This window comes from Scyliorhinus torazame, chromosome 4 (assembly GCF_047496885.1).
Source record: "Scyliorhinus torazame isolate Kashiwa2021f chromosome 4, sScyTor2.1, whole genome shotgun sequence".
Taxonomy (NCBI): domain Eukaryota; kingdom Metazoa; phylum Chordata; class Chondrichthyes; order Carcharhiniformes; family Scyliorhinidae; genus Scyliorhinus; species Scyliorhinus torazame.
In genome coordinates, this window is record NC_092710.1 from 254,633,186 (window position 1) to 254,777,364 (window position 144,179).

General features: G+C 50.8%; 1 long non-coding RNA gene across 1 annotated transcript; it reads right to left on the minus strand.

Annotated features, from left to right (window-relative positions):
* Positions 1–2,517: 2,517 nt before the first annotated feature.
* Positions 2,518–102,768, minus strand: LOC140411720 (uncharacterized). Its single transcript, XR_011940964.1, has 5 exons — positions 102,657–102,768; positions 56,787–56,918; positions 32,349–32,441; positions 25,477–25,623; positions 2,518–3,962 (listed from the first exon to the last, which is right to left on the minus strand). It is a non-coding gene; the product is annotated as an uncharacterized lncRNA (long non-coding RNA).
* Between the last annotated feature and the right edge of the window lie 41,411 nt (positions 102,769–144,179).

Genomic DNA, 144,179 nt, shown 5'->3' on the forward strand with positions numbered 1-144,179 from the left:
GTACCACAAGGATCTGTTCTGGGGCCGTTGCTGTTTGTCATTTTTATCAATGACCTAGAGGAAGGCGCAGAAGGGTGGGTGAGTAAATTTGCAGACGACACTAAAGTCGGTGGTGTTGTCGACAGTGCGGAAGGATGTAGCAGGTTACAGAGGGACATAGATAAGCTGCAGGGCTGGGCTGAGAGGTGGCAAATGGAGTTTAATGTAGAGAAGTGTGAGGTGATTCACTTTGGAAGGAATAACAGGAATGCGGAATATTTGGCTAATGGTAAAGTTCTTGGAAGTGTGGATGAGCAGAGGGATCTAGGTGTCCATGTACATAGATCCCTGAAAGTTGCCACCCAGGTTGATAGGGTTGTGAAGAAGGCCTATGGAGTGTTGGCCTTTATTGGTAGAGGGATTGAGTTCCGGAGTCATGAGGTCATGTTGCAGCTGTACAAAACTCTGGTACGGCCGCATTTGGAGTATTCCGTGCAGTTCTGGTCACCGCATTATAGGAAGGACGTGGAAGCTTTGGAGCGGGTGCAGAGGAGATTTACCAGGATGTTGCCTGGTATGGAGGGAAAATCTTATGAGGAAAGGCTGATGGACTTGAGGTTGTTTTCGTTAGAGAGAAGAAGGTTAAGAGGAGACTTAATAGAAGCATACAAAATGATCAGGGGGTTAGATAGGGTGGACAGTGAGAGCCTTCTCCCGCGGATGGAAATGGCTGGCACGAGGGGACATAGCCTTAAACTGAGGGGTAATAGATATAGGACAGAGGTCAGAGGTAGGTTCTTTATGCAAAGAGTGGTGAGGCCGTGGAATGCCCTACCTGCAACAGTAGTGAACTCGCCAACATTGAGGGCATTTTAAAGTTTATTGGATAAGCATATGGATGATAATGGCATAGTGTAGGTTAGATGGCTTTTGTTTTTTGACTTCCCATGTCGGTGCAACATCGTGGGCCGAAGGGCCTGTACTGCGCTGTATCGTTCTATGTTCTATATTGGTTGGGAGGCGGTAGATTCAAAACTGAGATGAAGAGGGTGGTGAATTTATGGAATTCACTGCCCCACAGTGCAGTGGAGTCTGAATCATTAAATGGCTTCAAGAAGGAAATAGATATATTTCTGATTAAAAACGGGTTAAAGGAATATGGGGAACAGGTATGGAGGTGGATTTGAGACCAGGAAGAGATCAGCCATGATCTGATTGAATGGCAGAGCAGACTTGAAGGGCTAAATTGCCTATTTCTGCTCCTAATTCCTTTGTTCCTCACAATACAATTACTGCCTGCAATTCACTGAGTTATGTTCATGTGGACTGAGGACGTATTTCAATGGGCTGTTGCTGCACATCGCCAGAATCAAAAACTCAGCAATGAACTTCGGCCTCACAGCCTCAAGCGAAATTTCAAAACCCTCTGGGCAGCATATTATGAGGTGATGGGGGGAGGGATGGGGGCATCTGCGGCTGGATGCTTTGCCTCCCTGGAAACAAGATCAGTGTGGAGCTGTTTCACTCCACACAGCCAGAATGTGCTGCGATGGGCTAAATGGGGGCAGCGTGGGACTTCTGCCCCGCACTGGTGAGGATGTCCCACCCTCACAGCTCCATTAGCCCTGTCAGTGCCAAGAGCACATAAGCAGGCCCTGCTGGGACTGCAACAAGTAAAAATAAGGTGGCCCATGGATCCCCAGAGCAAGATAAGTCCGGAGTCTTGAGTAGGGAGGGTTTGGGCAGTGGAAGGGTTTGGGAAGCTCAGGGAGGGGAGTTGGGTTTGGGCGTGGTGCGTTTTATAAAGCAGACGGATATAATGAAAGGAGGGTACAGTCTTTGTGGGGCTGCCCACCCGATGTGCAAAGGGCACTCCCTGAAGATAGTACCTCCCCTTCCTTCCTGCCTTTTATAAATTTTTTAATAGTGACCTGCCTATCCCTGTCCAACTGCCCATGCCAACTGTGTTATCACATGGGCACCACATTATTGGGACAAATTAGCTTGTTAACAAGCTCATTTAACCCTTGGTTCTTTATTTAAATATGACAGGTGGGCTGCCGATTTCAGTGCCTGCCCACCCCCTGTATTCTGGGGTTGGATGGGAAGGAGATGAGATGGGCACCCACCCTATTGTATATTCCCCTCTCCACTGAAAACAGGCCCACGGGGGCATGTTAAATGCAGCCCTTTGACTCCCTTACTGGAGACTCCAGTGAATGGACTACATTGTGGAAGGAGTTATTTCAACACCATGTGGGTGTTGTTGACGCGTTGAGATGAGAGGAGCTATTTGCATAATCTGTGGAAACACTCATTGTTTAGACCACTTAGAACTCCTTAAAATCTGGGTTGTGGCTTTCATGATTAATGAGATATCTACGCAGCAGCAGCTGTCTTGTCACCATTTTGAATAGTCCTAGAAAAAATATATAACCTGCAGAAAAGTTGTACTTAGATTTCATGTTAATTCTTTCAGTCAGAAAAATCTACGTGCCACATAAATCATTACCAATATCACAAAACATAAAACAATCATTAAGTATATCTTGTAATATTGATTTTACATTGTACAGCAGCAAAATAGGCAACTCTCAGGTACAGTACTTACAACAATGCAATTAGTTAAAATAGGAGATTCTTTTTTAAGCAATGGAATATTGAGTATCATCTCACCTATCAAAAGCATAAAGCTGATATTTTGAATGGTGGCATGTTCAAGTAAAAACAAACACTTTGGTTTACATCTGTGTAGTATAAATAGAATGCACATTAACAGTGGGAGGTTTAAAATAAATTCCTGCTCATGAAGAGGTCCTCTCGGTTCCTAATACACCCAGGGGTAATCTAGACCGATGCTACTCTGCAGGATACGTATTTTGTAAAGCCACTGCTCATTAGCATACAGCTGTTTAGCATTCCCATGCCTGCGTAAATCTCTGGTGCACTGGCATTTCTTCAGCTGAGAGCTGAACTGTAATTTCCAGATGATTGCCTTCCACTGGGGCATTGGTGCACTCTGAGTCCAGATTCAAATGTTCTTCCACAAATACCCTGCAATCTTCTTGTGTTCTCAGCTTCTCTGTGAGCCAGTCCAAACTCTGCTTTGAAATCTTCCCGGCCAGCTTTGCTTGCTGGTGCCATTAATACTTACAGCCAACATTAATCAAAGCTGCGTTTAAATCTGCTGTTCTCTATTACCTTTTAAAATCAATCTCCTAAATATTCATTGACCTGTGTCTGACATGCGTGTCCATTGCTAGTACTGCTGCTGCATGGTTGCAAACATTGTGCTGAAAGTGATAAAAAGGAATGTCAAGGTATAAATCTAAAATAAGTTTATGTGAATACGTTATAAATATGTTATGTGATAACGTGTACGCTGGTTAATTTTTCAAGATTTTATTCTTATGATTTGGAGGCTCTTGCCTTTCCTAGAACTTGCACTGAGTCCCAGAGGCAGTCAGATCCCCAGAGGTGAAGCTGCAAATATCAGAATCTGTTTCTGAAGTGTTCTCCGCCTGACACCCAATGCTCCTGATTTCATTATACATTTTCTGACTGTGTAGTAATCCTTTATCTTTAATGCTGGAGAGCAGTAAGTCATCTCTGTCCACCTCAACTTTTTTTGAACAACAGCGAAACTGTTGATCAATGTTAAAGGCATCTGGCTCTTTCACACAGACTTGCAGTGGATCCTTGGAGCTGTACCTGGACCTTACTTCTTCACAACCCAATGAGCACTGTTTTCCCTTTCTAACCTTTAGGTGACTTTCAGCCTGCTTTTTGCTGCTGCCCTGCTTTACAAAATTACAGGATCCTGCGGGTTGGTTTCCTTGGATGCCTGAGGATCCATAGCATCTAGTCAAGCTGGTTTTAGAAATGTTTCTCTAATTGATGCGTTCATTTACCATTGACATTTCCAAGCTCCCTCTTCATGTCATCACCTGGCATTCTGTCCCATCTTCTTCTGTCCTGGTAAACTGCAAGAACAACAATTCAGTTTATCATGAGTACATCTTTAATACTCACTTCTCAAGGTGGACTAATTATAGGTAATTTACTGATGCAAGACTGATAACATTACTGCAGGTTCAGTTCTGGATTTACATTGGATTGCTTAATGACAAATGCTATTGTTTTAAATTAATCATATAAGTTAAAGTTTGATTTCTTGTATCTCAAAATTGAATCTGTATGAATATTGAACTTAACTGTGCCCAGTTTTTTAATCTAAACTTTTACTAATGTGGGAAAACAGATAAGATTCTTATAATAATAACATGTGCAAACAATGAGGCCAACAAACAAGTGAAATCTATTAGGTGTGGAAAATATCAACTGAATTTTCCTCTTAAATTTGCCTACATCGAAACTCAAGTGTATTTTGATATCAAAATGTACTCATTTTTAACTCTTTAAAATCTAGGCTTAAAAATAGTATTAAAATATATTCTTATGTAAATTCTATATGCCACAATGATATGACACATGTGTGGGAAATATTAATCTTTAATTTCATTGGCCGGTCAAATATATATATTAAACTGCGACGCAAGGACTTTTAAAAAAGTGAACAAAGGCACTGACTTGAGATGACTGGGAAAGACAGTAGAACAGTAATGGCAGGAGTTTCTGGGAGTAATTGAGGACACAGTACAGAGGTTCATCCCAAAGAAAAGAAAGGTTATCAGAGGGGGGATTAGGCAGCCATGGCTGACAAAGGAAGTTAGGGAATGCATCAAAGCAAAAGAGAAAGCCTATAATGTGGCAAAGAGTAGTGGGAAGTCAGAAGATTGGGAAGGCTACAAAAACAAACAGAGGATAACAAAGAGAGAAATAAGGAAAAAGAGGATCAAATATGAAGGTAGGCTAGCCAGTAACATTAGGAATGAGAGTAAAAGTTTCTTTAAATACATTAAAAACAAACGGGAGGCAAAAGTTGACTTTGGACCGCTCCAAAATGACGCTGGTAATTTTGTGATGGGAGACAAGGAAATAGCTGAGGAACTAAATAAGTACTTTGCTTCAGTCTTCACAGTAGAAGACATGAGTAATATCCCAACAATTCCGGAGAGTCAGGGGGCAGAGTTGAATATGGTAGCCATCACAAAGGAGAAAGTGCTAGAGAAACTAAGAGGTCTAAAAATTGATAAATCTCCGGGCCCAGATGGGCTACATCCCAGAGTTCTAAAGGAGATAGCTGAAGAAATAGTGGAGGCATTAGTTATGATCTTTCAAAAGTCACTGGAGTCAGGGAAAGTCCCAGAGGATTGGAAAATCGCTGTTGTAACCCCCTGTTCAAGAAGAGAACAAGGAAAAAGATGGAAAATTATAGGCCAATTAGCCTAACCTCGGTTGTTGGCAAGATTCTAGAATCCATTGTTAAGGATGAGATTTCTAAATTCTTGGAAGTGCAGGGTCGGATTAGGACAAGTCAGCATGGATTTAGTAAGGGGAGGTCGTGCCTGACAAATCTGTTAGAGTTCTTTGAAGAGATAACAAATAGGTTAGACCAAGGAGAGCCAATGGATGTTATCTAACTTGACTTCCAAAAGACCTTTGATAAGGTGCCTCACAGGAGACAGCTGAGTAAAATAAGGGCCCATGGTATTCGAGGCAAGGTACTAACATGGATTGATGATTGGCTGTCAGGCAGAAGGCAGAGAGTTGGGATAAAAGGTTATTTTTCGGAATGGCAACCGGTGACGACTGGTGTCCCGCAGGGTTCAGTGTTGGGGCCACAGCTGTTCTCTTTATATATTAACAATCTAGATGACGGGACTGGGGGCATTCTGGCTAGGTTTGCCGATGATACAAAGATAGGTGGAGGGGCAGGTAGTATGGAGGAGGTGGGGAGGCTGCAGAAAGATTTAGACAGTTTAGGAGAGTGGTCCAAGAAATGGCTGATGAAATTCAACGTGGGCAAGTGCGAGGTCTTGCACTTTGGAAAAAAGAATAGAGGCATGGACTATTTTCTAAACGGTGACAAAATTCATAATGCTGAAGTGCAAAGGGACTTGGGAGTCTTAGTCCAGGATTCTCTAAAGGTAAACTTGCAGGTTGAGTCCGTAATTAAGAAAGCAAATGCAATGTTGTCATTCATCTCAAGAGGCTTGGAATATAAAAGCAGGGATGTACTTCTGAAGCTTTATAAAGCATTAGTTAGGCCCCATTTAGAATACTGTGAGCAATTTTGGGCCCCACACCTCAGGAAGGACATACTGGCACTGGAGCGGGTCCAGCGGAGATTCACACGGATGATCCCAGGAATGGTAGGCCTAACATACGATGAACGTCTGAGGATCCTGGGATTATATTCATTGGAGTTTAGGAGGTTGAGGGGAGATCTAATAGAAACTTACAAGATAATGAATGGCTTAGATAGGGTGGATGTAGGAAAGTTGTTTCCATTAGCAGGGGAGACTAGGACCCGGGGGCACAGCCTTAGAATAAAAGGGAGTCACTTTAGAACAGAGATGAGGAGAAATTTCTTCAGCCAGAGAGTGGTGGGTGGAGGCCGGGAACTCTGTGGAATTCATTGCCACAGAGGGCGGTGGAGGCCGGGACGTTGAGTGTCTTTAAGACAGAAGTTGATAAATTCTTGATTTCTCGAGGAATTAAGGGCTATGGAGAGAGAGCGGGTAAATGGAGTTGAAATCAGTCATGATTGAATGGTGGAGTGGACTCGATGGGCCGAATGGCCTTACTTCCGCGCCTATGTCTTATGGTCTTATGGACTGCCACAGGTCACCTGACATCCGGTATTATAAATTGGCTTTTTCTGGAAGGTTCTAACATGGATTACAATTAAGACATGCCAAGGCCACGTCCGATGGAATTGTTCACCTGTTGATGTCAAGAATTACTTCAAAGATTTACTGAAATTGTACTAGCCCTCACAATTTGCATTTCTATCAAACTAGCTTTCAAGTTGAGACAGAAAGTCTGCTCGGAAAATGGCTATATATAGACAGTTCTTCCTGTCTCATTGATATGGAAGAAGGATCATTCAGGAGTCAAGGGGACGTTAAAGATACAAATCACCTGGGCGGAAACATACATGAGCAAATCAATTACCTTCTGAAATCACTATCGGGAGAACGGTCATGTGACCAGAATAACCATTTTGAAATATACAACACTCAGGCGGCTAAAAAAATGTTTTAAATAATCTTTATTGTCACAAGTAGGCTTACATTAACACTACAATGAAGTTACTGTGAAAAGGAGTCCAGAAGAAATCGGCCACTGGGGTAGGAACACAATCTCTCTCCCCTTGCCTTCGAATTCAAGGTCATTTTAGATGTGTGGTAGTATGTATTAGGGGTCGTGTGGGACTGGAAGCCCTAATGTCATTGGCTGACAGATCCCGGGTCCTGGTTGGCCGTTGACCTCTAGCTCCGCCCTGAAGGCGGAGTATAAGAAGCCGGAGTCCTCCCCCGCAGGCCATTCTACTATCGAGCTGCGGCGGAACAGACACGCTTAATAAAGCCTCATCGACTTCACTCTATTCGTCTCTCGGAGTCTTTGTGCGCTACAATTTATTAAGCGTGCCTAAAAAGGACTATGGAGCTCAGGATCATCCACGAATGCCTGAGGATCAGCCCCCACGCAGTGAACGCGGCAGCAGCCTTCAAGCACTGGCAGACTTGTTTCGAGGCCGACCTCAGAACGGCCACCGGTTGGGTCACAGAAGACCAAAAACTACGGGTCCTGCACTCGAGGTTAAGCACGGAGATTTTCTCCCTCATCGAAGACGCAGAGGATTTCCAGATGGCGTTCGCAGCACTGAAAAGTCTCTATGTCCGCCCAGTTAACCAAATCTACGCTCGCTACCAGCTCGCGACGAGACGGCAAAGTCCCGGAGAATCGATTGACGAATTCTACGCCGCGCTGCTGATTTTGGGACGAGCCTGCAGCTGCCCTTCGGTGAACGCAAATGAACACACGTACATGTTAATGCGCGATGCTTTTGTGGCAGGTATGAATTCCTCCCAAATCCGCCAAAGACTTCTAGAAAAAGAGTCGCTAGGACTCTCAGAGGCACGGGCCCTAGCAGCCTCCCTAGACGTGGCCGCGCGGAATGCCCGCGCCTACGGCCCCGACCGCGTGGCAGCCCATTGGGCTCCGTACGTACCCGTCGCGACAAATCCACCCCCCCCCCCGGACACCCCACGGGCTTGCGCGGTCCAAACGCCAAGTCGCACCGGGGGCGCCCGCTGCTATTTCTGCGGCCAGGCGAAACACCCCCGGCAGCGCTGCCCGACCCGCGCAGCAATCTGCAAGAGCTACGGGAAAAAGGGCCATTTCACGGTTGTGTGCCGGTCCCGCGAGGTCGCCGCTGTCCCGGGAGAACAGGGAGCCCTGCACGCCGCTTACGCTCCCCAACCCCCCCCAGCGCCCCATGTACGACCCGCAGGCGCAGCCACTCTGGGTCCCGACCACCGCGGTCCCGGGAGAACAGGGAGCCCTGCACGCCGCTTACGCACCCCAACCCCCCCCCCCCGTCCCCACGTATGACCCGCCGGCGCTACGAATTTGGGTCCCGACCACCGCTGTCCCCAGAGATGTGGGAGCCCCGCGCGGTCCTAACGCTCCCCAGCCCCCCCAGCGCCCCATGTGCGATCCGCAGACGCCGCCATTTTGGGTCCCGGCCACCACGAGGGGAGGAAGGGCGCCGCCATCTTGGACCACCCCAGACCTGTACGACGCATGGGGGTGGCCATTTTGTCCACCCCCGCCGCCATCTTGTGACCCCCCATCCATGTGCGATGTATGGGGGCAGCCATTTCGTTCATCCCTGACGCCATCTTGGACGGCAACAACGGACCCCAGTGTCGACGGCTCCACGGGGTTCGAGGAAGACGCTCCACTACTACAACCACGTCTCGCTTCAATAACGCTCGATCAAGCTCGGCCCCGGACACTCCAGACGACGACGACAACGGTGCTAATAAACGGGCACGAGACACCATGCCTAGTCGACTCCGGGAGCACGGAGAGCTTTATCCACCCCGACACGGTAAGACGCTGTTCCTTGACCACCTATCCCAGCGCACAAAAGATTTCCCTAGCTGCAGGATCCCACTCTGTACAGATCAAAGGTTTCTGCATAGTTACCCTAACGGTGCAGGGGAGGGAGTTCAAAAACTACAAACTATACGTCCTTCCCCAACTCTGCGCCCCCACATTACTGGGATTAGATTTCCAGTGCAATCTACAGAGCCTTACGTTCAAATTCGGTGGCCCAATACCCCCACTCACTATCTGCGGCCTCGCAACCCTCAAGGTGCAACCCCCGTCCTTGTTTGCGAACCTCACCCCGGATTGCAAACCCGTCGCCACTAGGAGCAGACGGTACAGCGCCCAGGACCGGACCTTCATTCGGTCCGATGTCCAGCGGCTACTAAAGAAAGGCATAATCCAGGCTAGCAATAGTCCCTGGAGAGCACAGGTGGTAGTAGTGAAGACAGGGGAGAAACAAAGGATGGTCATAGACTATAGCCAGACCATCAACAGGTACACACAACTAGACGCGTACCCTCTCCCCCGCATATCCAACATGGTCAATCGGATTGCCCAATACAAAGTCTTCTCCACCGTGGACCTCAAGTCCGCCTACCATCAGCTCCCCATCCGCCCAAGTGACCGCAAGTACACAGCCTTCGAGGCAGACGGGCGATTATACCATTTCCTAAGGGTCCCATTTGGCGTCACAAACGGGGTCTCGGTCTTCCAACGGGAGATGGACCGAATGGTTGATCAACATGGGTTGCGGGCCACGTTCCCGTATCTCGACAATGTAACCATCTGCGGCCAAGACCAGCAGGACCATGACGCCAACCTCCAAAAATTCCTCCAGACCGCCAAAGCCTTGAACCTCACGTACAACGAGGACAAGTGCGTTTTTAGCACCAACCGGCTAGCCATTCTGGGCTACGTAGTGCGCAATGGGATAATAGGCCCCGACCCCAAACGTATGCGCGCCCTCATGGAATTTCCCCTCCCGCACTGCTCAAAAGCGCTGAAACGCTGCCTGGGGTTTATTTCATACTACGCCCAGTGGGCGCCCAGTACGCAGACAAGGCCTGCCCCCTAATACAGACCACGACCTTCCCTCTGTCGACAGAGGCTTGCCAGGCCTTCAGCCGCATCAAAGCGGATATTGCAAAGGCCACGATGCGCGCCATCGATGAGTCCCTCCCCTTCGAGGTCGAGAGCGACGCCTCCGACGTAGCTCTAGCGGCCACCCTTAACCAAGCGGGCAGACCCGTGGCCTTTTTCTCCCGAACCCTCCACGCCTCAGAAATCCGCCACTCCTCAGTGGAAAAGGAAGCCAAAGCCATAGTGGAAGCTGTGCGACATTGGAGGCATTACCTGGCCGGCAGGAGATTCACTCTCCTCACGGACCAACGGTCGGTAGCCTTCATGTTCGATAATGCACTGCGGGGCAAAATCAAAAACGACAAGATCTTAAGCTCTCCACCTTCAACTACGAGATCTTGTATCGTCCCGGAAAGCTGAACGAGCCGTCCGATGCCCTATCCCGCGGCACATGTGCTAACGCACAAATTAACCGCCTCCAAACCCTCCACGAGGACCTCTGCCACCCGGGGGTCACTCGGTTTTTCCACTTTATCAAGTCCCGCAACCTCCCATACTCTTTAGAGGAGGTCCGTACAGTCACAAGGGACTGCCACATCTGCGCAGAATGCAAACTGCATTTTTCAGGCCGGATGGTGCGCACCTGATTAAGGCTTCCCGCCCCTTTGAACGCCTTAGTCTGGATTTCAAAGGGCCCCTCCCCTCCACCGACCGCAACACATACTTCCTTAATGTGGTGGACGAGTACTCCCGTTTCCCCTTCGCCATCCCCTGCTCTGACATGACCGCGGCCACAGTCATTAAAGCCCTGAACACCATCTTCACACTGTTCGGTTGCCCCGCATACGTCCACAGCGACAGGGGGTCCTCTTTCATGAGTGACGAGCTGCGCCAGTTCCTGCTCAGCAAGGGCATAGCCTCAAGCAGGACGACCAGCTACAACCCCCAGGGGAACGGGCAAGTAGAGAGGGAGAACGGCACGGTCTGGAAGACCGTCCTACTGGCCCTACGGTCCAGGGACCTCCCAGTTTCACGGTGGCAGGAGGTCCTCCTGGACGCTCTCCACTCCATCCGGTCGCTATTATGTACGAGCACTAATCAAACGCCTCATGAGCGTCTCCTTGTCTTCCCTAGGAAGTCCTCCTCTGGAACGTCGCTGCCGACCTGGCTGGCGGCCCCAGGACCCATCTTGCTCCGAAAGCATGTGTGGGCACACAAGGCGGACCCGTTGGTCGAAAGGGTTCACCTCCTCCACGCGAACCCGCAGTACGCTTACGTGGAGTACCCCGACGGCCGACAGGACACGGTCTCCCTGCGGGATCTGGCGCCCGCCGGCAACACACACACCCCCCCGACACCATTCACCCAACCCCCCCCCTTCCTGCCACCGCCGCACCCCGTGACCGCCCCCTTCCCAGGAGGATCGGTTCCCCTCCCCTCAGGCCCGACCAAGAATAAAGCCCAAGCTGAAACCGTAAGGCTCCTGGAGACGACAACACCGGAACAAGCACCACCACCAGCACCGGGGCCGAGGCGATCGACACGGACGACCAGACCGCCCGACCGACTCGTGGCGTCGATCTAAATCAATATATGGACTTTTCACAAGAACATTTTGCTTTTTCTCCCGATACCTTCTGTAAATAGTTGAAACAGGACAAAATTGTACATACTGTATTGCCATATGAATGTTTTCCTCCCAGGACCAGCCCTGTAAACCCTTACCACCATGCAAAGCATCACCCCGCCGGGTTCATTTTTGACAAGGGGTGAATGTGGTAGTATGTATTAGGGGTCATGTGGGGCTGGAAGCCCTAATGTCATTGGCTGACAGATCCCGGGTCCTGGTTGGCCGTTGACCTCTAGCTCCGCCCTGAAGGCGGAGTATAAGAAGCCGGAGTCCTCCCCCGCAGGCCATTCTACTATCGAGCTGCGGGGGAACAGACACGCTTAATAAAGCCTCATTGACTTCACTCTATTCGTCTCTCGGAGTCTTTGTGCGCTACAAGATGTCACCACAAAGATAGAAAAATTCAATCGAAAAGAATCTCAGTTACAATCACATTGACGTTTGGAAAAGACAGAATATGGTTTAAAAAAAGCTGTCTACTGAAACTGCAGTTTTATTCAGCCTTACCAACAATAGAATTTCAAGACCATTGCAGAAGATTCTGCATGCGCATGTGTGTGTGTGAGTGCGCATGTGTGTATGTGTGAACATGTATACAAAAGCCGGGACGTGGGCTCAACATTTTAGATATCTTTACCTGGGTGAGTTTTTAGCTCAATAAAAACCAACCCTACTTATTTAAACTCAAGAAAATCTGTCAGACTAGTTGGTTTGCAAGCAGCAGTTAAACGGTTATGCACATTGAATGAATACCTTCATCCTTATAAATTATAAAATAAATCCTATTATAATCAATCAACAAGTGGGAAAGAAAGGGCAAGACATGATGTGTGTCCTCCCCAGTTGTAACCATACATATGTACTAAATACGTCGAACAATTCAAAATAGTTATTCGCTAAATATATTCAGACTAATAATTCTATACCGTCGGAATGAAAGCAAAGTGGTTTGTTGGAAGCATTCTACACTTCATTCAAAAATAACTGGAATAAATGTCAGAAGACATATGGATTGCATACTGCATTTTTGCCTGAGGGATTTTGGTACGAATCAAAACCAAACAAGTAAAGTTGAGATTCTCTTCTGGCTATTGGGGTCTTTTTTGTAAAATGAATCGGGGTAGTCTCATCCCAGTACTTGATAACTGTGCATTTATACCATAAAACTGTCTACAATTCCTGATTTAAATTGCTGTAATGTGGGTTCTTTAGATGTCTCAATGATGAGAACTGTTTATTGTTGATCTCTAACCATTTACATAACCCGAGTTACAGTCATGCAGAGTGCTGCTCACCATGAAGACAGGCTTCCAAAGTTTTTTCTCTGGTTCTATTACCATGTGATTCTATACATCATGCCAAGGGTCGTGCTAGTCTCCAGTCCCAGGTTAACCCCTGTTCTGCTGAGCACCTTTTCATTACAATGGCACGCACATCCCTCTTTATTCTCCAAAGAAAATTTTCCTTTCCAACGGAATATAACTATTTCTAATACTTGCTATCCCTGCTCCCCTATCTTAGGTTTCTGACTGTAAATTCGGACCGCCTTGAGGCTTGCCAGTTCTTCCATATCTCAGTCTATCACATTTGGAGGGATGGTAGTGGTACTCTGTGTTCTGGTACTTAGCTATCTCCATTTGAGTTGCTTGTTGTGCTCCTTCAAGTTGTGTTTCTTTTCATTCACAACCTGCCATTTGTTTGGACGCACCCATTTCTTCAGAGAGGAATGTGTACTCAATTCATTCCTGGATTGGATTCAAATTTTCTGTTCACGTGGTGTCGGCATGTTCTTGCTGGAGGCGGATGTTTTTCAACTGGAACCTTCATTTCCACTTGCTTCACAATGTCAGCCAAACATTTATTTGCTGTTTTATTTTCAAATAATTTTGCAAGCTTATTAATAGTGTCACTCAGCTCAATGGTTTTCAGTACATCTGAGGCATCCAATACTTTTCATCTTCTAGCTCTTTGAGCTTCAGTGTTTGATTTATATTTTCCGATTTTATTTCTGCCTTTTCTTTCTCTGTCTGCGGAAGAACTTTGTCCTTGTTTTCACGTAGATGATTCTTCAGCTCTGCAGTCTGTTCCTTGTGGCTTTTGTGGAACAATATTCCACGTGGAATATTGAACATTGCTGAGTCTTCTCTGTCAACTGATTCTTCAGTTTGTTCAAAGTGACGTTAAATTCATTTTGGTTCTCTTTGGAATTTTCCAGTGCGACAAACTATGACCTGAAGGATTCTTATTGCACGTTAAGATCTTTCAACAGGTTTCCCTTAGCTTTGTGAAGGGCGTTTGCTTCATCTTGAGCTTTCCTGTAATTCAACACAGTCTCTTCAAATTTCTTCTGCTGTGCTTCCATTCTGCTGCATAAGACAATATTCATTCATCTTGTTGAACGGCCACACATTCCTTTTGATCATGAAGGACAATTAGATGGCGTTCCTTCATTCACAGTCATCTCTGCACTCTGAACTGCCGTCTGCTGTAGCAGTTTAGGTACTGTGTCAGCATTTTCAAGAAACACTAGATCATAACTTCCATGGTGTCGCAATCAGCGTCAGATTGCCACCCCGTACCCACTTACTTGCCCAGATTTCCGCCCGTGCCTGACTCAGGCCGGTCAAAATCCAAGCAGCGCAGCCTGTCCCCGGGTCCAGTGTCAAAGTCTAAAAGAATTAGAGCAAAGGAGGACATGTCCCTTTTTTTTACGGCACGAGCTGCCATATAGCAGGTGAGTTCAAATGTCCCATTGAAAATAACAGACCAGAGAGATGGTAAGTTCTGAAGGCAAGTGGATGGGATTTGGGTGGTGTGGTCTGACATTGGGTGTGGTTAGGGGATTTGGCCATCTGAGGGGTGGGGAGCCTGATATTCACATGTTAGGGGTTCGGACATGGGGAGGGCCTGACATCTGGTGGGGTGGGGAGTGTAGGACATGGGATTTTTTTTTGGGGGAGCAGTCATTCATCGGGGGGTGGATGTCTGGTCGGGGTTTTAAGGTTTTGTCGGGTCAGGGTGGGGTGGTCCAGCTGGGTCAAGTTGGGGGGTGGATCTAGTTGTGTTGGAGTCAGGTTGGATTGGTGGGAGCGGGGAAGGTTTCAGCCAGTTCGGGTCAGGGGGTCAGGTCGGTGACCTAACCTCATTGTGTCACATTGGTGGGGGCTGAGGCCAGAGGTACATATAGTAACAATATTCTTTATTGTCATATGTAGGCTTACATTAACACTGCAATGAAGTTACTGTGAAAATCCCCTAATCGCCACACTCCGGCACCTGTTCGGATACACTGAAGGAGAATTCAGAATCTCCAAATCACCTAACAAGCACGTCTTTCGGGACTTGTGGGAGGAAACCGGAGCACCCGGAGGAAACCCGGGAGAACATGCAGATGCCTCACAAACGGTGACCCAAGCTGGGAATCGAACCTGGGTCCCTGGCGCTGTGAAGCAACAGTGCTAACCACTGTGCTACCGTGCTGCACACGGTATATCTTCAAGGGAGTGCTTAATAGGGAAGGGAGATTTGTGAGAGAGTCGCCTGCGTGGGTCAGGGGTATGGGGCTGGTCCTATGCTGGGATCCACCTGGGTATTTAATGTAATTATGCTGAAATTGAAAGTGGTTTTAATTCTTCTAACATTTTCAGAGAAATGATTAGTGTAACACTGGCAGAACCATTCAAAGTTCATGATTTAAATTACTTTCTCAGATGGTTCCCGGCATAAAATATTTGTCCAGGGGAAGTTAGCGCTTCTGAACAATTGCAGTGCAAATGCTTACCTGGAAACCTCTGAGAGAAATTCCGCAGCACCTCTTCGATGTATCCCCCAAATTCGTTAAGGGCCTCTATTTTGAAACTTTCGGCTGATGTCAGCCATTTCGTTCTTCAGCGCTAAGCTCTTTTCACAGTAACTTCATTACAGTGTTAATGCAAGCCTACTTGTGACAGTAATAAAGATTATTATTTTGTTTGTGCATTAGCATGGTTGGCAACCACCTTGTCATTTACATGAACAGTGTCGCCCTCACTCTGGGGTCTTCTGTATCCCTCACTCTGAGATCCTTTGTTGCCCTCATTCTGGGGTCTCTTGTTGCCTTCAGCACTTTATTGGAACTGTGTTCGACCACTCTTGTGTCTGGCATAGCCATTTCCTTATCCAAAATACATCTGGTTCTTCTAATTTTTTGTCCATGGCTGTGTTTTTTTCTTGTAATTACATATCTCTCGCTTTAAGAATGTCAGTGCAGTAATTTCAGACTGCCTGTAGCCGTCAGTTCTGTCCCTGTGATTTCCCTGTGCATTTCTGATATTGGTGTGCTCTCCAGCAATCATGAGCTTGTTTATTTTCTAACTTTCAAGGTAGGAACATTTGTTTTCTGGGTAATTTTCTCTTTTCTTTAAACTCGGCAGGTCCTTTGAAGTTTGCTCTTTGGATGTTTCAGTGGGCATGCTTTTATTAACTTAAAGGTACAGCACTTCTTCCTTTTTGCTCTGCTTGCTATTTTTTTAATCTTCAGAACAGCAGCAATTCCTTTTGTTTCTAAACTCTGCAGGGACTTTTCTCAATTTTGACTGTGCTCTGCAATTTTTCCTCTGCTTTACCTGCCTTTATTTTACAGGGTTTTAAAATAAAATTGCAGCTGTCTTCCAGCTTCTCCTACGACATGCTGAACTCTGGGACTGCCACCTATTCTATAATGCAAGTAATGCTTTTTTGTATTTTTCTCACCATCTCATGAATGAACCAGGACCTTTGACTCTGCACCACTCAGGGTCTTGTACTTTTTGTAGTTGTGCTCAGCCATCTTTGTGACCAGAGGAGGTGTCTTCACTCTGCATCAATTGGTGGGGAAGGATCTCACAACAGTCTATGGGTTCCTCAACTTCAAAGTCAGTAGCAAAGCTTCTTCAACTGTAAAGCTCCTATCTTAAGATTCTGTTTAGGGTTCATTATTTAAAATGCCACCATTCCTAACTCTGCTGTTCACCATACACAAAGGAGAGGGACACGTTAATTGGTGGTGTCTCAGAGGGATATGTGAATACTTTAGAACAGGTAGTTATTACGAGGGAGAAAGTGTTAGGTGTGTTAAAAAGCATTAAGGTAGATAAATATCCAGGGCCAGATGGCATCTATCCCAGATTTCTGAGGGAAACAAGAGATGAAATTGCTGGGCCTCTAACAGAAATATTTGTTCCCTCGTTGGCCACAGGTGAGATCCCAGAGGATTGGAGGATAGCCAATGTTGTCCTATTAATTAAGAAGGGTAGCAAGGATAACCCGGGTAATTACAGGCCAGTGAGCTTGATGTCAGTGATAGTGAAATTGTTGGAAAAGATTCTCAGAGAGATCTTTGCACATTTGGAAGTGGATCATCTTATTATCAACAGACAGCGTGGTTTAGTGTGAGAGAGGTCACATCTCATAATTTAATTGAGTTTGTTGAAGAGGTGACAAAAATGATTGACGATGGAAAGGTGTGGATGTTGTTTCAATGGACTTTTGTAAAGCATTTGACAAGGTCCCTCATGGCAGGCTGGTGCAAAAGGTTAACTCACACAGGGTCAGGGGTGAACTAGCCCGATGTATTCAGGACTGATTTGGCAATAGAAGACAGGGTAGCAGTTGAAAGGTATTTATCCGAATGGAGATCTGTAGCTAGTGGTGTTCCACAGGGATCGGTACTGGGACCTCTGCTGTTTGTAATATATACAAATGACTTGGAAGAAAACATAGCTGGTCTGATTAGCAAGTTTGTGGATGATACTAAGATTGCAGGAGTTGCGGATAGTGATGAGATTGTCAGAGAATACAGCAGGATATAGATAGGCTGCAAAATTGGGCAGAGAAATGGCAGATGGAATTTAACCCGGACAAATGCGAGGTGATGCATTTTGGTAGATCCAATTCAGGTGGGAGCTATAAAATAAATGGCAGAACCATCAGGAGCATAGACACAGAGGTCTGGGCGTGCAGGTCCACAGTTCCTTAGAAGTGGTAGCACAAGGGGAAATGGTGGTAAAGAAAACATATGGCATGCTTACCTTCATCGAGTATAAAAGCTCATAACTTATATTACAGTTATCTAGAATGTTGGTTAGGCCACATTTGGAATACTGTGTCCAATTCTGGTCACCACACTCCCAGAAGGACGTGGAGGCTTTGGAGAGAGTACAGAAAAGGTTCACCAGGATGTTGCCTGGTATGGAGGGTATTAGCTATGAGGAGAAATTGAATACACTGGGATTGTTCTTTCTGGAGAGACGGAGGCTGAGGGGTGACCTGATAGAAGTTCATAAAATTTATGAGGGGTATAGATAGGATGAACAGTTGTAGACTTTCCCAGGGCAGAAATGACAATTACAAGGGGGCACAAGTTCAAGGTGAGAGGGGGGAAGGTTCAGTGGAGCTGTGAGGGGGAGGGTTTTACACAGAGGGTGGTGATGGCCTGGAATGCACTGCCAAGTGAGGTGATTGAGGTAGATACGTTAGCGACCTTTAAGACTTATCTGGAGAGACACATGAACAGACGGGGTAGAAGGATACAGGTGGTTGGTCTAGATAGGACACGTGATCGGCGCAGGCTTGGAGGGCCGAAGGGCCTGTTCCTGTGCTGTACTGTTCTTTGTTCTTTGTTCTTTGTCATTGACTGATGTGACACAGAGCCAGAACGCAGTCCAACACTCGAACACGTCAACAAGGGCACCTATGACAGACTGCTGTTCATAGACTACAGCTCTGCCTTCAACACCATTTTCCCGACAAGACTAATAACCAAACTCTGCAATCTTGGACTTGACCCCTCTCTGTGCAGCTGGATCCTTGACTTCCTCACCAACAGACCGCAATCTGTCAGGATAGGCAACAGCACCTCCTCCACAATAGTCCTCAATACTGGATCCCCGCAAGGATGTGTGCTCAGGAAGCGTATCATGACACACAGCCCTGTCTACATCAGTGGCTCCGAAGTTGAGATGGTCAATAGCTTTAAGTTCCTGGGGGTCACCATCACCAACAGTCTGTCCTGGTCCACTCACGTTGATGCAACAGTCAAGAAAGGACTGGCAGTGCCAGCTGGTGGGGGAGGCCTCAGAGCAGATCCTGCAGATATGTCGCACTGTCCCCCTGTTCAACCGGAGTCTTCGACGGCATACCCGGTCTGGCAGAAGCTCAAATGACAGAGACTTATAAAATTCTAACGTGACTAGACAGGGTAGATGCAGGGAAGATGTTTCCGATGGTGGGTGAATCCAGAACCAGGGATCACAGTCTGATGATTCAGGGTAAACCATTTTGGAGAAAGATGAGGAGACATTTCTTCACCCAAAGAGTAGTGAGCCTGTGGAATTCATTACCACAGGAAGTAGGTGATGCAAAAACATTGACTATATTCAAGAGGCGGCTAGATATAGAACTTGAGGCGAATGGGATCAAAGGTTATGCGGGAAAAACAGGAATAGGGTGGGATGCCCATGGTGATTGTTGGGTGGTGGGGGGGGGGGTGTGGTGACGGATGGAGTGCGGGTATTGGAGCTGGGGTGTGGGGGTGGGGGCACCTATACGGCCAGTGTCACTCTGCAGAACCAGGGGCCGAGGTGAGTGGTCAGGGGGGTGCGCAGCAAGATGGCTGCTTTGCAGGCCATGGCAATGGCGGTCCATGCCTGAACACTGGTCCAGTCCCATGGGTGGGATCATCCGGCCACTCGGCCCATTCTCCTGTAACCCCCCCCTCACCCCAACCAGCCCGGCCAGTGTACAGCCTGGCAGCCCGTAGTTGCGCCTCTTGTGTCCTACCTCCTCTCTCTCCCTCATCAGCCATGACGCCAGTTTCATGATTTTTAAAAACACAAGTGAACCGCGCCATTGGGAATTTAGGCCATCAGAGGCGGAGAATAGGAGAGGCCCGGGAGAATACCAGGACAGGCCTGCTAATGATTGCAAATGGTGTTTACTGTACATGCGTTCCGGAATGCATTGGCGCCACTGTTGAGGCAATGGAGAATTGAGATTTGGCATCATTCTGGCACAATTTCAGCATTAGAATTGATTTCCGCCCAATTGCGTTTTCCGAAGTTGGCGTGGGCCGACGGAGAATCCCGCCCCAGGTGTTCTGTCTAAGTGCTTATCCCTGGTACCAACATAGCATGGTACCCTGACATTGTCAGGTTGCCACTACCAGGGTGCCAGGGGTAGGGCGTGAAGAGGGGACAAATGGGGGCCTTGTGGTGAGGGGCCTAAAGTTTGAGCTCTGAAGAGGGGAGGGGCCTGAAATGGGCCCCTGGGGAGGGAAAAAGCAGGGTGTCACTCACTTCAGCAGTACTCTGCCAGCGATTGGGGGATGGGGTAGGAGGGATCCTTGTCAGTGTTTAGGGGGAGTGGGGCCTTACCAGAGATTGGGGTAGCATCTATAGTGTTATTCTGAGATGGGGGCGCCCTTTAAAAATGGTGCCACAATCTCTAAGGATCTGGCCTTGCCAGTTTCTTCTGGTCCCAGAGTGTGAATCACCTAATGGCTGCAAAGAAAATTCTAAATATGGGTGCATAGCAATTGGGATCACACCATCCATCCAGCAGGAATCTTACCTCGCTTCTCGCCAGAAACCACATTCAGAATTTTGTTGGAGAATTCTGACTGTTAAGTTCCACAGTTTTTACTTACCTTGTTGTGCAACCAAGAGCAACCAGCGTACTCTTCTCAGCTCTACATTACAAACATGGGTCGCTGCTGGATATGAGTCACACACCTGCCCACTCATTCATTTGCACAGAGTTTAAATAGGGTCCAAGTTTTATTTGATTCTGAGCTGGCCGTGTTCCCCTTACAGCAGAGAAGGTTAAAAGAAGTAAGACAGGGGCGATCAAAGATCATGAATGGGTTTGATAGAGTAAATAAAGAGAAAATGTTTCTCGTGGTGAAGTGTCAGTAACCAGAGAACACAGATTCAAGTTGAGTAGCAAAAGCACCAGGGGTGACAGGGGAACATTTTTTTACTCAGCGTGTTACCTTGATTTGCAGTGGAAAGGAAAGTGAAAGCAGATTCAATACTAACACTTAGAAGAGGATTGGATAAATACTTAAAGGGTAATAAAACTTACAGGGCTAGGGGACAGAGCAGGAGAATGAGATTAATTGGATAGTGGTACAAAAGAGCTAGCACAGACAGGATGGACTGAATGGTCACTTCTGTACTGTATTGTTTTTATGATTCTAATTCAAATGTATGGTGTACAAGTTAAACCATTATGTCATTAAGGTGCAGTATAATAGAATTTAAAAAGAAATCTTCAGCTCATGTCTTGCTGATATCCAGTTTTTCAATTTGTTTATCTTCTCATCCATATCCATGAGTGGGTTATTACTACATCTGTAGCAAAGCTGCAAGTTAAACTTTTTCAGATCAATTCTGCAATGAACAGCCTGAATCCAAGGTTAGGAATCAATTTGACACCAAAATGAAGCGGAGCGAAGAGAGTCTGATTTAAACTTCACATTTCGGCACCATTGTGGAGTCAAATCCATTTGGGAATCCATGAAGAAGTGTCTTCGGAGAAGAAACGATCTAACATTTGAGGGTAGGTGGATTTTTCCCCTCTGTCCTTTTATCCGATTATGCAAACATAATCGCAATAAGTTTTGCAAGATTGAAGATTTGGGTTACCCCAAATGAGCATTGATTAAGATATTGAGGGAAGAAATTACTTAACGACCAATCCTAAGCCTTTACACCAGCAGGTTAAACATTCCGAGGAATAAAAAGAAATCCTGGCTCCAAAATAATTTAGCTTGGCCCAAAAATGTTGAAAATAAATTCACTTTCCATGCCTTCTTAGGGACGGTTCTTGTGTCATGAAGTCTACCAAGCAAGTGATCTAAGCAAGTCTTAGATCAGAGCTGAAAACAGTTAAAATCCACAGCTGCTTTTTTCTCCCTCCCATGCTAACAAATCCTTTATTTTGGTTAAAACTAACATAGAGGAATATTGCATAACTGGACATAACTGGAACTTATTCTTAACGTAAAAGTCCACTGATCATAACGTTCTTACCAGTATTTTAGATGGCTGTTTATTGAATATACAGCTAATTATATTCTGGTTTTGCCTACTGCTAACATCATCTCACAGCACAGAAAAATGTGGCTGAATAAATAGTCCATTGATCAACATGAGACTACATTTTAAGTCCAACCGGCTCAGTTTATGAGAGGTTTAGGACTACAACTAGAAAGCAGAAATCATTAAAACACAATTTGTTTTTAATTTAGCTTCCGCCCCTTTTCATACTTTCATTAAGGGCCTTACTGCAGGGGCTACAATCCTTTTCTCAGAAGATATCAACTGACAATGCCCCCCACCCCCCTCCCCCCGCCCCCAAAACCCCCTCAAACACACAAACAAACACGTGTGCACAGACACAAAACTTTTCAGTGTGTGAATGCCTGAATCAGCAGCTCAGTCAACTCCACTCAATTCATTATTTATTGGGATGCACCAATCAACATTCAGCCTGTCAGCTACATTGTTTAAAATGAAAGGAATCTATGTAAAGGTGCTGGGGGAAATCTGTAGTCTCCAGACATGAGTTTTTAGACTTTGGCCTGTCAGTGAACAGTAAGATTCAAGGCAGACATCAGACAGAATGGGCTTCTTTGATCTGAGCCCTCAGCAGGGAGCTTAGATCTCTGTACAGTTTGAAAATCTAAATGAAGTTTCATGAGATGTGTGTACAAGGCTATGGAGGCTATAGAAGCTGTAACAAATTAAGGTATTTCATGAAAAATAGTTCATACCTATGCAGTAAATCACATTGCTGTGCACGGGGGACCAATCAACCAACCACATTATGTGTAATGCTTCATGTCACTGATAATTATTTTCCACACTAAATACAAAAAAATGACTCAATAGTGAGACCTACGAGGCTCTGGAACATTTCACCTGTGGTGACTGGTTAAGTAGTCTTTATTCAACAGTGACTTGCCAATACTGTTTGGATCAGGTTTCCAAAACATATCCCAGAATTTGCAATGCAAGCACAAAAACGTCTGTTGGGAATTTGTTGTGGAATTAGGTCAATATGAGTTGCATTCAGAGGAACTACATTAGAATTAAACGTTGCGTGCAATCCCAAGTGATTAACCCCTTCAAATGTCATAAGAGCCAAGCATTCGCATCACAGACAAAGCTGAGAGAAGGTTGCAAGTCGTTGGCAGGTCTCAACAGTAGCTCCTTTATTTGTTATCCAGCACACCCCAGAGAGGACCACCGGGATGTCCAGCAGAAATGATGCATCCAATGTAACCACAAAGACATAGCGGAATAAAAAACACTGGCCTGTCAATCTTTTAATAACCAACCTTTCAGTAGCCAATATCTATTTTTCATTTCCAAAGGAATAAAGTCCATTATGTGTCCCCATACTTTTCATTTAAACCTGTAGTGCTGCTGAAACCCCATCACTCACCTCGGATAGCTTTTGTTGCCCTGTGACAGATTGCACCATTGATTCAGCTTACAAGAGGGTAGAGACCAATGCAGAATGTTAATATACTGTTCTTTCATTTCAAATGTAGGATTCAGTTCAACGTTGACTATATAACAGACCGTCTCTCTTCAGGCACGGATAGGTGACAAATGCAAAACTGTCACTAAATTTTGCACTTTCGAGTCTAGAATTCCTCTTTCCATTCCCACCAAACCCTCACCCCCATTGTTGAAAACAACATGGAACAGCAGATCTAATTGATCGGTTCTGAAATGTCCCTTGTACATTTGCCACACGATAGTTCCTGTACTGAGCAAGCAATAAACCTTAATTACGGAAATAGCTTACATTTAGACAGGGGCTTTCATGTCCTCAGGAAGTCCTCAAAGTACTTCATGGCCAATGAATGGTTTTTGAGCTGTGGTTTCTGTTGTTACGTAGACAATAATGCAGAGGCGGATCCACAAATGTCAGGTGATTTGGATGACCACTAAATTTATTTTGGGCGGTTGGTGGTTGAGAGAAAATATTGGCCATAGCTTCCTGTTCTTCTTTGGATACCACCACGGATCATTGACATCTTCCTGAACAGTAGCTATAGGCATGGATGAGGTTTCAGTGGAAAACAGGCTGAGATAGAGGTAGAGGCAAAGAAGATGAAAATTGGTGGTCTTCTTTATGGAGAAAACATGGAATCAGAAATTTCAGTTCAGGGTCAATAAAGCTCTACAGTTGAAAACAATCAGGTCAGCCCAAGACAATGGCTGGGGAAGAGGATGAAATTGTTGGCAAGAGAATTGAGTTTGATGCGGGGGCAAAAGACGATAGCTCGGGTTTGCCCAAAGTGCTGCTGGAGGAAATTGCAGCTCACTCAGGACTGGAGGTCAGATAAGCAATCTGACAACAGATACAGGGCTGGATTCCACAGAAATTGGGGCTATGTCCCCACGCCGGCATAAAAACGCTGGCGTTTCACTCCCCAGTTTTCTGCGGAAAATAAAGGTCGATTCACTTACCTTATGGAGGCTAGCATGGACCTGGGAGCTTCACGCAGCTTTGGCTGCGGATACAGGCTCCAGCACTCCTGGTTCCGAGTCCGCGTATGCGCACCGTGCCAAATGCAATGGTGGACTCGGACCGCGAACCAACACGGACAAAGTAGGGCCCCCATCAGGCGCGTGTCGCTGCATTGGACTGGCCCGATCGCTGCCCTGGCCGCCCATAAGGCCCCCCCGTGCTTGATCCCCCCGCCCCCCACCAGGGCGGCAGCGGACTGAGTCCGCAGCAACCGCACAGGAGTCCCGACCGGCCATACCACATTAGTTCCACGCTGTCGGGCACTCGGCCGGTCGTGATCGGCGTATTGCTGGGTGGGCCTCTGGCAATGGCCCCCCAGCGGTTTATTTCGTGGACGAGCGATTCTCCAGGGGCCGGAGAACAGCCGGAGTGGTGCCGGGCCCGATTCGGTCGGGAACATCGATTCTCCGCCCCCGCGTTGAACGCGAGTTCGGCGCGGGGCTGCAGAGAATCCAGTCTACAGTGGTGATGTCAAGAGGTGGTTTAATATTGAAACTTACCCTGGATGATATTGTCAAAGGGCAGCATACAGATGAGAAACAGGAGGCGGGTAAGGATTTACCTTTGAGGGGGACTGCTGAGGTAATAATGTGGGAATTGGGAGAGCAGTCATTGCTAAAGCTGCACCACAGATAGGTAAAAGTAGACCCAAGCAAGAGCAGCCTCACTGAGCTGGATAGTGGAGGAGGAACGTTGAAGGAGGATGCTGTGGTCAACCTTGTCAAAAGCAGCACTGAAATCGAGGAAGGATAATGCATGTCTGGCACAGGTACATAGAGAGTAACCTTGGTGGAGGTTATTTCAATGCTGTGGAATGGGCTATATCTGATTGGAGGGATTCAACCAGAGAGAAGTGATCAGATCTGGGAGATATTCCCTTTGGAGAGGGAACGGAAATTACAATTAATTTTCTGAGATAAGGAGGTCAAGAATAGTTTCATTTGAGAAGAGGAGGTGATTTTGAAAGGGGATAGTGTCTGGGGAGAGGAAACCATTTACATTGCGTCAGATTTTCTTTCCCAGATATAAAACACTCACTTAAAGATAACAAAGATGAAGTTCATATACATTTAGCATGTTTGTGTATTAGCCTGTAATTGACTTAACTTGGGATGACAGTACTCAGATGTCACTGTTCGATAGTTGGCTCCTGAGTAAGAATAATATACCACCTTGAAACTGACCAATCTTCTCACCTTCCGGTTCTGATACTTCAAGACCATTTTCATCCCCCTCTTGAATATGGAGTGGGTGGACATGAGGAAGATGATGCTGAACCTCAATTCTGGATGCTAGCTTATCGTCTTAATTTTCAGTGGCATTGAACAGCTCCATCTTTGCTTCTGGGTGAGAGAAACAAATAACTTTGGCTATCAGTTCAATAGTTAATGGAAAAAGACATCCTTTTTCATATCACGTACTGCAGTCATTTTCTTTAAATAATCTGATGGGAAATGATAGCTCTTCAGAAGACATGGAGTGTGGAACAATCAACATGTACTCAGTGGGAAATGTTTCACTGAGAATGGCACTGATAATCATTCTAAAGGTTAACTATTAAGTGAAAGCTCCAAATGTATTACTTAGATAAAGGTCACATTCTATGGATTATGATGATATAGTTCTGAAAAGTGGATGAAAGACCTAATAAGGTTGCCCTGTAAACTTGCTGTAGAAGAGATTGATGGTCTGCGCTACTTCCCCATCAGAAAACTCTCAATTCCAAGAACGGGAAAATACAATTGACTTGAGATATTCCTTTAAGACTATAATTTTTTCAAGAGTTCTCCTGTCCAATGGCAACTTCAGGTTCAAACCAGAAGCACTATTATTTTCAAACATACCTCCTCCACTGCCCCACTACCAACCATATTAGGGGAGGTGGGAAAATCTGCTTCATTATGCAGCATGTTTGCATTCCAATAGCCAGGTCTAAACCAGAAATGTATTGAGCTCTTTGAAGATCCACAGAGTCATCGAGTTTTACAGCACAAAAAGAGGCTCTTCAGCCCATTGTGGCTATGCCTGTTATCAAGCACCTATCTATCCTAATCCCATTTTCCAGCACTTGCCTCATAGCCTTGTATGTGCAGCATTTCAAACTCTCATCTAAATGCTTCTCAAATGTTGTGAGGGTTTCCACCTCTACCACCGTATCAGGCAGTGATTTACAGATTCTCACCACCCTCTGGGTGAAAACGGTTTTCCGCAAATTTCCCACTAAATCTAAATCCAATTGTCAGAGTTATTGAGAATATGATTTGAATAGTAGGCTCTTAAGACATGTGGTGCCTTACATATTTTATCACATTTTACCAAGTTATTATTTCTTTTCATGAAGTACCTTCTCCTATGAAGAAGGAAAATCATGTTTAACCCTCGTCTTTCTAACTGATTATTGGATTCGCTAATAGAAATTTCTCTTTTTCTTTGTGGAAAGCACTTTACTGCCTTTGATGTGGTCAAGAGCTGTCAATCATAGCATGATGTTTGTAAACATTGCAATTAATTTCCAGTAGGCTACATGACATTCATTCAAGCATGAAACAAAATTAAACTAAATGATCCAGACAGCTGGCTGTTTGGAAGCTATCAATCACAGCCTAGACGAAGCAATTTCTCATTGATGTGAATGAAAGCCTTGCAGATCAAGGATCTGAAGAGGTTTAAACCCTGGAAATGTAGTTTGTACTTTCTAGGAATTTGCAGGTGCTGCTTTTTCTGCCTGAGGCAGCACGTGTAGGGGACAGGTGAGTTTGAAGGCAGTAATGTTTTTCACTGTCCCTGTCTGGACTGCTCTCTAGCTTCCAGGTATAGTGCTCCATAATGGGGGGGGTCTCTGTTATGGGGGTCTCTGGTCGGAGGCTCTGTTATGGGGGTCTCTGGTGGGGAACTCTGTTATGGGGGTTTTCTGGTGAGGTCTCTGTTATAGGGGTCTCTGGTGGGGGGCCCTGTTATGGGGGCATCTCTGGTGGGGGGGGGGGGGGGGGGTCAGGTCACCCTCGTACTGTGGGAGGGGGGAGGGTGTGACCCAGCAAATTCCATGGTGGGGGGACGGAATTGCACTGCGCTGGGGAAGGATGGGCCAGCTGCCAGACCGCGTTATCAGGCTGCCTGCTTAAAATGGTGGCCCAATAGTGGGATTCATGAGGGAATCCCTTGCAATCCCCACCATGCATAAATTGCATGGCAAGCGGTGTTAAATCGCCTCTGTGTCCTGCTCCCAGTGTGAGTGCAAATCAGAGGCAATTCATCTCTGGCAGGAGAACATAGTCCCCCAAACTGAGAATCCAGCTCAGTATCTGGAAATAAGGGAAGAAAGACTAGCATTTATATAGCACTTTTCACGACCACCAGACATCTCAAAGCACTTTATGGCCAATGAAATGTTTTTGAAATGTAATCACAGTCGCCAACTCAGACGTCCTGGAGCATGCTAAAGCCTCTAGCATACACTCATCGTTAAGCCAACCATGTCTCTATTGGCTCAGCCATGTTCATCGGATGGATGATAGCTGTATACCCAAAGACCATCTGTAGGGTGAACTGGTCATTGGGTCACAACCTCCTAGGTAATCAAAACTCCACTACAAGGACACCAGCAAACGAGATATAACAATGGCGGACAATGACACCGACAACTGGGAGGCAGTCGCTGATGGTCATGACCTTTGAAGCTGTCTGTTTGGAAAGGTGTTGAGGGAGGCGAGCAGAAATTGGAGGCTCAGTTGGCTGAGAAAAGGGGCCAGAAAAAACAAAGGCCAGTGTGCTCTGTAACTTCCCAGCTCATTGTGTTCCTCTGCAGCGAATGAAGTAAAGACTGTCATGAGTCTCCTGAGCCACACTAAGTGATATATCATCTTGAAAGACAGAAGGTCACTACCTTCTTTGATCACAGCAAACTTCCATGAACAGAAATATGATAATGACAAGCCAATTTGATTTTGAGATGTTGATTAAAAGATACATATTGGCCAGGACATTAGGGGTAACTCCTCTGCTCTTCTTCAAAATAGTCTTGTGGGATCTTTTACATCCGTCAGAACAGGCAGATGGGGTCTCCCTTTAACTTGATCCAAAAAACGGCACCTCCAACAATGCAACACCCCCTCAGTAGTGCAGTAGAATGTCAACATATTTCTAGGGAATCCAAACTTTCAAGCTTCACAGCAATCAATATATTTATCTATTCCGTGGTTTCCATGAAAGTGTTTGCAACTCAATGAATGAGTGCTAACTCCAAGTGACTATTGAAGTGAAGATTATCTCAATGTATTTAGTCTTTGACCAAATAATTGATGGGAAGAGCAACGAAGAAGAAATCTCACAGCAGATCAACAGTGTTGGCATCAACATGACTGGACATGGAGAATAGTGATCCACTTGGATTATGTAACCTCCAAAATATCCAATTCAGTCTTTAAAGAACAAAATCGATGAACACCATATATAGAATGAATGGACTTATCTAACCCCTCACATACCAAATAAGACAATACGGTCTAATTAAAAAGGCAAAAGTAGAAATGGATTTCCCATATTTTATACTTAATTGTAAGATTTTTCATTTTAGAATTATTTGCGGAATATTTGTCATTAATAAAATGAAGGGAGTATAGGTTGCGGAATCCAATATTTCTAGGTACAAATCTTTTCAATGCTCTTTCTTTCACAAATTGGAAGGTAGACATCCAGAAAGGCCTTTATCAGTAAAAGTTGTGATAAAATACATTATTTTCTACTTCCGCTTTCTGGTGTATAATCCAATGTGCTTCTAACTCTCTGTCTGAGCATTGATATAATCAAAATATTCAACTGACTTAAATTAATTTCTCACTTTTAACATTATCTGCTGTACAATAATAGTAAAATATGTTTTTTTGGTATAAAGCTATTGAGAAGATAGCTACTTAATATATAAAGCAGCTGATCATTTTTATTTCAACTGCCCGGAGGATGGTTTCCTAATTCTGTAATTCACGGCAGCATATGGGATAGAGGGAGGGTCGGTGTGGGCGCCGATATGTGTTAATCACTGGTTCGCTCTGGGGGTGCTGGACGGGGAGTTTCAGGGGTGGATCGAGAGATTTGGAGAACTCTTTATTTCCCGGGCCTGGAGGAGCTGGAGGAGGAGTTTGAGTTGCCAGTGGGGAATGGGTTCCGGTACCTTCAGGTGAGGGATTTTGTGCAGAGGCAGGTTTCAACCTTCCCATACCTGCTGCCCCAGGGGCTACAGAATAAGGTGGTGTCGAGAACAGGAGTAGGAGAGGGGAAGGTCACAGAGATCTACAAGGAGCTGATGGAGTGGAAGGGGGCCCCGATAGGGGAGGTGAAGAGAAAGTGGGAAGAAGAGCTAGGTGGGGATTTGGAGGCTAGGTTATGGGAGGAGGCCCTGAGAAGAGCTAATGCATCCTCATCAAGCGCCAGGCTCAGCCTGATACAATTTAAGGTGGCCCACAAGGCGCACATGACTGTAGCCCGAATGAGCAGATTCTTTGAGTAGGTGGAGGATAGGTGTGGGCGCTGTGCGGGGGGTCCTGCAAACCAAGCCCATATGTTTTGGGCATGTCCAAGGCTGAGGGGTTTCTGGCAGGAGTTTGTTGACGTCATGTCAGAGGTCTTACAAGTCAGGGTGGTGCCGAGACCAAGTGTGGCGATCTTCGGTGTGCCGGAAGACCCAGGAGCCCAGTTGGGGAGAGATGCCGACGTCCTGGCCTTTGCCTCCCTGGTGGCCCGGAGACGGATCTTGCTAGGGTGGAGAGGCTCGCAGCCCCCCAATGGGAGGGGGGGGGGTTGTGGCATGGCGGGTTTCTCAGACTCCCAAAAATTTAATTCGCCTTGAGGGGTTCGTTGCAGGGGTTTGCTCGGAGGTGGCAACCGTTCATCGATTTATTAGAGAAAAATTCAGCTGTCAGCAGGGTGGGAGGGGTGGAGAGGGGGAAAAGGGGAGGCATGGCTGGTGTTTGAGGACAGTGGTACTGTTTGTGTAAGCTGGGGTTTGTGCCCGGGGGGGGGGTTTGGTGGGTATATTATTGTGGTTTTGTTTTTATTGAAATTTGATGTTTAAAATTGTTAAAATTATAAATGCCTCAATTTTCTCAAAAGAAAATTCTGTAATTCTCTTTTGAACCTAAACAAATACATTTATTCACACCGTGACTATTTTATATCAAAAATGAACACTATGCAACTCATTAACATTAAACGGTTCCAAGAAGCTGTTTAATACCCAGCGAAGTCTACCTATGATAAAATTAATGTTTTGAGGTACAGCAGAAAAGTAAAGCAACATGCTCTGTGGGAATTCATCTTATCTTAATTATTCAGATAACTGACAAATCATTTTATATTTCAAAAGCTCAAAACAAATTGCATTTAGATATTCTATATTTTGTAATCTTACTCTTGTGCCCATCCTAACCATGTGATTTTTAAAAATGATGTTGTGTTCACGGATACATGAGAACAAGGTTCGCCATTCAAACTTTTATGAAAGGAAAACTGCAATGTACCAGCTATGAAATACCAAAATGTAATAACACAATACGTGTGTTGTGTTATGTCTTGCACACAAGATGGGACTGCTGCTGTGTTTCCGTATTATCACAAGTGTTCACATGTTAAGCAGCATTTTAAATCACAAGGTTGTAAAATCCATCCAGTCAATACTTACAACAAAAAATTGTAGGTTTTTTTATTGACTCACTAAAATTGTCCACATGAGGAATTTCACCCAAGTTTACTTCTTATATTTTTTCTCATCATGTTATTTTAATCACACATAGTGACCATTTTTATTTTCCATTTGTACACAAGATTACAGTGGGTGGTCTCGCATGTTAGCACTGTATCAACATGCGCACAGAACAGTAGGTGTAGAGTTTCACGTGTGGTGAACTCTCCATTCTGGCTGAGGCACCTGGAAAATGGAAAGCAGAGAATTCCACAGTGATTTGAAGTAGTACAAGGTGAATTAATCATTGTGACTTTTGTATACCTTCTACTAATCATTTTAAAGTGGCACTAATAGAGCACTGGGTGCAGATTAAATGGAGATGCTCTCAGTAAGGAATTGTTCGATACTGTGATTTGAAAGCCATGTGGTCAGGGGCAGAGTTCCTGCTTTAGGAACGATCAGAGATTCTCACACCCATTTTGAAAAGCTTTTGTTTCCACCAGGTTTTCAGTCAAACTTACCTGCATATTGGCAATCCAAAATCTACTGTGTTGAGTGAAATTAGGCAATGTTTTAAAACAATTTTCCTCCCTGTAGTTAAAAATGGTAACTTGGCAAGTTTGATAAGTGGAGCTGAAAGTAGATTTATCACAAAAAACAAGTATTGTAAATCACAATGTAAACCTACCCTCTGCGAGTAACGCAATTTTAAATGACTTCTAAAAAATGTGCAGAATTATTTTCTACTTACATTGGCGTTCATCATGAGTTTCATCATAAATTCCTCTCAGAAAGTCATCCAAAAATATTTAAAACTATTATTCTTGCACCCAAAAGATGCAGCTTAATTGTTGGTACCTCCTCAAAGGCTTGCAAATGAACGTAATTAACAGAAATTTACCAATTTACCCTGGGGATAGGGCCTTTTTATGGGCGGGGCCTGGTTCGAGCACAATGTTTTAAAACTAGCACAAACATTCTCTGGAACGCTGAAAATTTGCCCAAAATCGAGGAAAACTGCCAGAAAATAGTGCGGAAACTCCAGACTAGGTAGAAAAGCGAAAGGGATAAGCAATATATACTCGCTCTCAACATGTTGTGTACCTCCACATAAATATTACCATGTTATAAATTTTTATTTTTTTAAATCCCTAGTTTTACGACGCATTTTTAGTCGATGTTAAATTGAGATGATTTTTAAACGATAGCCCGTAGTTTAAGATGTGAAATTAGGTAATTTCTTACATATAGCTATGTAAAACAATTGTTAGTTGGCAGTCAAATATAGCAGAACCACGGGAAAGCTTCACTCCAACAGGGAAGTTGAGTATATGGTCTGTTAATTCACTGGAAGTATCAGCAGTAAGCCAGTCACTATTTTACACAACAAACCTTTTAAAATGGCACAGACTGTGTGGATCCTTGCAGTGATGCTGTCATGGTCCAGGGACTGGATGGATGTCCCACTGACTTTGCTCTCTGTCCCTGCAAACATAAATACCGCATCATAGCATAGAGGACAGAGGGTAACATCCTCAACACTCCTCCATCACTTTAATGTTTCGAAACAGCATGTCAAAGGAGGTTGAAGTGTACCACGGCGATTTGATTCCCCATTCAATTTTGTTGTTGTCATGGAGGTGCCACATTCCTGCACTTGACTGTGACAATTGAACACATTAAGTGGATTAATAACAGAATAATTCCAAAAGCAACCGTTCACCAGCACTCACACCAGCTGTTATGAATAAGCTTCCAGTAGTAATACACCCAGGTTTTTATCCAAAACTCTGACAGTGTACTAAGTGCTCAAATCCAGGACATAAACGGAATGGTAAGGGCCGTGAAATCGAACAAAATGCCTACCTGCTCGCACCACACCCGGTTTTCGCACCACACCCGGTTTACTACAGCCATCTATTTGGAGGGAAGGGGTCACGTGCAGGGGAAGAGACTTTTCAGCAGCAGAATGTTCCCATCTGAAACAGGGTGGGCCAGAAAGGATAAATTCAACTGAGAGGCTGAGGATAACGTGGATACCGGAAATGCTTTTATGCAATCTTTGGAGCCCACATGTCACTTTGTGTTGCAGCCCACAGATCCAAATGAAAGGGACAAGCAGAAATACACGTGTGGCTGCCAGAAGCCAGACTTTTTGCAAGTGTGTTCTTAATTACCTATAAATTATGTTGACGAAGGGATGGAAACATGAGATTTCTCAGTGTGAATTTTAGCTGGAAGCTAATCATTATGGGGGGAGGGGGGGTGAATTTTTGCCATATTTGATCTTCTGCAAAGGGAAAGGGGAGAGGGATAAGGGAAAGAAAGAATGGTAACAGAAATGTTGGCTGACTCTTTCTCACAGAGGCATTTATCCCCCAGTAAAGTGTACAGGCCTGAGAGTACATTCCAGCATTAAGCTGCCACCTGGGAATGACCATGGGGAACCTGTCCCCTCTGTGTCTAGGTTAGCAGAGAGATTTTGATTTGATTTAATTTTATTTATTGTCACATGTACCGAAGTACAGTGAAAAGTATTTTTCTGCGGCCGAGGGAACAGTACGTACATAGTAGACAAAAAAGGAATAATCGACAGAGTACATTGGTAAATGGTACATCGACAAACAGTGATTGATTACAGTGCGGAACAAGGGGCCAAACAAAGCAAATACATGAGCAAGTGCAGCATAAGGCATTGTGAATACAGGGAACAGATCAGTCTGAGGGGAAGTCGTTGAGGAGTCTTGTCGCTGTGGGGAAGAAGCTGTTCCTTTGTCTGGTGTGCGAGTCCAGACTTCTGTATCTTCTGCCTGATAGAAGGGTCTGGAAGAAGGCAATGCCTGGGTGGGAGGGGTCTCTGATAATGCTGTCTGCCTTCCTCAGGCAGTGGGAAGTGTATACAGACTCACTGTGGGGTTGGCAAGCTTGTGTGATGCGTTCACCACACTGCAGTTGTGCCAATTGTGCTGAATGGAAACCGATGAGGAGCACAAGAATTTGCAGGTGAAGGGATGTTCAACCGTGACCCAAAACAAGCACCGAGCTGTGAACTAGCACAGCAGCTAATGCAGCAGCATCTTGACTGATGGGTTGTTTGGCTGCACGGTCACTGAGACCTTACTTGTGCCTTGGACTCTGTGGTAGTATGTATTGGGGGTCATGTGGGACTGGAAGCACTAATGTCATTGGCTGACAGATCCCGGGTCCTGGTTGGCCGTTGACCTCTAGCTCCGCCCTGAAGGCGGAGTATAAGAAGCCGGAGTCTTCCCCCGCAGGCCAGTTTACTATCGAGCTGCGGGGGAACAGACACGCTTAATAAAGCCTCATCGACTTCACTCTATTTGTCTCACGGAGTCTTTGTGCGCTACAATTTATTAAGCGTGCCTAAAAAGGACTATAGAGCTCAGGATCATTCCGGAATGCCTGAGGATCAGCCCCCACGCAGTGAACGCGGCAGCAGCCTTCAAGCATTGGCAGACTTGCTTCGAGGCCTACCTCAGAACGACCACCGGCCGGGTCTCAGAAGACCAAAAACTGCAGGTCCTGCACTCGAGGGTGAGCACGGCAATTTTCTCCCTCATCGAAGACTCGGAGGATTTCCAGACGGCGTTCGCAGCACTGAAAAGTCTCTATGTCCGCCCAGTTAACCAAATCTACGCTCGCTACCAGCTCGCGACGAGACGGCAAGCTCCCGGAGAATCGATGGACGAATTCTACGCCGCGCTGCTGATTTTGGGACGAGCCTGCAGCTGCCCGTTGGTGAACGCAAACGAACACACGGACATGTTAATGCGCGATGCTTTTGTGGCAGGTATGCAATCCTCCCAAATCTGCCAAAGACTTCTAGAAAAAGAGTCGCTAGGACTCTCAGAGGCACGGGCTCTAGCAGCCTCCCTAGACGTGGCCGCGCGTAATACCCGCGCCTACGGCCCCAACCGCGCGGCAACCCATTGGGCCCCGTACGTACCCGTTGTGGCAAACCCCCTACCCCCCCCCGGACACCCCACAGGCTTGCGCGGTCCAAACGCCGAGTCGCACCGGGGGCGCCCGCTGTTATTTCTGCGGCCAGGCGAAACATCCCCGACAGCGCTGCCCGGCCCGCGCAGCTATCTGCAAAAGCTGAGGGAAAAAGGGCCATTATGCAGTTGTGTGCCGGTCCCGCGAGGTCGCCGCTGTCCCGGGAGCACAGGGAGCCCTGCAAGCAGTTTACGCGCCCCAACCCCCCCAGCACGCCATGTACGACCCGCAGGCGCAGCCGCTCTGGGTCCCGACCACCGCGGTCCCGGGAGAACTGGGAGCTCTACACGCCGCTTACGCTCCCCAACCCCCCTCCCCGCAGCCCATGTATGACCCGCTGCCGGCGCTACCGCTTTGGGTCCCGGCCAACACTCTCCACGGAGAGGAGGGAGTTTTGCGCGTCCCTAACGCCACCCTAACCCCCACCCCGCACCCCACGCCTGACCCGCCGGCGCCACCTACTTGGGCCCCGACCACCGCTGTCCCCGGTGAGGGAGCTCCGCGCGGTCCTAGCGCTCGCGGTCCTAGCGCTCCCCAGCCCCCCCAGCACACCATGTGCAACCTGCAGACGCCGCCATTTTGGGTCCCGGCCACCACGAGGGGAGGAGGGGCGCCGATGTGCGACCCGCAGACGCCGCCATTTTGGGTCCCGGCCACCATGAGGGGAGGAGGGGCGCCGCCATCTTGGACCGCCCCAGACCTGTACGACGCGTGGGGGCGGCCATTTTGTCCACCCCGCTGCCATCTTGTGACCCCCCAGCCACGTGCGATGTATGGGGGCGGCCATTTTGTCCATCCCCGACGCCATCTTGGACGGCAAAAACGGACCCCACTCCACTACTACAACCACGTCTCGCTTCAATTACACTCGATCAAGCTCGGCCCCGGACACTCCAGACGACGACGACAACGGTGCTAATAAACGGCCACGAGACGCCATGCCTAGTCGACTCCGGGAGCACGGAGAGCTTAAAACACCCCGACACGGTAAGACGCTGTTCCTTGACCACCTATCCCAGCGCACAAAAGATTTGCCTAGCTGCAGGATCCCACTCCGTACAGATCCAGGGATTCTGCATAGTTACCCTAACGGTGCAGGGGAGTGAGTTCAAAAACTACAAACTAAACGTCCTTCCCCAACTCTGTGCCCCCACCTTGCTGGGATTAGATTTCCAATGCAATCTACAGATCCTTACGTTCAAATTCGGCGGCCCAATACCCCCACTCACTATCTGCGGCCTCGCAATCCTCAAGGTGCAACCCCCGTCCTTGTTTGCGAACCTCACCCCGGATTGCAAACCCGTCGCCACAGGTACACACAACTAGACGCGTACCCTCTCCCCCGCATATCCAACATGGTCAATCGGATTGCCCAGTACAAAGTCTTCTCCACCGTGGACTTCAAGTCCGCCTACCATCAGCTCCCCATCCGCCCAAGTGACCGCAAGTACACAGCCTTCGAGGCAGACGGGCGATTATACCATTTCCTACGGGTCCCTTTTGGCATCACAAACGGGGTCTCGGTCTTCCAACGGGAGATGGACCGAACGGTTGATCAACATGGGTTGCGGGCCACGTTCCCGTATCTCGACAATGTAACCATCTGCGGCCACGATCAGCAGGACCACGACGCCAACCTCCAAAAATTCCTCCAGACCGCCAAAGCCTTAAACCTCACGTACAACGAGGACAAGTGCGTTTTTAGCACCGATCGGCTAGCCATTCTGGGCTACGTAGTGCGCAACGGGATAATAGGCCCCGACCCCGAATGTATGCGCGCACTCATGGAATTTCCCCTCCCGCACTGCCCAAAAGCCCTGAAACGCTGCTTGGGGTTCTTTTCATACTACGCCCAGTGGGTCCCCCAGTACGCAGACAAGGCCCGCCCCCTAATACAGACCACGACCCTCCCTCTGTCGACAGAGGCTTGCCAGGCCTTCAGCCGCATCAAAGCGGATATCGCAAAGGCCACGATGCGCGCCATCGACGAGTCCCTCCCCTTCCAGGTCGAGAGCGACGCCTCCGACGTAGCTCTAGCGGCCACCCTTAACCAAGTGGGTAGACCCGTGGCCTTTTTCTCCCGGACCCTCCACGCCTCAGAAATCCGCCACTCTTCAGTAGAAAAGGAAGCCCAAGCCATAGTGGAAGCTGTGCGACATTGGAGGCATTACCTGGCCGGCAGGAGATTCACTCTCCTCACGGACCAACGGTCGGTAGCCTTCATGTTCGATAATGCACAGTGGGGCAAAATCAAAAACGATAAGATCTTTAGGTGGAGGATCGAGCTCTCCACCTTCAACTATGAGATTTTGTATCATCCCGGAAAGCTGAACGAGCCGTCCGATGCCCTATCCCACGGCACATGTGCCAACGCACAAATTAACCGCCTCCAAACCCTCCACGAGGACCTCTGCCACCCGGGGGTCACTCGGTTTTACCACTTCATCAAGTCCCGCAACCTCCCATACTCTTTAGAGGAGGTCCGTACAGTCACAAGGGACTGCCACATCTGCGCGGAATGCAAGCCGCATTTTTTCAGGCCAGATGGAGCGCACCTGATTAAGGCTTCCCGCCCCTTTGAACGCCTCAGTCTCGATTTCAAAGGGCCCCTCCCCTCCACCGACCGCAACGCATATTTTCTTAATGTGGTGGACGAATACTCCCGCTTCCCTTTTGCCATTCCCTGTTCTGACATGACCGCTGCCACAGTCATTAAAGCCCTGAACAGCATCTTCACACTGTTCGGTTACCCCGCTTACGTCCACACCGACAGGGGGTCCTCTTTCATGAGTGACGAGCTGCTCAGCAAGGACATAGCCTCAAGCAGGACGACCAGCTACAACCCCCAGGGGAACGGGCAAGTAGAGAGGGGGAACGGCACGGTCTGGAAGGCCGTCCTACTGGCCCTACGGTCCAGGGACCTCCCAGTTTCACGGTGGCAGGAGGTCCTCCCGGACGCTCTCCACTCCATCCGGTCGTTATTATGTACGAGCACTAATCAAACGCCTCATGAGCGTCTCCTTGTTTTCCCTAGGAGGTCCTCCTCTGGAACGTCGCTGCCGAGCTGGCTGGCGGCCCCAGGACCCATCCTGCTCCGAAAGCATGTGCGGGCACATAAGGCGGACCCGTTGGTCGAAAGGGTTCACCTCCTCCACGCGAACCCCCAGTACGCCTACGTGGAGTACCCCGACGGCCGACAGGACACGGTCTCCCTGTGGGATATGGCGCCCGCCGGCAACACGCACACCCCCCCGGCACCATCAACCCAACCCCCCCCTTCCTCCCACCACCGCACCCCGCGACCGCCCCCTTCCCAGGAGGATCGGTTCCCCTCCCCTCAGCACCGACCAAGAATAAAGCCCAAGCTGAAACCGTAAAGCTCCTGGAGGCGACAACACCGGTACAAGCACCACCACCACCGGGGCCGAGGCGATTGACACGGACGACCAGACCACCCGACCGACTCGTGGCGTCGATCTAAAACTAAATATGGACTTTTCACAAGAACATTTTGCTTTTCTTCCCATACCCTCTGTAAATAGTTGCAACAGGACAAAATTGTACAATACTGTATTGCCTTGTGAATGTTTTTTTCCTCCCAGGACCAGCCCTGTAAACCCTTACCACCATACGAAGCATCACCCCGCCGGGTTCATTTTTGACAAGGGGTGAATGTGGTAGTATGTATTGGGGGTCATGTGGGACTGGAAGCCCTAATGTCATTGGCTAATGTCACAGATCCCGGGTCCTGGTTGGCCGTTGACCTCTAGCTCCGCCCTGAAGGCGGAGTATAAGAAGCCGGAGCCTTCCCCCGCAGGCCAGTTTACTATCGAGCTGCGGGGGAACAGACACGCTTAATAAAGCCTCATCGACTTCACTCTATTCGTCTCACGGAGTCTTTGTGCGCTACAGACTCCTCTTCCCTTCATTTTTTTTCTTGACATTTCTCAATCCCCTGTTCCTTCAGCTTTGGCAAAGGCTGCTGAAGATATGGGTGGGATCTTATGATATGTTTATCAAAGTGACAAGCTGAGAATGAAAACTGCTGTGTAACTTTCCACTCCAGATCTTGAGCCTCTTTAAAGAAAAAAAATGAATGGGCATGCTTTACGCCATCATTCTGGGGTGGGGCACACAACTTCATGAGATCGGGGTGCCATCTTTAAAATGTACGGAAGGATGCCTGGCATTCCCCCCTCAGTGCCCACTCCCCACCCATGCCTGCAAGTCCCTACCACACTGCCTGCTCTCCTCTACCCCCACCATACAAAGAACAAAGAACAAAGTAAAGTACAGCACAGGAACAGGCCCTTTAGCCCTCCAAGCCTGTGCCGATCATAATGCCCTACCTAAAGAAAAACTTTGAAGTCTTGTCCCACAGACAAAAGAGACAAACCTTATTCCTTTAACGTTCAAAGGCCGATAATATCCATGTTCTGATAAATCTAGTGAGTGTCAGATCAGATTGTGATGTTTAATTTCAGTTTGCTATGTGTAAATCCTCCACTTCTAACTCCCTGTTAAAGGAATTTCCAGAATCCATCAGTGTCAGTCCAGGATAGAAATTCACAACATTCTCTTGTATTGGGCCAGGGTTCAAAAACTCCAAAGTATATTATAGACTTCACCTGACCTATAACTTTATATTTTGAGTTTGGATAGGGTGAGCACAAGGACCTACCCTTCAGGTGTGAATCAACAATCTTCCCAGGCACTTTAATCAAAGTAAGCTTTATCCTAAGAACTGAGTTAACATTTATATAAACACACAGCAAGAATCTTTATCAATTACAAACATAAAGACACCCAACAGCTGCAGCAATCTATGTATAACACTTAATGAATTCCCGCTTAACTGTTCCAATTCAAAAACAAAATCCCATAAACCAAAACCCCATTTCAAGGGTGTAGCCCAGCACTCTGCATTCTCACTTGAGTAAGACTGGCTTTCCTGAGATTCTGACCGCGTCTCACCAGCAGGTTTAAACCCTTCCGGAAAGCAAACTATATCTTAAAAGCCACCACCAAGGTGATTTTTACTGGAATAGATATTCAAAATGAAACTAGAGAGAGAGACAGGCGAAAACACCTTTCTCCTGTCTGCGTCCACAGCAGTCAAATGTGAAAATGAAAGTAAAAGTCTCACAGAGCCACAGCCCAGCTCTAACCACAAAAATGGCATCACTGAAGCCATGTGATAACACAAAAACCTTTCTTAAAGGGACACTCACATGACACTCTCCTCCTGCTGGCAGGTCAGGATCACTGCGCATGTGCACAGTAAAGATGTCGACCGTTAACTCCGGGCCTCTCACTGGGAATTGCAGCCCCGCTCGGAGCTACTTACCGGTTGTAGATCCGGAGATGATGTTTCATCATTGCCATTTCTCACTCCAGCATACATAACTAAAAAGATACTTCACATGGGCTCCCACGAGGGCCCGCCCTTGACTCTGCCCCATGGCAGAGGGTGGCACTGTCAAGTTGAAAGTGCCAACCTGGCAGTGGATGCCACAGGTCCAGGGGGTAATGGATGGCACACATGTTGCTCTGCGCTCACTGGGCCATCTGGGAGTGCCCTACATTAACAGAAAGCAGTTCCACTCTTTGAACATTGAGCTCATGTGCGACCATCGCATGAAGATTATGCAGATGTATGCACACTTCCCGGGGAGTGTCCACGACAGCTACAACCTGGGGCAGCCGGTCACCCCCGGCCTCTTTGAGGACCATCCCAGGATGGGCGGCTGGCTCTTGGGGGATAAGGGGTACCCATTGAGGACCTGGCTAATGACACCAGTACGGAGAGCGTAAACTGAAGCGGAGACCTGGTGAAACGAGGCCCATGCGGCCACCCAGGCTGTGATTGAGCAGTGCATCGGACCCCTCAAGATGCAGTTCCAATGCCTCCACTGCTCCAGTGGTGTACTGCAGTACACCTTCCGAAGAGTCACCCGCTTTGCGGTCCGCTACAACCGCGCACTGCAGTGGGGCGACGGAATGGAGGTTGGTGATGAGGAACATGTGGCCACCTTCAAAGAGGAGGAGAACGAGGATGATGAGGTGGCGCCGGACCAGCAGGGGCTGGAAGACGAGCTCAGGTAGAAACTGGACGTCCAGCTGAGGCTGCAGTACAGGCGGCAGCGGCGAGGGTCCAGCAAGTCGCCACTCTCCGAACATGGTACCAAATGAGGCAACACTTCAGCCTAACTGAAATGTCCACCATGGCTCCCATCTGAAACAACACAGGTTCGGTCCCGCAATAATGGATGTCACCTACAAAAGATGGAGGCAGAACGACGGGACTCTGACTGTTAGGGACATGTATAAGGACATGTATAAGGATGATAAAATTGCTACCGTAACGGAACTCACAGAGAAGTACCAGTTACCAAGATGAAATGCTCTGTGAAACATTCAGGTCAAAACTTTCCTCCGCAAGGAAACAACAACAAATTACCCCCAGATACCAGGACACACAGAAGAACTGCTGGACGCGAGCGAGCTGGGGAAGTGAAACTGTGCGGACTTGTACGGTTGACTATTCGAGGAAGTCGCCCCTGAATGAACAAGGAAAAAATATGAGGAGGAACTAGGCATGGAGATAGAGGGAGGACTCTGGATTGAAGCATTGCATAGGGCAAACTTGACCTCCTCATGCTCAGGGCTCTGCCAAACGCAGCTAAAATTGGTGCACAGAGTGCGCCTAGTCTGAAGCCGAATGAGTGGCCTGGCCAACCACATCCACATGTTCTGGGCTTGCCCAAGACTTGTCGAGTACTGACGACCTTCTTTGAGGCAATGTGAGGGTGGATCTATGCGCAAAAGTGGTGGTCTGCGGGGTCTTGTAATATGTAACTTATGAACTGTTAAATAAAAGATGTGAAAATCTAATAAAAACATTTTTAAAAAGAAGTAGGCGCATAAGCCACCCACTCCATTTTGGACCCTTTGGTCTATTGTCTGCTGATCAGTGCCTCTTTGTCCAGGAAAATCACCACAAGCAGTATCTTCAGTATTTCCACCAAACACATTACTGTTGTCTTTTTCAAAGAGATGTGGTACAAATGCTGGGCACGAGGCAATTCACAGGTTGCTACCTGCCCACTTTCCCCAACTATGCATTTCTGACCAAAAACTCAAAACACTCCACCCCCATTTAATCTAACTTTCCAATTTTCAAATTACAATTGGTCAAAGTTATGTAATTCACAGCAATTAGTTATGTTCTAAGTTGTCAGACGAAAGAAACGGTTAAAATACAGTAATGTTAAACATCAATCTTGGCATCCTTGAATTAACATTAAACTGAAACAATTAATGGGATTTGCACATTTTAATAAATGAACGCTCCACTCAGAAAACAATTTTGAGGAAAACTAAAGCTATTATACACTTTGTTTAAATTATTCGATTGACTTCAATTAACTCAAGACATATTTCACCTAATTATTTCAGGGCCTTTCTGACAATTTGACTTGGTTAACATTTTAGTGAGCCTAAACTGTATCTCCATCTCCCCCTTTCAATTAAATTGCATTAAAATTACAACAGTTAAAAGAAAATTTAATTATAAGACTGGGTGACTCTATTTAAAAAATGGGACTGCTGTACAACATGTCAAGCAGTAGATGATGATTTTTTGACACATGTAATAATGAAAATATTAACATGCACAGCACTCAGATGGTGATCATTAGTTATTAGCAAAACCTTGCCATAGACTTTTCAACAGCCTTTGTTATGAGCTCTAATCTATTTGATTTATCAGAAGAAAGGAAGAGAAAATAAAAAACTATTCTTACATATCAATATAATTAAAATCATTAGTTTCCGCCTTCAAGAGAAGCCTTAATTTCCTACTGCCTATTTTATGTTGGTCTTCAATTAACTTCAAGTGATTGTTGAGGAGTGTAAAAATGAGAACCTGACGACCTCACCTCCGATGGGGATATCCGAAATGAGTGCTCAGGTCGCCATCACCCTTCAGGATGCCAGCGGCTGAGGGGGCAGCGTACAGGACACAGAGAACCCAGATAAGTTCAACCCGGCAGCAGGGTTGGGGGAGGATCCATTAACGACATATCGGGGAGGTTGGGTTGCTTGTAGACTTTAGCGGCCCTTGACATCGATATGCTGCTGCATGCAGCCAGGAACAGTGCCCTGCAGAGGAGGGGGGAGATTGGGCCCGCTGATCTCCCGGGAGCACGGCCACAGCTGGCAGAGCCTTGGAAGAGACACTACAGGCAAACAGTATTCCAATGTTGAACTTCTTACCTCCAGATGTCAGAAGTCCAGTGCCAGAGAAGATTGCAATTGTCCCAAAGGACAGTTGACACGAGAGTTGGCATCACATGGACTGGGAGCTCACCCATTGTCTGTGGCCCATAAAATTACTGCCGCTCCGAACTTCTATGCCAGCAGTTCTTTTCAGGGTAGCATGGGTGGCAGGTATGCAGCATTTCCCAGTCAACCACACACATGCAAAGGGGCGGTAACAGATGCTCTATTCGTGAGGGCCCACATTTACATCAACTTGGACTGGGACGAGGTGAGCCAGAATACCAGGTTTCACCCCCACAGTAGGAATTCCCCATGTGCAGTGTGTCATCAACTGCACCAATGTGCCTCTGTGGTCTCCGTGGTGGCATGGTATGGCATTTATGAACGACTGGGGAAAAGAGATCCGGTTAAGAGCCCCAGTCCGGGGCTTCGCAGGCCATGCTACAAGGCTATGCATGGCAGGCACATCGTCTTCCCACTCCAGCAATGGGCAAAGCATGTGTGCTCATTGGGGATCAGGTACAGCTTGGTGTGCAGGGTGTGGGGTCATAGTCTCACACTCAGGGGAGTGATGAGGCTGTCTGGCTCGGTTCTAAACTGCAGATGGGATGGTCATGGTCAGGAGAGGCATCTGCAGCCTCTAAATGGGGAAAACGCAATAAGGGGGAACTCAAAGCCCTCTTGTGTAGGGTGGGGGGGGGGGGCTACCCTCTGTATGTAGCATGGGTAGCACGGTAGCATAGTGGTTAGCACTATGGCTTCACAGCGCCAGGTTCCGAGGTTCGATTCCCGCTTGCGTCACTGTCTGTGCGGAGTCTGCACGTTCTCCCCCCTGTCTGCATGGGTTTCCTCCATGTGCTCCAGTTTCCTCCCACAGTCCAAAGATGTGCAGATTAGGTGGATTGGCCATGCCAAATTGCCTTTAAGTTAGATGGGGTTGCAGGGTTACGGGGATAGGGTGGAGATGTGGGGGTTAAGTCGGGTGCTCTTTCCAAGAGCCGGTGCTCTTCACAACCAGAAATCCCCTGTCATGCGTAGAGCTGCATCTGTGCTATACGCGTCCTTATCTCGCATTCTAGCAGAAAAATACTTTGCACTGTACTTCGGTACATGTGACAATAAACAAAATCCAAATCTAAAGGAGCACAGATGCTGAATATCTGCAAAGTGATCAATGAAACCTGTAAGGTGCTTTCTCCAATTGACCTGGCTAACAGGGGCCAAAAGACACCCAGTTATTACTAAAATGCAGGTTTGGCATAATCAGTATAGCAGGTCAGGCATGGCAGGAGTGTCTTTAGTAAGGTTGAAACATATCATGAATGAGCTGAAGCCTCTTCCAATCTCTCAGGAAGTGAGATAATAATAATCGTTATTGTCACAAGTAGGGCTTACGTTAATACTGCTGTGAAGTTACTGTGAAAAGCCCCTCAAGTATCTGGGGTAACATCTTGGCTGCCTAGATCTGTGAGTTTGTGACTCAGCTAGAATGCGAGATAAGGATGTGTATAGCACAGATGCAGCTCTGCGGCATGACAGGGGATTTCTGGTTGTGAATGGGAGGTTAGCTATAGTTGCCCATCATTCATCAATCTGTTGCATCTATCTGTCCACTGGAGAAGCTTAATGTAGCCTGCGCTCAATACTGCATCCCAATTGGGCGGTGGGGGGGGGGGGGGGGGGGGGGGGGGGGGCGGGTAAGAAGGGGGCCAGAAATCTGCTGAGTACAGCTTCGAGAGGAGGCCAGGCTCTGGTCCGAGAGAAGTAAATGAGTCAGCGCAAATTCTGTGTCAACTGGGTTTGATGCAACCATGTGGCCTCCTGAATAAGACACTTCTTGCAGTCACAGAGATGTGATGTGCACATGACTGGAGATACCATCATGGCTATGGGTCTTGCGCTTTGGCATAAACAATGAAGACAGCCCATTTAAAATGAGTAAACATTACTGATGGCCCTTCAGAAAATTCTGCACATACAACTCAATGGTGTCTTGTAAGAAATACAAGTTCAGAGGATGAGGCGATCAGACCTATCCATAGAGGTGACGTCCATGACCAAAAGTCTACCAAAGATGCCTTTCCTATCTAGAGACGAGTGAGAGAGAGTGCCGTACATATCTGCACTTTCAAGATATGTGGTCGCTCACATCTGTCACATTCTGTGGGAGGATCTAACGGAGCATGGACTGGGAGGACATCCCCTGCTAGTGTCCCTGAAAGTCACCGCCGCTCTCAATTTTTGTGCCAGCGTGTCGTTCCATGAATCTATGCAGCATTTCTCATTTTTCCATACATAAATATACCAAGAAAGTGTTGGTATCCTTTACAGTAAGGCTCATAATGATGTGAATTTCACACTGGATGAATCCAGCCAGGCTGCTGCAGTCCTAGGCTTCATGGCTAGCTCAAGCTTCTCTAGAGTACAGGATGCAATCAATTTCACACATGTGGCATTGAGGTCTCCATGACAGCAGCCCTTTGATACACATTAACAGTAAAGAGTTCCACTCCATAAATGTTCATCGGGCGTGCGATCACCAGAAGTACAGAATGCACGTCTGATAGTTCCCATGACACCTGCATTCTGAGTCACTCCTAGGTGCTTCACATAAGACCATAAGACAATAAGACATAGGAGAAGAATTAGGCCATTTGGCCCATCGAGTCTGCTCCACCATTCAAAAATGTCTGATATTTTCTCATCCCCATTCTCCTGCCTTCTCCCCATAACTCCTGACCCCCTTATTAATTAAGAACCTATCTATCTCTGTCTTAAAGACACTCGGTGATTTGGCCTCCACGTCCTTCTGCAGAAAAGAGTTCCACAGATTCACCACACTCTGTCTGAAGAAATTCCTCCTCATCTTTGTTTTAAAGAATCGTCCCTTTAGTCTGAGATTGTGTCCTCTGCTTCTAGTTTTTCCTCCAATTGGAAACATCCTCTCTACTTCCACTCTATCCAGGCCTCGCAGTATCCTGTAAGTTTCAATAAGATCCCCCCTCATCCTTCTAAACTCCAACGAGTACAGACCCAGAGTCCTCAAACGTTCCTCATACGACAAGCTCTTCATTCCAGGGATCATTCTTGTGAACTTCCTCTGGACCCTTTCCAAGGCCAACACATCCTTCCTTCAATATGGGGCCCAAAATTGCTCACAATACTCCAAATGGGGTCTGACCAGAGCCTTATATAGCCTCAGAAGTATATCCATGGTATTCTAACCCTCTTGACATGAATGCTAACATTGCATTTGCCTTCCTAACTGCCAACTGAACCTGCACGTTAACCTTAAGAGAATCATAAACTAGGACTCCCAAGTCCCTTTGTGCTTCGGATTTCCTGAGCATCTCCCCATTTAGAAAATAGTCTCTGCCACCATTTCTCCTTCCAAGGTGCATAACTTCACACTTTTCCACATTGTATTCCATCAGCCACTTCTTTGCCCACTCTCCTAGCCTGTCTAAGTCCTTCTGCAGCCTGCCTGCTTCCTCAATACTACCTGTCCCTCTACATATCTTTGTATCGTCTGCAAACTTAGCAACAGTGCCTTCAGTTTCTTCTTCCAAATCATTAATGTATATTGTGAAAAGGTTGTGGTCCCAGCACCGACCCCTGAGGCACACTACTTGTCACTGGCAGCCATCCTGAAAAAGACCCCTTTATCCCCACTCTCTACCTTCTGCCAGTCAGCCAATCCTCTATCCATGCCAGGATCTTACCCTTAACACCATTGGCTCTTAACTTATTTAAGTTTCCAATGCGGCACCTTGTCAAATCTAAATAAATCACGTCCACTGTTTCTCCTTTGTCTAATCCTTGTTACTTCCTCAAAGAACTCTTAACAGGTTTGTCAGACATGACCTCCCCTTGACAAAGCCATGCTGACTCAATCCTATTTTATCATGCACTTCCAAATACTCCGCGATCTCATCTTTAATAATGGACTCTAAAATCGGACTAATGACTGGAGTCAGGTTAACCGGCCTATAATTTCCCATCTTCTGCTTCCCTCCCTTTTTAAACAGCGGTGTTACATTAGCCACTTTCCAATCCTCTGGGATCTTTCCTGCCTCCATTGATTCCTGAAAGATCATCCACAATCTCCTCAACTATCTCTTTTAGAACCCTGGAGTGTAATCCATCCGGTCCAGGTGATTTATCCACCTTCAGACCTTTCAGTTTCCCCAGTACCTTCTCCTTAGTAATGGTCACTGCACTCACCTCTGCTCCCTGATTTTCCTGGAGCTCTGGCATCCCACTGGTATGTTCCACCATGAAGACTGATGTGAAGTAACTATTCAATTCCTCTGCCATTTCTTTGTTTCCTTGGCTTCCCAATCCTCTGGCTTCCCACTCATCCTCGCCACTTTGTATCCTTTGAAGGGCCGCAGGACTTATAAGCTTGGTTGCTGGGCGATAAGGGGTAGCCACTGAAAAGTTGGCTCCTGAAACATCATCCTCAAAGTGCCTTGGAGGAGAGGCACATTGCCACACATAACTTGCCAAGATCCATCATAGAGCAGACCATGAGAAGCCGAAAGATCCGCCTCCAGTGCTTGTCCACTCAGGTGGGCATCCGCAGTACTTTCCACAAAGGGTATCCCGCATAACAGTAATATGTTGCGCCATGCACGCCCTGGCACTTCAAAAGGGACTTACCAGAGGGGTCATTGATGAGGCTGGGAATTCCTCAGACAATGAAGACCTGGAAGGGCAGAAAGCTAAGGAGGATGGTGAGCTTCCATGAGAAGGTACCATCGAAGTGGCTCCAACCAGATGGCATGCCTGTGAGACACCGACAGCCACATGGTTCCAGGAGGAGCAAGGTACAGGCAAAAGGATGTGAGCGCATTTCGCCTGTTCTTTAGTGGCATGCCAGTATCTGAAAGGCCTTTACAACTACTCACATTGACATCAATGTTAGAAATAAGCCTTGGATCTCCAACCGTCAGGTTTCACCATACCCCAATCTTTGGAACGGTCAACAGCCAAAACTACCGATAGCCAGTCTGGGAAATGAAAGGCAAGAATCCTTGGCAAATTCTCTGTCAACTGGGTTTGATGCAACCGTGGGGCCTCCTGAATAAGACACTTCTTGCAGCCATAGACACATGCACATTACTGGAGATACCATCATGGCTGCAGGTCTTGCGCATTGGCACTAACAATGAAGACAGCTATTTGAAATGAGTAAACATTACTGATGGTCCTTCAGAAAATTGAGCACGCACAACTCCATGGTGTCTTGTAAGAAATACAAGTTCAGAACACAATCTACAGTCACTTTCAATTAAGAGCTTGACACTAATATTACATATCGGGTGAGTAACTTCAACGAGCCAGATAAAAGGCCACTTCTCGCCTAGCAGCTGATAGAGCCTACCAATGCCTATACTAATAGAGTGCAGATTTAAGCAAAAATCCTGCAGGACCTGCTGGACCAAGGTCCCCAATTTAGCCACTACCGTTCCTATGGAGACCTCGAGGCATTCGCCTGTTGGAGCCATGAGATCAGGCAGAACGTGGATGGAGTCCTCTATCCTGAGCTCCAGTCAGTTGACCACTCGCAATTCTACCTCATATTCAGCCACCTGTTTTTGCATATCCAGCATGTTTGCAATAGCGGTTTCTGAGGCTTAACATCTGGCTCAGCAGATATCTGTTCTCCAGCAGTCCTCCGAGTGCCAGAGACCTGGGCTGTCACTGCTTCCGACTCATGAGGAGATGTGTCAGTGAGGTGTTCCTCAGAGTGTGACCCTGAACCTTTCTAGATGTGTGACCCACTGAGGTGTGTGTCTTTGCACTACTGGAGGGTGGAGGGTGTAGGTGAACGCAGTGATGTGGCTTCTTCAAATGGATTCTTATCATCCTCCTCTGAGGTGATTTGGAATCTGAGGCTTATGTTGCCTGTCCTGCTGCTGCCTGTGAGATAGAAAAGACAGATTTTGTTCATGAACAGGCTGAATACAAAGTTGTATGTCACTCACTGTAAATGTCAGGATGTGATCAGGGGCGAAATTCTCCGTTATCGGCACAAAGTCTGCCGATTGGCGCAAAAAACGGCGCAAATCCGACCTGCGTCACGCCGCAAAAATCGTCGCGAAGTCTCCGGCCCGAAATGGGCTAGCAGCGACGTGACGGGATCCGCGCTTGCTCACGTGGTTCACGGCATGCAGCGTCATACACGCCGCACGGCGTGATGGCTCATAAGGACGCGCTGCTCCCCCCCACCCGACCGGAACACTCGACCGGAACACCCGACCGGATGGCCGGCCGCCGCTCAGCCCCGAGGTTCCAGTCATGGGATGTGGAGGCGCTCCTGGATGCAGTGGAGCAGAGGAGGGACGCCCTGTATCCCGGGCACGGCCGCAGAGTTGCCCCACGCCACAGCCGGCGGTCTGTGGCGGGAGGTGGCAGAGGCCGTCACCGCTGTGGCCCTGACACCACGGACAGGTACCCAGTGCCACAAGAAGGTGAACAATCTCATCAGAGCAGGCAGGGTGAGCCTCCCCCCCCCGCCCGATATCCATACCCCCCATCCCACATATCCCGCATATCCCCCCTCCCCATATCCCCATATCCCCCATATCCCCACTACCCCATATCCCCCTCCCCCCATATCCCCCATATCCCCCCTCACCCATATCCCCCCTCCCCCATAACCCCCCTCCCCCATATCCCCCCTCCCCCATATCCCCCCTCCCCCATATCCCCCATATCCCCCCTCCCCATATCCCCCCTCCCCCATATCCCCCATATCCCCCTCCCCATATCCCCATCCCCATTAGCCCCCATATCCCCCCTCCCCATATCCCCCTCCCCCATATCCCCCCTCCCCATATCACCCCTCACCCATATCCCCCCTCCCCCATATCCCCCCTACCCCATATACCCCCTCCCCCATATCCGCCTCCCCATATCCCCCCTCCCCATATCCCCCCTCCCCATATCCCCCCTCCCCATATCCCCCCTCCCTCATATCCCCCATATCCCCCCTCCCCATATCCCCCCTCCCCCATATCCCCCCTCCCCCATATCCCCCATATCCACCCTCCCCCATATCCCTGATATCCCCCCTCCCCATATCCCCCCTCCCCCATACCCCCATATCTCCCCTCCCCATATCCCCCTCCCCATATCCCCCTCCCCCATATCCCCATATCCCTCCCTCCCCCATGTCCCCCACATCCCCCCATATCCCCACTCCCCATATCCCCCTCCCCCATATCCCTCATATCCCCCCACCCATATCCCCCTCCCCATATCCCCCCTCCCCCATATCTCCCTCTCCCATATCCCCATACCCCCCTCCCCATATCCCCCATATTCCCACTCCCCCATATCCCCCCTCCCCATATCCCCATATCCCCCCTCCCATATCCCCCTCCCCCATATCCCCCCTCCCCATATCCCCATCCCAATATCACCCATATCCCCATCCCCCATAGCCCCCATATCCCCCTCCCCCATATCCCCCCTCCCCATATCACACCTCACCCATATGTTCCCTCCCCCATATCCCCCCTACCCTATATAGCCCCCTCCCCCATATCCCCCTCCCCATATCCGCCCTCCCCATATCCCCCTCCCCATATCCCCCTCCCACATATCCCCCTCCCCCATTTCCCCCTCCCCATATCCCCCTCCCCCATATCCCCCTCCCCATATCCCCCCTCCTCCATATCACCCATCCCCCATATCCCCATATCTCCCTCCCCATATCTCCCCTCCCCATATCCCCCTCCCCATATCCCCCCTCCCCATATCCTCCTTCCCCATATCCCTCTCCCCATATCCCACTCCCCCATATCCCCCTCCCCATATCCCCCCTCTCCCATATCCCTCATATCCCCCCTCCCCATATCCCCCCTCCCCATATCCCCCTCCCTCATATCCCCCCTCCCCCATATCCCCCCTCCCCATATGCCCCCTCCCCATATCCCCCTCCCCCAAATCCCCCCTCCCCCATATCCCCCATATCCCCCCTCCCCATATCCCCCATCCACCCTCCCCCATATCCCACATCTCCCCCTCCCCCATATCCCCCCTCCCCATATCCCCATATCTCCCCTCCCCATATCCCCCTCCCCATATCCCCCTCCCCATATCCCCATATCCCTCCCTCCCCCATATCCCCCTTATCCCCCCTCCCCATATCCCCCCTCCCCCATACCCCCCTCCCCATATCCCTCATATCCCCCCTCCCCCATATCCCCCCTCCCCATATCCCCCTCCCCATATCCCCTCTCCCATATCCCCTCCACGATATCCCCATATCTCCCTCCCCATGTCCCCCATATCCCCCTCCCCATATCCCCCCTCCCCCATATCCCCCCTCCCCCATATCCCCTCTCCCCATATCCCCCATATCCCCCCTCCCCCATATCCCCCATATCCCCCCTCCCCCATATCCCCCCTCCCCCATATCCCCCCTCCCCCATATCCCCTATATCCCCAAGTGAATCCAGCCCTAACCTTAACCTCTGCAATACACGCACAACCGATGGCGTGCATTCATATCCCTGTCTAACACTGTTGCCTTTTACCCCTGCCACCACCACCGCCCCCCCCCCCCTCGCCACAGGAGAAACGCGCACACAACACCAGGGAGCCTGTCAGGACTGGAGGAGGCCCCGCTGATGAGAGGCCACTGACCGAACACGAGGAAAGGGCCCTGGAACTGGCTGGCGGACCTTAGGACCGGGAGGTTGCTGATGCAGATGTCGGGGGCGTACTAGCAAGTGAGCCACCGACAGCCCGTCCCCATATCCCCCCCTTCCCTATATCCCCCTCCCCCATATCACCTGATCACTGCCTGCGTGTCTAACCATGCATGCTTCATTGTGTAACGCAGGAGCAAACGTCGAGGCACCCATCCCCGCAGATGCAGACCGCCCACAGGATGCTCCTCGGAGGCCACGGGAGACGGAGAGACCCGGACCCTCCGGCATGCGACGCCCGCAGGATGCCCCTCACACACCACGGGAGACGGAGAGACCCGGACCCTCCGGCATGCGACGCCCGCAGGATGTCCCTTGGAGACCACGGGAGACGGAGAGAGCTGGAGCAACAGGGAGACGACGCCCCCGTCACGTGCGGGTGCGACGACGCAGGCGTGTGCCACCCAGCGACGAGAGGGGCAGCCACAGGCCCCCATCACAGCCGAGCCAGGACACCACTACCCAGGACACCACTACCCAGGACACCACTACCCAGGACACCCCTACCCAGGACACCCCTACGCGGGACAGCACTACCCAGGAAGACGAAATACCGGACAGTGACACAGAGTGGATGGGTGGAGACGAACCCCCACCCCAAAGTGCCATGAACTCAGAGTGGGACGAAGAGCACGACACAACGCCACTGCTGTCACCAACACCCTCCACCATCGCAGAAACACAGCCGTCCCGGTACAGCAGGTGGAGGTAGGAGCAGCAGAGGGGCCGGGCGGTCGAAGGGCAGCCCAGCCCAAGCGAACATCTGCCGCCCAGATGGATCCCGGGTTCCTGGAGTTACCACACCCACCCATAGATCCGATGCAACCACCGACCCGGAGACGAGCGAAGAGGGTGACGGCCGGCTTGTGGCGGCTGCAGTCGCAGGTGGAGGAGTCCACCCGCGTCCAGGAGCTGGGAGTGGTGCCGGTCATACGTGTCACCCAGGCCGACACCGCACGGGTGGCGTCCGTGGTGGAGGCAATGGGTGCGACGGTGTCAGACATGGGGAACGGTTTGCGAGGCCTGGGGCTTTCCGTGCTGGCGGCATCTGTGGCCCGGACATGGCTGCCCTCTCACAGGAGGCCATGAGCCAGTGCCAGCGCCAGATGGCAGAGGCGCTCAATGCCATGGCCCAGTGTCTGCAGGCCATGGCCCAGTCTCAGCAGGCCATAGCCCAGTCTCAGCAGGCCATCGCTGAGGGCATCGGCGCCATTGGCCATGTGCGAGCCGGCGTCGCACAGTCACAGACAGGGTTTGCCAATCCCCTGGGCTCCATGGTTGCAAACCTGCAGACCCCTGTCGATACCAGCACGGGCCTCCAGGACTGGCAGCGCCAGATGTCGGGGGGGGCGTTGGATGGCCAGTCCGTTCGCATCCCCCACCCATGTAGAGGCCTGGGGGCCATCGGGCACCCCGAGGGAGGAGGAGGTGGTGTGGTCTGTCCCGGAACACCGCAACACCTCGGACTCCCCCCCCTTCCGTCCCAGGTGTATCGGGTGGGCAACGGGCAGGACAGGCTGGCAGCTCGCCATCCCAGTCGCCCGGGCCGCACCCTGGCCCATCTAGGCCAGGACGCCCCAGGAAACGGCCGCCAAAGTGATTCCGTGTCAGAGGGCAGGAATCACAGGAGTCAACCTCCAGTTCTGCTGTACCGTCTGGGGAACCACGTAGACGTAGTCAAAGGGCCCGTAAGGCCAAACAATTAGACACTGAGTAAGTTGGCACGGGTGCAGGGCACAGATGTGTTTTAGGGGCTAGGGCACGTGCATGAACTCCTTTGGTTAGTAAAGTCAATGTTACACCTGCAGAAGCTGCCTTTGTGCTCTGTCCAAAGCGTGCGGGGGTGTCATGTACGTTGAGCGCAAGTGTGTGTGTGTGAGAAGTGGTCTTACCTCAGCCCCAGGTGAGTTTGCCCCTTCCCCCTGGGCCACCATCAACATCCCCCCGGGCAGAGGACGGGACCGTGCGCTGCAGTGTCACAGCCGCATGCAGGGATGGTCCGGGTGGATGGTGGTACTGTGGCCATGGGTCAGACATAGTCCGACGATGTGGAGCCAGGAGCTCATCGCAGGGCGGGTTGTCATCATCCTCCATGGCCTGCAATAGGCACGCGTCCACAGGCAACTGTGTGAGCTCGGCTGTTGTGCCGCAGGTGGATCGGCAATGGGGGGGGTGGTGTGCATGCGGGTGAGGTGGGTGGGGTTGGGGAGGGGGGTGAGGGTGCTGGGTGGGTGGATGGGTGGGGGGTGTGGGTGGTCGGCTGTTGCCATGGTGTGCGGTCTGTGGCCATACTACCCGATTCCCACGCCCATCTAGTCAGTGAAGCGGGCGGCTATCAGCCTGTCCCATGCCCGCTGGGCCAGCCGGTAACGGTGGACAGCCACCCATCTGTGTCCAGCCCGTCTGCCCTGACCATTGCCCCCATCCCCCTCATCTGGGGAGGACTGCGCCTCTTCCTGCTGCTCCTCCACTCCGCCCTCCTCTGCCTGCGGCACATCGCCCCTCTGCTGGGCTATGTTGTGCAGGACGCAGCACACCACAATGATGCGGCCGACCCTATCTGATCGATACTGGAGGGCGCCCCCAGAGAGGTCCTGGCACCTGAAACGCATCTTCAGCACGCCAAAGCACCTCTCTATCACTCCCCTTGTCGCTACATGGGCATCATTGTAGCGGTTCTCCGCCTCATTGCGTGGCCTCCGTATTAGCGTCATCAGCCACGATCGCAATGGGTAGCCCCTGTCGCCCAGCAACCAGCCCCTCAGCCGGGGATGGCGTCTCTCGTACATGCCGGTGATGGATGACCGCGACAACACGTATGAGTCGTGTACACTGCCCGGGTAACGGGCGCAGACGTGCAGGATCATCATGCGGTGGTCGCAGACCACCTGTATGTTCATCGAATAGGTCCCCTTCCTATTGGTGAACACGGCCCTGTTATCTGCAGGTGGCCGCACGGCGATGTGCATCCCATCAATCGCGCCCTGGACCATGGGGAACCCGGCCACGGCAGAGAAGCCCACGGCCCGGGCATCTTGGCTGGCCCGGTCCACAGGGAAGCGGATGTAGCGGTGTGCCATGGCATATAGGGCGTCTGTCACTGCCCGGATGCACCGATGCACCGATGTCTGCGATATGCCGGACAGGTCCCCACTCAGTGCCTGGAATGACCCCGTTGCATAAAAGTTCAGGTCCACCGTAACCTTGACGGACACGGCGAGAGGGTGTCCCCCGCCAGTGCCACGCGGTGACAGGTGTGCCAGCAGGTGGCAGATGTGTGCCACGGTTTCCCGCCTCATCCGGAGTCTCCTCCTGCATTCCCGGTCCGTGAGTTCCTGGTATGACTGCCGGGGCCGGTACACACGGGGCGCCCTCGGGTGCCTCCGTTGCCGTGGGGCCGCGACGTCCTCCACCCCCTCCTCGTCCTGTCGGTCAGGTGTCCCTCCAGCCTGGGCGGCTGCCGCCTGCCCCTCTGCGGCAGCCTGCGCCGCCTCTCTGGCACGCTCCTCCTCCTCCTCCTCATCCAGGGCAACATAGACATTAGCGGCTGCCGCCACGGCGGCCAACATCGCTGGATGATCGGAAAACATGACGGTCTTGTTGGGGGGGGGGGGAAACGACGACATGTCATCATTGCCCATACCCCCTCCTCCCCCCAGCCAGGTGGCATGGACCGCATGGGTCCAACTGTTGGAGGCTGGCACCTGGCCAGGTGGACCAACTCATTTGCCCTCGCACCCCCTCTCCCCGGCACGGGCCCCCCATCCTCCTCCCCGGCACGGACCCCATCCCCCTCCCCAGCACGGACACCCCATCCTCCTCCCCGGCACGGACTCCCCCCCCATCCTCCTCCCCGGCACGGGACCCCCATCCTCCTCCCCGGCACGGACCCCCCATCCCCCTCCCCGGCACGGGCCCCCCCATCCTCCTCCCCGGCACGGAACCCCCCCCCAAACCCCTCCCCGGCACGGACCCCATCCTCCTCCCCGGCACGGGCCCCCCATCCTCCTCCCCGGCACGGACCCCATCCTCCTCCCTGGCACGGGCCCCCCATCCTCCTCCCCGGCACGGACCCCCCATCCTCCTCCCCTGCACGGACCCCCCATCCTCCTCCCCGGCACGGACCCCCCATCCTCCTCCACGGCACGGACCCCCCCATCCTCCTCCCCGGCACGGACCCCATCCTCCTCCCTGGCATGGCCCCCCCCACCCCCCTCCCCGGCACGGACCCCATCCTCCTCCCCGGCACACCACCCCCCCCCCCCATCCCCCTCCCCGGCACGGACCCCCCATCCTCCTCCCCGGCACGGGCCCCCCATCCTCCTCCCCGGCACGGACCCCCCATCGTCCTCCCCGGCACGGCCGCCCCCCCATCCCCCTCCCCCGGCACGGACCCCATCCTCCTCCCCGGCACGCCCCCCCCCCACATCCTCCTCCCCGGCATGGACCCCCATCCTCCTCCCCGGCACGGGCCCCCCATCCTCCTCCCCGGCACGGACCCCCCATCCTCCTCCCCGGCACTGACCCCATCCTCCTCCCCGGCACGCCCCCCCCCCATCCCCCTCCCCGGCACGGACCCCATCCTCCTCCCCGGCACGGGCCCCCCATCCTCCTCCCCAGCACGGGCCCCCCATCCTCCTCGCCGGCACGGGCCCCCCATCCTCCTCCCCGGCACGGACCCCCCATCCCCCTCCCCGGCACTGACCCCCCTCCCGGCACTCCCCCGGAGCCCAGCCCACTCGGAGAATGACGCCCCAGGTCTCAGAGGGTGCAACTGTACTGGCTTGCTGGGAGAGGTGGATCTCACCTTCATCACAGGAATGATCTCTGTCTTCGTCCACAAACTCGGCGGCATCCTCCTCAATTTAGAGAGCTCCTGGATGTTGACCATCCCTCCTCCACACTGGGATCTATGCCTCTTGTTGTGAGTGAGCTTAGCCTGCATGAAGGCAAATAGATGGAATGTGATAAGAAAGATGGAGCAGAGGTTGAGAAGGATGCATGTCTACTGTGTGTGCTGAGCCATCCTTAGTAAGGGTTGAAGATGTTGTTTGTGCACGATGGTAAATGAGGGGCTGGTGAATAAGCTTTCATTGGTGAGATTCTCCACGCTAATTTTGTGTGAGATCCCTGAGCTTTGTGACACTTTGGGTTAACTAATATCACAATGAGAGTGTGAGTTTGTGTTGGCAGAATATTGACTTACCCTGGCGGTGAGAATGAGATCATTCATCTTCTTCCTGCACTGTTCAATTCTGATCTTCAGCGACTGCCCTTGTGGAGTTTACACTTTCTCCCCGTGTCTGCGTGCGTTTCCTCCGGGTGCTCCGGTTTCTCCCACAGTCCAAAGATGTGCAAGTTAGGTGGATTGGCCATGGTAAATTGCCCTTCGTGTCCAAAATTGCCCTTAGTGTTGGGTGGGGTTACTGAGTTATGGGGATAGGGTGGAGGTGTTGACCTTGGGTAGGGTGCTCTTTCCAAGAGCCGGTGCAGACTCGATGGGCCGAATGGCCTCCTTCTGCACTGTAAATTCTATGATAATCTATGATAATCTATGAAAGTGAAAACTCCACACAGACAGTCACCCAAGGCCAGAATTGACCCCGGGTCTCTGGTGCTGTGAGGCAGCAGTGTTACCCACCGTGCTTCCAACCACGCAGCTGAGCTGCAAAGAGCAATATGTGTGTTTGTGTGGTGTTTAGATATGACGTCAGGAACTTTGACTCCATGAGATGGCGGCAGGCAGACAGGTCAGTGTCCACCATACCACGTGATGCAATGAGCAACTCACCTATGCATAATTAATATGGTTTGAAGCAGAGGTTCAGATGTGAGAATCTGACCCGCCAATGAAAGGAAATCTTACCACTAATCTAATCTCTAGAATGGAAAATTCCATGCTTACTTTTCAAACATACAAGCCCCCAGACCTCTTTGTGAGAAACCAAACAGCCCTACAATAACTTGCACCACCATCACTTGCCCCATTCTTTACACTCGAATTCCTCCTCCAGCAATCTATGTATTGTTCTTTACTTTCTCAGTCATATATTCAAATCCCATTTTTGCATAATGAAATTATACTTACTGTCGACATATTAGATTTTAAATATGACCTATTTTGGAAACAGTTTTATTGTTCTCCGTGAAATTAGGATGGGAGTACATTAGATAATGGAATTCTTAAATCTGTATTTACAAGTGAAATTGATGTCCATCCATTCTGCACTATTTATATTTGTTCATCAATCAGAAAGATGGATAGCACTGATTTTCATTTTATTCAGGTGGGCATTGCTATCCTTAATTGCCCGTCAGCCGGGTCACTTGCAAGGCCATTTCAGAGGGCATTTGAGAGTCAGCAATGTTGCTGTGGGTCTGGAGTCACATGTAGAACATAGAACATAGAACATTACAGCGCAGTACAGGCCCTTCGGCCCTCGATGTTGCGCCGACCTGTGAAACCACTCTAAAGCCCATTTACACTATTCCCTTATCGTCCATATGTCTATCCAATGACCATTTGAATACCCTTAGTGTTGGCGAGTCCACTACTGTTGCAGGCAGGGCATTCCTCACCCTGTCTACTCTCTGAGTAAAGAACCTACCTCTGTAGGCCAAACCAGGTAAGGACCTTGGACTTTGAAAACAGCACGGGAGGAGAGAAAGCCGGGACTTTGAAAACAGCACGGGAGGAGAGAAAGCTGGGACAGAGAAAACAGCGCGGGAAGAGAGAAAGCCGGGACATTGAAAACAGCGCGGGAGGAGAGAAAGCCAGGACATTGGAAACAGCGCGAGAGGAGAGTGAGCCGGGACATTGAAAACAGCGCGGGAGGAGAGAGAGCCGGGACATTGGAAACAGCGCGGGAGGAGAGAAAGCCGGGACATTGAAAACAGCGCGGGAGGAGAGAAAGCCAGGACATTGGAAACAGCGCGAGAGGAGAGTGAGCCGGGACATTGAAAACAACGCGGGAGGAGAGAAAGCCGGGACATTGAAAACAGCGCGGGAGGAGAGTGAGCCGGGACATTGGAAACAGCGCGAGTGGAGAGAAAGCCGGGACATTGAAAACAGCGCGAGAGGAGAGAAAGCCGGGACATTGGAAACAGCGCGGGAGGAGAGAAAGCTGGGACATTGAAAACAGCGCGAGAGGAGAGTGAGCCGGGACATTGGAAACAGCGCGAGTGGAGAGTGAGCCGGGACATTGGAAACGGCGCGAGAGGAGAGAGAGCCGGGACATTGGAAACAGCGCGGGAGGAGAGAAAGCCGGGACATTGAAAACAGCGCGGGAGGAGAGAAAGCCAGGACATTGGAAACAGCGCGGGAGGAGAGAAAGCCGGGACAGTGAAAACAGCGCGAGAGGAGAGAAAGCCGGGACATTGAAAACAGCGCGGGAGGAGAGAGAGCCGGGACATTGGAAACAGCGCGAGAGGAGAGTGAGCCGGGAAAGTGAAAACAGCGCGGGAGGAGAGAAAGCCGGGACATTGGAAACAGCGCGAGTGGAGAGAAAGCCGGGACATTGAAAACAGCGCGAGTGGAGAGAAAGCCGGGACATTGAAAACAGCGCGGGAGGAGAGGGAGCCGGGACATTGGAAACAGCGCGGGAGGAGAGAAAGCCGGGACATTGAAAACAGCGCGGGAGGAGAGTGAGCCGGGACATTGGAAACAGCGCGGGAGGAGAGAAAGCCGGGACATTGAAAACAACGCGGGAGGAGAGAAAGCCGGGACATTGAAAACAGCGCGAGTGGAGAGAAAGCCGGGACATTGAAAACAGCGCGAGTGGAGAGTGAGCCGGGACATTGGAAACAGCGCGGGAGGAGAGAAAGCCGGGACATTGAAAACAGCGCGAGTGGAGAGTGAGCCGGGACATTGAAAACGGCGCGGGAGGAGAGAAAGCCGGGATATTGAAAACAGCGCGAGTGGAGAGAGAGCCGGGACATTAAAAACAGCGCGGGAGGAGAGAGAGCCGGGACATTGGAAACAGCACGGGAGGAGAGAAAGCCGGGACAGCAAAAACAGCGCGGGAGGAGAGTGAGCCGGGACATTGGAAACAGCGCGGGAGGAGAGAAAGCCGGGACATTGAAAACAGCGCGAGAAGAGAGAAAGCCGGGACATTGGAAACAGCGTGAGTGGAGAGAAAGCCGGGACATTGAAAACAGCGCGGGAGGAGAGGGAGCCGGGACATTGGAAACAGCGCGAGTGGAGAGTGAGCCGGGACATTGAAAACGGCGCGGGAGGAGAGAAAGCCGGGATATTGAAAACAGCGCGAGTGGAGAGAGAGCCGGGACATTAAAAACAGCGCGGGAGGAGAGAGAGCCGGGACATTGGAAACAGCACGGGAGGAGAGAAAGCCGGGACAGCAAAAACAGCGCGGGAGGAGAGTGAGCCGGGACATTGGAAACAGCGCGGGAGGAGAGAAAGCCGGGACATTGAAAACAGCGCGAGAAGAGAGAAAGCCGGGACATTGGAAACAGCGTGAGTGGAGAGAAAGCCGGGACATTGAAAACAGCGCGAGAGTAGAGTGAGCCGGGACATTGAAAACAGCGCGAGGAGAGAGAGCCGGGACATTGAAAACAGCGCGAGTGGAGAGAAAGCCGGGACAGCAAAAACAGCGCGGGAGGAGAGTGAGCCGGGACATTGGAAACAGCGCGTGAGGAGAGAAAGCTGGGACAGCGAAAACAGCGTGGGAGGAGAGAAAGCCGGGACATTGAAAACAGCGCAGGAGGAGAGTGAGCCGGGACATTGAAAACAGCGCGGGAGGAGAGAAAGCCGAGACATTGGAAACATCGCGGGAGGAGAGTGAGCAGGGACATTGAAAACGGCGCGGGAGGAGAGAGAGCCGGGACATTGGAAACAGCGCGAGAAGAGAGAAAGCCGGGACATTGGAAACAGCGTGAGTGGAGAGAAAGCCGGGACATTGAAAACAGCGCGAGAGGAGAGAAAGCCGGGACATTGGAAACATCGCGGGAGGAGAGTGAGCCGGGACATTGAAAACAGCGCGAGAGGAGAGAAAGCCGGGACATTGGAAACAGCGCGGGAGGAGAGAAAGCCGGGAGATTGAAAACAGCGCGGGAGGAGAGAAAGCCGGGACATTGAAAACAGCGCGAGAGGAGAGAGAGCCGGGACAATGGAAACAGCGCGAGAGGAGAGTGAGCCGGGACAGTGAAAACAGCGCGAGAGGAGAGTGAGCCGGGACAGTGAAAACAGCGCGAGAGGAGAGTGAGCCGGGACATTGGAAACAGCGCGAGTGGAGAGAAAGCCGGGACAGCAAAAACAGCGCGGGAGGAGAGTGAGCCGGGACATTGGAAAAAGCGCGTGAGGAGAGAAAGCCGGGACAGCGAAAACAGCGTGGGAGGAGAGAAAGCCGGGACATTGAAAACATCGCGGGAGGAGAGTGAGCCGGAACATTGAAAACAGCGCGGGAGGAGAGAAAGCCGGGACATTGGAAACATCGCGGGAGGAGAGTGAGCAGGGACATTGAAAACGGCGAGGGAGGAGAGAGAGCCGGGACATTGGAAACAGCGCGAGAAGAGAGAAAGCCGGGACATTGGAAACAGCGTGAGTGGAGAGAAAGCCGGGACATTGAAAACAGCGCGAGAGGAGAGAAAGCCGGGACATTGGAAACATCGCGGGAGGAGAGTGAGCCGGGACATTGAAAACAGCGCGGGAGGAGAGAAAGCCGGGACATTGAAAACAGCGCGAGAGGAGAGAAAGCCGGGACATTGAAAACAGCGCGAGTGGAGAGAGATCCGGGACATTGAAAACAGCGCGAGAGGAGAGTGAGCCGGGACATTGAAAACAGCGCGAGTGGAGAGAAAGCCGAGACATTGGAAACAGCGCGGGAGGAGAGAAAGCCGGGACATTGAAAACAGTGCGAGAGGAGAGAAAGCCGGGACATTGAAAACAGCGCGAGGAGAGAGAGAGCCGGGACATTGAAAACAGCGCAAGAAGAGAGAAAGCCGGGACATTGAAAACAGCGCGAGAGGAGAGTGAGCCGGGACATTGAAAACAGCGCGAGAGGAGAGAAAGCTGGGACATTGAAAACAGCGCGAGAAGAGAGAAAGCCGGGACATTGAAAACAGCGCGAGAGGAGAGTGAGCCGGGACAGTGAAAACAGCGCGAGAAGAGAGAGAGCCGGGACATTGAAAACAGCGCGAGAAGAGAGAGAGCCGGGACATTGAAAACAGCGCGGGAGGGGAGAAAGCCGGGACATTGAAAACAGCGCGGGAGGAGAGAACGCCGGGACATTGAAAACAGCGCGGGAGGAGAGAAAGCCGGGACATTGGAAACAGCGCGAGGAGCGAGAGCAGGGACATTGAAAACAGCGCGAGGAGAGAGAGCCGGCACATTGAAAACAGCGCGGGAGGAGAGAAAGCCGGGACATTGAAAACAGCGCGGGAGGAGAGAAAGCCGGGACATTGAAAACAGCGCGGGAGGAGAGTGAGCCGGGACAGTGAAAACAGCGCGGGAGGAGAGAAAGCTGGGACATTGAAAACAGCGCGGGAGGAGAGAAAGCCGGGACATTGAAAACAGCGCGGGAGGAGAGAGAGCCGGGACATTGAAAACAGCGTGGGAGGAGAGTGAGCCGGGACATTGAAAACAGCGCGGGAGGAGAGAAAGCCGGGACATTGAAAACATTGCGGGAGGAGAGAAAGCCGGGACATTGAAAACAGCGCGAGAAGAGAGAAAGCCGGGACATTGGAAACAGTGCGGGAGGAGAGAAAGCCGGGACATTGAAAACAGCGCGAGGAGAGAGAGCCGGGGCATTGAAAACAGCGCGAGAGGAGAGTGAGCCGGGACAGTGAAAACAGCGCGAGAAGAGAGAGAGCCGGGACATTGAAAACAGCGCGGGAGGAGAGAAAGCCGGGACATTGAAAACAGCGCGAGTGGAGAGTGAGCCGGGACATTGGAAACAGCGCGGGAGGAGAGAAAGCCGGGACATTGAAAACAGCGCGAGTGGAGAGTGAGCCGGTACATTGAAAACGGCGCGGGAGGAGAGAGAGCCGGGACATTGGAAACAGCGCGAGAAGAGAGAAAGCCGGGACATTGGAAACAGCGTGAGTGGAGAGAAAGCCGGGACATTGAAAACAGCGCGAGAGGAGAGAAAGCCGGGACATTGGAATCATCGCGGGAGGAGAGTGAGCCGGGACATTGAAAACAGCGCGGGAGGAGAGAAAGCCGGGACATTGAAAACAGCGCGAGAGGAGAGAAAGCCGGGACATTGAAAACAGCGCGAGTGGAGAGAGATCCGGGACATTGAAAACAGCGCGAGAGGAGAGTGAGCCGGGACATTGAAAACAGCGCGAGTGGAGAGAAAGCCGAGACATTGGAAACAGCGCGGGAGGAGAGAAAGCCGGGACATTGAAAACAGCGCGAGAGGAGAGAAAGCCGGGACATTGAAAACAGCGCGAGGAGAGAGAGAGCCGGGACATTGAAAACAGCGCGAGAAGAGAGAAAGCCGGGACATTGAAAACAGCGCGAGAGGAGAGTCAGCCGGGACATTGAAAACAGCGCGAGAAGAGAGAAAGCCGGGACATTGAAAACAGCGCGAGTGGAGAGAGAGCCGGGACATTGAAAACAGCGCGAGAGGAGAGTGAGCCGGGACATTGAAAACAGCGCGAGAGGAGAGAGAGCCGGGACATTGAAAACAGCGCGAGAAGAGAGAAAGCCGGGACATTGAAAACAGCGCGAGAGGAGAGTGAGCCGGGACAGTGCAAACAGCGCGAGAAGAGAGAGAGCCGGGACATTGAAAACAGCGCGAGAAGAGAGAGAGCCGGGACAGTGAAAACAGCGCGAGAAGAGAGAGAGCCGGGACATTGAAAACAGCGCGAGAAGAGAGAGAGCCGGGACATTGAAAACAGCGCGGGAGGAGAGAAAGCCGGGACATTGAAAACAGCGCGGGAGGAGAGAAAGCCGGGACATTGAAAACAGCGCGAGGAGCGAGAGCCGGGACATTGAAAACAGCGCGAGGAGAGAGAGCCGGCACATTGAAAACAGCGCGGGAGGAGAGAAAGCCGGGACATTGAAAACAGCGCGGGAGGAGAGAAAGCCGGGACATTGAAAACAGCGCGGGAGGAGAGTGAGCCGGGACAGTGAAAACAGCGCGGGAGGAGAGAAAGCTGGGACATTGAAAACAGCGCGGGAGGAGAGAAAGCCGGGACATTGAAAACAGCGCGGGAGGAGAGAGAGCCGGGACATTGAAAACAGCGCGGGAGGAGAGTGAGCCGGGACATTGAAAACAGCGCGGGAGGAGAGAAAGCCGGGACATTGAAAACAGCGCGGGAGGAGAGAAAGCCGGGACATTGAAAACATTGCGGGAGGAGAGAAAGCCGGGACATTGAAAACAGCGCGAGAAGAGAGAAAGCCGGGACATTGGAAACAGCGCGGGAGGAGAGAAAGCCGGGACAGTGAAAACAGCGCGAGAAGAGAGAGAGCCGGGACATTGAAAACAGCGCGAGAAGAGAGAGAGCCGGGACATTGAAAACAGCGCGGGAGGAGAGAAAGCCGGGACATTGAAAACAGCGCGGGAGGAGAGAAAGCCGGGTCATTGAAAACAGCGCGAGGAGAGAGAGCCGGGACATTGAAAACAGCGCGAGTGGAGAGTGAGCCGGGACATTGGAAACAGCGCGGGAGGCGAGAAAGCCGGGACATTGAAAACAGCGCGAGAGGAGAGAAAGCCGGGACATTGAAAACAGCGCGAGTGGAGAGTGAGCCGGGACATTGGAAACAGCGCGGGAGGAGAGAAAGCCGGGACATTGAAAACAGCGCGAGTGGAGAGTGAGCCGGGACATTGAAAACGGCGCGGGAGGAGAGAAAGCCGGGATATTGAAAACAGCTAGAGTGGAGAGAGAGCCGGGACATTGAAAACAGCGTGGGAGGAGAGAGAGCCGGGACATTGGAAACAGCACGGGAGGAGAGAAAGCCGGGACAGCAAAAACAGCGCGGGAGGAGAGTGAGCCGGGACATTGGAAACAGCGCGGGATGAGAGAAAGCCGGGACATTGAAAACAGCGCGAGAAGAGAGAAAGCCGGGACATTGGAAACAGCGTGAGTGGAGAGAAAGCCGGGACATTGAAAACAGCGCGAGAGGAGAGTGAGCCGGGACATTGAAAACAGCGCGAGGAGAGAGAGCCGGGACATTGAAAACAGCGCGAGTGGAGAGAAAGACGGGACAGCAAAAACAGCGCGGGAGGAGAGTGAGCCGGGACATTGGAAACAGCGCGTGAGGAGAGAAAGCCGGGACAGCGAAAACAGCGTGGGAGGAGAGAAAGCCGGGACATTGAAAACAGCGCGGGAGGAGAGTGAGCCGGGACATTGAAAACAGCGCGCGAGGAGAGAAAGCCGGGATATTGGAAACATCGCGGGAGGAGAGTGAGCAGGGACATTGAAAACGGCGCGGGAGGAGAGAGAGCCGGGACATTGGAAACAGCGCGAGAAGAGAGAAAGCCGGGACATTGGAAACAGCGTGAGTGGAGAGAAAGCCGGGACATTGAAAGCAGCGCGAGAGGAGAGAAAGCCGGGACATTGGAAACATCGCGGGAGGAGAGTGAGCCGGGACATTGAAAACAGCGCGGGAGGAGAGAAAGCCGGGACATTGAAAACAGCGCGAGAGGAGAGAAAGCCGGGACATTGAAAACAGCGCGAGTGGAGAGAGATCCGGGACATTGAAAACAGCGCAAGAGGAGAGTGAGCCGGGACATTGAAAACAGCGCGAGAGGAGAGAAAGCTGGGACATTGAAAACAGCGCGAGAAGAGAGAAAGCCGGGACATTGAAAACAGCGCGAGAGGAGAGTGAGCCGGGACAGTGAAAACAGCGCGAGAAGAGAGAGAGCCGGGACATTGAAAACAGCGCGAGAAGAGAGAGAGCCGGGACATTGAAAACAGCGCGGGAGGAGAGAAAGCCGGGACATTGGAAACAGCGCGGGAGGAGAGAAAGCCGGGACATTGAAAACAGCGCGGGAGGAGAGAAAGCCGGGACATTGAAAACAGCGCGAGAGGAGAGAGAGCCGGGACATTGGAAACAGCGCGAGAGGAGAGTGAGCCGGGACAGTGAAAACAGCGCGAGAGGAGAGTGAGCCGGGACAGTGAAAACAGCGCGAGAGGAGAGTGAGCCGGGACATTGGAAACAGCGCGAGTGGAGAGAAAGCCGGGACAGCAAAAACAGCGCGGGAGGAGAGTGAGCCGGGACATTGGAAACAGCGCGTGAGGAGAGAAAGCCGGGACAGCGAAAACAGCGTGGGAGGAGAGAAAGCCGGGACATTGAAAACAGCGCGGGAGGAGAGTGAGCCGGAACATTGAAAACAGCGCGGGAGGAGAGAAAGCCGGGACATTGGAAACAGCGCGAGAAGAGAGAAAGCCGGGACATTGGAAACAGCGTGAGTGGAGAGAAAGCCGGGACATTGAAAACAGCGCGAGAGGAGAGAAAGCCGGGACATTGGAAACATCGCGGGAGGAGAGTGAGCCGGGACATTGAAAACAGCGCGGGAGGAGAGAAAGCCGGGACATTGAAATCAGCGCGAGAGGAGAGAAAGCCGGGACATTGAAAACAGCGCGAGTGGAGAGAGATCCGGGACATTGAAAACAGCGCGAGAGGAGAGTGAGCCGGGACATTGAAAACAGCGCGAGTGGAGAGAAAGCCGAGACATTGGAAACAGCGCGGGAGGAGAGAAAGCCGGGACATTGAAAACAGCGCGAGAGGAGAGAAAGCCGGGACATTGAAAACAGCGCGAGGAGAGAGAGAGCCGGGACATTGAAAACAGCGCGAGAAGAGAGAAAGCCGGGACATTGAAAACAGCGCGAGAGGAGAGTGAGCCGGGACATTGAAACAGCGCGAGAGGAGAGAAAGCTGGGACATTGAAAACAGCGCGAGAAGAGAGAAAGCCGGGACATTGAAAACAGCGCGAGAGGAGAGTGAGCCGGGACAGTGAAAACAGCGCGAGAAGAGAGAGAGCCGGGACATTGAAAACAGCGCGGGAGGAGAGAAAGCCGGGACATTGAAAACAGCGCGGGAGGAGAGAAAGCCGGGACATTGAAAACAGCGCGAGGAGCGAGAGCAGGGACATTGAAAACAGCGCGAGGAGAGAGAGCCGGCACATTCAAAACAGCGCGGGAGGAGAAAAAGCCGGGACATTGAAAACAGCGCGGGAGGAGAGAAAGCCGGGACATTGAAAACAGCGCGGGAGGAGAGTGAGCCGGGACAGTGAAAACAGCGCGGGAGGAGAGAAAGCTGGGACATTGAAAACAGCGCGGGAGGAGAGAAAGCCGGGACATTGAAAACAGCGCGGGAGGAGAGAGAGCCGGGACATTGAAAACAGCGCGGGAGGAGAGTGAGCCGGGACATTGAAAACAGCGCGGGAGGAGAGAAAGCCGGGACATTGAAAACAGCGCGGGAGGAGAGAAAGCCGGGACATTGAAAACATTGCGGGAGGAGAGAAAGCCGGGGCATTGAAAACAGCGCGAGAAGAGAGAAAGCCGGGACATTGGAAACAGCGCGGGAGGAGAGAAAGCCGGGACATTGAAAACAGCGCGAGGAGAGAGAGCCGGGGCATTGAAAACAGCGCGAGAGGAGAGTGAGCCGGGACAGTGAAAACAGCGCGAGAAGAGAGAGAGCCGGGACATTGAAAACAGCGCGGGAGGAGAGAAAGCCGGGACATTGAAAACAGCGCGGGAGGAGAGAAAGCCGGGTCATTGAAAACAGCGCGAGGAGAGAGAGCCGGGACATTGAAAACAGCGCGGGAGGAGAGAAAGCCGGGACATTGAAAACAGCGCGAGTGGAGAGTGAGCCGGGACATTGGAAACAGCGCGGGAGGAGAGAAAGCCGGGACATTGAAAACAGCGCGAGTGGAGAGTGAGCCGGGACATTGAAAACGGCGCGGGAGGAGAGAGAGCCGGGACATTGGAAACAGCGCGAGAAGAGAGAAAGCCGGGACATTGGAAACAGCGTGAGTGGAGAGAAAGCCGGGACATTGAAAACAGCGCGAGAGGAGAGAAAGCCGGGACATTGGAATCATCGCGGGAGGAGAGTGAGCCGGGACATTGAAAACAGCGCGGGAGGAGAGAAAGCCGGGACATTGAAAACAGCGCGAGAGGAGAGAAAGCCGGGACATTGAAAACAGCGCGAGTGGAGAGAGATCCGGGACATTGAAAACAGCGCGAGAGGAGAGTGAGCCGGGACATTGAAAACAGCGCGAGTGGAGAGAAAGCCGAGACATTGGAAACAGCGCGGGAGGAGAGAAAGCCGGGACATTGAAAACAGCGCGAGAGGAGAGAAAGCCGGGACATTGAAAACAGCGCGAGGAGAGAGAGAGCCGGGACATTGAAAACAGCGCGAGAAGAGAGAAAGCCGGGACATTGAAAACAGCGCGAGAGGAGAGTGAGCCGGGACATTGAAAACAGCGCGAGAGGAGAGAAAGCTGGGACATTGAAAACAGCGCGAGAAGAGAGAAAGCCGGGACATTGAAAACAGCGCGAGAGGAGAGTGAGCCGGGACAGTGAAAACAGCGCAAGAAGAGAGAGAGCCGGGACATTGAAAACAGCGCGAGGAGAGAGAGCCGGCACATTGAAAACAGCGCGGGAGGAGAGAAAGCCGGGACATTGAAAACAGCGCGGCAGGAGAGAAAGCCGGGACATTGAAAACAGCGCGGGAGGAGAGTGAGCCGGGACAGTGAAAACAGCGCGGGAGGAGAGAAAGCTGGGACATTGAAAACAGCGCGGGAGGAGAGAAAGCCGGGACATTGAAAACAGCGCGGGAGGAGAGAGAGCCGGGACATTGAAAACAGCGCGGGAGGAGAGTGAGCCGGGACATTGAAAACAGCGCGGGAGGAGAGAAAGCCGGGACATTGAAAACAGCGCGGGAGGAGAGAAAGCCGGGACATTGAAAACATTGCGGGAGGAGAGAAAGCCGGGACATTGAAAACAGCGCGAGAAGAGAGAAAGCCGGGACATTGGAAACAGCGCGGGAGGAGAGAAAGCCGGGACATTGAAAACAGCGCGAGGAGAGAGAGCCGGGGCATTGAAAACAGCGCGAGAGGAGAGTGAGCCGGGACAGTGAAAACAGCGCGGGAGGAGAGAAAGCTGGGACATTGAAAACAGCGCGGGAGGAGAGAAAGCCGGGACATTGAAAACAGCGCGGGAGGAGAGAGAGCCGGGACATTGAAAACAGCGCGGGAGGAGAGTGAGCCGGGACATTGAAAACAGCGCGGGAGGAGAGAAAGCCGGGACATTGAAAACAGCGCGGGAGGAGAGAAAGCCGGGACATTGAAAACATTGCGGGAGGAGAGAAAGCCGGGACATTGAAAACAGCGCGAGAAGAGAGAAAGCCGGGACATTGGAAACAGCGCGGGAGGAGAGTGAGCCGGGACAGTGAAAACAGCGCGAGAAGAGAGAGAGCCGGGACATTGAAAACAGCGCGGGAGGAGAGAAAGCCGGGACATTGAAAACAGCGCGGGAGAAGAGAAAGCCTGGTCATTGAAAACAGCGCGAGGAGAGAGAGCCGGGACATTGAAAACAGCGCGGGAGGAGAGAAAGCCGGGACATTGAAAACAGCGCGAGTGGAGAGTGAGCCGGGACATTGGAAACAGCGCGGGAGGAGAGAAAGCCGGGACATTGAAAACAGCGCGAGTGGAGAGTGAGCCGGGACATTGAAAACGGCGCGGGAGGAGAGAGAGCCGGGACATTGGAAACAGCGCGAGAAAAGAGAAAGCCGGGACATTGGAAACAGCGTGAGTGGAGAGAAAGCCGGGACATTGAAAACAGCGCGAGAGGAGAGAAAGCCGGGACATTGGAATCATCGCGGGAGGAGAGTGAGCCGGGACATTGAAAACAGCGCGGGAGGAGAGAAAGCCGGGACATTGAAAACAGCGCGAGAGGAGAGAAAGCCGGGACATTGAAAACAGCGCGAGTGGAGAGAGATCCGGGACATTGAAAACAGCGCGAGAGGAGAGTGAGCCGGGACATTGAAAACAGCGCGAGTGGAGAGAAAGCCGAGACATTGGAAACAGCGCGGGAGGAGAGAAAGCCGGGACATTGAAAACAGCGCGAGTGAAGAGAGATCCGGGACATTGAAAACAGCGCGAGAGGAGAGTGAGCCGGGACATTGAAAACAGCGCGAGAGGAGAGAAAGCTGGGACATTGAAAACAGCGCGAGAAGAGAGAAAGCCGGGACATTGAAAACAGCGCGAGAGGAGAGTGAGCCGGGACAGTGAAAACAGCGCGAGAAGAGAGAGAGCCGGGACATTGAAAACAGCGCGAGAAGAGAGAGAGCCGGGACATTGAAAACAGCGCGGGATGAGAGAAAGCCGGGACATTGGAAACAGCGCGGGAGGAGAGAAAGCCGGGACATTGAAAACAGCGCGGGAGGAGAGAAAGCCGGGACATTGAAAACAGCGCGAGAGGAGAGAGAGCCGGGACATTGGAAACAGCGCGAGAGGAGAGTGAGCCGGGACAGTGAAAACAGCGCGAGAGGAGAGTGAGCCGGGACAGTGAAAACAGCGCGAGAGGAGAGTGAGCCGGGACATTGGAAACAGCGCGAGTGGAGAGAAAGCCGGGACAGCAAAAACAGCGCGGGAGGAGAGTGAGCCGGGACATTGGAAACAGCGCGTGAGGAGAGAAAGCCGGGACAGCGAAAACAGCGTGGGAGGAGAGAAAGCCGGGACATTGAAAACAGCGCGGGAGGAGAGTGAGCCGGAACATTGAAAACAGCGCGGGAGGAGAGAAAGCCGGGACATTGGAAACATCGCGGGAGGAGAGTGAGCAGGGACATTGAAAACGGCGCGGGAGGAGAGAGAGCCGGGACATTGGAAACAGCGCGAGAAGAGAGAAAGCCGGGACATTGGAAACAGCGTGAGTGGAGAGAAAGCCGGGACATTGAAAACAGCGCGAGAGGAGAGAAAGCCGGGACATTGGAAACATCGCGGGAGGAGAGTGAGCCGGGACATTGAAAACAGCGCGGGAGGAGAGAAAGCCGGGACATTGAAATCAGCGCGAGAGGAGAGAAAGCCGGGACATTGAAAACAGCGCGAGTGGAGAGAGATCCGGGACATTGAAAACAGCGCGAGAGGAGAGTGAGCCGGGACATTGAAAACAGCGCGAGTGGAGAGAAAGCCGAGACATTGGAAACAGCGCGGGAGGAGAGAAAGCCGGGACATTGAAAACAGCGCGAGAGGAGAGAAAGCCGGGACATTGAAAACAGCGCGAGGAGAGAGAGAGCCGGGACATTGAAAACAGCGCGAGAAGAGAGAAAGCCGGGACATTGAAAACAGCGCGAGAGGAGAGTGAGCCGGGACATTGAAACAGCGCGAGAGGAGAGAAAGCTGGGACATTGAAAACAGCGCGAGAAGAGAGAAAGCCGGGACATTGAAAACAGCGCGAGAGGAGAGTGAGCCGGGACAGTGAAAACAGCGCGAGAAGAGAGAGAGCCGGGACATTGAAAACAGCGCGGGAGGAGAGAAAGCCGGGACATTGAAAACAGCGCGGGAGGAGAGAAAGCCGGGACATTGAAAACAGCGCGAGGAGCGAGAGCAGGGACATTGAAAACAGCGCGAGGAGAGAGAGCCGGCACATTGAAAACAGCGCGGTAGGAGAAAAAGCCGGGACATTGAAAACAGCGCGGGAGGAGAGAAAGCCGGGACATTGAAAACAGCGCGGGAGGAGAGTGAGCCGGGACAGTGAAAACAGCGCGGGAGGAGAGAAAGCTGGGACATTGAAAACAGCGCGGGAGGAGAGAAAGCCGGGACATTGAAAACAGCGCGGGAGGAGAGAGAGCCGGGACATTGAAAACAGCGCGGGAGGAGAGTGAGCCGGGACATTGAAAACAGCGCGGGAGGAGAGAAAGCCGGGACATTGAAAACAGCGCGGGAGGAGAGAAAGCCGGGACATTGAAAACATTGCGGGAGGAGAGAAAGCCGGGACATTGAAAACAGCGCGAGAAGAGAGAAAGCCGGGACATTGGAAACAGCGCGGGAGGAGAGAAAGCCGGGACATTGAAAACAGCGCGAGGAGAGAGAGCCGGGGCATTGAAAACAGCGCGAGAGGAGAGTGAGCCGGGACATTGAAAACAGCGCGAGAGGAGAGAAAGCTGGGACATTGAAAACAGCGCGAGAAGAGAGAAAGCCGGGACATTGAAAACAGCGCGAGAGGAGAGTGAGCCGGGACAGTGAAAACAGCGTAAGAAGAGAGAGAGCCGGGACATTGAAAACAGCGCGAGGAGAGAGAGCCGGCACATTGAAAACAGCGCGGGAGGAGAGAAAGCCGGGACATTGAAAACAGCGCGGCAGGAGAGAAAGCCGGGACATTGAAAACAGCGCGGGAGGAGAGTGAGCCGGGACAGTGAAAACAGCGCGGGAGGAGAGAAAGCTGGGACATTGAAAACAGCGCGGGAGGAGAGAAAGCCGGGACATTGAAAACAGCGCGGGAGGAGAGAGAGCCGGGACATTGAAAACAGCGCGGGAGGAGAGTGAGCCGGGACATTGAAAACAGCGCGGGAGGAGAGAAAGCCGGGACATTGAAAACAGCGCGGGAGGAGAGAAAGCCGGGACATTGAAAACATTGCGGGAGGAGAGAAAGCCGGGACATTGAAAACAGCGCGAGAAGAGAGAAAGCCGGGACATTGGAAACAGCGCGGGAGGAGAGAAAGCCGGGACATTGAAAACAGCGCGAGGAGAGAGAGCCGGGGCATTGAAAACAGCGCGAGAGGAGAGTGAGCCGGGACAGTGAAAACAGCGCGGGAGGAGAGAAAGCTGGGACATTGAAAACAGCGCGGGAGGAGAGAAAGCCGGGACATTGAAAACAGCGCGGGAGGAGAGAGAGCCGGGACATTGAAAACAGCGCGGGAGGAGAGTGAGCCGGGACATTGAAAACAGCGCGGGAGGAGAGAAAGCCGGGACATTGAAAACAGCGCGGGAGGAGAGAAAGCCGGGACATTGAAAACATTGCGGGAGGAGAGAAAGCCGGGACATTGAAAACAGCGCGAGAAGAGAGAAAGCCGGGACATTGGAAACAGCGCGGGAGGAGAGTGAGCCGGGACAGTGAAAACAGCGCGAGAAGAGAGAGAGCCGGGACATTGAAAACAGCGCGGGAGGAGAGAAAGCCGGGACATTGAAAACAGCGCGGGAGAAGAGAAAGCCTGGTCATTGAAAACAGCGCGAGGAGAGAGAGCCGGGACATTGAAAACAGCGCGGGAGGAGAGAAAGCCGGGACATTGAAAACAGCGCGAGTGGAGAGTGAGCCGGGACATTGGAAACAGCGCGGGAGGAGAGAAAGCCGGGACATTGAAAACAGCGCGAGTGGAGAGTGAGCCGGGACATTGAAAACGGCGCGGGAGGAGAGAGAGCCGGGACATTGGAAACAGCGCGAGAAAAGAGAAAGCCGGGACATTGGAAACAGCGTGAGTGGAGAGAAAGCCGGGACATTGAAAACAGCGCGAGAGGAGAGAAAGCCGGGACATTGGAATCATCGCGGGAGGAGAGTGAGCCGGGACATTGAAAACAGCGCGGGAGGAGAGAAAGCCGGGACATTGAAAACAGCGCGAGAGGAGAGAAAGCCGGGACATTGAAAACAGCGCGAGTGGAGAGAGATCCGGGACATTGAAAACAGCGCGAGAGGAGAGTGAGCCGGGACATTGAAAACAGCGCGAGTGGAGAGAAAGCCGAGACATTGGAAACAGCGCGGGAGGAGAGAAAGCCGGGACATTGAAAACAGCGCGAGTGGAGAGAGATCCGGGACATTGAAAACAGCGCGAGAGGAGAGTGAGCCGGGACATTGAAAACAGCGCGAGAGGAGAGAAAGCTGGGACATTGAAAACAGCGCGAGAAGAGAGAAAGCCGGGACATTGAAAACAGCGCGAGAGGAGAGTGAGCCGGGACAGTGAAAACAGCGCGAGAAGAGAGAGAGCCGGGACATTGAAAACAGCGCGAGAAGAGAGAGAGCCGGGACATTGAAAACAGCGCGGGAGGAGAGAAAGCCGGGACATTGGAAACAGCGCGGGAGGAGAGAAAGCCGGGACATTGAAAACAGCGCGGGAGGAGAGAAAGCCGGGACATTGAAAACAGCGCGAGAGGAGAGAGAGCCGGGACATTGGAAACAGCGCGAGAGGAGAGTGAGCCGGGACAGTGAAAACAGCGCGAGAGGAGAGTGAGCCGGGACAGTGAAAACAGCGCGAGAGGAGAGTGAGCCGGGACATTGGAAACAGCGCGAGTGGAGAGAAAGCCGGGACAGCAAAAACAGCGCGGGAGGAGAGTGAGCCGGGACATTGGAAACAGCGCGTGAGGAGAGAAAGCCGGGACAGCGAAAACAGCGTGGGAGGAGAGAAAGCCGGGACATTGAAAACAGCGCGGGAGGAGAGTGAGCCGGAACATTGAAAACAGCGCGGGAGGAGAGAAAGCCGGGACATTGGAAACATCGCGGGAGGAGAGTGAGCAGGGACATTGAAAACGGCGCGGGAGGAGAGAGAGCCGGGACATTGGAAACAGCGCGAGAAGAGAGAAAGCCGGGACATTGGAAACAGCGTGAGTGGAGAGAAAGCCGGGACATTGAAAACAGCGCGAGAGGAGAGAAAGCCGGGACATTGGAAACATCGCGGGAGGAGAGTGAGCCGGGACATTGAAAACAGCGCGGGAGGAGAGAAAGCCGGGACATTGAAATCAGCGCGAGAGGAGAGAAAGCCGGGACATTGAAAACAGCGCGAGTGGAGAGAGATCCGGGACATTGAAAACAGCGCGAGAGGAGAGTGAGCCGGGACATTGAAAACAGCGCGAGTGGAGAGAAAGCCGAGACATTGGAAACAGCGCGGGAGGAGAGAAAGCCGGGACATTGAAAACAGCGCGAGAGGAGAGAAAGCCGGGACATTGAAAACAGCGCGAGGAGAGAGAGAGCCGGGACATTGAAAACAGCGCGAGAAGAGAGAAAGCCGGGACATTGAAAACAGCGCGAGAGGAGAGTGAGCCGGGACATTGAAACAGCGCGAGAGGAGAGAAAGCTGGGACATTGAAAACAGCGCGAGAAGAGAGAAAGCCGGGACATTGAAAACAGCGCGAGAGGAGAGTGAGCCGGGACAGTGAAAACAGCGCGAGAAGAGAGAGAGCCGGGACATTGAAAACAGCGCGGGAGGAGAGAAAGCCGGGACATTGAAAACAGCGCGGGAGGAGAGAAAGCCGGGACATTGAAAACAGCGCGAGGAGCGAGAGCAGGGACATTGAAAACAGCGCGAGGAGAGAGAGCCGGCACATTGAAAACAGCGCGGGAGGAGAAAAAGCCGGGACATTGAAAACAGCGCGGGAGGAGAGAAAGCCGGGACATTGAAAACAGCGCGGGAGGAGAGTGAGCCGGGACAGTGAAAACAGCGCGGGAGGAGAGAAAGCTGGGACATTGAAAACAGCGCGGGAGGAGAGAAAGCCGGGACATTGAAAACAGCGCGGGAGGAGAGAGAGCCGGGACATTGAAAACAGCGCGGGAGGAGAGTGAGCCGGGACATTGAAAACAGCGCGGGAGGAGAGAAAGCCGGGACATTGAAAACAGCGCGGGAGGAGAGAAAGCCGGGACATTGAAAACATTGCGGGAGGAGAGAAAGCCGGGACATTGAAAACAGCGCGAGAAGAGAGAAAGCCGGGACATTGGAAACAGCGCGGGAGGAGAGAAAGCCGGGACATTGAAAACAGCGCGAGGAGAGAGAGCCGGGGCATTGAAAACAGCGCGAGAGGAGAGTGAGCCGGGACAGTGAAAACAGCGCGAGAAGAGAGAGAGCCGGGACATTGAAAACAGCGCGGGAGGAGAGAAAGCCGGGACATTGAAAACAGCGCGGGAGGAGAGAAAGCCGGGTCATTGAAAACAGCGCGAGGAGAGAGAGCCGGGACATTGAAAACAGCGCGGGAGGAGAGAAAGCCGGGACATTGAAAACAGCGCGAGTGGAGAGTGAGCCGGGACATTGGAAACAGCGCGGGAGGAGAGAAAGCCGGGACATTGAAAACAGCGCGAGTGGAGAGTGAGCCGGGACATTGAAAACGGCGCGGGAGGAGAGAGAGCCGGGACATTGGAAACAGCGCGAGAAGAGAGAAAGCCGGGACATTGGAAACAGCGTGAGTGGAGAGAAAGCCGGGACATTGAAAACAGCGCGAGAGGAGAGAAAGCCGGGACATTGGAATCATCGCGGGAGGAGAGTGAGCCGGGACATTGAAAACAGCGCGGGAGGAGAGAAAGCCGGGACATTGAAAACAGCGCGAGAGGAGAGAAAGCCGGGACATTGAAAACAGCGCGAGTGGAGAGAGATCCGGGACATTGAAAACAGCGCGAGAGGAGAGTGAGCCGGGACATTGAAAACAGCGCGAGTGGAGAGAAAGCCGAGATATTGGAAACAGCGCGGGAGGAGAGAAAGCCGGGACATTGAAAACAGCGCGAGAGGAGAGAAAGCCGGGACATTGAAAACAGCGCGAGGAGAGAGAGAGCCGGGACATTGAAAACAGCGCGAGAAGAGAGAAAGCCGGGACATTGAAAACAGCGCGAGAGGAGAGTGAGCCGGGACATTGAAAACAGCGCGAGAGGAGAGAAAGCTGGGACATTGAAAACAGCGCGAGAAGAGAGAAAGCCGGGACATTGAAAACAGCGCGAGAGGAGAGTGAGCCGGGACAGTGAAAACAGCGCAAGAAGAGAGAGAGCCGGGACATTGAAAACAGCGCGAGGAGAGAGAGCCGGCACATTGAAAACAGCGCGGGAGGAGAGAAAGCCGGGACATTGAAAACAGCGCGGCAGGAGAGAAAGCCGGGACATTGAAAACAGCGCGGGAGGAGAGTGAGCCGGGACAGTGAAAACAGCGCGGGAGGAGAGAAAGCTGGGACATTGAAAACAGCGCGGGAGGAGAGAAAGCCGGGACATTGAAAACAGCGCGGGAGGAGAGAGAGCCGGGACATTGAAAACAGCGCGGGAGGAGAGTGAGCCGGGACATTGAAAACAGCGCGGGAGGAGAGAAAGCCGGGACATTGAAAACAGCGCGGGAGGAGAGAAAGCCGGGACATTGAAAACATTGCGGGAGGAGAGAAAGCCGGGACATTGAAAACAGCGCGAGAAGAGAGAAAGCCGGGACATTGGAAACAGCGCGGGAGGAGAGAAAGCCGGGACATTGAAAACAGCGCGAGGAGAGAGAGCCGGGGCATTGAAAACAGCGCGAGAGGAGAGTGAGCCGGGACAGTGAAAACAGCGCGGGAGGAGAGAAAGCTGGGACATTGAAAACAGCGCGGGAGGAGAGAAAGCCGGGACATTGAAAACAGCGCGGGAGGAGAGAGAGCCGGGACATTGAAAACAGCGCGGGAGGAGAGTGAGCCGGGACATTGAAAACAGCGCGGGAGGAGAGAAAGCCGGGACATTGAAAACAGCGCGGGAGGAGAGAAAGCCGGGACATTGAAAACATTGCGGGAGGAGAGAAAGCCGGGACATTGAAAACAGCGCGAGAAGAGAGAAAGCCGGGACATTGGAAACAGCGCGGGAGGAGAGTGAGCCGGGACAGTGAAAACAGCGCGAGAAGAGAGAGAGCCGGGACATTGAAAACAGCGCGGGAGGAGAGAAAGCCGGGACATTGAAAACAGCGCGGGAGAAGAGAAAGCCTGGTCATTGAAAACAGCGCGAGAGGAGAGAAAGCCGGGACATTGAAAACAGCGCGAGTGGAGAGTGAGCCGGGACATTGGAAACAGCGCGGGAGGAGAGAGAGCCGGGACATTGAAAACAGCGCGAGGAGAGAGAGCCGGGACATTGAAAACAGCGCGGGAGGAGAGAAAGCCGGGACATTGAAAACAGCGCGAGTGGAGAGTGAGCCGGGACATTGGAAACAGCGCGGGAGGAGAGAAAGCCGGGACATTGAAAACAGCGCGAGAAAAGAGAAAGCCGGGACATTGGAAACAGCGTGAGTGGAGAGAAAGCCGGGACATTGAAAACAGCGCGAGAGGAGAGAAAGCCGGGACATTGGAATCATCGCGGGAGGAGAGTGAGCCGGGACATTGAAAACAGCGCGGGAGGAGAGAAAGCCGGGACATTGAAAACAGCGCGAGAGGAGAGAAAGCCGGGACATTGAAAACAGCGCGAGTGGAGAGAGATCCGGGACATTGAAAACAGCGCGAGAGGAGAGTGAGCCGGGACATTGAAAACAGCGCGAGTGGAGAGAAAGCCGAGACATTGGAAACAGCGCGGGAGGAGAGAAAGCCGGGACATTGAAAACAGCGCGAGAGGAGAGAAAGCCGGGACATTGAAAACAGCGCGAGGAGAGAGAGAGCCGGGACATTGAAAACAGCGCGAGAAGAGAGAAAGCCGGGACATTGAAAACAGCGCGAGAGGAGAGTGAGCCGGGACATTGAAAACAGCGCGAGAGGAGAGAAAGCTGGGACATTGAAAACAGCGCGAGAAGAGAGAAAGCCGGGACATTGAAAACAGCGCGAGAGGAGAGTGAGCCGGGACAGTGAAAACAGCGCGAGAAGAGAGAGAGCCGGGACATTGAAAACAGCGCGAGAAGAGAGAGAGCCGGGACATTGAAAACAGCGCGGGAGGAGAGAAAGCCGGGACATTGAAAACAGCGCGGGAGGAGAGAAAGCCGGGACATTGAAAACAGCGCGAGGAGCGAGAGCAGGGACATTGAAAACAGCGCGAGGAGAGAGAGCCGGGACATTGAAAACAGCGCGGGAGGAGAGAAAGCCGGGACATTGAAAACAGCGCGGGAGGAGAGTGAGCCGGGACAGTGAAAACAGCGCGGGAGGAGAGAAAGCTGGGACATTGAAAACAGCGCGGGAGGAGAGAAAGCCGGGACATTGAAAACAGCGCGGGAGGAGAGAGAGCCGGGACATTGAAAACAGCGCGGGAGGAGAGTGAGCCGGGACATTGAAAACAGCGCGGGAGGAGAGAAAGCCGGGACATTGAAAACAGCGCGGGAGGAGAGAAAGCCGGGACATTGAAAACATTGCGGGAGGAGAGAAAGCCGGGACATTGAAAACAGCGCGAGAAGAGAGAAAGCCGGGACATTGGAAACAGCGCGGGAGGAGAGAAAGTCGGGACATTGAAAACAGCGCGAGGAGAGAGAGCCGGGGCATTGAAAACAGCGCGAGAGGAGAGTGAGCCGGGACAGTGAAAACAGCGCGAGAAGAGAGAGAGCCGGGACATTGAAAACAGCGCGAGAAGAGAGAGAGCCGGGACATTGAAAACAGCGCGGGAGGAGAGAAAGCCGGGACATTGAAAACAGCGCGGGAGGAGAGAAAGCCGGGTCATTGAAAACAGCGCGAGGAGAGAGAGCCGGGACATTGAAAACAGCGCGAGTGGAGAGTGAGCCGGGACATTGGAAACAGCGCTGGAGGAGAGAAAGCCGGGACATTGAAAACAGCGCGGGAGGAGAGAAAGCCGGGACATTGAAAACAGCGCGAGTGGAGAGTGAGCCGGGACATTGAAAACAGCGCGGGAGGAGAGAAAGCCGGGACATTGAAAACAGCGCGAGAGGAGAGAAAGCCGGGACATTGAAAACAGCGCGAGTGGAGAGAGATCCGGGACATTGAAAACAGCGCGAGAGGAGAGTGAGCCGGGACATTGAAAACAGCGCGAGTGGAGAGAAAGCCGAGACATTGGAAACAGCGCGGGAGGAGAGAAAGCCGGGACATTGAAAACAGCGCGAGAGGAGAGAAAGCCGGGACATTGAAAACAGCGCGAGGAGAGAGAGAGCCGGGACATTGAAAACAGCGCGAGAAGAGAGAAAGCCGGGACATTGAAAACAGCGCGAGAGGAGAGTGAGCCGGGACATTGAAAACAGCGCGAGAGGAGAGAAAGCTGGGACATTGAAAACAGCGCGAGAAGAGAGAAAGCCGGGACATTGAAAACAGCGCGAGAGGAGAGTGAGCCGGGACAGTGAAAACAGCGCGAGAAGAGAGAGAGCCGGGACATTGAAAACAGCGCGAGAAGAGAGAGAGCCGGGACATTGAAAACAGCGCGGGAGGAGAGAAAGCCGGGACATTGAAAACAGCGCGGGAGGAGAGAAAGCCGGGACATTGAAAACAGCGCGAGGAGCGAGAGCAGGGACATTGAAAACAGCGCGAGGAGAGAGAGCCGGCACATTGAAAACAGCGCGGGAGGAGAGAAAGCCGGGACATTGAAAACAGCGCGGCAGGAGAGAAAGCCGGGACATTGAAAACAGCGCGGGAGGAGAGTGAGCCGGGACAGTGAAAACAGCGCGGGAGGAGAGAAAGCTGGGACATTGAAAACAGCGCGGGAGGAGAGAAAGCCGGGACATTGAAAACAGCGCGGGAGGAGAGAGAGCCGGGACATTGAAAACAGCGCGGGAGGAGAGTGAGCCGGGACATTGAAAACAGCGCGGGAGGAGAGAAAGCCGGGACATTGAAAACAGCGCGGGAGGAGAGAAAGCCGGGACATTGAAAACATTGCGGGAGGAGAGAAAGCCGGGACATTGAAAACAGCGCGAGAAGAGAGAAAGCCGGGACATTGGAAACAGCGCGGGAGGAGAGAAAGTCGGGACATTGAAAACAGCGCGAGGAGAGAGAGCCGGGGCATTGAAAACAGCGCGAGAGGAGAGTGAGCCGGGACAGTGAAAACAGCGCGAGAAGAGAGAGAGCCGGGACATTGAAAACAGCGCGAGAAGAGAGAGAGCCGGGACATTGAAAACAGCGCGGGAGGAGAGAAAGCCGGGACATTGAAAACAGCGCGGGAGGAGAGAAAGCCGGGTCATTGAAAACAGCGCGAGGAGAGAGAGCCGGGACATTGAAAACAGCGCGAGTGGAGAGTGAGCCGGGACATTGGAAACAGCGCGGGAGGAGAGAAAGCCGGGACATTGAAAACAGCGCGGGAGGAGAGAAAGCCGGGACATTGAAAACAGCGCGAGTGGAGAGTGAGCCGGGACATTGGAAACAGCGCGGGAGGAGAGAAAGCCGGGACATTGAAAACAGCGCGAGTGGAGAGTGAGCCGGGACATTGAAAACGGCGCGGGAGGAGAGAAAGCCGGGATATTGAAAACAGCTAGAGTGGAGAGAGAGCCGGGACATTGAAAACAGCGTGGGAGGAGAGAGAGCCGGGACATTGGAAACAGCACGGGAGGAGAGAAAGCCGGGACAGCAAAAACAGCGCGGGAGGAGAGTGAGCCGGGACATTGGAAACAGCGCGGGATGAGAGAAAGCCGGGACATTGAAAACTGCGCGAGAAGAGAGAAAGCCGGGACATTGGAAACAGCGTGACAAGAGAGAAAGCCGGGACATTGAAAACAGCGCGAGAGGAGAGTGAGCCGGGACATTGAAAACAGCGCGAGGAGAGAGAGCCGGGACATTGAAAACAGCGCGAGTGGAGAGAAAGCCGGGACAGCAAAAACAGCGCGGGAGGAGAGTGAGCCGGGATATTGGAAACAGCGCGTGAGGAGAGAAAGCCGGGACAGCGAAAACAGCGTGGGAGGAGAGAAAGCCGGGACATTGAAAACAGCGCGGGAGGAGAGTGAGCCGGGACATTGAAAACAGCGCGCGAGAAGAGAAAGCCGGGACATTGGAAACATCGCGGGAGGAGAGTGAGCAGGGACATTGAAAACGGCGCGGGAGGAGAGAGAGCCGGGACATTGGAAACAGCGCGAGAAGAGAGAAAGCCGGGACATTGGAAACAGCGTGAGTGGAGAGAAAGCCGGGACATTGAAAGCAGCGCGAGAGGAGAGAAAGCCGGGACATTGGAAACATCGCGGGAGGAGAGTGAGCCGGGACATTGAAAACAGCGCGGGAGGAGAGAAAGCCGGGACATTGAAAACAGCGCGAGAGGAGAGTGAGCCGGGACATTGAAAACAGCGCGGGAGGAGAGTGAGCCGGGACATTGAAAACAGCGCGGGAGGAGAGAAAGCCGGGACATTGAAAACAGCGCGGGAGGAGAGAAAGCCGGGACATTGAAAACATTGCGGGAGGAGAGAAAGCCGGGACATTGAAAACAGCGCGAGAAGAGAGAAAGCCGGGACATTGGAAACAGCGCGGGAGGAGAGAAAGCCGGGACATTGAAAACAGCGCGAGGAGAGAGAGCCGGGGCATTGAAAACAGCGCGAGAGGAGAGTGAGCCGGGACAGTGAAAACAGCGCGGGAGGAGAGAAAGCTGGGACATTGAAAACAGCGCGGGAGGAGAGAAAGCCGGGACATTGAAAACAGCGCGGGAGGAGAGAGAGCCGGGACATTGAAAACAGCGCGGGAGGCGAGTGAGCCGGGACATTGAAAACAGCGCGGGAGGAGAGAAAGCCGGGACATTGAAAACAGCGCGGGAGGAGAGAAAGCCGGGACATTGAAAACATTGCGGGAGGAGAGAAAGCCGGGACATTGAAAACAGCGCGAGAAGAGAGAAAGCCGGGACATTGGAAACAGCGCGGGAGGAGAGAAAGCCGGGACATTGAAAACAGCGCGAGGAGAGAGAGCCGGGGCATTGAAAACAGCGCGAGAGGAGAGTGAGCCGGGACAGTGAAAACAGCGCGAGAAGAGAGAGAGCCGGGACATTGAAAACAGCGCGGGAGGAGAGAAAGCCGGGACATTGAAAACAGCGCGGGAGAAGAGAAAGCCTGGTCATTGAAAACAGCGCGAGGAGAGAGAGCCGGGACATTGAAAACAGCGCGGGAGGAGAGAAAGCCGGGACATTGAAAACAGCGCGAGTGGAGAGTGAGCCGGGACATTGGAAACAGCGCGGGAGGAGAGAAAGCCGGGACATTGAAAACAGCGCGAGTGGAGAGTGAGCCGGGACATTGAAAACGGCGCGGGAGGAGAGAGAGCCGGGACATTGGAAACAGCGCGAGAAGAGAGAAAGCCGGGACATTGGAAACAGCGTGAGTGGAGAGAAAGCCGGGACATTGAAAACAGCGCGAGAGGAGAGAAAGCCGGGACATTGGAATCATCGCGGGAGGAGAGTGAGCCGGGACATTGAAAACAGCGCGGGAGGAGAGAAAGCCGGGACATTGAAAACAGCGCGAGAGGAGAGAAAGCCGGGACATTGAAAACAGCGCGAGTGGAGAGAGATCCGGGACATTGAAAACAGCGCGAGAGGAGAGTGAGCCGGGACATTGAAAACAGCGCGAGTGGAGAGAAAGCCGAGACATTGGAAACAGCGCGGGAGGAGAGAAAGCCGGGACATTGAAAACAGCGCGAGAGGAGAGAAAGCCGGGACATTGAAAACAGCGCGAGGAGAGAGAGAGCCGGGACATTGAAAACAGCGCGAGAAGAGAGAAAGCCGGGACATTGAAAACAGCGCGAGAGGAGAGTGAGCCGGGACATTGAAAACAGCGCGAGAGGAGAGAAAGCTGGGACATTGAAAACAGCGCGAGAAGAGAGAAAGCCGGGACATTGAAAACAGCGCGAGAGGAGAGTGAGCCGGGACAGTGAAAACAGCGCGGGAGGAGAGTGAGCCGGGATATTGGAAACAGCGCGTGAGGAGAGAAAGCCGGGACAGCGAAAACAGCGTGGGAGGAGAGAAAGCCGGGACATTGAAAACAGCGCGGGAGGAGAGTGAGCCGGGACATTGAAAACAGCGCGCGAGAAGAGAAAGCCGGGACATTGGAAACATCGCGGGAGGAGAGTGAGCAGGGACATTGAAAACGGCGCGGGAGGAGAGAGAGCCGGGACATTGGAAACAGCGCGAGAAGAGAGAAAGCCGGGACATTGGAAACAGCGTGAGTGGAGAGAAAGCCGGGACATTGAAAGCAGCGCGAGAGGAGAGAAAGCCGGGACATTGGAAACATCGCGGGAGGAGAGTGAGCCGAGACATTGAAAACAGCGCGGGAGGAGAGAAAGCCGGGACATTGAAAACAGCGCGAGAGGAGAGTGAGCCGGGACATTGAAAACAGCGCGGGAGGAGAGTGAGCCGGGACATTGAAAACAGCGCGGGAGGAGAGAAAGCCGGGACATTGAAAACAGCGCGGGAGGAGAGAAAGCCGGGACATTGAAAACATTGCGGGAGGAGAGAAAGCCGGGACATTGAAAACAGCGCGAGAAGAGAGAAAGCCGGGACATTGGAAACAGCGCGGGAGGAGAGAAAGCCGGGACATTGAAAACAGCGCGAGGAGAGAGAGCCGGGGCATTGAAAACAGCGCGAGAGGAGAGTGAGCCGGGACAGTGAAAACAGCGCGGGAGGAGAGAAAGCTGGGACATTGAAAACAGCGCGGGAGGAGAGAAAGCCGGGACATTGAAAACAGCGCGGGAGGAGAGAGAGCCGGGACATTGAAAACAGCGCGGGAGGAGAGTGAGCCGGGACATTGAAAACAGCGCGGGAGGAGAGAAAGCCGGGACATTGAAAACAGCGCGGGAGGAGAGAAAGCCGGGACATTGAAAACATTGCGGGAGGAGAGAAAGCCGGGACATTGAAAACAGCGCGAGAAGAGAGAAAGCCGGGACATTGGAAACAGCGCGGGAGGAGAGAAAGCCGGGACATTGAAAACAGCGCGAGGAGAGAGAGCCGGGGCATTGAAAACAGCGCGAGAGGAGAGTGAGCCGGGACAGTGAAAACAGCGCGAGAAGAGAGAGAGCCGGGACATTGAAAACAGCGCGGGAGGAGAGAAAGCCGGGACATTGAAAACAGCGCGGGAGAAGAGAAAGCCTGGTCATTGAAAACAGCGCGAGGAGAGAGAGCCGGGACATTGAAAACAGCGCGGGTGGAGAGAAAGCCGGGACATTGAAAACAGCGCGAGTGGAGAGTGAGCCGGGACATTGGAAACAGCGCGGGAGGAGAGAAAGCCGGGACATTGAAAACAGCGCGAGTGGAGAGTGAGCCGGGACATTGAAAACGGCGCGGGAGGAGAGAGAGCCGGGACATTGGAAACAGCGCGAGAAGAGAGAAAGCCGGGACATTGGAAACAGCGTGAGTGGAGAGAAAGCCGGGACATTGAAAACAGCGCGAGAGGAGAGAAAGCCGGGACATTGGAATCATCGCGGGAGGAGAGTGAGCCGGGACATTGAAAACAGCGCGGGAGGAGAGAAAGCCGGGACATTGAAAACAGCGCGAGAGGAGAGAAAGCCGGGACATTGAAAACAGCGCGAGTGGAGAGAGATCCGGGACATTGAAAACAGCGCGAGAGGAGAGTGAGCCGGGACATTGAAAACAGCGCGAGTGGAGAGAAAGCCGAGACATTGGAAACAGCGCGGGAGGAGAGAAAGCCGGGACATTGAAAACAGCGCGAGAGGAGAGAAAGCCGGGACATTGAAAACAGCGCGAGGAGAGAGAGAGCCGGGACATTGAAAACAGCGCGAGAAGAGAGAAAGCCGGGACATTGAAAACAGCGCGAGAGGAGAGTGAGCCGGGACATTGAAAACAGCGCGAGAGGAGAGAAAGCTGGGACATTGAAAACAGCGCGAGAAGAGAGAAAGCCGGGACATTGAAAACAGCGCGAGAGGAGAGTGAGCCGGGACAGTGAAAACAGCGCGGGAGGAGAGTGAGCCGGGATATTGGAAACAGCGCGTGAGGAGAGAAAGCCGGGACAGCGAAAACAGCGTGGGAGGAGAGAAAGCCGGGACATTGAAAACAGCGCGGGAGGAGAGTGAGCCGGGACATTGAAAACAGCGCGCGAGAAGAGAAAGCCGGGACATTGGAAACATCGCGGGAGGAGAGTGAGCAGGGACATTGAAAACGGCGCGGGAGGAGAGAGAGCCGGGACATTGGAAACAGCGCGAGAAGAGAGAAAGCCGGGACATTGGAAACAGCGTGAGTGGAGAGAAAGCCGGGACATTGAAAGCAGCGCGAGAGGAGAGAAAGCCGGGACATTGGAAACATCGCGGGAGGAGAGTGAGCCGGGACATTGAAAACAGCGCGGGAGGAGAGAAAGCCGGGACATTGAAAACAGCGCGAGAGGAGAGTGAGCCGGGACATTGAAAACAGCGCGGGAGGAGAGTGAGCCGGGACATTGAAAACAGCGCGGGAGGAGAGAAAGCCGGGACATTGAAAACAGCGCGGGAGGAGAGAAAGCCGGGACATTGAAAACATTGCGGGAGGAGAGAAAGCCGGGACATTGAAAACAGCGCGAGAAGAGAGAAAGCCGGGACATTGGAAACAGCGCGGGAGGAGAGAAAGCCGGGACATTGAAAACAGCGCGAGGAGAGAGAGCCGGGGCATTGAAAACAGCGCGAGAGGAGAGTGAGCCGGGACAGTGAAAACAGCGCGGGAGGAGAGAAAGCTGGGACATTGAAAACAGCGCGGGAGGAGAGAAAGCCGGGACATTGAAAACAGCGCGGGAGGAGAGAGAGCCGGGACATTGAAAACAGCGCGGGAGGAGAGTGAGCCGGGACATTGAAAACAGCGCGGGAGGAGAGAAAGCCGGGACATTGAAAACAGCGCGGGAGGAGAGAAAGCCGGGACATTGAAAACATTGCGGGAGGAGAGAAAGCCGGGACATTGAAAACAGCGCGAGAAGAGAGAAAGCCGGGACATTGGAAACAGCGCGGGAGGAGAGAAAGCCGGGACATTGAAAACAGCGCGAGGAGAGAGAGCCGGGGCATTGAAAACAGCGCGAGAGGAGAGTGAGCCGGGACAGTGAAAACAGCGCGAGAAGAGAGAGAGCCGGGACATTGAAAACAGCGCGGGAGGAGAGAAAGCCGGGACATTGAAAACAGCGCGGGAGAAGAGAAAGCCTGGTCATTGAAAACAGCGCGAGGAGAGAGAGCCGGGACATTGAAAACAGCGCGGGTGGAGAGAAAGCCGGGACATTGAAAACAGCGCGAGTGGAGAGTGAGCCGGGACATTGGAAACAGCGCGGGAGGAGAGAAAGCCGGGACATTGAAAACAGCGCGAGTGGAGAGTGAGCCGGGACATTGAAAACGGCGCGGGAGGAGAGAGAGCCGGGACATTGGAAACAGCGCGAGAAGAGAGAAAGCCGGGACATTGGAAACAGCGTGAGTGGAGAGAAAGCCGGGACATTGAAAACAGCGCGAGAGGAGAGAAAGCCGGGACATTGGAATCATCGCGGGAGGAGAGTGAGCCGGGACATTGAAAACAGCGCGGGAGGAGAGAAAGCCGGGACATTGAAAACAGCGCGAGAGGAGAGAAAGCCGGGACATTGAAAACAGCGCGAGTGGAGAGAGATCCGGGACATTGAAAACAGCGCGAGAGGAGAGTGAGCCGGGACATTGAAAACAGCGCGAGTGGAGAGAAAGCCGAGACATTGGAAACAGCGCGGGAGGAGAGAAAGCCGGGACATTGAAAACAGCGCGAGAGGAGAGAAAGCCGGGACATTGAAAACAGCGCGAGAGGAGAGTGAGCCGGGACATTGAAAACAGCGCGAGAGGAGAGAAAGCTGGGACATTGAAAACAGCGCGAGAAGAGAGAAAGCCGGGACATTGAAAACAGCGCGAGAGGAGAGTGAGCCGGGACAGTGAAAACAGCGCGAGAAGAGAGAGAGCCGGGACATTGAAAACAGCGCGAGAAGAGAGAGAGCCGGGACATTGAAAACAGCGCGGGAGGAGAGAAAGCCGGGACATTGAAAACAGCGCGGGAGGAGAGAAAGCCGGGACATTGAAAACAGCGCGAGGAGCGAGAGCAGGGACATTGAAAACAGCGCGAGGAGAGAGAGCCGGCACATTGAAAACAGCGCGGGAGGAGAGAAAGCCGGGACATTGAAAACAGCGCGGCAGGAGAGAAAGCCGGGACATTGAAAACAGCGCGGGAGGAGAGTGAGCCGGGACAGTGAAAACAGCGCGGGAGGAGAGAAAGCTGGGACATTGAAAACAGCGCGGGAGGAGAGAAAGCCGGGACATTGAAAACAGCGCGGGAGGAGAGAGAGCCGGGACATTGAAAACAGCGCGGGAGGAGAGTGAGCCGGGACATTGAAAACAGCGCGGGAGGAGAGAAAGCCGGGACATTGAAAACAGCGCGGGAGGAGAGAAAGCCGGGACATTGAAAACATTGCGGGAGGAGAGAAAGCCGGGACATTGAAAACAGCGCGAGAAGAGAGAAAGCCGGGACATTGGAAACAGCGCGGGAGGAGAGAAAGTCGGGACATTGAAAACAGCGCGAGGAGAGAGAGCCGGGGCATTGAAAACAGCGCGAGAGGAGAGTGAGCCGGGACAGTGAAAACAGCGCGAGAAGAGAGAGAGCCGGGACATTGAAAACAGCGCGAGAAGAGAGAGAGCCGGGACATTGAAAACAGCGCGGGAGGAGAGAAAGCCGGGACATTGAAAACAGCGCGGGAGGAGAGAAAGCCGGGTCATTGAAAACAGCGCGAGGAGAGAGAGCCGGGACATTGAAAACAGCGCGAGTGGAGAGTGAGCCGGGACATTGGAAACAGCGCGGGAGGAGAGAAAGCCGGGACATTGAAAACAGCGCGGGAGGAGAGAAAGCCGGGACATTGAAAACAGCGCGAGTGGAGAGTGAGCCGGGACATTGGAAACAGCGCGGGAGGAGAGAAAGCCGGGACATTGAAAACAGCGCGAGTGGAGAGTGAGCCGGGACATTGAAAACGGCGCGGGAGGAGAGAAAGCCGGGATATTGAAAACAGCTAGAGTGGAGAGAGAGCCGGGACATTGAAAACAGCGTGGGAGGAGAGAGAGCCGGGACATTGGAAACAGCAGGGGAGGAGAGAAAGCCGGGACAGCAAAAACAGCGCGGGAGGAGAGTGAGCCGGGACATTGGAAACAGCGCGGGATGAGAGAAAGCCGGGACATTGAAAACAGCGCGAGAAGAGAGAAAGCCGGGACATTGGAAACAGCGTGACAAGAGAGAAAGCCGGGACATTGAAAACAGCGCGAGAGGAGAGTGAGCCGGGACATTGAAAACAGCGCGAGGAGAGAGAGCCGGGACATTGAAAACAGCGCGAGTGGAGAGAAAGCCGGGACAGCAAAAACAGCGCGGGAGGAGAGTGAGCCGGGATATTGGAAACAGCGCGTGAGGAGAGAAAGCCGGGACAGCGAAAACAGCGTGGGAGGAGAGAAAGCCGGGACATTGAAAACAGCGCGGGAGGAGAGTGAGCCGGGACATTGAAAACAGCGCGCGAGAAGAGAAAGCCGGGACATTGGAAACATCGCGGGAGGAGAGTGAGCAGGGACATTGAAAACGGCGCGGGAGGAGAGAGAGCCGGGACATTGGAAACAGCGCGAGAAGAGAGAAAGCCGGGACATTGGAAACAGCGCGAGTGGAGAGAAAGCCGGGACATTGGAAACAGCGTGAGTGGAGAGAAAGCCGGGACATTGAAAGCAGCGCGAGAGGAGAGAAAGCCGGGACATTGGAAACATCGCGGGAGGAGAGTGAGCCGGGACATTGAAAACAGCGCGGGAGGAGAGAAAGCCGGGACATTGAAAACAGCGCGAAAGGAGAGAAAGCCGGGACATTGAAAACAGCGCGAGTGGAGAGAGATCCGGGACATTGAAAACAGCGCGAGAGGAGAGTGAGCCGGGACATTGAAAACAGCGCGAGTGGAGAGAAAGCCGAGACATTGGAAACAGCGCGGGAGGAGAGAAAGCCGGGACATTGAAAACAGCGTGAGGAGAGAGAGAGCCGGGACACTGAAAACAGCGCGAGAAGAGAGAAAGCCGGGACATTGAAAACAGCGCGAGAGGAGAGTGAGCCGGGACATTGAGAACAGCGCGAGAGGAGAGAAAGCTGGGACATTGAAAACAGCGCGAGAAGAGAGAAAGCCGGGACATTAAAAACAGCGCGAGAGGAGAGTGAGCCGGGAGAGTGAAAACAGCGCGAGAAGAGAGAGAGCCGGGACATTGAAAACAGCGCGAGAAGAGAGAGAGCCGGGACATTGAAAACAGTGCGGGAGGAGAGAAAGCCGGGACATTGAAAACAGCGCGGGAGGAGAGATAGCCGGGACATTGAAAACAGCGCGAGGAGCGAGAGCCGGGACATTGAAAACAGCGCGAGGAGAGAGAGCCGGGACATTGAAAACAGCGCGGGAGGAGAGAAAGCCGGGACATTGAAAACAGCGCGGGAGGAGAGAAAGCCGGGACATTGAAAACAGCGCGGGAGGAGAGTGAGCCGGGACAGTGAAAACAGCGCGGGAGGAGAGAAAGCTGGGACATTGAAAACGGCGCGGGAGGAGAGAAAGCCGGGATATTGAAAACAGCTAGAGTGGAGAGAGAGCCGGGACATTGAAAACAGCGCGGGAGGAGAGAGAGCCGGGACATTGGAAACAGCACGGGAGGAGAGAAAGCCGGGACAGCAAAAACAGCGCGGGAGGAGAGTGAGCCGGGACATTGGAAACAGCGCGGGATGAGAGAAAGCCGGGACATTGAAAACAGCGCGAGAAGAGAGAAAGCCGGGACATTGGAAACAGCGTGAGTGGAGAGAAAGCCGGGACATTGAAAACAGCGCGAGAGGAGAGTGAGCCGGGACATTGAAAACAGCGCGAGGAGAGAGAGCCGGGACATTGAAAACAGCGCGAGTGGAGAGAAAGCCGGGACAGCAAAAACAGCGCGGGAGGAGAGTGAGCCGGGACATTGGAAACAGCGCGTGAGGAGAGAAAGCCGGGACAGCGAAAACAGCGTGGGAGGAGAGAAAGCCGGGACATTGGAAACAGCGTGAGTGGAGAGAAAGCCGGGACATTGAAAGCAGCGCGAGAGGAGAGAAAGCCGGGACATTGGAAACATCGCGGGAGGAGAGTGAGCCGGGACATTGAAAACAGCGCGGGAGGAGAGAAAGCCGGGACATTGAAAACAGCGCGAGAGGAGAGAAAGCCGGGACATTGAAAACAGCGCGAGTGGAGAGAGATCCGGGACATTGAAAACAGCGCGAGAGGAGAGTGAGCCGGGACATTGAAAACAGCGCGAGTGGAGAGAAAGCCGAGACATTGGAAATAGCGCGGGAGGAGAGAAAGCCGGGACATTGAAAACAGCGCGAGAGGAGAGAAAGCCGGGACATTGAAAACAGCGCGAGGAGAGAGAGAGCCGGGACATTGAAAACAGCGCGAGAAGAGAGAGAGCCGAGACATTGAAAACAGCGCGGGAGGAGAGAAAGCCGGGACATTGAAAACAGCGCGGGAGGAGAGTGAGCCGGGACATTGAAAACAGCGCGGGAGGAGAGAAAGCCGGGACATTGAAAACAGCGCGAGAGGAGAGAAAGCCGGGACATTGAAAACAGCGCGAGTGGAGAGAGATCCGGGACATTGAAAACAGCGCGAGAGGAGAGTGAGCCGGGACATTGAAAACAGCGCGAGTGGAGAGAAAACCGAGACATTGGAAATAGCGCGGGAGGAGAGAAAGCCGGGACATTGAAAACAGCGCGAGAGGAGAGAAGGCCGGGACATTGAAAACAGCGCGAGGAGAGAGAGAGCCGGGACATTGAAAACAGCGCGAGAAGAGAGAGAGCCGAGACATTGAAAACAGCGCGGGAGGAGAGAAAGCCGGGACATTGAAAACAGCGCGGGTGGAGAGAAAGCCGGGACATTGAAAACAGCGCGAGGAGCGAGAGCCGGGACATTGAAACAGCGCGAGGAGAGAGAGCCGGGACATTGAAAACAGCGCGGGAGGAGAGAAAGCCGGGACATTGAAAACAGCGCGAGAGGAGAGAAAGCCGGGACATTGAAAACAGCGCGAGTGGAGAGAGATCCGGGACATTGAAAACAGCGCGAGAGGAGAGTGAGCCGGGACATTGAAAACAGCGCGAGTGGAGAGAAAGCCGAGACATTGGAAATAGCGCGGGAGGAGAGAAAGCCGGGACATTGAAAACAGCGCGAGAGGAGAGAAAGCCGGGACATTGAAAACAGCGCGAGGAGAGAGAGAGCCGGGACATTGAAAACAGCGCGAGAAGAGAGAGAGCCGAGACATTGAAAACAGCGCGGGAGGAGAGAAAGCCGGGACATTGAAAACAGCGCGGGAGGAGAGAAAGCCGGGACATTGAAAACAGCGCGAGGAGCGAGAGCCGGGACATTGAAAACAGCGCGAGGAGAGAGAGCCGGGACATTGAAAACAGCGCGGGAGGAGAGAAAGCCGGGACATTGAAAACAGCGCGGGAGGAGAGAAAGCCGGGACATTGAAAACAGCGCGGGAGGAGAGTGAGCCGGGACAGTGAAAACAGCGCGGGAGGATAGAAAGCTGGGACATTGAAAACAGCGCGGGAGGAGAGAAAGCCGGGACATTGAAAACAGCGCGGGAGGAGAGAGAGCCGGGACATTGAAAACAGCGCGGGAGGAGAGTGAGCCGGGACATTGAAAACAGCGCGGGAGGAGAGAAAGCCGGGACATTGAAAACAGCGCGGGAGGAGAGACAGCCGGGACATTGAAAACATAGCGGGAGGAGAGAAAGCCGGGACATTGAAAACAGCGCGAGAAGATAGAAAGCCGGGACATTGGAAACAGCGCGGGAGGAGAGAAAGCCGGGACATTGAAAACAGCGCGAGGAGAGAGAGCCGGGGCATTGAAAACAGCGCGAGAGGAGAGTGAGCCGGGACAGTGAAAACAGCGCGAGAAGAGAGAGAGCCGGGTCATTGAAAACAGCGCGAGAAGAGAGAGAGCCGGGACATTGAAAACAGCGCGGGAGGAGAGAAAGCCGGGACATTGAAAACAGCGCGGGAGGAGAGAAAGCCGGGTCATTGAAAACAGCGCGAGGAGAGGGAGCCGGGACATTGAAAACAGCGCGGGAGGAGAGAAAGCCGGGACATTGAAAACAGCGCGAGTGGAGAGTGAGCCGGGACATTGGAAACAGCGCGGGAGGAGAGAAAGCCGGGGCATTGAAAACAGCGCGAGTGGAGAGTGAGCCGGGACATTGAAAACGGCGCGGGAGGAGAGAAAGCCGGGATATTGAAAAGAGCGCGAGTGGAGAGAGAGCCGGGACATTGAAAACAGCGCGGGAGGAGAGAGAGCTGGGACATTGGAAACAGCACGGGAGGAGAGAAAGCCGGGACAGCAAAAACAGCGCGGGAGGAGAGTGAGCCGGGACATTGGAAACAGCGCGGGAGGAGAGAAAGCCGGGACATTGAACACAGCGCGAGAAAAGAGAAAGCCGGGACATTGGAAACAGCGTGAGTGGAGAGAAAGCCGGGATATTGAAAACGGCGCGAGAGGAGAGTGAGCCGGGACATTGAAAACAGCGCGGTAGGAGAGAAAGCCGGGACATTGAAAACAGCGCGAGAGGAGAGGATGCCGGGACATTGAAAACAGCGCGAGTGGAGAGAGAGCCGGGACATTGAAAACAGCGCGAGAGGAGAGTGAGCCGGGACATTGAAAACAGCGCGAGTGGAGAGAAAGCCGAGACATTGGAAACAGCGCGGGAGGAGAGAAAGCCGGGACATTGAAAACAGCGCGAGAGGAGAGAAAGCCGGGACATTGAAAACAGCGCGGGAGGAGAGAAAGCCGAGACATTGGAAACAGCGCGGGAGGAGAGGAAGCCGGGACATTGAAAACAGCGCGAGAGGAGAGAAAGCTGGGACATTGAAAACAGCGCAAGAGGAGAGTGAGCCGGGACAGTGAAAACAGCGCGAGAAGAGAGAGAGCGAGCCGGGACATTGAAAATAGCGCGAGAAGAGAGAGAGCCGGGACATTGAAAACAGCGCGGGAGGAGAGAAAGCCGGGACATTGAAAACAGCGCGGGAGGAGAGAAAGCCGGGACATTGAAAACAGCGCGAGGAGAGAGAGCCGGGACATTGAAAACAGCGCGAGGAGAGAGAGCCGGGACATTGAAAACAGCGCGGGAGGAGAGAAAGCCGGGACATTGAAAACAGCGCGGGAGGAGAGAAAGCCGGGACATTGAAAACATAGCGGGAGGAGAGTGAGCCGGGACAGTGAAAACAGCGCGGGAGGAGAGAAAACTGGGACATTGAAAACAGCGCGGGAGGAGAGAAAGCCGGGACATTGACAACAGCGCGGGAGGAGAGAGAGCCGGGACATTGAAAACAGCGCGGGAGGAGAGTGAGCCGGGACATTGAAAACAGCGCGGGAGGAGAGAAAGCCGGGACATTGAAAACAGCGCGGGAGGAGAGTGAGCCGGGACATTGAAAACAGCGCGAGAAGAGAGAAAGCCGGGACATTGGAAACAGCGCGGGAGGAGAGAAAGCCGGGACATTGAAAACAGCGCGAGGAGAGAGAGCCGGGACATTGAAAACAGCGCGAGAGGAGAGTGAGCCGGGACAGTGAAAACAGCGCGAGAAGAGAGAGAGCCGGGACATTGAAAACAGCGCGAGAAGAGAGAGAGCCGGGACATTGAAAACAGCGCGAGAGGAGAGAGAGCCGGGACATTGAAAACAGCGCGAGGAGAGAGAGCCGGGACATTGAAAACAACGCGAGGAGAGAGAGCCGGGACATTGAAAACAGCGCGGGAGGAGAGAAAGCCGGGACATTGAAAACAGCGCGGGAGGAGAGAAAGCCGGGACATTGAAAACAGCGCTGGAGGAGAGTGAGCCGGGACAGTGAAAACAGCGCGGGAGGAGAGAAAGCTGGGACATTGAAAACAGCGCGGGTGGAGAGAAAGCCGGGACATTGAAAACAGAGCGGGAGGAGAGAGAGCCGGGACATTGAAAACAGCGCGGGAGGAGAGTGAGCCGGGACATTGAAAACAGCGCGGGAGGAGAGAAAGCCGGGACATTGAAAACAGCGCGGGAGGAGAGAAAGCCGGGACATTGAAATCATCGCGGGAGGAGAGAAAGCCGGGACATTGGAAACAGCGCGAGAAGAGAGAAAGCTGGGACATTGAAAACAGCGCGAGGAGAGAGAGCCGGGACATTGAAAACAGCACGAGAGGAGAGAAAGCCGGGACATTGAAAACAGCGCGAGAGGAGAGTGAGCCGGGACATTGAAAACAGCGCGGGAGGAGAGAAAGCCGGGACATTGGAAACAGCGCGAGAAGAGAGAAAGCTGGGACATTGAAAACAGCGTGAGGAGAGAGAGCCGGGACATTGAAAACAGCGCGGGAGGAGAGAAAGCCGGGACATTGGAAACAGCGCGAGAGGAGAGAGAGCCGGGACAGCGAAAACAGCGCGGGAAGAGAGTGAGCCGGGACATTGAAAACAGCGCGGGAGGAGAGAAAGCCGGGACATTGGAAACAGCGCGAGAGGAGAGAGAGCCGGGACATTGGAAACAGCGCGGGAGGAGAGAAAGCCGGGACATTGGAAACAGCGCGGGAGGAGAGGAAGCCGGGACATTGAAAACAGCGCGGGAGGAGAGAAAGCTGGGACATTGGAAACAGCGCGGGAGGAGAGAAAGCCGGGACAGCGAAAACAGCGCGGGAGGAGAGAGAGCCGGGACATTGGAAATAGCGCGAGAGGAGAGAGAGCCAGGACATTGAAAACAGCGTGAGAAGAGAGAGAGCCGGGACATTGAAAACAGCGCGGGAGGAGAGAGAGCCGGGACATTGGAAACAACGCGAGTGGAGAGTGAGCCGCGACATTGAAAACAGCGCGGGAGCAGAGAGAGCCGGGAGATTTAAAAAGCGCGGGAGATTTTAAAAGCGCAGAAGCTGCGAGTCGGAGCGGAGATTTTAAAAGATCGCGACCTAGTTTCGGGAGCCGTTTGGAGGAGGAGGAGCAGTCTCTGTCAGGGAGAGAACCTGAGAACATCTAAGACACTCAGAAGGTAAGAAGGTAAGTAAGTGATTTTTACTCATTTTTACTTTTATACCTTTTTCGAATTGTGTGTGTCGGGGGGAAACTGAAGTGACATCACAGAAAAGCTGTGACCTGAGTGGCTGGTTGGGAATCTACTCTAAATTAAAAAAAATAAACATAATTACTTAATTATAATTTCGAGGGGTATCTAAGCCAGAGATCGGAGAGTACTATATTTAGCTTTCGCATTTATATTAGAAATCTAGTGCTAGGAAACAGATAGTTAACAGTAACTTTATAAAAATAAAAAAATATATAAAAATGTTTTTTTAAAAACTTTTAATTTTAATTAATTGACGCAATGCCAGTTAGAGGGGTGCAGTGCTCTGACTGGGAGATGTGGCAGGTCCGGGAGGCTTCCAGCGTCCCGGATGTCTTCATCTGCAGAAAGTGCACCCAACTGGAGCTCCTCACAGACCGCATGGTTCGGTTGGTGCAGCAATTGGATGCACTTAGGAGCATGCAGGTGGCGGAAAGCATCATAGATCGCAGTTATATAAATGTGGTCACACCCAGGGTGCAGGCAGAGAAATGGGTGACCACCAGAAAGGGCAGGCAGTCAGTGCAGGAATCCCCTGTGGTTGTCCCCCTCTCGAACAGGTATACCCCTTTGGATACTGTCGGGGGGGTAGCCTATCAGGGGAAAACAGCAGCAGCCAGAGCAGTGGCACCACGGCTGGCTCTGATGTTCAGAAGGGAGGGTCAAAGCGCAGAAGAGCAATAGTAATAGGGGACTCTATAGTCAGGGGCACAGATAGGCGCTTCTGTGGACGTGAAAGAGACTCCAGGATGGTATGTTGCCTCCCTGGTGCCAGGGTCCAGGATGTCTCCGAACAGGTAGAGGGCATCCTGAAGGGGGAGGGCAAACAGGCAGAGGTCATTGTACATATTGGTACTAACGACATAGGCAGGAAGGGGCATGAGGTCCTGCAGCAGGAGTTCAGGGAGCTAGGCAGAAAGTGAAAAGACAGGACCTCTAGGGTTGTAATCTCGGGATTACTCCCTGAGCCTCGTGCTAGTGAGGCTAGAAATAGGAAGATAGAGCAACTAAACACATGGCTAAACAGCTGGTGTAGGAGGGAGGGTTTCCGTTATCTGGACCACTGGGAGCTCTTCTGGGGCAGGTGTGACCTATAAAAGAAGGACGGGTTGCATCTAAACTGGAGAGGCATAAATATCCTGGCCGCGAGGTTTGCTAGTGTCACACGGGAGGGTTTAAACTAGTATGGCAGGGGGGTGGGCACGGGAGCAATAGGTCAGAAGGTGAGAGCATTGAGGGAGAACTAGGGAATAGGGACAGTGTGGCTCTGAGGCAGAGCAGACAGGGAGAAGTTGCTGAAAACAGCGGGTCTGGTGGCCTGAAGTGCATATGTTTTAATGCAAGAAGTATTACGGGTAAGGCAGATGAACTTAGAGCTTGGATTAGTACTTGGAACTATGATGTTGTTGCCATTACAGAGACCTGGTTGAGGGAAGTGCAGGATTGGCAGCTAAACGTTCCAGGATTTAGATGTTTCAGGCGGGATAGAGGGGGATGTAAAAGGGGTGGCGGAGTTGCGCTACTGGTTAGGGAGAATATCACAGCTGTACTGCGGAGGACACCTCAGAGGGCAGTGAGGCAATATGGGTAGAGATCAGGAATAAGAAGGGTGCAGTCACAATGTTGGGGGTTTACTACAGGCCTCCCAACAGCCAGCGGGAGATAGAGGAGCAGATAGGTAGACTGATTTTGGAAAAGAGTAAAAACAACAGGGTTGTGGTGATCGGAGACTTCAACTTCCCGAATATTAACTGGGACTCACTTAGTGCCAGGGGCTTAGACGGGGCGGAGTTTGTAAGGAGCATCCAGGAGGGCTTCTTAAAACAATATGTAGACAGTCCAACTAGGGAAGGGGCGGTACTGGACCTGGTATTGGGGAATGAGCCCGGCCAGATGGTAGATGTTTCAGTAGGGGAGCATTTCGGGAACAGTGATCACAATTCAGTAAGTTTTAAAGTGCTGGTGGACAAGGATAAGAGTGGTCCTAGGATGAATGTGCTAAATTGGGGGAAGGCTAATTATAACAATATTAGACGGGAACTGAAGAACATAGATTGGGGGTGGATGTTTGAGGACAAATCAACATCTGACATGTGGGAGGCTTTCAAGTGTCAGTTGAAAGGAATTCTGGACTGGCATGTTCTTGTGAGGAAGAAGGATAAATACGGCAATTTTTGGGAACCTTGGATAACGAGAGCTATTGTAGGCCTCGTCAAAAAGAAAAAGGAGGCATTTGTCAGGGCTAAAAGGCTGGGAACAGACAAAGCCTGTGTGGAATATAAGGAAAGGAGGAAGGAACTTAAGCAAGGAGTCATGAGGGCTAGAAGGGGTCACGAAAAGTCATTGGCAAATAGGGTTAAGGAAAATCCCAAGGCTTTTTACACGTACATAAAAAGCAAGAGAGTAGCCAGGGAAAGAGTTGGCCCACTGAAGGATAGGCAAGGGAGTCTATGTGTGGAGCCAGAGGAAATGGGTGTGGTATTAAATGAATACTTTGCATCAGTATTCACCAAAGAGAAGAAATTGGTAGATGTTGAGTCTGGAGAAAGGTGTGTAGATAGCCTGGGTCACATTGAGATCCAAAAAGACGAGGTGTTGGGTGTCTTAAAATAATATCAAGGGAGATAAGTCCCCAGGGCCTGATGGGATCTACCCCAGAATACTGAAGGAGGCAGGAGAGGAAATTGCTGAGGCCTTGACAGAAATCTTTGGATCCTCACTGTCTTCAGGTGATGTCCCGGAGGACTGGAGAATAGCCAATGTTGTTCCTCTGTTTAAGAAGGGTAGCAAGGATAATCCAGGGAACTACAGGCCGGTGAGCCTTACTTCAGTGGTAGGGAAATTACTGGAGAGAATTCTTCGAGACAGGATCTACTCCCATTTGGAAGCAAATGGACGTATTAGTGAGAGGCAGCATGGTTTTGTGAAGGGGAGGTCGTGTCTCACTAACTTGATAGAGTTTTTCGAGGAGGTCACAAAGATGATTGATGCAGGTAGGGCAGTGGATGTTGTCTATATGGACTTCAGTAAGGCCTTTGACAAGGTCCCTCATGGTAGACTAGTACAAAAGGTGAAGTCACACGGGATCAGGGGTGAGCTGGCAAGGTGGATACAGAACTAGCTAGGTCATAGAAGGCAGAGAGTAGCAATGGAAGGATGCTTTTCTAATTGGAGGGCTGTGACCAGTGGCGTTCCACAGGGATCAGTGCTGGGACCTTTGCTGTTTGTAGTATATATAAATGATTTGGAGGAAAATGTAACTGGTCTGATTAGTACGTTTGCAGACGACACAAAGGTTGGTGGAATTGCGGATAGCGATGAGGACTGTCAGAGGATACAGCAGGATTTAGATTGTTTGGAGACTTGGGCGGAGAGATGGCAGATGGAGTTTAATCCGGACAAATGTGAGGTAATGCATTTTGGAAGGTCTAATGCAGGTAGGGAATATACAGTGAATGGTAGAACCCTCAAGAGTATTGAAAGTCAAAGAGATCTGGGAGTACAGGTCCACAGGTCACTGAAAGGGGCAACACAGGTGGAGAAAGTAGTCAAGAAGGCATACGGCATGCTTGCCATCATTGGTCGGGGCATTGAGTATATGAATTGGCAAGTCATGTTGCAGCTGTATAGAACCTTAGTTAGGTCACACTTAGAGTATAGTGTTCAATTCTGGTCGCCAGACTACCAGAAGGATGTGGAGGCTTTAGAGAGGGTGCAGAAGAGACTTACCAGAATGTTGCCTTGTATGGAGGGCATTAGCTATGAGGAGCGGTTGAATAAACTCGGTTTGTTCTCACTGGAACGAAGGAGGTTGAGGGGTGACCTGATAGAGGTCTACAAAATTATGAGGGGCATAGACAGAGTGGATAGTCAGAGGCTTTTCCCCGGGCTAGAGGGGTCAATTACTAGGGGGCATAGGTTTAAGGTGAGAGGGGCAAGGTTTAGAGTAGATGTACGAGGCAAGTTTTTTACGCAGAGAGTAGCGGGTGCCTGGAGCTCGCTACCGGAGGAGGTGGTGGAAGCAGGGACGATAGTGACATTTAAGGGGCATCTTGATAAATACATGAATAGGATGGGAATAGAGGGATACGGACCCAGGAAGTGTAGAAGATTGTAGTTTAGTCGGGCAGCGTGGTCGGCACGGGCTTGGAGGGCCGAAGGGCCTGTTCTTGTGCTGTACATTTCTTTGTTGTTTGTTCTTTATTAGACTCATCATTCGAGTTTTAATTCCAGATTTTTATTGAATTCAAATTCAATATCTGCCCTGGTGGGATTCAAACCTCGGTCCCCACAGCATTGCCCTGGGTCTCTGGATTACTAGTCCAGTGACAATACCTCTACACCTTTACCTCTCAATAACCCTTTCAATAAGACAACCTTCAAAAATCGTTTTGAAACATGCTCCACAAGACGATGCATTCATCCAGTGAGATTCAATAGACTATGTTGACTTCCCACAGGAAACTGTGATTGTACAAGATGGAGAATTGGAGTGGTTCATGGACTATTGTACGATGAGTATTGTTGCTGCTCGCCCCTTAGCTGGAAGGAAATTATGCCTCATCATGTCTTTCTCTATGATGGTGTATGTGGCTTCCATTAATTGATTGTCAGTTATGGTTCATAGAATTTCCTATAGCCAACAGGAATCTAATGGCCCAGTAGTTTCTTCAGCTAGGGTAATACTATTGCCCAAGCTGTAGAGGTTAAAGAAGTAATAAAATAAATCATGGTTGCAGTTGGTAGATAGAAAAGAAAGCAGCCGGGGAATCTTAGCCTGGAAGTTCCAATACCACGCTATTGCAAGGATAAGGTCGAAGGCTAATAATATTTCTCAACCAGAAGACACATGAGTAATAAACAGTGCTGGTTTTCCAAAGTCGACAATAAAACTGCAACATAAAAATAAAAATATACAGCAAATAAAACTGACCCCGAAATCAAACATCCAAGTCCAGAACTATACCCAACATTCTTCACTAAACATAAGAGACCAGTGAAGGGGTTAAATTATGGCTTAAACTTTGAAAAGATGAAACATATTTGTATGAGGGCATTTATAATTCTTCTGCCTAACTAATGTGAATTCAAAGCAAGATTAAAGGTGAATATTACAGTATAAGATTATATTACCATTTTTAATTTGTATTAAGGTTATGGGTCATCATATGAATTTTCTTTATAATATATCAAGCTGACAATAGGCAGCAAAAATTGTAATAGATAAAAGTAAGCGGAAAGGGCACTGTCTTTTCTGGATAGGTCAATGGCAGCCAGGAGACTCACACATCCACCTTTCATCCCATCATCATCCTTTTTTCCTATTAAATGTGGACACCCAATTAACATCCCAGCTTGGCGGACAACCTCATTTTCAGTGAATTATTGCAATTCTTCCCTTCTCTGAAATGAGAGTGATCACAATACATCATAGCATTCTGTGGATCAGCACTAATTGATTTGAGTACAGAGTGTGATGGCCTACTTATATAATCTAGCCCTTATTTGGTCCTACGAGGGACAAAGGGAATATTAGATTCCCAGGTCTGTTACCATGGCGATGAGAGTCACCTGACATCTTGTTACAAAGTGGTGAGGTTGGATTGCTTTCCCAGTGGGGTCGTCAGTAAACTGGAGTGATGTCCAAACATCATTACATGCTGCTTTGATATTAAAGCAGGGGATTAGCACCTTATTGCAGGCAACCTGGATTTGTCATTTCACCTTCATTATCTAATTTACTGCCAGTAATGTGACTGCGCCTGAGGGTAGGAAGACCTGGGCCAAAACCTAAACTTTAACCCTTCCAATTCTCTGCACTGTGGGGAATAGTTTATCGCAGCTGTGCCCCATTCGGACATTGAGATCTGTAACTTTTTCCTTGCAAATGAGCTCAAGCCCTGACACCTATTAAGATTTAAATGATGCTAAATTCCTTCACTTTGAGGGGAGGGTGAAGAGGTAAGTCTTTTCCACGTTTTGAGTCCCATTGAGTGGCCATGCATGACATTTATACTTCAATGCCTTTCTAAAACTACAACCTTTCCTACAACCTAAATCTTACAACCTTTAAATATATCAACCACTGTTTCGGTGCCACTTAACGTTCCTGACTGGACCTGGAAAACTGTATTCATTTCGTTTCCAATTTCCACCCCTCTATCACCTTCACATGGTCCATCTCCGACACTTCCCTTCCTTGGCCTTTCTACTTCAATTTCTGGGGATAGACTGTCTACTAATATCCATTACAAACCCACCGGCTCCCACAGCTACCTCGACTACAGCTCTTCATACCCAACATCCTGACATCCTGTGAGGACTCCAACCCATTCTCCCAGTTCCTTCGCCTCTGTCATATCTGTTCCAATGATGCCACTTCCTAAAATGGTGCTGTTGACATGTCTTCATTGTTGCTTAATTGTGGTTTCCCACCCACTACCCACTTTGGTCAACAGGGCTCTCAACTGTGTCCGACCAGTCTCCCACACACCAGCCCTCACACCCTCTCCTCCTTCCAAGAAACAGAATAGGGCCGGTCCCCCTTGCCCTCACCCTTTACCCCACCAGCCTCCGCATTCAAAGAATCATCCTCCGCCAGTTCCGCCAACTTCAGCATGATACCACTACCAAACACATCTTCCCCTCACTCCCCCTGTCAGCATTTTGCAGGAACTGGTCCCTCTGGGATACCCTGATCCATTCCTTCATCACCCCCAACACCTCACCCTCTTCCTACGGCACCTTCCCATGCAATCACAGAAGGTGTAGCACCTGCCCCTTTATCTCCTCCATGCTCACCATCCCAAGGCCTAACCACTCTTTTCAAGTGAGACAACGCTTCACGTACACCTCCTTCAATCTGGTCTATTGGGGCTGATATAGCACAGGGCTAAATCGCTGGCTTTGAAAGCAGACCAGGGCAGGCCAGCAACATGGTTCAATTCCTGTACCAGCCTCCCCGAACAGGCGCCGGAATATGGCGACTAGGGTTTTTTTCACAGTAACTTCATTTGAAGCCTACTTGTGACAATAAGCGATTTTCATTCATTTCATTTCATTCTCATTTCATCATTGCATTTGCTGCATACATAGGAGAGATTAAATGCAGACTGGGTGACCATTTTGCCGAACTTCCTTTCGTTTGCTATTTCAACTCACCATCCTGCTCTCAAGTCCACATGTCCGTCCTTGGCCTGCTGTAATGTTCCAATGAAGCCCAGCGCAAACTGGAGGAACAGCTCCTCTTCCTCCAATTCGGCACGTTACAGCCTTCTGGAGGTAACATTGAGTTCAACAACTTCAAACTGTGAACTCTCTCCTCCACCTTCACCCCATTTTAATTTCTATCAATTTATCTCAATTTCTTCCACAGATCTGTTTATCCCCTTAACCGAGCCCCTCCCCCCCATTCCACTTGGGTCATCTGTTCCCCGTACCCAGTTGCCCTTTGACACACTGCTCACCTTTGTTCCGCTATTCACACATTCTAATCTCTTTATGTGCCACTATCAGCACCTTTCTTAACCTTAATCACCCCCATTTACATTCCTTTTGTCTTTCTGCCCACATCAACTTTGTCAATCTCCACCTATCGCTGACCTCCTATCCAGCCCCATCACTCCACGACCCCACCACAACATATAAATCTGACCCAATATCCAGGTCTCTCCAGCTTTAACAAAGAGCAGACTAGAAAAGTTAGCTCCCTTCTCTCTCCACAGATGTTGTCTGACCTGTTGAGTTTGTCCAGTATTTTCTGTTTTTATTTCAAATTCCAGCCCGCAGTAATTTGCTTTTACTTTTAAATACACGGTGGGAAGGACAAACACTTCCACTTCCATTTTTTAAAATGGGGATTAACCTATTTATTTTTTAAAGCTTAAGGCCTCTGGAGAGAGAAATTTCAAATGAATGCATTATGTGCACACACTTATTTTGTCACGGTGCCTATGGCTTTCTTCAAGTCACTGGTTTCCTGAACAATAAATTATGTTTGGAATGACCTTTATGATCGCTATCACTGATATAGGTTGCCTACCCATTTCAAGGTACGAGTTTATCTTCGAGAAAGGCACATCAAGTTAGCTGTGACGGTGTAAACTACAGTGAGTGACTGTCAGTCTTAATGGCAAAGCTGTAAAAGAGTTTAGCTGTGTTTCTCTGTGCTTGTCTGTACTGTGCTTGTCGCCTTTTGAGACCCATGGGCTTGCTGTAAGATTTTGCTCTGATGTCCTCACAACATTATCTCTGTCACAACAAAATGGAAATATAGTTCCTGTATTTATCTATGATTGTTCAGCTTGTTCCCATTCTCCTGCCACAACAATTTGTTGATATTTGTGAATTTTCTGCCTCTCAGGATGCCCATCCCCACCCATTTTCCTCTGCTGCCCGCCACCAACAACCACCCCAACCCCCCCCCCCCCCCCAACCCCGACTATGCCCCACACTTTCTCTTGGTCTTTTCCAATATAATTTATCTGCTGCAAATATGTACCATAGGGCTCTCCTTACTGATGGTTAAAAAGAGCACTTACCATTTTAGTACTTTTAAAAGGTTGTAATTTTATTAAATCTCTTAATCTTTTTTAAAAAATTCCTCATTTAAAAAGAACTCAGAACCAAGATAGAGTCCGATATTTAAACAATATACATACATATTTTTGAAATTTTTAAAATTAAACTATAAGCCTTACAGAAAATTTGCCATGAATGAACATTCACTCTCAAAACTACTATAGAAATTGGTAGCATGGATGTCACATTATCAATAAGAAAGACATATGTAATTTGCATAAATATATGTAAAATAATCAACTTACTGTATTACACTACTGCAATAAATGACATCTTTCTGTAATACCAAGGCAAAATATAAAGGCTGACTTTGAAATAGTTTTAAAATTGCAAGGCTACATAGGTCAAGTCGGCGTTGTCAGGCTTGTTGTGAGTCGTGCTTCCATGGAGATTCCTCAGTCACCCGTCGTAACTTCAGCGGAAACCTTGGACAAACTGTAAATGATTGTTTATTTTATTTCTTCCAAACTTCCACTAAATTTACAGCAGTAGATCAGAAGGAACACCACAAATGTTCCAGGTTTTGTTCTTTATAAATTGTTTACCTTTTTTTTACATATGTAGCTAATCGGCCTAATTTACTCTGTGCTCTCGTGATTATGCATCTGCAACATCCATTACATGTACGATTGTCTCTGCCCCTTTGAGCTTAATGAAAGGAAGGCACTTGCTACCAGTCGTTCAGAATGGCAACATGTTCGTCAAGCTACATTGTGCTACAAGAAAAGGAAGCAAATCCTGCTCTCCAGATCCCACTACCTCGTACGTGTCCTGCCCCATGTGCCCAAATATCTGCCGTTCATGAATCGCCTGTTCTGTCACAGGCCATGACAGAACACACGACCCTGCGTAAATGTCACCCTCGAATCGAGAGACAGCTGCTACCAACAAAAACACATAAATGGTGATGTTTAGAAAGGTAAAGCTGCAACAATACAGTCCAAATGAATAGTTACTCTTGTTCTAAATGTTTTTTTCCCCAAGGTGAAGTCTCCAACAAGGTTCTTCAGTTCGAACCTCAAAAAGTCATCCTAACTTTAATGGTGTTATATTTGAAACATTATCATAAATGTAAGAACAGCAAGGGTTAATTAAATGTTTAAAGCAACTACTAGAAGGAGCTACATGTACAGCATATACGACATTGATGCTAAGCCTTGTGGGGAGTGATGTGAAGGAGATAGCTACAGTACAGACGGAAGGAACAATAGTGTAAGTGAGAGCAGATCATAGTTTACGTAATATTGTAGAGATTAGTAGTAGATGAGTGTAGATTATATGTTTATTATCAACTATGCATTATATAGGAGTAAGTGTTGAATCCAAATTAGTACTGTTAATAAATTTATAGCTTTGTCAATTTAAAGCTATTTGGGGCCTTTGTGAACACTACGCCAACCATCCTGAATTTAGGAACACAAAGAACACCACAATATTGCCCCCATTTTTCACATTCACCAATTTGTGGACACATCGAGATTAAGAACTATTTTATGTTGGTTATCACTGCCCAACTAAGACAAGTTGGATGAGTAGCTCCATTGGTCTGTACTGCATTTGAGTCCAGATTCCTCAAGTCAAAGGCCATTGTGAAGCCATTGCACTGAATGCTTCTCATCAGCAGATAAAGTACTTGGATTAGTCACAATTATAAAATAATGATTTCGAAGTCTGAACATTTCATTCAATAGCATCATCACCCATTGTTTTGCATGGAGTAAAGATCAGCAGCTGGCAGACATTCCATCGGCAGGTAACTTCTCAAAGGTCCCTTCTAAGCTATGTGTATGTGGAAAATACACATAGTGTATTGCACAATGTTTTGTTGATTCCACCTGGAGTAATAGACTGGGATCAAGTCTACTTGTAAGTCCAAATATTTCTGTAGTTCTCCTGAGCGAAGTTGCTGAATTTTTCACTTGATAGGATTGTGGCTTTAGCATTAGTTGTATGGGATAGCGATGGTGGTGGAAGATCACTAACTTCATTCCACAAAGACGCGAAGGTTGGCTGGCGTGCGTCGCAAAGGTCGGCCGGTGTGGGTTCTGAGGATGGCTGGTTGGTAAAAGTGCATCCCGAGCAAAAACATTTGGAAAACATGGCTCGCGACATACCTGAAAACACAGAAAAGGCCAAAATAATTCTGAGATTTGAAAAGTTCTGTTGACTAAGATATATATAATATAAATACATAGAAGTGGTTAATTCATCTGAACACATAGGTCATATTTCAATAATTTGACAGGCTTTCATTCACAGAAAGATTGTGCGATCCAATTGGATTTAAAAGGTTTGTTTTGAAACAAAATGACGTTGCAGAGCTCCGAAGAGTGTGTAATGGAGCCAATTTGTGGAAGTCGAAAGTGATGAAAAAAGAATGGATTGTCCTGTTGCAGGCCAATTATCCAGGCTGGTTCCATTTTTGGGAAAGGAAACATCCTTCCTCACCTGACAAGGGTGCAGGGCTGTGGAGTAAGAATCGCGGAGGTTGGTGAGGCAGTTGGAACGGTATCCAATTTGAATGAAAAGCCTCCTAGTTAATCACGACAGAGACCCCTCCAAAAGGGGGACTTTGTAATGGTAACGATGTTGAAGGTCAAAGTAAGGTGGCTGGCTTTATTTTGTTTAGGTGGTCAACACCTGGCATTTTTCAGATGTTAATGAATTATCATTTCACAGAAACAATGGAGTGAAAATAGACCCTTTGACCCATCAAAATTACAGAGTTTTCAATCATCCATCCCAGGTTCATTAAAATGTCTTTGCAAACTTTCATCTTCCCAAGATAAATTTAATGAATCACTAAAATGGGATCTTATACCCTATATGATTCAATGAAAATATATGGTGGCAGGATGGCAGGACAGGCAGCACGGTAGCATAGTGGTTAGTACAATTGCTTCACAGCTCCAGGGTCCCAAGTTCGATTCCCGGCTTGGGTCACTGTCTGTGCAGAGTCTGCACGTTCTCCCTGTGTGTGTGGGGGTTTCCTCCGGGTGCTCCGGTTTCCTCCCACAGTCCAAAGATATGCAGGTTAGGTGGATTGGCCATGCTAAATTGCCCTGAGTGTTGGGTGGGGTTACTGGGTTATGGGGATGGGGTGGAAGTGTGGTCTTGGATAGAGTGCTCTTTCCAAGAGCCGGTGCAGATTCGATGGGCTAAATGGCCTCCTTCTGCACTGTAAATTCTATGATCTACGGCTGAAATCGGGAAAAGTGATTGAGCAGAGAATAGGTTCCGATGCCAAAATCGTGGCTGGGGCCGGTTTCACACCAAATCTTAATTCTCCATCACCACAACAGCAGCGTGAATGGGTTCCTCTCCGCAATAATATGCCAATGGTGTTTACTGTACTTATCATATGATAAGTAAATTAAATGCCGTTGGAATATTATTAGCGGGCCTGACCCAGTATTCTCCGCGGCCTCCGCCATTCTCCGCCCACACTGGGGGGAATTTCTGACGGCGAGGAGGTAAGACACGTAAAGGCTAAATCGTGGGTTACCGGTCCTGACACTGGCCAGTCTGGCTGGGGTGAGTGGGGATTGGGGTGGGGGGGGGGTTGCTAGGGCCGAGGAGGAAGAGTATCGGGGAGGCAGGCCATGCCGTGGGGCCGGGGTGACATCCCCCACGGGATTGGGGGGTGTCCAGGCACAGAACACTATTGCCACGGCCCACAAGGCAGCCACCTTGCTGCGCAGCCCATTTACCACCCACCTTGGCTCCTGGTTCAACAGCGTGTCACCAGTCGAAAGGATCCCCACACCCCACCATCCTGCACCCCAGCCCCCACCCTCCACTTCACCCACTGCCATACAACCCACACCCTCCAAACCGGCCAGCATCCACTGGCAGAGCACCACGCGGCACGTCCAAGGGCCGGACCCACAGTAGCCCCTACAGGGGAGCGGTGGATGGGGGGTGCAGAGTGTACTGCTAGCATGGGAAGACTCCGGGTGAGCAGGGGAACAGTGCGACATATCTGCCAGATCATGGTGCACCTGGCACCGTGGGGAATTGGGGAGGACACCCGTTCCTGGTGGCCTCAAGGTGATGGTCGCTGTGAACTTGCATGCCATGGTCCTTCCAGGTGCCGAGTGGGGACCTGTCCAGAATCTCACAGAGCTCGGTGCACAAATGCATCCGCACCATCACAGAGGCTCTATATGCCCAATTGGCACAATGCATACATTTCAATATGGACCCAGCCCACCAGGATGCCAGAGCAGAGAGGTTTGCTGCTATCAAGCGATCCTAGATCTGGTCCTGTGTAATGAGACAGGATTGATTAATGATCTCATAGTTCGGGATCCTCTCGGAATTAGTGATCACCCTCCCATCCAACTTTATATCTTCTGCAAACCTGGAGATAATACATTTAGTTCCCTCATACAAATCATTAATATATAATGTGAATAGTCGGGGTCCTAGCACAGATTGCTGTGTACCCCACGAGTCACTGCCTACCAATTAGAAAAAGACCATTTATTCCAACTTTTTGCTTCTTGTCTGCTAACCAGCTTTCTATCCATCTCAAGACACTACCCGTAAACCCATGTGATTTAACTTTACATAGTAATCGGCTATGTGAGACCTTGTTGAAAGACTTCTGAAAGTCTAAATAAATCACATCCACCGGTTCTCCCTGATCAACTCTACTAATTACATCTTCAAAGAATTTTAGTAGTTTTGTCAAGCTTGATTTCCCTTTCGTAAATCCATGCTGATTTTCTCTGATTATACCACTGCCTCCCAAATGCTCTGAAACTCCTTGATAATGGACTCTACCAACTTTCTTACTACCCACTTTAGGCTCACTGGTCTATCGTTCCCTGTTTTCTCTATATCGCCCTTTTTGAATAGTAGGATTATATTAGCTACCAGAGTCCATAGAATTTTCTAAAATGACCACCAATGGACCTACTATTTCTTTTTTTTTAAATTGAGAGTACCCAATTATGTTTTTCCAATTAAGGGGCAATTTAACGTGGCCAATCCACCTACCCTGCACATCTGTGGGTTTTGGGGCGAAATCCAAGCAAACATGGAGAGAATGTGCAAACAGCGACCCAAGCCAGGATCGAACCTAGGATCTCGGTGCCGTGAGGCAGCAGTGCCAACCACTATGCTACCATGCTGCCTGGATCTACTATTTCTAGTACCACTTTTTTAAATATTCTGGGATGAAGATTATCAGGCCCTGGAGATTTATCCGCCTTCAATACCATTAATTTCCCCCAAACCATTTCTTTACTAATACTAATTTCCTTCAGCGCCTCACTGAAACTTGTGTTTCTTAGAACTTTCAGTACATTAATTATGTCTTCCATTGTGAAGACAGAAACAAAGTACGAATTTAGTTACTCAGCTATTTCATTGTTCCTGTTATGAATTCCTCCGTTCCTGACTATAAGGAGTCTACATTCGTTTTTAATCAATCTTTTTTCTCTTTCCACACCTATAGAAACTTTTAACGTCATTGTTATGTTCCCCGTCGTTTACTTTCAAATTGTATTTTCCCCTTCTTAATTCGTCTTTACTGAATTTTAAACTGTTCCCAGTGCTCTGGGGTGCGATTCTCCAACCCCACACCGGGACGGAGAATCGCCGGGGGCTGGCGTGAATCCCGCCCCCGCCGTGTCCCAAATTCTCCGCCACCAGTGATTCGGCAGGGGCGGGAATTGCGCCGCGCTGGTCGGCGGAAATCGCGCCGGTCGGCGGGCCCACTCCCGGCGATTCTCCGGTCCGTGATGGGCCGAAGTCCCGCCGCTGTCAACCCACGCCAGCCGGCGTGGATTGAACCACCTTTCGAATGGCGGGACAAGGCGGCGCATGCAGGCTCTGGGATCCTGGGGGGGGCGCGGGGCGATCTGGCCCCAGGGTGTGTCCCCACGGTGGCCTGGCCCGTGATCGGGGCCCACTGATCCGCGGGCGGGCCTGTGCCGTGGGGGCACTCTTTTCCTTCCGCCTTCACCATGGTCTTCACTATGGCGGAGGCGGAAGAGGCCCCCTCCACTGCGCATGCACGGGGATGCCGTGAGCGGCCGCTGACGCTCCCGCGCATGCGTCGCATGGCAAAGTCATTTCCGCGCCAGCTGGCGGGGCGCCAAAGGCATTTCCTGCCAGCCGGCGGGGCGGAAATCACTCCGGTGTGGGCCTAGCCCCTCAAGGTGAGGGCTCGGCCCCTCAAGATGCGGAGAATTCCGCACCTTTGGGGCGGTGCAATGCCGGACTGATTCGCGCCGTTTTTGGCGCCAGTCGGCGGACATCGCGCCGATTGCGGAGAATCCGCCCCAGGTCTAGCTTTTTCTGCTAATTTGTATGCCTCTTCTTTGAATCTAAAACTATCTCTAATTTCCCTTGTAAGCCATGGTTTGGCCACAGTTCCCTTTCTACTCTTGCGCCAAATAGGAATAAACAACTTTTGGAGTTCACCTATTAGGTTCCTTGAATGCCTGTCATTGCCTGTACACTGTCCTTCCTTTCAGTAATGTTTCCCAGTCCAACATAGCCAGCTCATGTGTCATACCATCATAGTTACCTTTTATGAGGTTTAACTAGTGTCTTGATTACATCCAGCATAACCTCCTTGCTCTTGTGGTCTATGCCTCAATTAATAAAGCCCAGGACACTGCATGCTTTATTAACTGCTCTCCTCCTGTCCTGCCACCTTCAATGACTTATGTGCATATACACTGTCATGATGATGAAGGAAAATCCAGAATTACATATGGACATCCTAAACTTTTAAAAAAGACCTGTGGGTTTTAGAGTAGACACCGAAATGTGGCTCAGGGTGCAAATCCAGTCACTGGCTGAATTGCTGGTGGGTGACACTATGGGAGCGACAATGGATTGGCCTGTTTCCAGATAAGGACACTGTCTGTGCGGAGTCTGCACATCCTCCCCGTGTGTGCGTGGGTTTCCTCCGGGTGCTCCGGTTTCCTCCCACAGTCCAAAGATGTGCAGGTTAGGTGGATTGGCCATGATAAATTGCCCTTAGTGTCCAAAATTGCCCTTAGTGTTGGGTGGGGTTACTGGGTTATGGGAATAGGGTGGCGGTGTTGACCTTGGGTAGGGTGCTCTTTCCAAGAGCCGGTGCAGACTCGATGGGCCGAATGGCCTCCTTCTGCACTGTAAATTCTATGATAATCTATGAAAAGCACCGAAAGCCATACATAAACAACCTATTCTACTGACAGAGTTTCCTCCTCTGTTAGCATGACCTGGGTAGCATATGTTTCCTTGGGAAAGACAGATGCAAAGTATTCATTTAATGTCTCAGCCATGCCCCCAGCCTCCATGACCAAATTCCATTTTTGGTCCCAATTGGCCCCACTCCTCCTTTTAAAACCCCTTTTTTAGATGCCGATAAAAGACTTAGGATTGCCCCTTTATGTTGGCTGACATACTTTTCTCATACTTCCTCTTATCTCCTGTGGAGGTAATGGGAGCTGATTATCATCTCAGCAGGAACGATTTCCTGTGTGCATTGTCCCAGACCTGTTTGTGGATTTTCACCTTCCAGGAATACACAATGCTGGGATAAAAGCCAGCTGCAAAACTTGGTCAATGTTGACTCGTGCTGGGCATGTCAGTGTGTGACACTGGCAAAAAGGCAACAGCAGACTCCGGCAAAAACCTTTTGCAGGTAGGGCGGCATGGTAGCACAGTGGTTAGCACTGTTGCTTCACAGAGCTAGGGTCCCAGATTCGATTCCCGCTTGGGCCACTGTCTGTGCGAAGTCTGCACGTTCACCCGGTGTCTGCGTGCGTTTCTTTCGGGTGCTCCGGTTTCCTCCTACAAATTCTGAAAGGCGTGCTTGTTAGGTGAATTGGACATTCTGAATTCTCCCTCAGTGTACCCGAACAGGCGCCGGAGTGTGGCGACTCGGGCTTTTCACAGTAACTTCAATGCAGTGTTAATGTAAGCCTATTTGTGACAATAATAAAGATGATTTAAAAAAAGGTAACCCTCTCTCTTTGATTGGCTGAAGCAACCAAGTCAGCAAAGTCACAGCATCTCAGCTAAACCACAGAACATTGGAATATTGGAATTGACTTATAATAGACTATGCACCAGCACTACTGGAATCGCAAATCACTGCTGCCATAACATTCCACCATCTACTCCTCAGGGACAAGTCAAAGCCTGATTTTCTTTAACATACTTTTGGATTCAATTCTCATTTCTAATCTGCGTGAATTTACATTTAGTGGCTAATAAACTCACTCTTTCTTTAACTCAAGTTAAATTGACTCCATTTTAAAACATAAATATATTGGCACTGGGAAAAGCTATGTGCAAGGATAGGGATCCCTTTCAAATTACTCTGGTTGTGACCAGTAGAGGGGGTTGGATATAGAAAGTGAGCCAGTTCATCCCTCCGTACCTGGAGCATAACAATTTGAGGGTATCCCATTTGGAATTTACCAAATTGGGGAAACCTTGCCTGGGGATCTGTTTTAACAACACCCAAGTCCCCCTCTCTGTTCCTGCCCACTCTTTCCAGTTGTGCCCTTTACTTTATTCTGTCTTTCTATGTTCTTACTACCATAATGAAGCACCTCACACTTATCTGCATTGAACTTCCCTGCCACCTATCTGTGCACTCCACCAACCTCTCTATCTTCCTCTGAAGCTCTCTTTATAGTTTATGATGCTTCCAAGTTTTGTATTACCCACAAACTTTGAAATTGTCCACTGCAGACCAAGATCCAGATCATCAATATATACAATGAAAAACAAGGGTTCCAACACTGACCCCTGGGGAACTCCACTTCATACCTCCTCCAGCCCCAAAAATATCCATTGACCATTACACTCTGTTTCCTATTGTTCAGCCAATTTTGTATCCATGTTGCTACTGTCCCTTTAATTCCATGAGCTATAACTTTTCTCATAAATGTGTTGTGGGGCACTGTATTAAATGTCTTTTGAAGTCCACATACACCACATCAACAGCAACACCCTCATCAATCCTTTCTGTTACCTCGTCAAAAAACTCCAGCAAGTTAGTCAAACACAATTTTCCCTTAAGAAATCCATGCCAGCTCTTACTAATCAACCAACACTTTTCCATGTGACTGTTAATTGTATCCCAAATAATTGTTTCCAGAAGCTTCCCCATAGCAAAGTTAAACTGACTGGTCTGCAATTGCTGGGTTTACCGTTGGAATCTTTTGTGAACAAGGGCATAATGTTTGCAATTCTCCAGCGCTCTGGCACCCCCCTTAAGTCGAGAGAAGTCTGAAAGGTTATGGCCAGTATTTCTAGCACCAATCCCTTCAAATCCTTGATGCACCTCTTCCCGACCAGATGCTTTATCAACTTTAAGTGCCGACAGTTTATGCAATGCCTCATCCTTATCAATTTTGGACTATTCTATTGACAGAGTTTCCTACTCTGTTATCATGTCCTGGGTAACATCTGCTTCCTTGGTAAAGACAGATGCAAAGTATTCAGTTAATACCTCAGCCATGCCCCAAGCCTCCATATGTAAATTCATTTTGGTCCCTAAGCATCTCCACTCCTCATTTTATCACTCCTTTCCTATTTATATGCCTATCGAAGACCTAGGGATTCCCCTTTATGTTGGCTTCCAGTCTCTTCTCATACTCCCTCCGAGCTTCTCTGATTTGCTTCTTCGCTCTCTTCTGAACCTTCTGAATTCAACTTGGTTCTCAATTGTATTTTTGACCTTGCACCTGTCATAAGTACACGTTTTCTCTTTTCCCTTAATTTCTACCTCTTTTTTCATTCAGGGAGCTCTAGATTTGTTTGCCGATTTTTCCCTTTTAAGGGAATATACCTTGATTGTGTTCAGACCATTTTTTCTTTGAAGGTAGCTCTTTGCTCAGCTAGTTTTTCCAAGCATTGGATCCTGTTTATCAGCCCAGCTCCATTCTCGCCCCACTGACGTTGGCTCTAACCCAGTCTGGATTGTCCACCGTCGTTTACTAAACCTTAAAATACAATGATAATTGTCTCCTAAATGTTCCCCCACTGACACATGATCTACTTGGCCGACCTTATTTCCAAAAACCAGGTCCAAAGTGTATCCTTTCTTGTTGGACTGGATACATGCTGCTGTAACAAAATCCCCTGAACACAGTCTGGGAACTCTTGCCCCTCTCTGTCCCTTACACTACATCTGCCCAAGTATATATTCAGGTAATTAAAGTACCCCATTACAACCACTATAAAGTTTGCACCTCTGTAATTTCCATTTTCATAGATTCAGCTCTTTTGTCCATGTTTAGACAAAATCTTTAATGAAGTTGGGAGCTAAGTGACCCTGGTGGAACCCAAACTGAGAGTCAATGAGGAAGTTATTGCTGTATAAATGCTGTTTGGTAGCATTATTGATGACACCTTTCATCACTTTGCTGAACATGATGAGCATCATTTCTATGTCCAACCATTTTGCTCACTACCTTGTTTTTGAATTGAATCACTAGCTTTCAGAGCACAGCTCCTTCATCAGGTGAATGTTTTTGAATTGTTATTGCTGCTAAGTGAAGACTTTTAATTCAAAGAAGTTAAATATCAAACTTGGCAAAAATGGGCAGAAGGAGACCACTCGACCCATTGAGTCTGCACCGACCCATGAAAAAGCATCCGACCCAGGACCATCCCCCTGCCCCACAACCCCACCTAACCTGACATCTTTGGACACGAAGGGGCAATTTAGCATGGCCAATCCCCCTAACCTGCACATCTTTGGACTGTGGGAAAAACCAGAAGACCCAGAGGAAACCCACACAGATACAGGGAGAACATGCAAACTCCACGCAGTCATCCAAAGCTGGAATTGAACCCAGGTCCCTGGCGTGGTGAGGCAGCAGTGCTAACCACTGTGCCACCGTGCTGTCCACTTTTGCCAAGTTTAATATTTAACTTCTTTGAATTAAATATAATAATGGACGAAGGAATTGCATGCAATATCTCCAAATTTGAAGACCACACTAAGCTGGGTGGCAATGTGTGCTGCGAGGAGGATGCAAAGAGGCTTCAGGGTGACTTGTACAGATTGGCTGAGTGGGCAAATACTTGGCAAATGCAACATAATGTGGGTAAATGTGACGTTATCCACTTTGGTGGCAAAACCAGGAAGGCAGATTATTATCTGAATGGTGGCAGTTTAGGAAAAGGGGAAGTGCAACGAGACCTGGGTGTCAACGTGGAACAGTTGCTGAAGGTTGGCATGCAGGTACCGCAGGCGTTGAGGAAAGCTAATGGCATGCTGGCCTTCATAGCAAGAGGATTTGAGTATAAGAGTGGGGATGTCTTGCTTCTGTTATACAGGGCCGCGTTGAGGCCACACCTTGAGTATTGTGTGCAGTTTTGGTCTCCTAGTTTAAGGAAGGATATCCTTGCTATTGAGGGTGTCCAGCGAAGGTTCACCAGACTAATTCTCAGGGTGACTGGACTGGCATATGAAGAAAGACTTGATTGACTGGGCTTGTACTCACTGGAGTTTAGAAGAATGAGAGGGGATCTAATAGAAACAAATAAAATCCTGATGGGACTGGTCAGGCTAGATGCGGGAAGAATATTCCCGATGTTGGGGATGTTCAGAACTAGGGGGTCACAGCCTAAGAATGAGGGATGATGTGGAGATGCTGGCGTTGGACTGGGGTGGGCACAACACCAGGCTAAAGTCCAACAGGTTTGTTTTGAATCACTAGCTTTCGGAGCACAGCTCCTTCCTCAGGTGAATGAAGAGGTGGGTTCCAGAAGGATAAGGGGTAGAAGAATAAAAGGTAAGCCATTCAGGACTGAGATGAGGAAGAACTTCTTCTCTCAGAGTTGTGACCTTGTGGAATTCTCCACCACACAAAACTGTTGGGGCCGGTTCGTTGGATATATTCAAGAGGGAGCTGGACGTGGCCCTTGCGGCTGAAGGGACGAAAGGGTATGGAGAGAAAGCGGGAGTGGGATACTGAATTTGCAAGATCAGCCATGATCATATTGAATGGCAGTGCCAAGTCTTCTGAAAATCCAAATATACCGGACGGGATTCTCCTTCCCGCCAGCCCCATTTTCCGGCAGGGCGCTCCACCGCCGGCAGCAGGATCCTCCGTTCTGGCAGCAGGCCAATGTGGTTTCCCATTGTGGCCACCCCATGCTGTTGGGAAACTCGCTCTGTGGGTGCGTTGCTGGAGGAGTGGAGGATCTGCCGATGGAGAATCCCGCAGACCATCTCCACTGGTTCTTCCTTATCTATTCAGCGAGGAACATACTCAAAACACCAACAGACTAATCAAACATGAATTCCCTGACAAAAGCAGGGCCATTATTTTTCAAACCTGAAGTTTGCTGCAAATTAAAAATCAGTCCAGAACTTGACAGGTGAGTTTACCAGGACAAGATACTTTATTGCAAATGCTTTCTGGCATGTTTTTCACCAGAAAAAAGTACTATAATGCAAGACAACACTTACACAATGGTGGTCAATGTAATGGGAAATGTATCTGCGCACAATATGATCTATGATCTAGCTGCATTGAAAATATATTTACATTACAATAGAGCACCTAACAGTGAAATGTAAATGTATTAAAACATTCAACTTACATATCAGAATGTTCCAGGCTCCTTAGGAGGCTCTCAAACCGAATGCATTTTTCTTAGGGCTTCCAAAACTCACTTAAATTAACAAGGGGAAGACAGTTCAAATTTCCTATTGTCCTCACAATGACAACCCCAACTTCAGAAGAGGTAGGTGCAGGGTTTGCACTCAAGGCCTTCCCGATGCGCAATAAGGCCACACAAAAATAACGTGGAGTTGGGCAGGCAGTGGAAATTGAAATCTCAAATCAATAATGCTAAAATGTTTACTTTTGTGACATATATATTAATGAACAGCTGGGGTCCCAGCACTGAACCCTGTGGTACCCCACTAGTCACTGCCTGCCACTCTGAAAATGACTCATTTATTCCCATTCTCTGCTTCCTGTCTGCTAACCAGGGGCGAAATTCTTTGTAATCTCCGCGATGTCCGCCGACCGGCGCCAAAAACGGCGCAAATCAGTCCGGCAGCGCGCCGCCCCAAAGGTGCGGAGGTCTCCACATCTTGAGTGGCTGAGCCCTAACCTTGAGGGGCTAGGCCCGCGCCGGACTTGTTTCCACCCCGCCAGCTGGCGGGAAAGGCCTTTGGTGCCCCACCAGCTGGCGCGGAAATGACATTGCCGGGCGGCGCATGCGTGGGAGCGTCAGCGGCCGATCACGGCATCCCCGTGCATGCGCAGTGGAGGGGGTCTCTTCCGCCTCCGCCATGGTGGAGACCATGGCGAAGGCGTAAGGAAAAGAGTGCCCCCACGGCACAGGCCGTGGGCCCCGATCGCAGGCCAGGCCACCGAGGGGGCACCCCTCGGAGCCAGATCGCCCCGCGCCCCCCCCAGGACCCCGGAGCCCGCCCGCGCCACCTTGTCCCGCCGGTAAGAGAGGTGGTTTAATCTACGCTGGCGGGACAGATATTCCAGCAGCGGGACTTTAGCCCATCCGGCCGGAGAATCACCGGGGGGGGGAGGGGGGGCCGCCAACTGGCGCGGCGCGATTCCCGCCCCCGCCGAATCTCCGGGGCCGGAGAATTCGGCAACCGGCGGGGGCGGGATTCACGCCAGCCCCCAGCGATTCTCCGACCTGGCGGGGGGTTGGAGAATCCCGCCCCAGTTCTCTATCCATGTCAATACATTATCCCCATTACCATGAGCTTTAATTTTTCTCACTAATCTCTTGTGTGGGACCTTGTCAAAAGCCTTTTGAAAGTCTGGAAACTCAACGTCCACTGGTTCATCCTTATCCACCCTACTGATCACATCCTCAAAATATTCCTGAAGATTTGACAAGCATGATTTCCCTTTAGTGAATCAATGCTGACTTGGACCAATCCTGTCCCCGCTTTTCCAATGCTCAATTATTTCATCCTTAATAATTGACTCCAGCATTTTCCCCACCACCGATGTCAGGCTAACTGGTCTATAATTCCTCACTTTCTCCGTCCTTTTTAAAAAATGTTTTAAATGTTGTTTTAAAATTTAGAGTACCCAACTCATTTTTTCCAATTCAGGGGCAATTTCGCGTGGCCAATCCACGTACCCTGCACATTTTTTGGGTTGTGGGGGCGGAACCCATGCAAACACGGGGAGAATGTGCAAACTCCACACGGACAGTGATCCAGAGCCGGGATCAAACGTGGGACCTTGGCGCTGAGAGTCAGTAGGGCTAACCCACTGCGCCACCGTGCTGCCCTCGCATTCCTTTTTTAAAAAGTGGGGTTATATTAGCTACTCCCCAATCCATTGGAACTCTTCCAAAGTCTATAGTTTACTGGAAAATGAACACCAATGCGTCCACTATTCCATTTTCTTAAGTACTCTGGGATGCACAGCATCAGGTCCTGGGGACCTATCGGGTTTTAATCCCATCAGTTTCCTCAATACAATTTCCTGACTAATAAGGATTTCCTTCAGTTCCTCCCTCAGGCTAGACCCTCTGTCCTTGTATTTCAGGAAGGTTATTTGTGTCCTCCTTGGTGAAGACAGATCCAAAGTATTTGTTCAACTGGTCTGCCATCTCTTTGTTGCCCATTATGAATTCACCTGATTCTAACTGTAAGGGACCTACATTTGTCTTCACCAGTCTTTTACTCTTTACATATCTATGGAAGCTTTTGCAGTCAGTTTTTATGTTTTCTGCAAGCTTACTCTTGTATTCTATTCTCCCCTTCTAAATTAAAGCCTTTGTCCTCCTCTGCTGAATTTTACATTTCTTCCAGTCCTCAGGCTTGCTGCTTTTTCTGGCCAATGTATGTGCCTCCTCTTTGGCTTTAACACTATCCCCAATTTCCCTTGTTAGCCATGGTTGAGCCACTGTCCCTATCTTACCCTTGTGCCAGACAGGGATGTACAATTGTTGAAGTTCATCCATGAGTTCTTTAAATGTCTGCCATTGCCTATCCACCATCAACCCCTTAAGTATCCTTTGCCAGCTTATCCTAGCCAATGCACATCTCATGCCATCAAAGTTAGCTTTCTTTATGGTCAGGACCCTAGTCTCAGACTTAACTGTGTCACTCTCCATCTTAATGAAGAATTCTATCATATTATGGTTACTCTTCCTTAAAGGATTTTGCACCACAACGTTGCAAATTAATCCTTTTTCATTACACAACACCCAGTCTAGGATGGCTTGCTCTCTAGTTGGTTCCTCGACATATTGGTCGAGAAAAGCATCTCTTATACATTCCAGGAAATCCTCCTCCAGCACATTGTATTTGTGGGGGTTGATTAAGTTCCCTGAATGGAAAGAAATGTACAGTCAAGGGTAAAGTGCAGGCAAGTGGACGAGAAAAACTGCTGAGAACTGGTAGAGACTTGGTGGGCAACCTTTCTTGCCACAAGCAATCTATGATTCTATAACTATTCCTGTAAGGCTTTCTCCTGTGTATTAGCAATTATCATATTTGGAAAGAAAATGATTCAAGGCATTGGAGATTCTCTACTAAGCAATTAAATTAATTAATGATTTTTTTTTTGATGGAAAGCTGACTGTCACTTAACCCTGAAGAATGAAGAGCGTCATCCTACTTTATGATCATATTCTACCCTCACATCGTGCATCCCCAAGGGGTCAGTTTCAATTACTTCAAACCTCTCTGACAATTTAAGCCAGGTTACGTTAATTTTATATTCTGGTGTAATGAAATCAGCAAGAGCTCAAGGCATCACTTGGCATCGATGAAATGGGAGGAATTTCAAGTGCAAATTCTGGGAATTGTTCACTCAGGAATTTCCAGCCCTTCGCCTTTAAGTGTTTAAAGTTATAATTCCCTTCATAACAGAGATTGAGAATCCATGCAGCCATTTCTTAAAGGTTAAATACTTAAAGGGAAAATAATAAAAGTTGGATTTTCTGTCTGTTATAAGTACACTACCAATGTTTCTGACATTGAACGACATGAATCAGAAGGAAGAATGAAAAATTACATCCCAAATACAGAAGGACTCAGCTAAGACTGCTGACCTCAATTAACCTTTGACCCTTTAAAGTTGTCAAAGGAAATTTTCATTTCCTACCTGAACTGAACCTATGCATCCATGGAAGAAGAGCAGTCGCTGAGACTAGTGCCTTAATGTAATGTCCTAAACCAGAACACTGTAATGCTATCCCAGTGACAAAAAAATTAAGAAATCATATTTATATAAATGTGGGTGGCACGATGGCACAGTGGTTAGCACTGCAGCCTCACAGCGCCGGGGACCCAGGTTCAATTCTGATCCTGGGCGACTGTCTGTGTGGAGTTTGCACTTTCTCCCCGTGTCTGTGTGGGTTTCCTCCGGGTGCTCCAGTTTCCTCCCACAGTTCAAAAATGTGCAGGTTAGGTGGATTGGCCAAGATAAAATTGCCCCTAGGCGTCCATAAATTAGGTGGGGTTAGGGCAGGGGATTGGGCCGAGGTCGGGTGCTCTTTCAGAGGGTCAGTGCAGATTCGATAGGCTGAATGGCCTCCTTCTGCACTGTAAAGATTCTATGACTCTAAATATATAAATGTGTATCTATACATAATAGATATAAATAAGTTATGAAAAACAATCAATGCAGGCTAAAAACATCCTGGGTCAAATTACTCTATGCACCCACTACTCACTAAAAGTGGAATGCTTAATTTTGCTCACTTCTATGTTTGGTGTAAATATAACAAAACTTGCAATTACTGCTGACCAGCAGAGTGAATTGTTATCCAAAGTGAAAAATACCCATTATTAAGGCACGGTTCTCGTTAAAATAAACCAACTGGCAATATTACTCAAGATAACATGCTGGCAACATTACTCATTATCTCTGTATAACATGCACAATAAGACACATTTGAATTATGGTTTAATAATCACCCCCTGCCAGAGAAATGTTTATTCTAATCCTTCCATATTTTTTGTGTATTCTGCTCCATTTAAATGATTATGATTTATTGGGATTCATTAGTATTGAATGCATTCCAATTATAGAAAAGTTTAAGAAATTTTAAGCTTTTTTTTATCAATAGCAACGATGATTAGAGGGGTGTTGTGGCGCAGTGGCAGTGTGCCATCTCTAAGCTAGATGCTCTGGGTTTGATGGCCACAAAAGGTGTGTTCACAATGCAGTCAAACCGGTTGATTATCAGCCTATTGATCTTTCTAATTTGCCTGATGGCAGGAGGTCAGAACGGAAGAGTTTTCTGGTCAGTCATTCTGCAGAAGGAGGCAAAAGCAAACGACTGCTGTGCTTGGCCAAACATACACATGGACCAATCCAATGGGCTTCCATGGTCCCCATTACCCTCTGGTAGCTTGGTTTCAGAAGGAAGAGCAGCAATGTGCCTTTCAATGTGAATTCAATGCCTTGATGCGAAAGCAGAAGCAATTAAGACCAAAGGTGTGTTCAAAGAGGTCAGCTTAAATTTAGATTGACTGCGATATCTGCAGATTCTGACACACATGCATAGTAAGATTGTGGATACTTGATTGTCAAATTCCAGATCTGTTTCATCTGCTGCAATGACATCTGAACTGATCCTATACATTAGGAACAGCACTGTAAAATAGCAGGTAAGAATATTACCAGCTTGGCCATGGGCTTTTTTTAATGAGTTTTACTGGTATTATGTTGTGTCAATGTTTTTTTCCAACATAGCCTTTACAGATAGATTTTACACATTTCATGCAAACTTGAAGAAAGGCTTTTCAAAATTATTTCTATCCAATCTTTGATCCCAGATATTCAGCAATTTACCTTTTAAATTGCACACAATGAAAAGTCAGTAGTGTAAAGACCATCATACTATCATCTTATTGCTCTTTTGCTATTACTAAAAATACTTGCATTAATATTGTGCCTTTCATGACCACAGATCATCTCAAAGTGCTAAATAGTCAAAGAAATACTTTTGAAATAGTTACTGTCATTGATCTGCATTGCCAATGATCCATTTTAAGATGACTTCTTCTCCTGTAACCGTCTCTTGGATTTCCTCTCCGCTCTAACTTCTATCTCTGTGCAAACTGGATTTTAAAAGGAGAAGTCAAAGGATGCCTAATTTTCATGATGTCGAGGGTCTCCAGAAGGCGGGAAATGCCCAGAGTGTGAGTGGTATAGGCGACTGGCAGCTATAATGGGGCCTGTTGCTTCCATGCCAAAGAGAGCAGGCTGCGGCCTACACAAACTCAAAGGTAGCCAGACTTTCAAATGAGCGGCATTGTGCAACATCCAGTGTAAAAATCATTTAGTTCTGAAATTTTCCACCTTATATAAAAATAACTTCATTTTTCCGAACATTAAATCCAACAGCTATGCACGAATGTATACCAGACTCTTCGGGTTCACTGATTTCCCAACTGAAAATTTACCTCGCCCCCCTCTGCCCATTGACAAGCTACCCGAGGGAGTTAATGAACCATTAATCAGAGGATAGTGGATTCCACTCCCCCACTGTCCTCATTTTGAAAATCAGAGAATGTCTCAGAGGTGACAGGATCCCAAAATGCTCTCCAGATACACGATTTTTAAATTGGTCAGTTCCTGACTACTGCTAGCACATGGAAATCTAGTTTGTATCGTTGTTCTCTTTCATTCGTTCCTTCTCCTACTGTGCCTATCTCTGAGTGGCTCTCACAAACTGTCTCTCATCATTCCATTATCTCGTTCTTTGTCTTTCATTTGTTTCCTAGGTTTACAATCTTTGAGTGGCACGATGGCACAGTGGATAGCACTGCCACCTCACAATGCAGGGACCTAGGATCGATTCCAGCCTTTCGTGACTATCTGTGATGTGGAGATGCCGGCATTGGACTGGGGTGAGCAAAGTAAGAAGTCTTACAACACCAGGTTAAAGTCCAACAGGTTTGTTTCAAATCATTAGCTTTCGGAGCACTGCTCCTTCCTCAGGTGAATGAAGAGGTAGGTTCCAGAAACATATATATAGACGAAGTCAAAGATGCAAGACAATGCTTTGAATGCGAGCATTTGCAGGTAATTAAGTATTTACAGATCCAGAGAGAGGGGTAATCCCAGGTTAAAGAGGTGTGAATTGTCACAAGCCAGGACAGTTGGTAGGATTTTGCAAGCCCAGGCCAGATGGTGGTGGGTGAATGTAATGCAACCTGAATCCAAGGTCCCGGTTGAGGCCGTACTCATGTGTGCGGAACTTGGCTATAAGTTTCTGTTCGGCGATTCTGCATTGGCGCGCGTCCTGAAGGCCGCCTTGGAGAACGCTTACCCGGAGATCAGAGGCTGAATGCCCTTGACTGCAGAAGTTTCCCCAACTGGAAGGGAACATTCAAGCCTGATGATTGCCACGCGATGTCCGTTCATCCGTTGTTGCAGCGTCTGCATGGTCTCGCCAATGTACCATGCTTCGGGGCATCTTTTCCTGCAGTGTATGAGATAGACAACATTGGTCGTGTCGCACGGGTATGTACTGCTGTTGCTAACTTGCTGTTGTCTCTTAATTTGGCTCTGTTTAATTACATTTGCTCAAGCGTCGCCAGGTATCTTTCGACACCGCCACAAGGTTCAAAACCGAATACTGATCAAAGACTCAATACACCAGTTAGTAAGTTCAAAAGCAATGCACATTTATTTACACACAGTCAATCTACTCATGCATAAAACTCTACAACCTAAACTATCACTATTACTAAAAGCCTATCCTTAGCTTCGGGTGCCCACTCAGTCAGAGGAACAATGGCCACTGCTTGGTTCTGAGACTGCTGGGTTGAGCTGTTTACAGGATAGCAACTAGGAGCGTCTGCTCGTAGCTTGCGTTGACTTGGAACTTACTTGGTCTGGTGTAGCTGCTAGGCAGGTCTCTCCTCGCTGAGAGCCAAGGCCAAGAGAGAGATCCTCTCTTGGGGAATCCTTTTTATACCCAAAAGGGCTTTGCGCGCTTTTGGGCAGGCCTTGAACTTGGCCCCAATTAATTGGGCCATTTCCCAATTGTCCTTATCGATTTTCCTCCAATAGAGGGGTGAGTTTCCTGGTTGCTGGGCGTGTCCTAGGTGGCAGTTGGTCTGCTTTGTTTTCATCTCCTCTGGCGCCGGGATGTCTGGCTTAGCTTTGTTTACCTAAATGTTGCCTTTTGTTCCCTGGGATGGCTAAGCAGTACCAGTCCTGTCTGAGAGCTAAGGCGCTAATCAGCAGACAGACCTTGCACCTGCTTGCTTTTTCGGTATTGTCCAATTTTCCCTGCATTCTTAATGAGCCTTGCAGTCCAAGTATTTGGCCTGTGTCAAGCTGCAGTTGCCAATGGCTCTTCCAGCCAGTTCTGGCACACTCACAGTTGAGGGAGGTGTCTGCTCTGAGAGAGATGTGCATGCTCTGGCTGGTTTGGCTGTTGGATTTGAAACTGAATGCCTGTGCTAATCACCCCCAACTGAACATGTGTTTAGCTGACGAGTGATCACCAATCGAACATTTTAAAGAGCCAGTCATCCAGCTTTCAGATGAGGGACTTCTGACATTTCTGTTATTGCAAAAATTTGTGGAAGCACTGTGGATTGTTATTGGAGGGCTGTGGTGAATTCGTGCATCTTGATTTTTTTTATTATTTCACGGGATTTGGGCTTCACTGCCTTGGCCAATATTTATTGTCCATCCTCAATTGCCCTTGAGAGGGAGCACTGAGGATTTGGTCATCAAATCTGTAAAAGGTACAGGGCTGCAGTGCACTGGGTCTACAACATGACAGATAAAGAGAGCTGAGACTGCAGAGAGAGGAAGCTCTGGGCAGGGGGAGCTGATGTGAAGGAGAAAGAAGAGGAGGAGGACAAAGGGCTCTCCACGAAAGGCCTGATCAACCAAGGGGGCACTTTTCCGACCTCCACCTCAGCCGGGGGCAATGCCTGAGGCACCTCAGATTCAACAAGGAGGTGGTCACAGAATTCTTCCACTTCCTTCAACAGGAGCTACAGCCTGAACAGCAGGGTGAGCAAGGCCTGCCAGTGACTATCAAAGGTCACTGTCACTTTAAACTTCTACATGGCAGCAGGTGACATTGCAAACTTATCCATTTCTGCCTTCAAGAGATAACAGGGCCCTCTATGCGAGGAGTAATGATTTTATCATTCTATCTCTTACCAGAGAGAAAGAAGATGAGAGGGCACATGGATTTAACATGATAGAGGGATTTACAATGGTGTAGGGAGACATTATCTGCATGCATATAGCCCTCATGACAATGGAGAGGGGTACGGGTATCACAAAGGTTACCACTCCACTAATGCACGCTTGGTGGGCAACCATGCACAGGCCATCATGTTTGTGAATGCCTGTTATCCTGACAGCAATGACAATGCCTTCAGCTTAAGGCAGTCTGTTATTGTCACTGTCTTCTGGCCACAAGAATTATCAGATAGTGGCTGCTCGGAGACACTGGATATCTTAGCCTCCACACATGACTGATGGTCTCTCCACCACCACCTTCGCATGCAAGGACAACAGGTGTATAATGGGGGCCACGCTGCCACCAGAAACATTGTAGATGGTAGAACAAGGGCTAATCTTTCCCCAACCCGGCTGCAACCAACTTGTTCCCAGTGACTCACCACATACTAAAGTTTGCACATTGCCAATGTTAGTATTTAAGTTGATGACAGCAAGTCAAGATACTTCTTCATCAGTGCTGTGGTGTTGCTCTCTCTCTTTCTCTGAGACTTGTGTTCTGGAGTAGTTGCAGCCCTGCATATCTGAAAGCCTGTTTAGCTGGGCTGGGAAAAGTGGGGTGGGGTGGAAAACAGGAGAACCGTGTTCACAACATCAGAAGCTTACACAATATGCCAGATAGCAGGATGAGGGTAGCTAGGAGTTGATTAGAGACTTGCAACAGGAGCACAATATCATCCACAAGGTTTTCATTGGTGCTGAATGGAACAAACTCTGTCACAGCTAGCCCCGTAACGCTGAGCACCGTCAGCTTCATTGGACTCAGAGGATGCAGTTATGCCCTGGCCCCCCTGTGTTCAGGGTGATGTGCCTGGAGGCATCTGGAAGCTTCGAGAACTGGATCTGAGACTTGTTTAATGGAATGCATGTGGTGGGTGAGGTAGAACAGCTTAATGTTAGGACTGCTTGGAACTGTTGATGGATGAGTGGTGGGGCTGCGATGTCTACACAGGGTCACGGGTATCTGCCATGGATTTTCATGTGAACAGGGCAATTCTCAATTTACAGATCTTTGGGTACATAGGACAACCAGAGTGCAGGATGTGCATCCTTTTCTTTCCTTCCCTACTGCCACTTTGCCTCATGATTAAGGTGTTTGGAATCAAAGCGCAATGCAGCTTGAGTAGCAAGTTCCTCGCAGTCATTCGTGCCTGCACTTCAATCGGCTTTAGAATGTTTTTGGAGTATTTTCTTTGTCCTCCTCTAGAACACCTCGCCAGTTGAGTTGAGTAAATAGATCTGGCAGAGGAGACAGTTTTGGCCATCCAGAAACAGATGGATATGTCTCCATCAAAGTTAATTTTGTAGGAGTTCTGTCCAAATTTCTGTGGAGCAGTTTGCTATAAGAACAGCAGCACCCTACTGAATCTAGATGATGCAAAAGAAGCCCTATTGATGGAATTTCTCTTGTGCTTTTATATGTCACGGATACACAGTCCGGGAAATCATTGCAGTACAAACTGTGGTGACAATAACTACTCTGTACAGTAGGACTATTGTTAATTTGTGGAGGTCTCTGTTGTCAAATATTTGCTGCCAAGAGGTTTGTAGTAGGTTGAGTTGTTGAATCTCTGATCAAGTGTTGGGTCTCTGCATCAATGGTGGCATTTTGGGGGTGGTGGCTGCCAAAGTTTATGAACTGCTCAACACTTGTACAATGGCATACAGTGATCAGTGTAAATATTGGTAGTGTGGTGGGTATGGGATGCCCTTTGAAGATGCATTCACTCTCATAAGGTCATTAAGCTTCTGACAGCAATGCGGCCAAAAGTAATTCGGGCCAGGTTGCTTTCCCTTTACACCTGCTCCCATTCCTTGAGAGCATCCTGACCCCACCATGGAAGCAATGCCTAGTTCCTCCTGTTGACCTCTATCAATAATGCCTCCAAAGTCACATCCGTGAATCTGGGAGCCATCTGCTTCCCCTGGTGCTCCATTTATCGTCCTCTCCTTTAGCTAGTTCAAGTACCAGAGCAGCACCTTTCTGCTCCTGATTGTAAATCCCCTATAAGAGAAGTAGGCTGCATTCAAGAGCTGTTGGCTCATTGGAATATATGCCAGCCATTTTCTCCTGTTCAGCATTTAGTCAGCAGTGCAGGCCCCGCTTGGCTGAAAATTATCAGTCAAATGAAGAAACAGCACAAATCTTGCTTCAACAGGAACAGACTGATTATGAACCCGAATTCCACACCCCAACAGAAGAAACCAATTTTTATCCCTCAGAGTCTAAGATGGGATGTATGAGATAGAACATTTAATCCAATGGCAGAGCATGAAGAGAAAGTGAAATAAAACGAGGGAAATAAAAAGCGGATTAAGGGAGATACAAGAGATGGAAATAAAAGCAAATTTAAATTGTAATTATAAAAAGAATCTCCAACAATAATTCAAATCTGAATAAATGAAGCACCGCTCTTTTCAAAGTGAAATTTCAGTGCCAGGGATGTTGCTTGGCAAAAATTAAGACTTATTACACTTGAATGAATGGATCACATAATTTTCTGGTATGTTTAGGGTCATCTAATGGGTAAATGCAACAACTTTATGAAAAAGGTAAAGGAAGTCTTGCATTCATATAGCACCATCCATGATCTGAACCATCAGCCATCTGATTCAGAAGCGAGAGGGCAGCCAACTGGATTAAGTCCGACAAGCATTCCCCTTCCATGTATCTGAATGCGAAGCCTCTGGGCAAAATAGTGCTATAGCTCCTAGAGGAGCAGGACATCTCAGCCAGCAGCCTCTTGAGAACATAGAACATACAGTGCAGATGGAAGCCATTCGGACCATCAAGTCTGCACCGACCCACTTAAGCCCTCACTTCCACCCTATCCCCGTAATCCAATAACCCCTCCTAACCTTTTTTTTATTTTGGTCACTATGGGGAATTTATCATGGCCAATCATCCTGCACGTCTTTGGACTGTGGGAGGAAACCGGAGCACCCGGAGGAAACCCACGCAGACATGGGGAGAACGTGCAGACTCCGCACAGACAGTGACCCAGCGACGAAACAAACTTGGGACCCTGCCGCTGTGAAGCCACAGTGCTATCCACTTGTGCTACCGTGCTGCCCTCTGCCATGAGTTGCTGTCTGATTTACTGTTTAATAACAATGAGTGATGATAGCCTTGCCATCACATCTACTCCTAAATTTGGGAGAATAAACTTTTCTTTCCAAGTTCGCTTCTGCCCTTATTGGGATTTTTTTTTCAATCTCTCTAACTTTTGGTTCCTCACTGGATGTCTTTTAAAAAAAAACGTAATAATGCAAATGGCCAAGACTCCCAAATAGTAATTGGATAGGTCCATTATTTACAAAATGTTAGAAATCGAAACACATACAACAAAATTATTCCATGGGGAAAAGATTAAAAACAATAACTGTCATATACTGTACTCGCAGATTATTTTAAGAGATAAAAAAGCTCTACGTCTTAAATATTGCAGTTATGTAAACAAATCCATGCATTCCATTCAATCCTAGCATTCCTTATATAATTAGAAATAGAACATATTAGTCTGAGATAGCTATTCAGGTTAATGGTAATGTTCTAATTCCCAGTTTAAATGTGAAACCTCATCTGCTGAATGTGCGTACTGGAAATTTGAATATGCGCTCTCAGTCGATGAGGCTCTCTTTGGGAGAACTATGTTGGAAAATTAGTCCTACAAAATATAAAAAATTAGAAATATCTGTTCAGTGCATGGCAGTGTAATGACTTGATTACTGGGATAGTCCAAATCCAAAGCCATGCACTAATAATCCAGGAATGTAATTATATCGATGCAGGTCCCAACACTGGGCCCAGAAGCCAGGTAGTATTGTCACACATTGGAAGCAGGCTGCATGTGTGTGTGGGACCCATCTAATTGCCCGTCAAGGGCAAGAGCCTTCCTGGAAATTCCAGCATCATCTGATGGATGTGCATGGTGCTGGCACCATTTTTAAACTCTACCTGCAAAGTTTAAATGCAGTTTGACAATAGTAGATTGAAGTGCAGGAGAGGCTCAGAACAGTAGACCTCAGCATTGATTTATGAGTGAGCATCTGAACAAACCCTAGTCCAAAGAACCATCCTGTACCCTCAGAACCAGAGCAAGACTTTAGAGGAAGAAGTTGCAGAACTGTAATGATATGACTGGTATTGTATCTTTCCTTGGTCTCGCTATGAAGGTCTGATTAATGGCATTAGTCAATCCGTCACCAAGAATCCAACCCTGTAGCTGTGGATGGGGGCGGAACAGATCAGGTACCTGGGAGTTCTGAAGAATGAGTGCTTTTTCCTGAAAATCAGACACAGAGCTGCAGATTGTGTTTTTGATGTTGACAAACTATTTTAGCATTGATTGAGTAGAAGCCTTCTATTGATGTATGCCGGTGGCTAGTCAGATGAAGCTTTTATAACCATGTGTGCAGTCAATGACATGGACACCCGGGTATGGCAGAAAAATCTTTACATCTCTTCATCTGGCTGTCGAGGTCTGTGTAGTAGAATACAAAATCATTTGCCCTGTTGATCATTGGCACTGATGACCTCCCTTGTGCAACATTGTGCTGCTGCCTGGAAAATCCCACACGTGTCCCCAGTGGATCTTTGGAAGGAACCAAATGCATGAAAGTTGAACGGCGCAGTGAATTTGAGTGCCATTGGCATAGGGTGGCCAGCCAATCCCATAGCTCACAGCTCAGTGACTGTCTCTCTGGAGAGGTAGAGACCCCTCTGGCCCTGCATCTCAAGACATTTGTAGGTACTTCATCCAGGTCCTGTACAACCTGGGGTGCATCGCTACCTCGATCTGCCTCTTCCCTGCTGCTAACCTGGCTGGCCTCCAGCCAAGTTGTGCCTTGTACATCCTGCAATGATGAGTCTGCTACTGAGAGCTGTCTCTCAGTGCACATCCCCTCCAGATCCCATGGATTAAGAAGGATTGGGCGGATGATCCCCATTTTCATTAGCATGTTGCTTTGCTGTCCGGTAGCCTGGGATGTCTTGATTTCACTCTGGCTCCTCAATTCCTACCTTCCAGCACTCTCAACCGTCAATGCCACAGAACTGCCCCTGACTTTCAAACTGAATGCCAGAGATGCCATTTAAAAACTACCAGATTAACAGGCTTAATAAGGAGTTTAACAAGCTTCAGCTGCTTCCAGGTGGCACTGCTTCCTCCCTTTGTTCCTGCCACGCATGTAGCGCAGTTCCATTGTCCCAGGCCTCCTGCGCTATAACAAAGAACAAAGAACAAAGAAATGTACAGCACAGGAACAGGCCCTTCGGCCCTCCAAGCCCGTGCCGACCATACTGCCCGACTAAACTACAATCTTCTACACTTCCTGGGGCCGTATCCTTCTATTCCCATCCTATTCATATATTTGTCAAGATGCCCCTTAAATGTCCCTATCGTCCCTGCTTCCACTACCTCCTCCGGAAGCGAGTTCCAGGCACCCACTACCCTCTGCGTAAAAAACTTGCCTCGTACATCTACTCTAAACCTTGCCCCTCTCACCTTAAACCTATGCCCCCTAGTAATTGACCCCTCTACCCTGGGGAAAAGCCTCTGACTATCCACTCTGTCTATGCCCCTCATAATTTTGTATACCTCTATCAGGTCGCCCCTCAACCTCCTTCGTTCCAGTGAGAACAAACCGAGTTTATTCAATCGCTATGTTCTGGAGCCACCAGTCCTGACCTAGCGGACCATGTAAATCCCGCCCCATAATCATCTAATTCCCCCCCCCCCCACTCCCCCCCCCCCCCCACTCTTCTCTCCCCCCCCCCCCACTCTTCTCTCCCCCCCCCCCCCCCCCTGTCTTGAATTGAACCTTGAGTCACCCTAGATTACTTTGGTTCTATCTCCTCGTGGGTTGGCAGGGAGGGTCACTGGTGAGTGTTCCTGTTGCACACAGGAAGTACAGTCACCCACCCCTAACAACTAAATGTCCCATAGATCCTGCAGATTTCGAATGGGATCAGCAGTGGATCGCGGCAGTAGATAGACCTCGTTCCCCAACAAACTACCGTTTCCCCAAAGTAGATTGTGAGATGTCTACCCTCTGATTGAGGGGTGACATGGTCACTGACAGATTTTTTTGTAGTTGAGGACTGGGGAGAACTAAGAAAACTAATTGAGCAATTTGCACTTATAGTTTTTAATTGTTTTATAGCATGTGTTTGAAATCACACAGCTGATATCTGCTGTATCCTTTCAGACTGCACTGGCACTATTACTCTCTTGGTTTTCACTGAGGATCCTTCCCTCAGTGCAGCTCTATATTCCCTTAGCTCCCACAAGCACTATCATTCTGAAAGAGAACTATAATTAATATATGCAGAAGACTCAATAACCAAGTGTATTATCATATCCAAGTTTTTGAGGTAAAGAGTGCAATTATTTAATCATTCCTAAAGTTCATTTTTGTGCTCAGTAAGAGTGGGCCTTTAAATCGTCATGTCACATTTTACTAAACTATGAAGTGCTTTCGTTTGGGATCAACGTATGTGTTTTGAAAAGGACGGGCAACCAAAATGGAGTCAAAACCAGTTAAAATCGCTTCAAACAATTGAAAGCTTGCAGTGAATACAAAGTGAGCATAAATATGGCAGTTTTGTGTGCTACGTTATAGGAGAATTTCTCCCCATTTTTCTTCCCTCTATCCTCATTGTTCCAGTAACAAACACATCTTCTGCTGACAATCCTATTGAACCAGGAACTTTGATCACCTCCAAATGTAACCCAGCTGGGCTCCTGTAATCACAGTGTCATTTACAATTTGCCACGAAGTGCGCTCATGCAGTTAGCCAACATGCTCAAGGAGAGAGGCTCCGCTATGTGAACTCGGCTTGCCAGCCTTATCTGATTACTTCCTTATGAACATCTGCACAAGGGTGCTTGTAACAGAGCTGGAAAATGAAAAAGTGAGGTTTAGTCGTAAGTGACATCCGTCATTAAAGCCCAATGGATAAGTAGCACGACCTGTCAGGGTCAAAGCCTAATACGCCCCAGGCTGGAGGCTGAAAAGGCCAATGTGGACAGCCTCATACATTGTGAGTGACCACTGCATATTGCGCACTGAATGACAAAAGCTGCTCCACAGCTGTTCATATCACAGGAAATTAAAGAGACAGTAGCTCAAGCTTTATTAATTATGTTCAAAACTATATGGGGCTAAGTGTAAGAAGTTGGGTTGTCCAGGTTACCCAGTGAACTGAACAATGTGATCATAATTTATGATCAATAATGAGCTGACTACCCAACTTGTACTGTTTCCCACTTATTATCGATAAAATGCAACTGTTATTTTTTTGTAAACAGTTGAAAGTGTTAAAAATGTTAATTACTTTCTTTGCTATTCAAAACACATTATAATTATATACTAATTACAGTGGAACAGTAATCACTTTCCAGCGTTTAGACATTCTGGAAATACATTTAAGCATCAGTGCCTTGTCGTTTGCTTTCTTTCCCCAATTATCTTTTGAATTTTCTCTAGTAACAGTCACAAATGATGGATTTCTTGCCCTGAATTGCCTTTATTTCAATTTGTTATTCTCATTCCCTCAATGTTACCACCTTTCTTCTGTTTCTTTCAGGGTTAATAGGGGTAATTTAAACTTTTAAACAGGAAATATTGATTCAGTCATCCACTCTACATCTCTCTTGATTTTCATTTCCATTAATTTCACACTATCTCCTAAAGTCAAAATTAACCCCAATATTTCTTGCTGTCTCTTCCATTTACTGGACACTTTCAAACTCTGTAGGTGTACTGTCAGTAAGCACCAGATAGCCTTGGGATAATTTAAAATGTTGTTGTATTATATATTTTGGTAGTTCCATTGATTTATGCAGTTACATTACTCTTTTTTAAATGAAGCAGCAACAATATGTATATACATATATAATACATATTAAACCACTAAACAATGCAAAATTATAGGCTAAATTAATTTAAATAATTATGTATTGGATATTTTATCAGGTTTTACTTATGGCTCAGAAACAGATCATTCGACCCAGCAGTTCTCCACTACTACTTATGCTCCCCATGAACCTCCTCCCACATTATTTAATCTCACTCCATCAGCATATCCATCTCTTCATTTCTCCCTCATGTACTAATCAAGCTTTACATTAAATACATCTCTGCTCACAGCCTCAACCATTACATTCGGTAGCAAGTTCCACATTCACACCACTCTGAGTGATGACCTTGCTCCTGAATTCCTATTGGATTTATTATTGACCATCTTATATTTATAGCGCCTAGTTTAGGATTCCTCACAAGGGGAAATATCTTTTCTACATCTATCATATCCATTCGCAATTTTCAAGATCTCTATTAGGCCAAATTCTGAGTCTTTTCCAGAGAGAAGAACCCGAGCTAATTAAACCTTTCCTGATATTTGTATCCTAATAGTTCTGGTAACATCTTGTCAATTTTTCTTTCACTTTCTTCAGGGCTTCTACATCAATTTTGTAATGTGGAGACCATGGGCGTCATTCTCCGACCCCCCGCCGGGTCGGAGAATGGCCGTTGGCCGCCGTGAATCCCGCCCCCGCCCCCGCCGAAGTCTCCGAAGGGAGAAAAGTCGGCGGGGCGTTAATGGCGCCGCTGCCGCGGAGAATGTCACGGGCCTGCGCAAGGCAGCCGATTTTCGGCCTGCCGATATTCTCCCTTCCGGATGGGCCGAAGTCCCGTCGACGTGATGACCGTTCACGTCGACGTCAATCAAACCTCCTTTTCATCGGCGTGACCCGGTGCTCCAGGCTCACGCCGACCAGCGAGGAGATGAGTGACGGCCTGGGGGGTTGGCTCTGGGCAGGAAATGGCGTGGCCGCAGACTGATTGCCTGAGGAGAGGTGTGTCTCGGCTTGTGTGTGTGTGCGGCGGGGGGGGGGGGGTGGTTAGAGTAGGCTGGGCTCCGGGGGAGTGCCGGGAGGGGGTCCGTGCCGGGGTGGAGGTTGGGGGTTGTGGAGGGGGTCCGTGCCGGGGTGGAGGTTGGGGGTTGGGGAGGGGGTCCGTGCCGGGGTGGAGGTTGGGGGTTGGGGAGGGGGTCCGTGCCAGGGTGGAGGTTGGGGGTTGGGGAGGGGGTCCGTGCCGGGGTGGAGGTTGGGGGTTGGGGAGGGGGGTCCGTGCCGGGGTGGAGGTTGGGGGTTGGGGAGGGGGTCCGTGCCGGGGTGGAGGTTGGGGAGGGGGTCCGTGCCGGGGTGGAGGTTGGGGAGGGGGTCCGTGCTGGGGTGGAGGTTGGGGGTTGGGGAGGGGGTCCGTGCCGGGGTGGAGGTTGGGGAGGGGGTCCGTGCCGGGGTGGAGGTTGGGGGTTGGGGAGGGGGTCCGTGCCGGGGTGGAGGTTGGGGAGGGGGTCTGTGCCGGGGTGGAGGTTGGGGAGGGGGTCCGTGCCGGGGTGGAGGTTGGGGAGGGGGTCCGTGCTGGGGTGGAGGTTGGGGGTTGGGGAGGGGGTCCGTGCCGGGGTGGAGGTTGGGGAGGGGGTCCGTGCTGGGGTGGAGGTTGGGGGTTGGGGAGGGGGTCCGTGCCGGGGTGGAGGTTGGGGGTTGGGGAGGGGGTCCGTGCCGGGGTGGAGGTTGGGGGTTGGGGAGGGGGTCCGTGCCAGGGTGGAGGTTGGGGGTTGGGGAGGGGGTCCGTGCCGGGGTGGAGGTTGGGGGTTGGGGAGGGGGTCCGTGCCGGGGTGGAGGTTGGGGGTTGGGGAGGGGGTCCGTGCCGGGGTGGAGGTTGGGGAGGGGGTCCGTGCCGGGGTGGAGGTTGGGGAGGGGGTCCGTGCTGGGGTGGAGGTTGGGGGTTGGGGAGGGGGTCCGTGCCGGGGTGGAGGTTGGGGAGGGGGTCCGTGCCGGGGTGGAGGTTGGGGGTTGGGGAGGGGGTCCGTGCCGGGGTGGAGGTTGGGGAGGGGGTCCGTGCCGGGGTGGAGGTTGGGGAGGGGGTCCGTGCCGGGGTGGAGGTTGGGGAGGGGGTCCGTGCTGGGGTGGAGGTTGGGGGTTGGGGAGGGGGTCCGTGCCGGGGTGGAGGTTGGGGAGGGGGTCCGTGCTGGGGTGGAGGTTGGGGGTTGGGGAGGGGGTCCGTGCCGGGGTGGAGGTTGGGGAGGGGGTCCGTGCCGGGGTGGAGGTTGGGGAGGGGGTCCGTGCCGGGGTGGAGGTTGGGGGTTGTGGAGGGGGTCCGTGCCGGGGTGGATGTTGGGGGGGGGGGGTCCGTGCTGGGGTGGAGGTTGGGGGTTGGGGAGGGGTTCCGTGCCGGGGTGGAGGTTGGGGGGGTCCGTGCTGGGGTGGAGGTTGGGGCGGGGGGGGGTCCGTGCCGGGGTGGGTGATGGGAGGGCAAATGAGTTGGTCCACCTGGCCAGGTGCCAGCCTCCAACAGTTGGACCCATGCGGTCCATGCCACCTGGCTGGGGGGAGGAGGGGATATGGGCAATGATGACATGTCGTCGTTCCCCTCCCCCCCACCAGGTCGTCATGTTTTCAGATCATCCAGCGATGTTGGCCGCCGTGGTGGCAGCCGCTCATGTCTATGTTGCCCTGGATGAGGAGGAGGAGGAGGAGGAGGAGGAGGAGGAGGAGGAGCGTGCCAGAGAGGCGGCGCAGGCTGCCGCAGAGGGGCAGGCGGCAGCCGCCCAGGCTGGAGGGACACCTGACCGACAGGACGAGGAGGGAGAGGAGGACGTCGCGGCCCCACGGCAACGGAGGCACCCGAGGGCGCCCCGTGTGTACCGGCCCCGGCAGTCATACCAGGACCTCACGGACCGGGAATGCAGGAGGAGACTCCGGATGAGCCGGGAAACCGTGGCACACATCTGCCACCTGCTGGCACACCTGTCACCGCGTGGCACTGGCGGGGGACACCCTCTCCCCGTGTCCGTCAAGGTTACGGTGGCCCTGAACTTTTATGCAACGGGGTCATTCCAGGCACCGAGTGGGGACCTGTCCGGCATATCGCAGACATCGGTGCATCGGTGCATCCGGGCAGTGACAGATGCCCTTTATGCCATGGCGCACCGCTACATCCGCTTCCCGTGGACCGGGCCAGCCAAGATGCCCGGGCCGTGGGCTTCTCTGCCATTGCCGGGTTCCCCATGGTCCAGGCGCGATCGATGGGATGCACGTCGCCGTGCGGCCACCTCGCAGATAACAGGGCCGTGTTCACTAATAGGAAGGGGACCTATTCGATGAACGTACAGGTGGTCTGCGACCACCGCATGATGATCCTGCACGTCTGCGCCCGTTACCCAGGCAGTGTACACGACTCATTCGTGTTGTCGCGGTCATCCATCCCCGGCATGTACGAGGGACGCCATCCCCGGCTGAGGGGCTGGTTGCTGGGCGACAGGTGCTACCCATTGCGATCGTGGCTGATGACGCCTATACGGAGGCCACGCAATGAGGCGGAGAACCGCTACAATGATGCCCATGTAGCGACAAGGGGAGTGATCGAGAGGTGCTTTGGCGTGCTGAAGATGCGTTTCAGGTGCCTGGACCTCTCTGGGGGCGCCCTCCAGTATCGGTCAGATAGGGTCGGCCGCATCATTGTGGTGTGCTGCGTCCTGCACAACATAGCCCAGCAGAGGGGCGATGTGCCGCAGGCAGAGGAGGGCGGAGTGGAGGAGCAGCAGGAAGAGGCCCAGTCCTCCCCAGATGAGGGGGATGGGGGCAATGGTCAGGGCAGACGGGGTAGACACAGGCGGGTGGCTGTCCACCGTTACCGGCTGGCCCAGCGGGCACGGGACAGACTGATAGACGCCCGCTTCACTGACTAGATGGGCGTGGGAATCGGGTAGTATGGCCACAGACCGCACACCATGACAACAGCCGACCACCCACACCCCCCACCCATCCATCCACCCAGCACCATCACCCCCCTCCCCAACCCCACACACCCCACCCGCATGCAACACCACCCCCCCACTCCCAATTGCCGATCCACCGGCGGCACAACGGGCCGGGCTCACCCAGTTGCGGTGGACGCGTGTCTATCGCAGGCCATGGAGAATGATGACAGCCCGCCTCCGATGAGCTCCTGGCTCTACATCGTTGGACTATGTCTGACCCATGGCCACAGTACCACCATCCACCCGGACCATCCCTGCATGCGGCTGTGACACTGCAGCGCACGGTCCCGTCCTCTGCCCGGGGGATGTTGATGGCGGCCCAGGGGGAAGGGGGCAGACTCACCTGGGGCTGAGGTAAGACCACCCCTCACACACACACTTGCGCTCAACGTACATGACACCCCCGCACACTTTGGACAGAGCACAAAGGCAGCTTCGGTAGGTGTAACATTGACTTTAATAACCAAAGGAGTTCATGCACGTGCCCTCGCGCCTAAAACTCATCTGTGCCCTGCACCCGTGCCAACTTACTCAGTGTCTAATTGTTTGGCCTTACGGGCCCTTTGACTACGTCTACGTGGTTCCCCAGACGGTACAGCAGAACTGGAGGTGGACTCCTGTGATTCCTGCCCTCTGACACTGGATCCCTTTGGCGGCCGTTTCCTGGGGCGTCCTGGCCTAGATGGGCCAGGCTGCGGCCCGGGCGACTGGGATGGCGAGCTGCCAGCCTGTCCTGCCCGTTGCCCACCCGATGCACCTGGGACGGAAGGGGGGGAGTCCGAGGTGTCGCGGTGTACCGGGACCTCCCCTACAGAGGGAGCCGGGACGGACCACACCACCTCCTCCTCCCTCGGGGTGCCCGATGGCCCCCAGGCCTCTACATGGGTGGGGGATGCGAACGGACTGGCCATCCGACGCGCCCCCGACATCTGGCGCTGCCAGTCCTGGAGGCCCGTGCTGGTATCGACAGGGGTCTGCAGGTTTGCAGCCATGGAGCCCAGGGGCTTGTCGAACCCTGTCTGCGACAGTGCGACGCCAGCTCGCACATGGCCACTGGCGCCGATGCCCTCAGCGATGGCCTGCTGAGACTGGGCCATGGCCTGCAGAGACTGGGCCATGGCCTGCAGAGACTGGGCTATGGCCTGCTGAGACTGGGCCATGGCCTGCTGAGACTGGGCTATGGCGTTGAGCGCCTCTGCCATCTGGCGCTGGCACTGGCTCATGGCCTCCTGTGAGAGGGCAGCCATTTCCTGGGCCACAGACGCCGCCTGCACGGAAGGCCCCAGGCCTCGCAAACCGTTCCCCATGTCTGACACCGTCGCACCCATTGCCTCCACCGCGGACGCCACCCGTGCGGTGTCAGCCTGGGTGGCACGCATGACCGGGACCACTCCCAGCTCCTGGACGCGGGTGGACTCCTCCACCTGCGACCGCAGCCGCCGCAAGCCACCCGTCACCCTATTCGCTTGTCTCCGTGTCGGTGGTTGCATCGGATCTATGTGTGGGTGTGGTAACTCCAGGAACCCGGGATCCATCTGGGCGGCAGATGTTCGCTTGGCCTGGGCTGCCCTCCGACCGCCCGGTCCCTCTGCTGCTCCTACCTCCACCTGCTGTACCGGGACGGCTGTGTTGTGCGCACCAGTGAGTGTACCAGACGCCTCATCACTAAAGTGCCCAACCGTGGTGAGTGTTTCTGCGATGGTGGAGGGTGTTGGTGACAGCAGTGGCGTTGTGTCGTGCTCTTCGTCCCACTCTGAGTCCATGGCACTTTGGGGTGGGGGTTCGTCTCCACCCATCCACTCTGAGTCACTGTCCGGTATTTCGTCTTCCCGGGTAGGGGTGTCCTGGGTAGTGCTGTCCCGGGTAGTGCTGTCCCGGGTAGGGGTGTCCTGGGTAGTGGTGTCCCGGGTAGGGGTGTCCTGGATAGTGGTGTCCTGGGTAGTGGTGTCCTGGCTCGGATGTGACGGGGGCCTGTGGCTGCCCCCCTCATCGCTGGGTGGTCGCTCCCGCACGTGACGGGGGTGTCGTCTCCCTGTTGCTCCAGGTCTCTCCGTCTCCCGTGGTCTCCGAGGGGCATCCTGCGGGCGTCGCATGCTGGAGGGTTCGGGTCTCTCCATCTCCCGTGGTCTCCGAGGGGCATCCTGCGGGCGTCGCATGCTGGAGGGTGCGGGTCTCTCCGTCTCCCGTGGTCTCCGAGGGGCATCCTGCGGGCGTCGCATGCTGGAGGGTGCGGGTCTCTCCGTCTCCCGTGGTCTCCGAGGGGCATCCTGCGGGCGTCGCATGCTGGAGGGTGCGGGTCTCTCCGTCTCCCGTGGTCTCGGAGGGGCATCCTGCGGGCGGTCTGCATCTGCGGGGATGGGTGCCTGGACGTTTGGTCCTGCGATACACAATGAAGCATGCATGGTTAGACATCAGGCAGTGATCAGGTGATACGGGAGAGGGGGATATAGGGGAGGGGGGATATGGGGACGGGCTGTTGGTGGCTCACTTGCTCGTGGGGCCCCGACCTCTGCATCAGCAACCTCCCGGTCGTCAGGTCCGCCAGCCAGTTCCAGGGCCCTTTCCTCGTGTACGGTCAGTGGCCTCTCATCAGCGGGCACTCCTCCAGTCCTCACATGCTCCCTATTGTTGTGTGCGCGCTTCTCCTGGGGGGGGGGGGGTGGTGGCAGGGGTAAAAGGCAACAGTGTTAGGCAGGTATATGAATGCACGCCATCGGTTGCGCGTGCATTGCAGAGGTTAAGGTTAGGGCTGGATTCACTTGGGGATATGGGGGATATGGGGGAGGGGGGATATGGGGGAGGGGGGATATGGGGGATATGGGGGAGGGGGGATATGGGGGAGGGGGGATATGGGGGATATGGGGGAGGGGGGATATGTGGGAGGGGGGATATGGGGGAGGGGGGATATGGGGGATATGGGGGAGGGGGGATATGTGGGAGGGGGGATATGGGGGAGGGGGGATATGGGGGATATGGGGGAGGGGGGATATGTGGGAGGGGGGATATGGGGGAGGGGGGATATGGGGGAGGGGGGATATGTGGGAGGGGGGATATGGGGGAGGGGGATATGGGGGATATGGGGAGGGGGGATATGGGGGCGGGGGGATATGGGGGATATGGGGGAGGGGGGGATATGGGGGAGGGGGGATATGGGGGATATGGGGGAGGGGGGATATGTGGGAGGGGGGATATGGGGGAGGGGGGATATGGGGGATATGGGGGAGGGGGGATATGTGGGAGGGGGGATATGGGGGAGGGGGGATATGGGGGAGGGCGGATATGGGGGAGGGGGGATATGGGGGATATGGGGGAGGGGGGATATGGGGGAGGGGGATATGGGGGATATGGGGGAGGGGGGATATGTGGGAGGGGGGATATGGGGGAGGGGGGATATGGGGGAGGGGGGATATGGGGGAGGGGGGATATGGGGGAGGGGGGATATGGGGGAGGGGGGATATGGGGGATATGGGGGAGGGGGGATATGGGGGAGGGGGGATATGGGGATATGGGGGAGGGGGGATATGGGGGAGGGGGGATATGGGGGATATGGGGGAGGGGGGATATGTGGGAGGGGGATATGGGGGAGGGGGGATATGGGGGATATGGGGGAGGGGTGATATGTGGGAGGGGGGATATGGGGGAGGGGGGATATGGGGGAGGGGGGATATGGGGGAGGGGGGATATGGGGGATATGGGGGAGGGGGGATATGGGGGAGGGGGGAATATGGGGGATATGGGGGAGGGGGGATATGGGGGAGGGGGGATATGTGGGAGGGGGGGATATGGGGGAGGGGGGATATGGGGGATATGGTGGAGGGGGGAATATGGGGGATATGGGGGAGGGGGGATATGGGGGATATGGGGAGGGGGGATATGTGGGAGGGGGGATATGGAGGAGGGGGGATATGGGGGATATGGGGGAGGGGGGATATGTGGGAGGGGGATATGGGGGAGGGGGGATATGGGGATATGGGGGAGGGGGGGATATGGGGGAGGGGGGATATGGGGGATATGGGGGAGGGGGGATATGTGGGAGGGGGGATATGGGGGAGGGGGGATATGGGGGAGGGGGGACATGGGGGAGGGGGGATATGGGGGAGGGGGGATATGGGGATATGGGGGAGGGGGGATATGGGGGAGGGGGATATGGGGGATATGGGGGAGGGGGGATATGGGGGGAGGGGGGATATGGGGGATATGGGGGAGGGGGGATATGGGGGAGGGGGGATATGGGGGAGGGGGGATATGGGGGAGGGGGGATATGGGGGGAGGGGGGATATGGGGGAGGGGGGATATAGGGGAGGGGGGATATGGGGGATATGGGGGGAGGGGGGATATGGGGGAGGGGGGAATATGGGGGATATGGGGGAGGGGGGATATGGGGGATATGGGGGAGGGGGGATATGGGGGAGGGGGGAATATGGGGGATATGGGGGAGGGGGGATATGGGGGAGGGGGGGATATGGGGGAGGGGGGGATATGGGGGAGGGGGGATATGGGGGATATGGGGGAGGGGGGGGATATGGGGGAGGGGGGGATATGGGGGAGGGGGGGATTTGGGGGAGAGGGGATATGGGGGATATGGGGGACGCTCACCCTGCCTGCTCTGACGAGGTCGTTCACCTTCTTGTGGCACTGGGTGCCTGTCCGTGGTGTCAGGGCCACAGCGGTGACGACCTCTGCCACCTCCCTCCACAGACGCCGGCTGTGGCGTGGGGCAACTCTGCGGCCGTGCCCGGGATACAGGGCGTCCCTCCTCTGCTCCACCGCATCCAAGTGGGATTTGCGCCGTTTTTTGCGCCGATCGGCGGAGTTTCCGCCGATAACGGAGAATTTCGCCCCTTGTACTTTACTCTAAGTATGATCCAACTTGAATACAAGTTTAACATAACTTCTCTGACTTTGAATTTTATTCCTTCAGAAATAAATCACGGTGCTTTGCTTGTGCTTTTTACATCTTTGTTGATCTGTGTTGCTACTGTTGATGATTTGTGATCCCTTCACACCCCTATGCCATTTAGACACATATTTTCAAAGGAGTAGATTGTTTCTTTATTTCTCCAACAAAAATGGACCAGTTCATACTTATTTCTATTAAAATTAATTTGCTATGAACATATCCATTTTGCAGATTTGTTAGTAATTTGTATGTAGTAATTTATATGTTCTATTAAATCCTAAAAAGAATAAAGTTACTATGTATTAGATCCACTGTTAAACAACGCATTTCCTTTTACTACAGCATATTTTATGGGTTGACTATTTTGGCTTAATATAGAGTACTCAATTTCTTTTCCAGTTAAGGGGCAATTTAGCGTGGCCAATGCACCTACCCTGCATATCTTTGGATTGTGGGGGTGAGACCGACGCAGACAATGTGCAAACTCCACACAGACAGTGACCCGGGCCGGGATTGAACCTGGCTCCTCAGCCATGCGAACCGGGTTTTGACTTAATAGACCAGAAATGGCTAGGTATGGTGTATTAACAATGCATACCGTTGTCAATTTGTAAAAAGAGATCCCGCTATCTGCGGCATAAAAGAGATAGGCCATGAGTGCTGATTCTCTGCAAATTGCTGGCCATAATCTCACTGAAGTTGATGAAAGTTTGTTCTCGCTGTGAAGCACTGATTGTGAAATTGCTAGATTTACGACATTATCACAATTGATTCCCACTACAGCCATTTAGAGATGGTAATCAATGTCGGCCATGATGCTGGTAATGATGTGATTTATAATCCTCACATGACACTTAACCTTAGAGACCCATAAAGAGTCCAAGGCAACTGTGGAGTCTCACTCTAGCGAGTAGAAGCAAAATTCGAAAGGCTGGTAATTATAAAGTGCCTTTCATGACCTCAGGACGTCCCAAAGCGCTTCACAGCTAATTAAGTACTTTGAAAGAAAGACCAGAAAATGCTGGAAAAACTCAGCAGGTCTGGCAGCATCTATGGAGAGATGTTTCAGGTCTGTGAATTTTCATGAGAAATTTTGAAGTGTCGTCATGATTATAATGTAGGAAACCTGGCAGCCGGTGCACACAGTGAAGTTTATTTTAGAATTCAAATTCAACCATGTGCAGTGCTGGAATTCAAACCTGGAACCTCAGAACATTGTTCTCGGTTTGTGGTTTACTAGCTCAGTGGCCTATACAACAAGGCCACAGGAAGAATCTGTTTCATTGATGTTGATTAAAGGATATATGTTAGCTCAGTTTGCTAGATAGTTGGTTTGTGATGCAGAACAAGGGCAGCAGCATGGGTTCCATTCCTGTACTGGCTGAGGTTATTCATGAAGGCCCTGCCTTCTCAATCTTGCCCATCGCATGAGGTGTGGTGATCCTCAGGTTAAATCACCACCAGTCAGCTCTCCCCATCAAAGGGAAAAGAAGCCTTTGGTGACTTTACCTTTTTTTAAACCTATATAATAACCAGGAGGCGAGGGAGATTGCCCCAGCTCTTCTTTGAATTAATGCGATGGGATCTTTTAGATTATTTGATGGGGCCTTGTTTGAACAGTGCACCCAAAAGATGGCACCTGTTAAAATGCAACACACTCTCAAAACTGTGCTGAATTATTGTGCTCACGTCTATGAATTGGTTGTTGAACTCATAACCATTTAAGGTGGCCTTTTGACTGCTTTTACACTATAGAGTCTAGTTTTTAGATTATCCTCTGTTTCTGTTGAGGAACCTGCGAGGGGCGATACCGCGTGTTTGTTTTTTTAGTGAGAATGAGCTAATATAGCTTTGTATTGGTCCCAATATGGAACAGCGAACTTCCCTTGTTGTTTAATGGTCAGTGTAGTATGTGGAATGTTACATTGATTTTCAAATCTTGTTACTGTTGACTGTTTAATAAACAAAATATTATAAAGTGGTTTCTTGTGGGTACATGTGCTATGTCTCAGACGATGATTATTGCATCGCATTTCAAACCAACATTGAAGGCTGAACACTTTGCCTGAACTCTAGAAGTGTCAGCATCATAGAGGCAGCAGCCAAGAATCAAACACTCGAGAGGTGGGCTTCAGCACTGGGGATATCCTTGCGACCAAAGGGTGGAGTGT